The following is a 144,179-nucleotide window of genomic DNA, read 5'->3' as shown; positions in this document are numbered from 1 at the left end:
GGTTCCAAGTACTGTAGCCTGGACCTGTTTTTTCCAGAGTATTAAGAGGAAGGTTTTAACTTTAATTCCTCAATGACTTGCTGCTAAAAGGTTTAGGCATCCTCTCTGCTAATCTAATGGGCAGAAAGGACAGATTCCACAATCCTTCTTGGCGTGGAGGAATGAGATATTTTATGTGCCTGTCTATCAACCTCAGAGCAGTAATCATGCAGTAGGGCACAGTTTTCCAAGAGAAACACTGCTGGATTTTGGTCTGTGAGCATTTCACTTCATTCACACCAACTCAATTTCATTTAAGGGTTAAAAGATGCTTCATAAAGCTGATATGACATGTGTAAATTCATAAGGGCTCACTCATACACTGCATCCATTACAAATCTTCCCTTTTGAAGAATGACTCTGACTTTTCCCTAAGTTTCCTTACTCATAAAAGGCACATTTTAGCTGTGTTACATCAGGCTGCAGATAACAACCCATGTGTTTGAAATAGAGATTGCAAGGCTGTTAGGGTTATTTGTAATATTTTCTCTTCTGCAATTGAAGTCAGGTTGCAGTAGGTTCCAGAACCCACTGAAGCCAATGCTGGTCACTGTGTGCTCTCTGCTGTGTCTTTGGCCTTGAGCCAAGGCCTGTGGTACTGCTGGGAGGGTGAAATCATATCATTCTTCATTTGTTAGAGCAGCCCTTGGACTGCAGTCCTTCAGCCTGAAGTGTATTTACTTCAATAGTTCTGGCCTTGGTGGTTCATTTCTCCTCTGCAGGTACAGCAGTGATCAGAGAGCCTCATCTGTCTGCCATGCTGAGGATCCTCATCTGGCCAGGTGGCATCATTTAGTCCCAGTGTTTGTCAGCATTTCCATCCCAGTGCTTCAGGAATCCAGTGCTTTTGACTTCTGCTCTCAGTTGGTAGTGCTTGTACCCCTTGAACCTGATAGTTCCCAGTTCAGATAGAGGAAGACTTACAGCTTTATTAGGTAACAATTGATCCTCAGGGCTCATTGTTTACCCTGCTTTTTGGGGGAGCTATTTCATTTAAGAATAAATGGAGTTATCTCACAACTAGGGCCTAAAACTAAAGAACAAACTTTTACTTCATGCTGGGGGAGTTAATGGCAGGAAGTCAAACCTGTCCTGTCTGACACTGTCAGAATAAAACTTTTACCGTTATTGTTGGTTGAATTGTGGACAAATTCAACTTGTGTATTTGTGGACCAGCAGTCTTCCTCTGCTGTCACCTCCTGCCTGGATACAGAGGAACAGGAACCAGGAAAGGACCAGAGGTTGCTCACTGAGAGCTCTTGGGATCAGCACCTTCTGCAGGTGTCACAGCCTCAGCAGGTTCTCAGGCTGGTGAGGAATGGTGTGACTGCCTTGGTTCATGGTGGCCAGGCATGACAACCTGAGGCCACAGCTCAGTGCCAGTTTGTTAATGACAAAGATTTTTGCCCAAAACATGCTGAAATTGAGGGTTTGTGATCCATCTGCAGCATAATGACAGCATAACAGTAGGGCTGAATTTAACGAGAGTTTATATTCCCTTCCTAAACTACTTCCAAAGCCACTATTTGCTGCTCTATTTGGTGCTGATCAGTTCAACCAGAGTGAGAAATATTTATGGCTTTCATGCAGTGCACTTATCACATTAGCAAGATAATTAAAGCTCTATAGCAACTGTCTTGTAATTAAACCCCAAACATATTCTAGTCCGATTCCATTGTGATGGAACTGATGTCCTTTTCCAGTGGGCAGAGTTGAAATAAAGGATCTGTTCTTCCACTCAGGAAGCCTCGTACACACATAGGACCAACACAGTATTAACTTAGAGCATATGGCTAAAAATTTTGTCCTTTATGCTGCTTTACTTTGTTGATACTTTGCCTTAGGTAGGGTAATGTATTTATGTGCTCAAGAAATTGAGAGCTTTTGTGCTGTAACAGGAGATATTTAACTTTGCTGTCAGCACCTGCAGTAGGTGATAGGTTATCTACAGATATCTACCATGCACTGCTTCCATTTATTTTTTTTACTAGGTTACCCTGAAATGTTAGAAATTAATTCCTGGAGTCAGTGCCAGCTAAAGTGACAGTGGATCAAAGCTGTGAGACAAATTGCTCATCACAGTTCAGGGAGCTGACTCCTCTGTGCAGGCAGCTGTACATCACCGGAGGCTCCTCATCCCCCCCAGGCTCTGCTCCACAAATGCTGCCAGTGCTGGGGAAGATCATAGGTGGATTTCTGTAAAATAAGCTCATTCTAAGCACCCGTCAGAGGCATTGCTGCATCTTGGAATTGTTATTTGTTTGGTTGGGTTTGTTTCTTGTCACCCTATTTAGAGCCTGTGTCACTATGCAACAGCCTGAACTACATAAACAATGATGTTAATCCATGAAAAATGAGAAATTAAACCTTGGCAGGATTCTAGTGATCCCTGTCCAGGTTCATCAGATGAAAGCTCTAGTTTTAATTTTTTTTTTTTCTGGCTTTTTCTAAAAGCTCAGAAGCACAAAATTCATTTAGCTTTGTTGTCTGACAGTCAGAAATCACTCTTGCTGATAGTGAACTTGCTTCATCTGTTTGGGAAAGCAGATAAAAACATTTTTAAAAACCCCCCAAACCAACCCCCTAAAAACCTTTTCCAAACAGTCACTTTGTTTCCATTAGCTCACCAGTAATCTTCGAATCCTTCCCTTTTGAGAAGCTGCTCTCAGTGAAATACTGTGCTTGTAATTTTTTCCCTTCAGGTATTTCCACTTTGAGCTGTTCTCGTAAATTAATGTTCATTTTGATTATCTGTGTGAGATCTGGGTTGGTGTGTGGTGAGTCAGAGCATGTTTGCTGTGTGAGCTGGAGGCTCTCGGCACCCCTGGCTTGTCAGAGAAAGTGAGAGAAATCAAATCTTGGTGCCTTTGCTCTGAGGTCAGCTGGGAGACACCGCTGCTCGAAAACGGCGATTTAACGGCGCTGTGACATCCAGCCTGAAAACTAATGGGACACAAACTGGGAAATCAAAACAAAGGCAATGCTCACAGAGAATGGGCCACAGATGCAAGGCAGGCTGTGTGTGCAGCTGGCAGGGCCATCACAAACTGCTGCTCAAAATAGCTGTCCTTCAGAAAGGCAGGCTGGACTGGGGCTTATTCCCTTATTTACATGTCAGACCTTTAGCAGTTTGGAATGAGACTCACTTGTGAGGCGTGTAGGGTACAACCTAAATACTAATATTTTTTAAAGTCACAGGTTTGCAGTAAACCAAACAAATCTAGGCCAGAATGTTAACAAATATAAACCAATGCCCAGCCTGGATGTGTGCCTGAATGCTAGTTTTAATGTAAATTGCAAACACATAATAAAGAGAGGTCAGTTTGAGTTCTGTATGTTACATTTAAATTGTGTTCTTCATGTTACAGTTAAAGCACATTCTGTATGCAGAGCTGTAAAGGGTGATTTGGAGTTTGTATCAGGATTAAAGGATGCTCTGTAATCTTGCATAAAATGTAGCCACTAAGATCTTTTTCTTGACACATTCATCTGTCTCATGTTTACTGTGGATGGAGCTGGTGCCAGCCAGCCTTTGGATGCACACTCATTCTGCTGTTGCAATATGGATCATATTCATCCCTGTCAAAATACATATTCAATCAGGATTTTTATTCCAGCACAGAACTTGACCTCTTGACAAAAATACGCTTGAGTGAAACTAAACAGTGGCTCAGAATTTGCTTATCTTTTTGTTTGCAAACTCTCTATTTTCAGTTTACTTAGAGAATGTAAATATTTCTCTACAAAGTGTTATTGGAAAAATATTGTAAGAAATATTTAAGCATTTTAAAATTCTTAGTCTTCAACTTACCTCCTAAAATGTACATTTAAGGAGGCAACAGGAGTGGATGCCTGGAAAAGTGACAGTGGAACCATCAGACCCGTATTGGGATGTGCACGTGGTGAAAAGATGACTTTTTTAGGGCTGGCAGATGCACTCACTTTACAGGTCATTAAATTTCTCATTATACAAACTCAATCATCTGCGTTTTTGAAATAGGTTTAGAATCTCAAAAAGATTAGACAGTGTGAAAAATAAATGTAGAAGTTGAAGTTTTGATAGACAAAGCATAATTTGATAAATTCTATAATGATCCTACGGAAGTTTATTCCTGTTGTCTAACTCCTCCATATGGAGGGTTCCAGTCTAACCTTAGGTACATCACTGCATGCAGAGTAAAACCAAACAAATTTTGTATTTGCTGATCTGCTGAGAGATTCTGATTCATCTGCCTGTGCTCTTCAAGGAGAGAATCTGTAATTTGTGCATGAGGATATTGTCTATCTGGATGTGATGAGAAAACTGCATCCTTTTAAAAGGATGTGTGTTCTGCTTACAGGGCTGGTTTTGCACCCCCAGCTCCTTCCAGAGGTGAATTTATCCATAATTAGTTGTTCCTTCTACCAATAGCTTTTCTACCCCTAAGCCAACTAAAAGAACTTTTCTTTGGATCAAGGGAGTTCTGAGATCTGGTTTGAAATGATGTCTGTTACAAAGCACAGCCAGCTCTTTCTTCTGTGTGAATCTGTCATACTTGGCCAGCTGTTGTTTGAGACAGTTATTCCAGGAAGCCTGTCATTGTATCTTTTTAATATGTTTTTCTTTGTTGTTGGGGGTTAAAATGATTTTTAGTTCTTCTGAAAAAATGTTCATTTCTGTTTGCAGAATGAGTTTTTCTATTTATGGACAAAACCAGTAGGGTGGTTCATGCTTGCTCCCAGGACCTCTCAGGGAATGCTTTTCTGTGGGAATGGGCTCAGTGATGACAATGGCTTTGGCCAGAAATCCATTTACTCGCTAAGTGGGATACAGCAGCTTACAGGAAAAAGGACTCCAAAGCTCCTTTCTTTCACCTCAGGCTACATAGCAAGTCTCACTGCATTGTCTGCATTGTGTTGGCACTTGGATATTTTTTTTTCCCATTATATGTCTGACAGTGAAATAGAAAGTAGTTCATCTTTCTGAGGGTTTTTTTTCTGGGCCAAGGATAGTACTTGTAGTAGAAGTCAACTCTGTTTCACTGAAAAATTAATAACATTTTAGGCATGTCTGCACTTTGGTAAGACCTATGCAAAAACTGTAAGATGCATACTCCTAGGGGAAAAAATTGTCTTGTAATATCAAATTTTCAATTGTTTTAAAATTCTGGCAACTGTGACTGTGGTTTTGGACAACAAAGATGCTCCATTTGCAGGTTTGATCCCTGTGTGAAGGACCTATAAAAGTTGGTGCTCAGTTTTAGGCCAGCTTATGGTGCTGTAAAATTCAGTTTCTGCTAGAATTTCATCTCGCAGCTATACTGTGAAGAGGATAAAGCAGATGATCACTGTCAGACACCTCGTGAGGAGCTGGTGAACAGATCAGCTGAGCCAGCCATCCCAGCATGTGTGCTGTGAATGTAAATGCAGGATTCGGGAGATGGAAAATGACCACTCTGCTTCCCTTCAAGAAAAAAAAAATGCAAGCAAAGGTCACATCAGAGCAAAATTTCATTTACTCAGCCCATAAAATGAACACATTTTCCTGCTCACATAGAGGTGCCAAGACTTTTAAAGAAACTGTTTGAAACACTGAAGATCTTAAGGTCCCCAAGGAGTTGTGATAAGAAAGAGAAAAAGGCAAAGGGCGAGGTGTCGACAGCACATCTGAAATCTGCTTTAACCCCAGTGCCCAGCAGCCACATGAAGAACAGTTGTGGAATGCTAAACTAAAGCATGGTTGAGGAGAGGGGAGGAGGTTCAGCAATTTGCCTCCTCACAGGTTCCTCAGTGACAGTGACAAATGCTGGAGCATTCAGCCAGGCTGTGTGAGGGGATCCGGGGCTTCCATGCCGAGATGGAGGTTGTGGGTTCACTGCCCTGCTTGGAATTGCCAGGACAAGGCGCTTGTCCTGTTCCACCCTCATTCTTCAGTGAGTCAGAGGAAAATGCCACGCTGCTGCTGAGAGGATTGATGTCTTAAAGGTGTGAACTACTGTGGGAATGGAGACCATGTATTATTAATTAATTATAAAAGATAGTTTGGGAGCCTTCGCTGCTGCTGGATGCCAGTGCAGCCCCTGCAGCCCCTCCATCTGTGCCTTGCCAGAGGGCTCTGTCCCATCCAGCCCTGCTTAGCCACACACACATCACCTCTGGGTGTGAGTATTCCTGCCCAGACCTGGGAACCAAGCCAAGGGAGAGGTGAGATCTTGCTCTGGTTTATTAACACACTGACAAGAATAAGTGCTTGCCTCGAACTCTAACAGTAAAGAATTCCTACATTGGTGTTTGGTAAATAAAAGCCAGCATGGGAGAAGTAGTGGAGATTCAGGAGGAAACAAAAGGTCTTGGGGATTCTTCTATCTGGTTCCTGAGTCATGATGGGATATTTTGGGAATGGACAAAATAGTGAAGTGTTAACAGTCTTCACAGCTGAGAACAGTGAGAAGCAGCCAAAAACAACCATTAAATTCAGCACACATTGTTTGTTTATTGAGCTAATACCCTTCACACTCTTCTTTCCCTTTTTTGTTTTTTTTTGGTTTTTTTTTTTTTATTTGGTAAAAGAACTGCTCTGATTGTCCTTACCACAGCTGCGTTTTAGTTTTGTGTTACTTTTCAACTTTGTTGCTCTTAGTCCTCTACCAGGTGGCAGCCATCATGCTCTTTATGCCATGCTTCTTATTGATTTGGTCAAAAGTAATTAAAGAGATAATTTGTTCTCAATTACATTTCCTTGAATTTCCTGAGGCTGGAAACTCTGCTCTCCAGCTGTGTCTTCCCCCAGTTCTTTCTCAAATTAACTTTGCTCTCACTCTGAAATAAAACAGAATAACATGTTTTTTTTTTGTTTGCTGCTTTTGGATTGAATAGAGAGTCTGTGCTGTAGCAGATATCGATCTGATAATTTTATTAGGTACTCCTGCCTTGGTTCATGAACTCTCATGTTTTTAGCATAACATTGCAATAAGAAATCCTGTGTTAGACTAGCAGAAGTAAGAAACCAATTTTTTTTTAAGATGTTTATGGATGTTTCTGTTTTCTGAGTGTCCTTTGTGCCTGAAGGGTTCTTTTCAGCACTTCTGTAATCTATTTTGAACTCTAATAGCAAGGGGGAAGTGAGCAGTATTATGGTGCAGATGAGGTTTTCTTCTTTTCTGTTTAACAGTGATTGCATTAATTTCTAGTAGAATGGATTTTTAGCAATTGAAAATGGCTTTGGGACATTTGGTGTTCTGGGAGATTTGGCAAGAACATTTGTAATTTTGACTTAACTGGGGGGAAAATATCTAGAAAACATTAGCTAATGCTGAGCAACGTTGTCATTGCCAGTAAGCAACCAAAAATGTGCATAAAGGGCTTTGGGAGAGTTGCAAATATCTAATTCGTCCACACAAATGCACAATGTCCTAAGACCACAAAAAGGACAGAAACAGATTACAAAGATAGGTGGCACAGAGAGATGTCATACCTAAAAACCTAAAACAGAAGGAAACTTTTTTTTCCCTCCCTTATTTGCATTGGCTTCCAAGGACACATTTTAAGATTTTTAAATCATCTGAATGAAAAGAGTTTTTAAAGACTTTAAAGATGCCAGATCAAATTGTGTAGTTGCCTAAAGGGTTCAAAGTTACTGTAGAGTAAATGCACCAATAGCAATAATATTGCAACTGTGATCAATTTGATCCAGTTATTTTACAAAACTTACCAACCTTGCCAGAACTAGTAGATAATCCTTGGAGACAAGAAAATAAAAAGATTTCTCACAGGAGTATGAGAAATGGAAGCAAATGGATGGAATAAACAATCCCAAGCTATTCAAGATGATTTTGTTATGAAAACAGGGTTTTTTCTGTACAGGTGCTTTCCAAGATATCCATGATATCAGAATGCTTTTTCTGATATCCATAATATCAGAATCCTTTGTCCATAGATGAATGTCCATAGAAGAAAAGTGTTTTAATTCCCATTCTGGGCACAGGAAGTGGAGGCACAATGAGCTGTGGAATTCATCACAGTCAAGAAAAGGCCTCTGCTAGCTGGAATAAGGTGCTAAATGTTTTATTTAGGGTGTCGGAGGAAATTCCTGACAGAGATGAAATTGAATCTATTTATTCCGAGTTTCCTCCTCATGCTCTCGCTAGCAGGCAACCTTTGTCTGACTCCTGAGCTGTCTCCTTCCATTTGGCTGATGTGTCTCCACTGACAGTAACATGTTCATTGGAGTGCAGAGGGACACCCAACAGGACTGGAACTGCTTTACTCATTAAAGCTGCCATGGAAAAGCAGTGGGATGAGGCCCCTTTCTGTGGGTGCTGGCACCATTCTGACCGGAGCAGCAGCGTGGGAGCTGCTGCAGCAGCTCTTACCAAGTGCTCCCCTTGGCAACTGAGATCCTCAACTGCAAAGTGCTTTGCATTATTGATATGGCACAGCACAGCCTTAACAAATCAGGTGTTTTGTCTTTGTGCAGATTTAGCTGTGGCTTTTCTCCTTTTTTTCCTAAGCACTAAAACAGTGTTGCTCTGAAAGAAATCTAAATTTTCTGCAGTCTATTCCTTGTCACGTCCTTTGTCTTGGAGCCTCTTGTGTTTAATTGAAAATTCTCTTTTGGTCCTGATGTCTGTTCTGTGTTCCCACTTTCTAGTGAGAGGGCAGGATGGGTCAGTATTGAGCAGCAGCAAGAAAAGAGGAAATAGGGGAAAAAAATCCTGAGTGCTTGGCTAGAACACTGTCTTTAAAATTCAACATTTAGAATCCTGCCTGCAGAACTGCAGCAGCCATCTCTGTATGTGGTGTTTTACAAAAGCTGCCTAAACATTTTCATAAAATCAAAAAACACATTTTTTTGAGGTCAATCTTGCGTTTGGGTGACTAAATGTTGTCTCGTGATGAGGCTGTGCTGATTCATTTTCAACAAAAACACATTCAGTTTGCAAATGTTATCATAATATTCCTGGTTGAGTGATATATTGTCAGGAAGAAGAGTGCAATAGGTGTGTCAATCTGCTAGTTTTGACAGTACATATAAACTTAATGAGTTACCCAAAATGAAAAAACATCATTAATTCAGAGGAAAGAGGTTCTTTCACCAGCTTAAACAAACAAACAAAAAAAATTGGAAAAATCTCAAAACTTACAGAATAACATCTGCAAAGATGACAGGTGTGTGACACGGGGATAATGTTAACAAAAGGATGGATTTGTCAGAATTGAGCAATTTTTAACCTCCAGAATTATCTAGATGAGAAAGTGGAAGTATTTGGGAGTTGTTAGGGTGAAATCTAGAGTCTACAGCAGAGGGGTTGACTGAAAAAAATAATTTTTTTTGATCCAAAAAAAAATTGCAGGAGGCTGCAATTTTCTTTCTAAAGGTGAGGAGATCAGGGAAGGAGTTGTTTGAGGCAGGGAGCAGGAATGCCATGGGGTTTCTGTGAGCTCTGGTTGCCTGCAGGTCCTTGGGAGGGCACGGAGCTCCACCTGCTGCAGCAGCACTGCAGCCTGGCTGCCTTCCTTCCTCCCACCTGCACCTGCTCCATCCCAATGCTCAAACATCACCATCATCATTCCCACAGAAAACTTTCAGTTGACCTTATCTAATCTCTCTTTATGATAATGTCTCCTGTATTACTTTATGATTTTTTTAAAATTTATTGTTTCTCACATATGGAGCTGTACAAGCTTTTTTTTTATATATATCAAGAAATGATCACTGCAACAGGCTTGAAGGAAATTAGATGAGCTATAATGAAAGTCTTCTTAAGCTTAAGACACTTTAAGTTGAAGACACTAAAAAAAAACCCCACCAACACCCAAGCTGCAAAGACTGCTCAGATTGTCACAATAATTGTTGAGTTTAACAAACGAGACATTCCAGCAGTGTTCTCTGGCTTTATAACTACATGGCAAATTAAAAAGAGAGAGTTCTACTGTTCTATAATTACGTCCCGTTTTAAGCTCGGATTGCACCTTTCCAATTCATGCCTCTGTAATGACAGATAATTTTGAGGAAAAGAAGTTTTTTCCCTTCTGTTTCCTGAGAGGAAGGCGATGGAATCACCCCCTCAGGGCCTGAGGGAGGCCGGGGCGGTCACAGCTCTCTCCCCTTACCCAAGGCCTGGCAGAGCTCACTGGCCAGAGGCAGGAGAAAAGGAAATGTTGCACCTCAGAGAACAAAATTTCGATTTTTGTGGCATTAAACACTTTAAATAATTGCAGTTAAACATCTCCAGCCCGTGCCCATGGTCACCAGCGCTTTCCCGCCATTGAAACTTGAGAGCTCCATTGCGGCCCACCCTCAGCCCCTCAGTGGGGAGCGAGCCTGACAGATTCTTAATTTGTATTAATTGTGTCATCAGGGAGAACTAATGGTACCTGGCTGCTGGCAACACTTACTGCTTCTGGAAAACAAAACAGAAAAATGGGGAAAAAAAACCAAAACCAAGCAGGTGTCATGGACAGAACAGACTGGAAATTTCCTGTTCCTGAGTATCCAAGTCAGGTTTCTTCCAGTATTTTCTTTAAATACAAGGTGTGTAATATTAAAAAAAAAGAAAAAAAAGACCACAAAAACCACAACAAAATAACCAGTGCTGTGAGTGTCACTCTGTTCCATGCTGTTCCTGGAGCAGAGGTGATGAAAAAGTTGGCACAAGTTCATGGATTTTGGGGGTGTTGTTACATTTTGTGCAGTGGGATGGTGCTGAGGAGGTGCTGTTTCGGATTACAGACGTGCCAGGGAAGACAGCCTTAAGGAAATGGTAACTGAAAAGGAGAAAAAAGATCAAAGGGTGTTCAAATACTTAGAATTTATTGGATTTTCGACTGAACTCTCAAAAGCCATGTCCCCTGATACAAGTTGAATATTACTCAAAATATGGAAACTTCAGTTTTTAAAACAAATTTGCTTCTGAAGCAACTTCTCTGAAGGTGTTCCACCTGCAAAGTCTGTTCCATCCATCTGGCACCTTTGTACCTTCAAAAGTGCTGTGAAATTTAGAAGGGCTTATCAGAGGAAATCATTATTTGTCTTTTAGCATTATTTATGGGTAGATCAGTTGTGTTCATGAGTGTACAGGAATGAAGTTAAAGACATTTATGTTTTTATGCTGGAAATAATTTTTTTAAGTGCTTTGTCTAGTAACTCATTTCTAAAATCCAGTCTACTTTTGAAAGCCTATTTCCACAGATTAAGACATTTAATATTCAAAACCTGCTTTTTATTACAAATTGTTACAATAAATAACTTTGATCCTTGGGGGGGAAAAAACGTCAAATTGTGATTATTAAATTTATGTAATGACAAATACTTAATATTTTTTCCCTTACAGTTCAGTGTAAGAGATTCTTGATGCTGAATGTGTCCAGTAATCTCTGGTTGGCATTTCCAGCAGGTGAAGGCTGGGTACCCAAACCCCTGCTCCTTACATTTTGAACATTTGTTCTGCTGAAGTCTTAGATAGGAACATGATTTTTTAAAGTTTTATGCCTTCTTAAGCCAAGATTCAAAAAAAAAAAATGTTCTCCATTTTTTTTAAAGTACCTGAATGTTCTCAGGCTTTGCTCTGTTGTGCAAAAGCTACACAAGAGCAAGTGTTCCAGCCACAGCTCTGAATCTGCTGGGCCCTTTTTTGTGCATTTGCTCTACCTGGAGTACATACACAAAAATTCTGAGGGCCTGTAGGTTTGGATTGCTTGGAATCAGTGAATGAGTCCTTTGATCTAAAACTATTGCAGGAAGGAATTACTGTTTTCATGCTCTTTTTAGCCTGAACTCCAGACACAGCCGAGTGATCTGAAGTCTTTTTTTATTAATCTACCTATATAATTTTTTTAATAGGCAGGAATATGTCTTTTTTTTTTTCCACTTGAAGAAACTGATGGTTGAGGGAGTTCCAAAATTGTGCTTGTGTCTGACTTGAGGGCTTTTTATGGGTCTGTGCCTTTCTTGGGGGTGAAAGCACAGACCCAGAATAGAGGTTTATGACAGAGTGTACCTTCAGGGAAAAGCAGCTACAAGTAAGTAATTTTCTATTCCCAGGTTTGGAAATTGGATATTCTTTTTATGTCAGACAGAGTAGTCTATATAATAGACTCTCAAGAGAAAAGTTACATTTCTTAAGCATTTAAGCATAACAATTTATAAAGCATACATGCATTTTGCACAGCTACTTCCTATGTGAATCTATTTGTGCACCAAAGACACTTCCTGGAATACAAAGTTTCCTACACCAGACTTGTGGAGACACTTTTGCTCTAGTTTGCATCTCGGTAGAAAAATTTATTTGCACCACTTAGTTTTGAAAATTATGTGTAACTTTTGTAGTTTGTTAATCCACGAGCGCTCAGAGCAGCCATTCTTTAAGTCCAGGCCATTGAACAAGCTCTTCTCCCTGCCTGGTATTTTAATGAAGGTCGTGGTTGCTCAACTTCCTGCAAAGTCTCTGTCAAACTTGAACTCAGACTTGTTTCCATGCTGGTGAGATGACACAATGCTGTCACAGGTGATGACCAGCTCAGAAAATATTTGGAACCCTGAGACTGCACATACCTTCTCTGTGCTGAGCTCTCCTTAATTAATGCTGTCATGTTTATTTTCAGTTTGGTGACTTTCAGTCTGATCCACAGGAACCAGGGAAGATGCTCTTCCCCTTAGAAAATTGGGAATGGATCTGAGTCAAGGGAAGGAACCCAAAGCACACAGAAACTTTAGTCAGCCAGGGCTGTACAAGGTTTACATTCTTTTCCTAGAAACCATCTTCTATTGCCACTAGACACAAGAAACTTCTGGTCCAGCAGGACATTTCTTATAGCCTCATTTCAATAAATAAATAAACATTAGAAACCAAGCAAAGGAAACAAAACACCCACAAGCAGGGGGGTCTGTTGAGAGAGGCTTTGGCAGAGTAAACTCCCATTTAGGCACTGGTACTCTTAATATATAAAAATGTGTTGTCACCCAGGTGTCACCATTGCCACTGCAGGTGGGGCTTAAGCTGAGGTTTCATTCTGCTTTTCTGTGGCTCTCATAAGTTCTGCTTGCACTCCAAACATCCCTACAGAGACCACTCACTCTGTTTTCTCAGAATTACCTTAAACACTTGCTAAACTGCATAATAAGCCTTGGAGTAGGTGACTCCAGGGTTTTCTAAATTTTTTCTGGAAACTTCTGACTCCCATCAATGGATGGGAGTGTTAATCTAAGGAAAGAGATTCATTTGCAATTGAACAGCAAAGAGTACAAAAAGATGATTTACATCTGGCAGGGTTTAGTTACAGCCTGCTGCAAATAAAACTGACAAATTACCCCTGCCAGCCCCAGCAGGGTACAAATTACACGAGTGTTTACAAGCTTCTGAGACTTTAAGTCTTTGAAGAGCATTCACTAGGGGGAAAAAATGTTGAATTAAAGCAAGCAGCAATAAGACAGACATCTATATAAAGGCTTAATAATTAGGTTAAATCTAAGCAAATGTGGCAGTCGAGACAACGCGGGATATTGTAGCAGCATAAGTTGGAGAAAAATCAAGCTCTTGCATTGTTTGAGATTAACTGAATAAAAGTCAAGGAAGTTAAACCAGTTTCTTTGCATGTACTGCTGTAGAGAAACCAGAGCTTTACATTTCACAATAAAGTGAAATTTAGGTGGTTTAATTGTTTTAAAATTTTTATGTGAGAACAATTTCTAAATTTCATACTGTTTACTTGTGGTAACATTAGATTTCACATACTTCCCTTTCCCTTCTCTGCCCCCAATTATTTTTATTATTCACTTAGTCAACTGAATCAGTTTTAGTGGATTTTCCCTTAATAAACTTAACTGAAAATAGTAATAAACTGTAAACAAAATAATAAATCCTATGTATTTTGAAGGCTGGGTAAGCCATTTTAGTAAAGCATGACTTGGTTTTGCCATAAATGCACTGTTAGTTATGTTTGCCTTCAGTCATTATTCTCTGCTAAGTTTCAGAGGGATTGTTTCCTTGAGGACAAGTTAAAGTTCTTTTGATGATAACCTGCCAAAGATCACTTTACTTCTTGATCTACGAGTTGCAGGTGCTTGGAGCTTGCTTTTGGTTGCTTTGCATTCTTTATTTTCAAATTAGTAGGAAGAGAAATAGCTGCAAGTGTTCTGTAGGATGCAAATTCCCCTCATTTAATTGGTATTAAAAGACCTGCTCAGCTTAAATAGTAACACATTGATTTGTAGGCATTTAGATGAAGCAAGATGGACCACTCATTTCAATGCAAGTTACAGGATTTTTACATAGGTAGTATTTGTTCTTACTATTTTAATGGAATTATTTCTCTTTTAAAAATCTTATTTCCACTCTCTTAAACTTTTTTGAACGCTAATCTCATAAATCTTATAATGCCTAGTATTCAACTATGTGCAGGCATTGTCCTGTTCACCTCTGTAGCACTGATAGGTATTAGGTGGATAAATATTATTACTCTCAGGGCTAAATTATGGAAGTCAAATTGGGGATGTGAGATTAATTGTCACTTTTACAGCTGCAGTTGGAACTTTGGGTGTCTCAGGGAAGTAAATACCCAACTCACCTTACTAATTCTTCTATACTTCAGTGCTGCCTCAGCTTCTCTGATTTTATTTCTAATTTCAAAGTTGACCTACTAAATTAGAATCTCCAGGGAAAGACTTTTTGTGAGCTGCAGCCCATTACTCTGGGGGAGTGCCATTGTTCTCTCTAACAGCTGGACTGTTTAGCCTGGTTTTACTGAGGACATTTGTTTCCGCATTATAATAAGTGCAGGCCCACCTTCCACTGAATTTTTAATGGTAATGCAATCTGCAAAATTATGTTAAATGTATATTTTTTAATGATGTGAATAGATTTGATCTTAATGTGTTTTGATGTCATCTTTTAGGACATATTTAAAGAACTGTGGTCCTTTATGTACATTATCAGCAGAATTGTTTGTTCAGTCTTGACCAGACCTGTCCTCCAACCCACAGAAGACCATGGGTTTTGTGAAGCTGTTCTTGGCTATAAAATTTGGGTTACAGAATCCCTTTCATTCCTGATGCAGAAGATGGAAAGAGCCCAACTTAATTTTAACATCCCAAGCAGAGTTTGAAGGGCTGGTAAGAAAGAAACCCCCTACCTGTTAAACATCCCTTGGCCATCTTCTTCTAGTCCCTCAAATTTAACTTGCAGCTGCATTTAAAACTAAGTCCACATGCCTGGGTGGAAACATTTCACAATGAAATCATGTTAGCCATTCATCTTAAGGGTTTGTTACTTTGGCTAAATCTAGAGAAAAAGAAACAGTAAGAATGGCAAAGAAATCAAACCCCACAGACGTTTTAACCAAATATTGAAATAGGAAGTTGCAGGAGAAGATAATTTCAAATAAGAATGACTATGCTGCTGGTTTGGATCAAAGGCCATGTCAGCAATGCTTCTTGTAATAATTTCAGACATTAAAAAAGGAGAATGGAAAGTGCAAGAAATAAAGAAGAAAACTGGAGTTTTCTTCTCCAGGGCAGCAACTTTTAATCTCAATTAAAGCAGTCAGGCTAGCAGAGCAGCATGCTAATACTTACTACAGAGAGTCAGTGAATACAAATGACCTTCATGGATTTGGTTTTTGCTGCTTTTCCTCCTGATTGAAAAGGACACCCAGCAGTTGTCTTAATTGGATGTTAATTGATACATATTCACAGGAAGTAGAGTCTGTGATCTTGCAGCTTGTTTGTATGAAAGAGTATAATGGAACGAAGTGTGAGGAAGTTTTTTAAATGATCACAGTGACATAGCAGAGTAGTAGGAATTATTTTTAAATTATCTCAGAAATGTTTGAGGAGTCATTACCGGAACAGACTTAGCTGCATTCACACAGCTTTAATATTCTGCCTTACACATTAAAAACATAATTAAACTAAAGATAAACCTTATAATTATGACCTCATACCTCCTGTCAGTAATATTCTCTTACAGTTTCTTGAGTCCTCATGATGATATAAAAGAGGATGATGAGACAGGATGCAAACTACTCATCTTTCAAAACTATCAGTCACTATTCCCAGGTATGAAGCGTTCCCTGATAATGGGCACAGTCACTCCAGGAGACCCCTGTTCCCTCCTGGATATCCTTCTACTCCCACATAACATGGAAACATGGGAAGGAATTTGCTTAGTTCTTCCCAGTGTTGGATTCAGTGGGTTGAATACACTGTGGCAGGAAAGATACCACCTTTGTCCTTGAGCATTCAAATATCTGTGGCTTTGAGCTAAGAATTATGTTTTCATTTCTATTTTTACTAGAACTGAGTAAACTCAAACAGCACAGCCCCTTCAAAATGCCATTGAGCTCTGAGGGAGATCCTGTCTTATTGCTTTGTTCCAATGACACCTGTAAATGGATCCAGAAATAATGTTAAGTAATCCCTGCTTGCATGAGGATGTACTGTATGAGAACCAGGAAAGTAGAAGTCTTTCTAATCAACAAATTGCAGAACCATTAAGAACTGCTACACAGCAAAAGAGACTGCAAAACTATTGGAAACTTGTAGTGGCTAATCCATAAATAAAAGAAGGTTGCCATAAACCACTTCTGAGACCAACTCAGCCCACTAAGACCGTGCAAGTGCATTGGACATACTCCTGTTCACAAAAACTAGTATTTAAAATGAAGCATATTGCTTCAAATGAGACTGGCTGAAAACACCTTTTTTTGTGTGTGTAAAAAGGAGGTATAAAAAATGATAGAAACTAGAAACTTTGCAAGGATAGTCATCTCAGCACAGGTGCCATGTAAAAATGACAAATTGTGGTCATCCTCAGTATCTAAGAATTGACCCTTTTAAGCTGCAAGCCCAAAGGGGAAGTGTCTGTGCTATCCATGAGCCAGCCAAGCCCTGCAAAGGGCACACAGAACCTCTGAATGGAATTAGCCAGAGTCAGGGAAATGCCTCCTGTGCTCCTGTTTCCCTGGGCTGTGCTGGTTAGATAAAGTGAAATGTCAAACTGCTGGAAGTTCAACAGTGTTCAACCAGCTGCTTTTTCTGGTTTAAATTAGGAACTGGATTGCTCTTTAAAATGGTTTAAGCTTCCTGAAGGCAGATCTCTAAAAGTCACTCTGCATGCAGAAAGCCCAGCCTCTCCTAATCCTTCCTTTCTGCCTGGAACAACAGACTGACTGTAACCTGAAGAGCAGTTTCTCCTATTTCCTTTCCTGATAGTGGCTGTGGATCTCCCTTTAGTACAAAACCATTTCAATGGGATTGAAATGGCAGCCTGTACTGACAGACTTTAATGTGTTATTTTTGGAGTTCTAGTTACGACCTTGTCTGTCCTTACCTGTGAATCTGTCCCAGTGCTACTCTAATATGCAGACAGAAGATGTTTAATGTTTAGGAGTGTGATAAGCTGGCATCCCTTAGTGCATATATTTACTGGAAGGTACAGTGGATTCTATAGGAGCAGGCAGGAAAGCAAAAGGGAGAGCGAGGCAGTGCTGAGAAGGTGAAGTGTTTATCTGCCAATTTTACTTTCCAGTGTATTTAATACTTTATAATGTCAGTTGCTTGGAAACCAGTGTTTTGTGCCCTTTTGCTGCTTGGCAGAAATCACTCTAATTGGCATGTTTCTAGCACTGTCACTGCTAGCAGTTTGCAGCATTTTTTTTTTTTCTCCAGAAGCAAAATTTTTCTTTTACATGAATGATGGCTCACATTAATTAGACAGCAGTCATGGGGAAAGACAGCCATTTAAGTGTATGGATGTATGAACCATTATCTCTATCATCAATTACTGGGAAAGACTGCTATTCCTATCAGCATTTCTGCCTTTCCAGAGGCTGTTCCTTTGAGTCTCAATTCCTTTCCTTTCAGGCAAAAATACTCGTTTATGTTTGAGATTTCTTGAGTGGAAATAGTTCATCCTTATTAGATTTCACTACTTATCTAAACACAACAGTGTAATTCCACATTTCTGGTACCCCAATGACACATTGTCACTGGATGCTAGAACAATGCTGACATGTAAAATGAGGTTTCCATTATTTAGCAGTAAAATGTCATTGCTCTGTAAATACCTTAATGTAGTAAAACAAGACATTAAGTCATGAGAATTGTTTTCTACTTTCATATGAAAATCTTGAAGCAGCATTATTTCCTGGTGGAGGATCAGGGTCCTCACTGAAATTCTGCTTAACAAGAAGTGAGTTTTTATAGGTAATATGAGCATAAGGTCACTATTGTACATTACTACAGCTAGAAAATGGAAACCCCAGAAATTGCCACGTGACTTTTTTTTTCTTTTGAAGTTTTGGTAATAGCTTACCCACAGCTTTATTGAGAAAAATTTAAAGCAAAGCTCTGAAATATCACAGGTCTGTTATTTTTATGCCCTTCATGAATACAAAACTGACTTTTTAGTGCTGCTCTGGAAGCACTTCACCCACTCACCTTTGTTTATGTACTCCTCCTGAGACAGGCTTTTTGTAACTCCTAGAAACCAAATGCCTTTGGGCTTCTCAGTGTTAGAGAACCTCCTCATTTTCCAGTGAGAGGTTCTGTCTCATTTCTCAATGGAAGCAGCATCTGTGTTTTAACACCTTTGTAGTTAATTGAAAACCACTCTGAGACACTTTAAATATGCAGCACTACGTGAATGCATCTACCTGTGACATCTCCTGTCACAGTGTGGGTGGTGTTTTGACTATTGAAGATCTTTATTTCCTGCCACACAACCTTCTGTGACTGTACCACAAATTTGCTCATGTCTTATTTGAACTTGTTTCTTGACTTATTTCCCAGTCAGATTTCCATGGATAATGTGCATCTTTCCCATTATGCAAATCCTGGTTTTGTTTTTTAAACAGACACTTGAGTACAGAATATTGTACTTATCTGCAGGAGAATAAAATGGGAATCAACATCTGAAACAATGTGGATATTCCAGATTGTTTGTCTGTCTTCAACTGCTCCACACAGATGTTGATGTGCTGCTACTTGAGTTCCTTGGCAGAATCATCAGTGGTTCAGCCTGGTAAATGATCACAGATGTCTGAGTTTCTGGGGGCTGGTACCTGCATTTAATAGATTTTTAATGTCGTTATCATCTGGTCTTCACCAAATTAAAGAAAAGTGGGAGGATGAATGTTTACCCATTTGGTTCTGTGTAATTCTTCAAGCATTGAATGGGAGCAGTCCCCACTGTGTTCCTGATTCCTTGTGTGGGCATCTCTAACTTGGCTGTGAACACAACCAAACCAGAATTTTAAATTAATTTGCCTTAGTATCTACATTTGAACTGTGAGTAGTTGCAAGCTTTTTCTGTCCACATGCTGAGCTTTTAGAGCATGACACAAATGCAGAGCTCAGTAGTAGGACTTGCTGGCTCAGGCTCGCTGCCACGTAAATTCAACTTCAGGGCTTTTGGTAATTTCAGAAATAAATTTCAGGATAATGTGTGTGCCCTGTAATAACTCACTGAATAATCTTAAAGTGAGCAATGCCCTAATTCTCCTTTACAATGAGACTGCCTTACACTGCTCAGGAAAGGTGATAGAATAGCCCTAATATAAATAAATTTGGGACATACTGGCATGGATATAAATTACAATGCTGAATGTAAGGCCCTGCATTACTGAGTGAAATGGTCAGCAGCTCCAGTATTTGCTGATAAGAGAATGGAACTGGTGTAAATCAGTATCACTGTTGACAGTTTACAAGAAATGCAGGCTTTGCTCTCCCATTGTTCTGTGCGTGCTCTGTAAATAAGAAAAGCACTGTGTACATATGGATTTTCTTTTACCTTGGCAATTCCTGCAGTTTCATAATTATTTGCTATTTAGCTGTTACAGCACCTTGTCAGAAAGTTAAGGGACATGGAAGAATTGTTTTAGCCATTAGAATGCAGCAACAGCTCCACTGGAGTCTGATGTGTTCTAAAGCAGATACATTCAACACATGTTTTGGGGACTGAAAGGATTAAAAATAAAAAGTGTCCTATTAAAAGTGAAACAGCAGTGAGGGCAGTGGTGTGTAATCAATTGAAATCTGATTAATGCAGTGTTAACACTTGTGCTCCTGCAGAGAATTGCCATGACATCCTGAATCCTTCAGCTTGTCTGAACTTCCATTTTAATATATGTTCAAAAAACCTAGACCCTCCAGTACCATGCTGCCCCCAAAACTACAGAAGGGTGTAGATTTCAAGTTTAATCCAAATGAAGTCAGCTTCCTGCTCTCCCTGTTTCCTTCTCTGGATATTGCTTTGAAATCTTCAGGGTCCAGATGCTCACTGTCCTCATTCGAGATTTGTGATGGGATCACAGCTCACGATGGCACGGCTGCAAATGATGCAAAGTGCTCATTTAGATTTGTAGTGGGTTTTAATACAGATTTAGTCTGCTCAGGAAACAGTTCAGCTGTATTTGCTGTAGTTTCAAAGTTGCTGCCTCCTGCCCTTTCTGGTTTATAACAAAATGGATTGTTGTACTACATTTTCTGCCACAGAAAACACTTACTGGCAATGGTGGAAGTTGCAGTGTGGATTAAATTGCACTTGTTGTTCACCTGGGAAGCTCCTCTCCAGTTTGCCACTCCTGCAGCAAGTCAGGCAGTGCCCAGCAGGGCCTGGCCTGGTGCCCAAAGAGGAGCTTTTATGGCTCCAGCAGGGACTGGCTGCAGATGCACACTGAAATGCTTTTATGAAAATAAAGGAAATGGCCTTAGCCAGTGCTCCCAGTGGCTTTCAGAGCAGTGACACTCAGGTTTCATTTATATTTACAATTGGCTGTAAGCCTCTGGAAAAGGCTGGATTCTTTCTAACAGTGTCTGGAGCAGGAGATGTATCATTAGCTTTGTTGATATAAAGGCTGATTCCATTAAAGAAAGAAAATTGAATAAGCCATTTTATGAAATGGTGGCTAAAAATTTCCATGATCAGAGAAATACCTATGTATGCATTGCTTGATAGCTATCTAATGACTTTATTTACTGCTTAAAATATTTGTTCACCAGGAATCTTCAGCCTTAGAGAGAGAATCAAGCTGGTGTAAATTGTCTGCAACTCCAGCCTCAGGGAATGGGGCAGAGGGAGATGAGCAGGAAGAGTGAGATGCTGAAGCACCTGGTGACACCAGGATTGCATCAAACAGTGCAGCAGCCAAGGGCTTTGCAATTTTCTTCCCATTTTCCTGGTTAATCTGTTCAGGCTGGAGCCAAACCAGCCAAGGTGAGCAAGGGGTTGGCATCACATCAGTGCTTTAGTAACCATCTCTCCCCTGAATTTGTTTCTGCATGCCATAGATCTGACATTATCAACTATAAAATTTGATCTTCTGCAACAAATACAACCTTACTGTGATTCCTGTGCAGGCACTGAAGATGACCCAGGGTACTTAAACAAGTAGAAACTATGTAAAACAAAAAGGTAAATATCTAGCTTGTCCTTACCTTGATGAAAAAGTTTCTGACATTGCTATCACAGCTTCCTAATATTTTACTAGCACTTAAATGATAACCAAGACAAATTTAGTATTTTTTTAATAATTAATTTCTTAAACAAAAGCACCAAGAATTCCAAATCTTAGCAGTAAAAGTTCAATTCCCCAACACTTTAATGGTCAATTAACTGATGACCTTGAGTCTCTAAAGGATTTACAGAGTAATTTAGGAAACGCATAGTTACACCAAGCACTGAAAATACACTTGCAACCAATTTTCTGTATGTGCAATACACTGCTGGGTCACTCCTTTGTGCATGTCTTTGACCCTTATCTGTAATAATATATTCCTGCAGAGAAAACTGGAATTATTCCTCAGTACATTATTAGTGCTCAGAAAACTCTTTTAATGTTCATGCTGATAAAGATATTAATGTGGAAGAATTAGACATATCCTTTTGTCTGAACGGCACTTGAAAATCTGTGTTGTGACTACAGTTGACTGAAGCTCAATTACTTTAATAAATGTATTCCAAATTTCACCTTGATTACATTTGCATTTTAATGAAGGATTCTCGCCTACTTGTCAAATAGGCAGCCCAGCTAAATTTATTTAGTTATTGTATAAACAGGTTATTGGGATGCCCAAATTTAAATGGAGAAATATTTGATGTCATATTCCAGCAATATGTGGTAAATATACAGTGTAGACGAGTGCATTGGTTATCTCTGTATTTTAACTTTGAGTTTATTTTACTGGGGTTTTTAAAGAGCCCATGAATCTTTTCGATAATTCATAAATACACCAAAAAGATGAAATTACGGGTAGGCATTTTGGTGTATTTAATCCAGATGGTTGAGTTCTTTTATATGTTGCATTGCTGTTAAATGTTCTGGTTTTTATTTCTTTTGCTATAGTTGAGAAGGAAGGAGGGAGTAAACTGCTTCCTTTGAGAACTGGGGAATTTGGTGCCTGAAATTACAGAATCACAGAACATGCAGAGTTGGAAGCGACCCACAGGGATCACAGAGTCCGACTCCTGGCCCTGCACAGGACCATCAGCAGCAGACCATCATCATATCCTGTGCCCAGGAGTGATGAGCACCTTGTGGCCTTTGGGTGCTTTAACTCCTCTGGTAGGAAAAGAGAGTTATTACTTGTCAGTAAAACAAATGAGGCCCAGCTTTCAAGCCTGGATTGTGTTTAAAGGAATCAATACAGTCTGATGGCATCTGATTCAAAAGTGAGCAGCACATTCACTGCCAGGGATGTGTCCTGTAGTGTGGGGTAAGATGCTCCTTGGACTTGGATCTGCTGCTACATCCTTACTACTATTTTACTCTGAGGCTGCAGAGTACCTGTGTGCCAAATCCCTTTCACAGCCATCATCTATTGCTTGTTCAACTTCTATTATTATTTACCTGTGTTGTTATCCCACAGGCAGCACAGCATGGTCATTTCTTTATTTCCTTCTCCAGCAGTAATACCCTGCCTGTTCCCTCCAGCTCACTGACAGGCTGCACTGGCACCTTCCCTTTTCCTCAATATGCAGCTTTCCAAGAGCATGTGGAATTCAGCAGTGAGCAGGCAGCTGCAGGGCAGTGACAGCTGAGCTCACACAGTGAGGCCAGTACTGCCAGAAATTAGAATTAGGATGGTTTTGGACCAAGGACTGGACAAAGTGATGCTGAGCTCAAGACATCCAATAGTTCTCCTGTGTGATGCTGAAGGAGATAAGGGAAAGTTCTCCCAGTTCATCTGGGGCATTGTTCTCCTTTGTTATCATAGTGCAGAGGGAGAAACTAATGTTGATCTCTTGAATATAGAAGAATGTGAAATCACCTTTAAATTTAAGTTGGTGGGCAACAGAGAAATGAATTAATTTAATAGTGTGTGATCAGAGCCCTGCCCAAGCTGTGATGATTTTTGGCAGGCACCACCTCAGTTCTGTGAAGCAAGGTGGAGAATACCTTCATATCCTTGGTCAGGAATCACTGAGGAGGAAGAGCACACAGAAAGCACCCAGCAGGCTTGGGGCACGTGAGAAAGAACTGAGGTCCAGCCACCCAAATATTCCTCTGATGTGGAGGAGTCAAAGGAACAAATAAACATGTAAGTCAGCTCAGAGGCCTTTGGGTGATCTGAGGGCAGTGGTTTTCAAAAGCAACACTTTCCAGTTTCTGTCATTCCTGGCTATTGAGGCAGTTCCCTTGGATGGACTTGAAAGGGATAATGCTTAAAGTCTGGGTAAGTGAGCAGCTGTAAACTTGGCAAGTGTGGGGGGGAAAGTGCTTGAAGTGGTTTTAAAAAGACCTTTAGAAGGCAGGAGGAAGGTGAGTGAACTCTGGAGAGGTTTCATAGCTACCTCAGAAATGAAGAAAAACCTGGTGAGCTTGTGCCATGCTTTTGTTTCCCCAGTGTGGGACCCCACAGCACTAAGAATAAAATAGAATTATACTCAGCAGAAGTAGCTGGGTTTCTTCTTGACTCCACACCTATTGCTTACAACCTTCTTCAGTTTTCTCTCCATTTGATCACTGAATTGTCTTCAGTCCTTTGGCTCCCACTGCAGCTCTAATGCCCATTGTAACTCTGGAGTTGTCCTCCACCTGCCAGCCCTCACTGGGTGATGATTAAATCCTTGCTCAGCAGGACAGGGGGACTCTTCTGGAGGTTTGGTGCCTCAAAAGTTTGGGGCAGACCTTTGGGGCTTTGGTGCCTCAAAAGTTCATCCATTTCCAGCAGCCTTTGCTCATCACTTTGCTGTGGCTTTTGTCACTCCCAAGTACCACCCTCCTCTCGTGAACTGACTCTCAACTTGGAAAACTCACTCTCAACTTGGAAAACTCACTCTCCACAGTCATCAGAGATGCCATTATGCTCTAGTCATGAACTGAGACAAGAATAAGTAGCCATTAATAAAAAATAAGAAATAAAATCTCTCCTGAGAGTACAAAAAAAAAAACCAAACCAAAACAAACAAACAAAAAACTCAACAAAAACCAGCTCAAAAAACCAATCTAGCAGTACAGACAGGCTGAATGATTCTCAGCAGAAAAGTATCATATTTACTAGAGTGACACTGAGTATCCAGTGTGCCAAATTGGTCCCTAATTGAACAGTTAGAAAAGGTGGGAAAGGAACAAAGTATTCCTGAGAGACAGTGTGATGGAAGGAGAAAACAGGTCAAAGGGACTCGTGCAGTGAATGAGCAGCACCCACAGCCTGTAAAAATCTCAGCTTTCTGTTACACTGCTTTGCCCAAGTCTCTTCTCACTGGGATGAATCTTTTCAACTTAATATTTATTATTTCTGTGCTGACAATATGGTAACCCAGGAAAAACTGAACAGAATTTGAAGCACATCTTGAAACCCTGGCCTCAGGTATATAATCCTACCACCTCCAGTGGCATGATTCCAACAGAAAACAAGTGAAAACAAAAATGGAATGCCAGCAGTGTGTCAGCATCTGTTCTCAAACAAATCAGTCACATTATTTCCTCTGCCTCCAAATCTGATTTCACATAAATGCTTAATTGCAAATAATAAGCAGTAGTATAAATTTGTGGATACAAATAATACTGTATTATAATTTATAAAGTACTGTAAGCATATTAGAAATAAATGAAAATTATATATCCTGATAAACATAGAACTATCCAACTCTCAATATTAATAAATGCTAATAAGTGCAGTCATTAACAATTTAGAAATGCATCTAAGTATTTTTTGAAAAGCTAAGAAGAGGAGGAAGGGTGATGAAAACCATACACAGTTTTATTGGCTCTGCCTTCATTTCACATAATACTTTTTTAACTTCAGTTTTTCTTCTTTCCCACAGGAGACAGCCACATGAGGAAGTCAGGAAAGAAGACAAAAAATGACTTGACAGTGGTTTATTACTGTTTATGCCAATGTCTGGACTCCAAACTGCCCTGGAGCAAAAAGGTAAGTTTGAAGGAAGATTCATGTCCTGCCCTCCATGGTATGCCATGAGTGAAACCCACAGTGACACAAACCCATCACAGGTACACCCAGAGCTGCTGCTCAGCTGCTGAAATTGTATTCTGAGGACTTGGTGGGGATACAGTTTGTCTTTACTGGCAGCAACTGTCAAATTTTAACATTGAATGATTGAATCCTGAAGAGCACCTTGTGTGTTCACATGTGCAGAAGCACAATCACATGTCATTTGCCTTGCTGCCACTCACTCAGCAAGTTCTAAACTGCATAAGGTGTTTTATGTGGTGCAGCTTTCAGGATTGGGCTCATTTTGAGCAAAGGCTGTGAAAGTTAAAATTTAATCAGACAAGGTAAAAGTGGGCCTATGAAAGAGAGAGAGGAAAATGCTTGTACCGTGTTTGTTTCTCTGTACTTTGGATTAGTCACTAACACACAATCTGGTCTGTTCTAAGTTCATTAACCCAATTGCTCAGCAAATGTGTCTTTATATATTTACATGGAACAAGCTGAATGCCAAAGATAATCTTGGTTTGGAAAAAGATGAGCTCAACGTTTTAAATTTGCACACTGTTTTTACTTAAATGCAAAACTTAGAGGCTCCTGTAGTATCCAAACCCCTAAAAATCCACAGCATAATGGGATAAATGTCAGAATTCTCCTAAGTTTGAAAGCACTGGGCACGTAATCATAAGCCCATTGGAAATTTCACATCCAAAAATATTCTTTGAGGACACAGAGTTATGTATCAGGACTAGAAAAACCTTGAGAGATGCCTAGAACCCACTGGGACAATTAAAGCTCCTGCTACAGAAATAATTGGATGTGTCTGTTTGAGCCCACACGGTGCCAGCTGGGCTTTTTCCCTGCCTAGAATGTAACATGTTGGTTTCTCCTCTTTGCACTGAACACCTTCTCCAACAGCTCTGTGCCACACACTGGCTTTTGGAAGCTTTGGCTCTCAAATCCAACACTTTGACCCATTCCATACTGACCTGCTGGAATCCAAGGGGAAGGAGTGAGGTGCTGGGGATCTTTTGTCCTTTGTATGTTGTTGTTTTTCTCCTTCCAAGAAATAATAACCATTTCAGTGGAATGTTATTAATTCAGTACTATGCACCAGAAACAAATCCTGGATTGGCTTTGTCCCTGTGCAGTCAGCAGGGAGTGGTACAGTCAGACCTGCAGCACAGCATCCTCCTCTCTTATTGCAGCTTGCAGAACCAGGAGAAAACACTGAGATCCCTGCCAAATCTGTGTTTTCGTCCCTTTTTCTCTTTTGGCTAATAAATATGCAAATTAAATACATTTAGTAATAGATGTATGTATATTCCCACAGCCTTCCCTTGAAGGGTTATCCCACTGAACTCAACAGGAATTCCATATACATTATCATTACAGAACAAAGCCAGCTATTAGGTGATATTTAGTAGCTGATTTTATTCTATCAATTATGTATGACAGTGATGGGTATTTTGTAAAAGATCTCTTGCTTCTGAACTTTTATACTGCCAAAAGTAAATAGTAATTTAGATTTTCAACATTTTTTTAGTCAATACAATAGTGTTGACATAATGTGTATTTAAATTATTCATGAATGGTTGGTAAGAACAGTGAACAGTTTATGCTCTGACTTGCAGGGTAAAGCTCTGCAAAGCTGTTGTGTTTTCTGTCTGTGTTCTCAGCCAAGACAAAATGTGTCTGTGTATAACAGAGGCATAAGAGTAGCATTATGTGGAATTAGCCTGATAAATTGGAGGACAGAGGCAGTCCTGGTGTGTGTGGTGAATGGGTTTTTGACCCCTTTACATATGGGGACCAACCAATAGACTGGGAGAAAGCAGAGTTTGTCAGCAAGACTCCCAGGTACAGGCTGGCAGCAGGATATAAATGCACAGAGCCCTGGATTTTCCCCAGGTTTTCCAGTTCTGCAGCCCCTGGTTGCAAAATTCCTTTTGCCTCTGACCACTTGAGAGACCTGACAGAGTCTTCATCTGTTGGCTCTCAATGCAGCTCATTACAAAACTAGATAATCTTAAATCTTTTTGTTTCTTTCCAAGTCAAACTGGACCAGAAAGGCATGTTTACCATTTAGTACTACTAATTACTTTTTAATTGATATTTATATTATCATTATTAGGCTGACAACATGCTCTGCTACACTCTAAATTACCACTCAGGAAGGAGCTCTTGGAGTCATTTGGGGAGAGTTCTGGGACTGTTCAGGAGCTGTCAGAAAGGCAAGAAGAACCCTCAGAATGAAGAGGAGGCAAAAAAGAAAGTATTTGTGGTAAAAATATAAATATTTTTAAGTGCTTTATCAGTTCCCATCCTTCCCATTCACCCAGGCTGGTTTCACAAGTAGTAAAGTTTGATTGAAAAAAAAGTGGTGAGATGTTACAGATCTGAAATGGCTTCCACATGAGAAGCAGTTAGACTGAGGCTCTTCAGGGCAGGAGAGAAATGGCTGGAGACAAGGTTATGACAGATCTCTCTAATGTCATGGAGTGCATGGAAAAAAAGTGATTAGAGTGGTTATTCACAAGTTCCCTTGACACCAGATTTATTGCACACCAAATTAAATTATCTGGCAGAAAATTTAAAGCAATGGGAAGTGTTTTCAAGCATGATTAAATTTAGGAACTCATTGCTACAATATATTGCTCAAAGTACATTCAAGTGCAAACACAATGTAACAGAATAGAAGGAAAAACAATTAATGGATTACAAGTACAGCTGCCTTGTAGCCTCATACCCCAAATTCACAGATCTTCATGTAGCTCATAATTTTGAGAGCACACACAACCCTAACCCACATGGGCACATATTTATATTTCAAAGCTGGGAAAGAGATTCTGCAGCAGGCAGATAATCTGTAGATACAGCTGAGCGTGACTCCAACAGAAAGATTTCTTTTAAGAATTCATGACTCAATACAAAGCCTTTTGTCCAGTGGAACCTTTGCTTATACAAATTGGATTTTTCAGTGCTTGGTGGCTGAGTGAGGAGCTGCACTAGTGCAAAGGGTAAAATGTTACATCATGCTGACAGAGGTAAATGTTGAAGCTGCAGTAGTGGCAGCTGTGCTAGAACAACCGGTCACTGCTGGGGAAGTGTCATTTATCACTCAGCCCCCACCCAATCAGTCACAGGTTTTACAGAGCAGATTAGAGTTCCGAGCTTGCTTTCTTCACCCCATTTTAAGAAAAATTAAAAATCTCATTTTCCGCAGACAGGGAGTATGTGATCCAAATGTACAAAATGCAAGCCTAATTTTTCATGGCTCCTGTGTAATAAGCAATGTGTGCGTGCAGACCAGTTCAGATGACACACATTTCCTTCACAATGCAAAGGAAAATGTGGGACTTGTATGAGAGATTAAAGACTAACTGGATATATTTTCCCCAAAGCTTTCTAGACAGCAGTTTAGCTTCGCCTTCTCTGTAAAAAATGTATTTTTAAAAAGAGGATATAAGTATTGTGCAAAGGATCTTCCTTCTAAAACTTATTCCTGAACTTGGGGCTTTTCTTTGGGGTTGATCAATGCCTTTTGAACTGATTTATCACTGTTAGATCTCTGCAGAACAGGTAAATATAGTACCCCATTTCACAGATGATTAACTAAGGCACAGAAATCAAAGGCAGGTGAAATTACTGAATCCTTCTTTGCTTTTTTCTCTTTTCTAATTAATGTCTGCCTAGCTCACAGCTATGGAAGCTAATATTTCAAAAATATTATTATTAATACAGACAAGCTTGATTATTTGTCTTCAGTTTCTGCAGGTGAAGATGAATGAAGGGACTGGGCTCTTCCAAGCAGGGTCCTGACTTTTCCCATGTAGAAGTAGCTTGGGCTGCTATTTAACACAGCCACCATTCCCCTTCTGCATGCAGTGCTTCCCAAAAAGAGAAGAAAAGGACCTTTTGAATTTGGGGATTACAAGTTCAGGGTGTTGTGTGCTCAGGGAAATGTCACTTATTGCCATGTGGGACGCACCAGGCACCTCGGAGGATGATTTAGGATTTGACAGCTAACACTGGGATTTCTGCCAAGGAGCCTGACAGGTGTTTTACTGCACGAGTGATTGGAGGGGATAAGACAGAGAAAATGGGTGTGTCTGTCTCTCCAGGGGACTGGCACCAAAGCAGCAATGAAACAGCAGTGGGAAGGACAACAAAGATGTTAATTTGAAGGAAAGCAGTGAGTTAAACTGACTTTGCAAGGAGAAGAAAAGCATTCACCTTACAGTGGGAGGCAAAACCAACAGAGGGTATTTTTGGAGAGAGATCTGCTCCAAGAGGGGGAGTCTGGAAACTGCAGCCAGTGAAGGACTGCTTGAGGGTGTCTGGAGTGGTGGTGGATGCTGATAAGGAGACACAGAGATGTAATTAGATACCTGATGGTGTTAAATGCATTAAATTCCACATGACATTTAAAAGAAGAATGGCACAGTGATACAGTGGGTTTAGGAATTCACCGGGCTTGACAGTTATGCCACTAGCCCAGCATGGCACTGAAAACAAACTTTTTTCATAGTTTGTTCAAATCTACCTTATTTTCTAATATGCTATTTTTATAAGCGTCTAATGTGAAAAATATTTAGTGTCTTCTGCTTAATGGCTGGGTCTTTTCACAGCTGAAAGAACAAAGCTTATCTTTTCAACAGTGATTAATGAATTGGGTGTATTTGTATTTGGGTACCTATCTTGAAACCTCTCTAAAAATCTGCTTTTTTTTGAAGAAAGTTTAACTTTCAGGAATACTAAGTAGCAATTTATTTATGATGTCTCATTTGGGGCAGCATAAGTGGCATCCTCTCTGGAAGGGAGAGAGCAATCACTACTGAGTTGGCAAGGTTTTACAGAATAGTTTTTGTCATCCCTACAGGTAAAACATGAAGAGGCGTCAAAAGGTGTCCATAAACAAAAAGTTGGTTAAGAAGGTTGGACTGCAGGTATGTTACCTGATGGGTGTCTGCAGGACAAGGGAAAGCAACTAATCAGAACAGTTTGTCTTTTTCTTTCTTTCTTTTTATTTTTTTCCCCCTAAATAACCTAATTCAGCATTCAGTAAATTCAGATAATATGTGCAATTTTTTTTGCATGGGTGGCAGAATAACCATTTTGCTGCTGTGCAAGCAGGATGTGCTTTCTGGAAAATACTCCATAAATCTTGCCTTTGCAAATGGAAGAAATCCTGTGCTCCAGCAGCTTTGTAGAAAAAGCAATGTTCTATCTTATTCCTGTGGAATTGTTTCTATTTCCACCAGTGCTTTTTCTCTGTAGTCTCTCCATAACATTTCCAGCTAACATGAGGTGTGTTCCCTCATCACTCAGCTTTGTGGTGGTTTCCATTGCTATAAAATCAACATGACAAACCATTCTTACAAACAGACTTTGCTGGAGGTTTTTTCCCCCATTGAGGTCAAGAGAAATAAATTTTACACCTGGATAGCCCCATCAAGTGTGCAATATTAATAGGGTTTTACCAGAATGTCTCACTCCTGGAGAAGGCACAGTGTGCGTTATTTTAAAGGTGGTTATGTCCTAGGGTTTGCTGCCAGAAGAGCTGCAGGGTGAACCTGCCGTTCATTAAGGACCATGAGAGGGTAGCACCAGGGAAGCAGAGGCCCAGAAGGCAGGGTGGGGGCACAGAACTGGTTCTGGAGCACATCATGTGCTCCACAAACTCAGCCCTCTCCATGCAAAGCACTTGGCATGCAAATGTCAGGGAGCATTTTCTGACAGGAGAGCAGCACAGGCCACGGAAACCTTGCAGCACTTTTAGTACATCCCAGTGCAATGTGAGGGCACTTCCCTGCCAGGATGTGACTGGGGTGAAAGATGATAGCAATCCAAATTCAATATAATTTGCCTTTTTTTTAGTACCTCAAATTATTTCATAAATTTGAGTTTAAAACCCCCATCTGTACATTATATTAAATTTCGATTTTTAGTGAGAATAAGAAGTCTTGCTGTATGCTCTGACCAACACTGGTGCTTGCCACAAAATGGTTACTACAGGATGTCAAATTCTTGCTTTAGCTGCCTTGAAAGCTCCTCCATTAAAAGCAAATCCATCTCATTGCCAATATGAGGCAGAAGATCATGAAGAAGCAGCTGAATCCTTACATGACACCCCAGTGAGCCTTGGGAGGTAGGAAGAGATTGTTTTTGTAACTCTTGTAACACAACTCAGCTTCCTTTTCACCAGATTTTGTTTTCAGGCCTTTTAAAGATGAAGTTATGTGATTTGACATTAAAATAAAAATACAGGAATTATGATGGACAGTTTTATGACTGTACAAAAATACATTACATGTTAACTATTTACAGCAGTGTTTTGGGGTTATTTTTGAATGATTTTTTGGGCATATACAGTGGATATATTTACTCTGGACACTGTAATCCTTTTCACACAAAAACTGAGTAATAAATTCAGCCCACACACAGTCTGCAGCTTGACTCTGAAGATTTCCTTACCTACAGATATAAAACGTAAACACTTTTAATATATTTGTAAAATGGGGATGTGTACAGGATACTGCAAAAGCTGGTAGTAATGCCCACAGGCAGAACATAAAATATGTTCTTCATTGTTTTCTGCCTTCCTTAGTGTCTTCCCAGTTAACTCTGCAGAAGTATGAGCATGTTTAAAACACAGCTTGTTTTTGGTTGGTCGGGCTGGTTTGGCTTTTGGCAGCAGGCAGGAAGGGTGACATTGACAGGCATAACAGGCTCTGAAACAAATGAAGGATTTTGGAAGTGACACGGAAAGATTAAGACAGCTGGGCATGAGAACTGAAAGAGAACGTGATGAAGATGGACAAAACTGATAAGGAGGCACAGAACCCCCGGGTAGCTTTGACTTTGCAGCACAGCACAGATGTGTTCGCCTCCCTGTGCCAGCCCTGCCCTGCCCAGGGCTGCCTGCGAGGACTGGAATCCCCGTTCCTGCTCCGACAAGGCTGGTCACCCCTCTCGTGGAGACACAAAGCCATGACAGAGGCGCTGCTTTCCCCAGGCGCTTGTCTCGTTTACAATGGGGCTGGTTTTTCCATGCTCTGCCTGCCAAGGAAGCTGAATCACAGAGGAACACTTGACTGCTGCGTGCTGCTTGTCTTGGCTCTCTCGTGAAGTGAGAAAAACAAACAAATATGAGCAGTGCAGTGTGAGAATGCACAGAGCAGAACTTCCCTTCTCAAAATAGTGCATGGAGGGGCTATAAAAGGGCTGTGTGTGACATGATTCCAGTTACCTGGATAATCCAGCCAGGGATAATAAAGATTTGGCTGTACATCCACACCGGCAGGACACTGCTGAGTGTAGAACTGGCCCTGCTGAAGCTGAGAACCATGAGTTTCCTTTTCTACTGCTTTAATGAGGAAATTTCTCACCCCTTTCCTCCTATCCCAGTGACATGTATCCTAAACTGGTGGGAGGCAGCTCTTCCTCATGATGTGCTGCCAAATCCTCTGCCTGTGCAATGGAAGCCACAGCCCAGTCATGCACAGACTAGAAAGGTTTGGGACATTAGTCTTCAGGACTGTCAAAGCAGCACTGCAGAATTTAGACAGAACGTTTAAAAATGGCAGTCTTTTCACAAGAGTTTTATTTTTATTGTAAGCTGTAATTCTCCTCCTGTATCTCTGCATCCAGAGTGAAATGGTAAAGGCTGCGTGTTGCAGAGCCCTTACATCAGTGAGATTTATCTCAGCACATGGAGAGAGGAGAATGATGATAGCACAGGGAAAAGGGATAGTAAAGACAATCAGAAAGTGTGGCAGAACAGGCACTGATTGCACTGGGAAATCCACAGAGGCCAAACAAAATAAATAGAGAAAAATGAAGAGGACAAATCTGTAGTAAAATGAAAGCATTTGTTGGGATTTTATTATTTCCTTTCATACCCAAGTTTGTCATCCAGAATGTGATGAACAATGAAGAAGCCCTGATTTCAATGCTCAGCAAAGGGAATTGGTGCTCAAGTCCAATAAAGCAAAGCTCTTTGGCATTACTTGCTTTAGAGGTGCCTTCCAACCCAAAACATCCTATGATTCATTCAGAATTACACTGAGTGCTGCATTCCCCAAAGAGCCATTTTTTCTGTGGAACTTATGGAGGCTGTGAAGTGGCAGAAATGCCAGGCAAACGCTGAGTTATTAATCAGACATGCATTTGTTCTCCAAATCTTCTCTTTTATTGCTGCTCTTACTGTTAAAGGTTTCCTGCATTGCTTGCCTGACTCCCAGAGTGTGTGAAGGGTGACCAATATGCCCAGAAAAACTGGAAAAATATGGAAGAATCCTGATTTGAAAATTCACCTAGACGCCTTTTTTAAGGTTCCTGACTGGAAGAATCCTGATTTGAAAATTCACCCAGACACCTTTTTTAAGGCTCTGGCTGCCTTGCAGGTGTGTTCTCCAGATCTCCTGCAGCTGTGGAGGTGAGAGGAGCCCAGTTCTTGGTTCCCTGTGATATGAGGGTGGGGAGACCAGACACCTGTGGGTGAAATCCTTGCACTGAAAAGTCACCAGATTAAATCATTTAGGCTCTCATTAAATGAAGATTCATTTTTTACAGTACACTTTGAACTCTTCAGGGGAAAGATGTTATGACAACCACTGGCTTATTAATCAGTATCATTTGGTTATTATGTCATTATTGATTTATTTACCGCCTCAGTGTAAGTGACGTCTGTCATAAACTGTTAGGACACTCGAGGAGAAACATTAACTCGAGCTCTGAGAAGGGGGGTTGTTCCCAGTCATTGCATCCATGAGCTATTCAAGTTTTGTAAATTGTCACAGACCCTGGAATCCTCCAGACACCTTTTGCTTCAGCAACGCTGAAAACAACAACAGCTCCTTCTCAAGATCTTAAAGTTGGGCTCAATTCTTGTTCTGGAAGTTATTGTCCGGCGAGGAAGGCCATAGGGAAAGGTGGAGAGCGCACCGACAGTGAGATGTACCCAGGCACCTCTGACCAAATGGCAACGGTGCCACCTCGTGTTTGCTGCTCTCATCACAGCTGTTCTGCTCCCCTGGCTGCGGGACCAGGAGAAATCTCTCACCGGCAGCAGTTTATTCTGCATTTTACACATACCGAATGTTATAATGCCTTACAAAGGCAAACTTTTAGCACCCAACACATCCAGATCAATCTCTCTGCGTTGTCTTGATGATTTACAACGTTCCTGTAACAATACCTACAGTATAGGAAGCATCTGCTCAGTACAGATATTCTGATTTCCATCTCTAAACAGCATTGACTCTATCTGCTCTTGAGTTTTGCTCTCCTTTATACAAACACAGGGTAGCTGTAAGATTTAAGGCAATTTTTTTCTGCATTAATTATTTTATTTTTGTTATTCAGATGGAGGGGGCAGTTGGCATTGAGTTTATTCCAGAGTTATTTCCTGATTATGGATTAATTCTTGCCTTACTAACATCAGTATTGAAACACCACGCATCATTAGATGCATCTCCCAGGATTCCAGCTGAAGGTACATTTTACATTTTCCCCTGATTACCTCAGCATATGTTTGCCATCACTGTGCAGGGAAAGGCAGTAGAATGACACCACTGAACTTGTAGACAGTGATAAATACGTGATATTTATGAACCTGTCTGGGCTCAAATGTGTATTTCCTGATGGGTCACAGTTGCTGGATGATGGAATTGGTGACCTAGTGATTTTCTTAGCTGATAATTTTAATTAACTGCTTCCCTGCCTGTCAAAGCTTCCTGAGGGCACGCTGGGAAGAAATGCTGTTTATCCTTCAGCCACAATAAGGGGAAACAAGGCCAGGTGAGCACAGTGACCATTGATGTGTAATACTTTACTGATTAATGGCCTTATTTTGCCCTTCCTTGTTTTCAAGAGTTAATTGTTTCTCAGGGAAAAGAACCAAGAGCACAGGTTTCTTAGACTTACAGACATTAAAGATGAGTTCCCAAAGTTCTGTACAGCTCCTGCTTTCCTCTTTTGTATATGGCAGTGATAAATTAGCACTTGTAGAGGTAAAGAAATCATATTTTCCCCAGTCCATGCTTTTCTTTCCCTCCATCTCAAAATCCAGTGGAAAAGCTTCCCTCCACGAACTCTGTGGGCCTGATCTGGTGCTCAGAGAAATCACTTGCAGTGATTCTGGCAGATAAGCATGACCAGGTCTCCTGATCTCTGAAACCTCAATTCCAGCATTTGTTTCCATTTCTTTAAACTTCCTTGCAGCTCTCAGCAGGTTTTGAAAGCCCCCAGTTGTGTGTTCTTCTGGGATTTTTTCACCATGATCTGGGTCAAGTTTCATTGACAGCGCTGTTGTGTTACCCTGTGGCCAACAAAAAGAAATCTTAATTTAGCAGCTTGGAAGCTCCAGGTTAAACTGTGGTTACAGAGGGTGGAACCTTCATCTCAGTCCTTCCTCACTGTGTGCAGGCAGAGTTTGTGAAATTTAATTAATAAATGAAATTTATGAATATATCACATATAAAAATAATGGAAACAAAGGGGCTTGTCCTCAGCTAGAAGGCACGAGCCATGCTGCCAAAACCCAAACTTTATACCAGCTAAGGAGGCAACCTAATGTGTCTGCCTGCATGTAAGATGAGAGGATTGTGCCAAATGTAATTAGCTAATGTCTGAGCAGCCCTGTGAGCTCCCAGAGCAGGATGCCAGTGAGAATGTTAGGAGTTTCTAATGGTTTTCTCTTATGTATGCTTTTGCTTGATGATGGCTCTTCTCTCTCCTATTGCCTCCAGGTTTCTCTCTAAAAAGAAAGCAGATTGTCTTTTTTGTTTCTCCAGCATCAGCATAATGAAAAATTTTCTGCTTCTTTCACTCTGAGGTGACAAAGAGCTCCTCTGGAGCAAAAAAGCAGCTTTCCTCTTCCTGCTTCCCGAAAAGCTTCATTTCCTCAGGCAAGATCCTCAGCTCTAGTGAAGTCTTCATCTGCCAATTTAAAGGACTGAAACAAAACACTGAGAGGGCCATACCCAGATAAAAGAGGATCTGAGCTTTTTAAACTTCAGAGGGCTTTTCCCTGCAGATATCTTGGATTCTCCCAAATACTTCCATGAACAATCTCACAGCCTTAGACTCTCCATTTCAGCAGCCCCTTGCAAGGGAGGTTCAGAGTAACCCATTTAACACCTGGAGATGCACCAAGAGCCCAAGCAGCTTGCTAAAGGTCACCAGAGAGTGTGGTGGAGCTGCTCAGATCAGAGTTCTGAACCATCCTGCTCTGACCCTCTACAATTTCAGCTGATGGAGCAGTCACCAACAAATTCCATTAGCCAAAACAAGCCATGAAAACCTGGGTTGGTCACTTGCTTGGAGGGGATTCAGACAATGACCTGTTTCCTGCTGTCCATTCCCAGTGTCACCCAAACCCCTCCCTCCTCAGGTTCCCCCTGTGACACTGAAATAAGATTTACCTGGGTGGCACTGGGCACAAAGCTCTGGTTCCATGAGAATTTCCTGGGTTTTAGGCTGGCAACTGCTACAGGAAAACTCATCAATTCAAAGAGTAGATAATGCTTCTTTGAGCACTCATCCTTCCCTTCTGCTTCACAGGGGTTCTGAAATTGTCATCTCTATTCTCTTTTCCTAGGAAAGATTTCACCATGGTAGGAAAGAAGCCAACCATCCTATTCCATCAACAATAGTCCCTCTGTGTTTTATAAACATAAAAAGCAGCATCTTATAAATAGGGATTATAAAAGAAACATCTCTGTCTTGGAGATAAGCTGTTTTATTGGAAAGAAATGCCACTGGAGGGGTATTCACAAACTGGGGTGCATCTAATCAGAATTTCAAGTTTATATATCACCCCTCTGTTCTGATGTCTTGTAAGTTAATGGTACCATACCAGCACGTTAAAGAGATGATATTATATTTAGCCTGGCATACTAATAACCACAATTCTCTCTGCTAAGTTTCAATCAATATCTCTGTTGTAGCATTGCAGAAGATGAAAACTCAGGCTCACAAACTCCAGGATATTTGGAATCTGCTCCAGCTCCTGTTAAGGTCAGTGGAAAGATTCTTGTTTACCCTGATGAGTGTTGATGACTGTAAAATCAGAATAGATTATTATCACAAGTGCCATGGCTGATCTTGTAACCAGCAGCTTGATCTGGTAACTGGGTCTGTGTGGGCACAATCCTACACACAGAATACATTTCCAAGTAGGAAAACCGACCCACCACATCAAGAAAATTATCAAAGACAGGCAAAGATGGGACCAAATGCAGCTGGGAAGAATTCTCAGGTGCCCCAAGCTTAATTTTCTTGATTTTGAATCAAAAACAGCTGATCATGAGAAGCTGGGAGGAGGTACCAGGGCCTGAAATACCCTGAAATTGCCCTGGTTTTGTACTCTTCTTAATCATCTGAACATCAAAAAGGGGCTGTGGATGCATTTTGATCTACCTGATGTAGTATAACTCATTGATTATTCTGCAGTCAAAAAGGGAAATAAAGGGTATATTCCACCAGAAGGGGAAAACTCACTTTTGCACAAAGTACAGCAACCTTGAAACTCTTTCCCCTCAGAAGGTGCCTCCCCAAGGAGCTGGAATGCTCCAGCTACACAAACCTCCTGCAGCCTTTGGGCTGATGGCTGCATCAGTCCCACACTACAACATTATTTTTAGTGGTGTCAGTCCTGATTAACAATGCCCATTTTCAAGATTCTGATTTTCCATTGTTGATCCAGATTTCTGCAGCGCACTTCACAAGGGCAAGATTAGACCTGCAGTAGGGGAAGGCTGAAAAGAAATCCTTTTCTCATTGTTGACATCTTTATTTTTTTCCCCTTGTCAAATGGTTGTTTCTTTCCCATGTAAATTATATGACTTGTTGTTAGGGTGGCTGTATTTTAGTACATTACATTGTAAATTACACCCAACCATTACATGATAGATTTGGTCATTGTGCCATAAATTTTAGCAGATTTTTAAAAGAAGTTGACCACTCCAGCATCTAATTTATTTCCAGATTGCTGTAACAGTCATCAAAACATTGAACACAGAGAGTTCATTAGGACATTTCTCAGAATATTCCAGCAAATCCTTGCCTTTCAAAGGCTGCTGTTCCTTACCTGTGGCCCTTCAAACCATGCTTACAGAGGAGAGCAGGTTGAAGCTAAGGGAAACACACATATTTTGTAATGAAAACTTTGCATTAAAACAATGTCCAGCTGTTCGCATTTCTTGTAGGAAAAGAGGAAGAGCTGTGACACACATAATCTAAGTGGCTGAGAGAAAAATGGCAGAAAACCAAGCTTTTGCTTCTGTAAAAAACCAGACTTGATTATTGCAGGCTTCTAAAAAGAATACAGGACATGAACAAGGGCTGAAAGTTGTTCAACTTTTTTGGAAGCCCTCTACAAATTCCACAAGAGAGTAACCAGATTTTCTCACACGTGAAGTGCCAAAGGAAAATACTGAAATTATTAAACAAGACAACCATTTAGCATGGAAGCTCTGTGGGGATGAGCAGTGGGCAGTCAGACTCCTCAGTCATGGGTAAGGAGCTGTTAATCTTCCTCTACAATTGCAGTTTCTATGTCTAAAGGGGAGCAACAGCCCCTCACCCTCAAATTCTTACAAGCAGCCCTCCAAGGAGCTTTTGCCCTGTGACAACTGCACCTGGATTTTTGACAGTCATGCAGCACAGCATGGCAATTCTGTCCTAAACCAGAATATTTTGGGTTATTATTTATCAAATTGATAAATAACAATCTGATGTGCTGGTGTCTGTACCATGGCTTGTCTTGGTATCAGAGAGCAAACACATTGAATTCAAGCATGTGAACTTTTTAAAATTGTGATAAATGTATAAATGAGGAAAATTATCAAGGTCCTGTTATGTTTACAAGCAGGTTATTTCCTGGTGGGTTCCTATCCCACAAAATGTCTCACTTGCTTTTTCCTCATTAAATGATCTCTGGCACAATAATTACCTGAGCCCTGGGCCATGTTCACCAGTGCACCCGAGGCCACTGCAATTACATTGAAATAGAGCTGGAGTGGCACTGATCAGCCAGATGCAAATTTGATGACTGCTCTAATTACTGTATTTGGGAACCCTTAATGAAAGAAGAGTACTGGTGTGTGTGAGAGAGAAGGAAAGATGCCTCCTTTGGGATGCCACACAATGGGAAAGTGCTAGGTATATTAAATATTTATAGAACAATTAGTATTCAGCTCCTCCCACAGGTTCAGATGTGAGTCCAGATCCAGACTTTCCCTAATGGGTGTATTTAGCCTTTTGTTCAAGATTTATCCTGCTGCTAACATAGCTGTGCACTGCCCTGCCTGTGTTTTCCTGTTGCTTGTGTTGTGTGAAGCTGGAGCTGACCCAGAGAAGTCCGTGAAAAGATTCCAGGCTGACTTTGGAGTGAGAGCTAATTTAATTAATTGTCTGTGTCAAATACCTGTATTAGTGGAATATGAGATAATTAAACGACCCCAAAATATTTCCATAAACACGTGAATTTGTGAAAAATATTCAAAAGAGTAATGTTCCAATATTTGCCTCTACAAATCAGTTTGTAGTTTCTTTAATGACAGAAATACCACTCAAGTTGGCAAAATTGTTCAAATTCTTAAACTAGTAAGTTTGTTATAAATGGTTTTCATGAACTCATAGACAATTAATGGTCAGTAATATTTACAAAAAGGCTGAATTCACAGCACTGCATTGCACAGCCACACCTGAAATGAATCCTCATAGCAGGAAATCTGGAAAATTAAGTGTCCAGTTTAAAAGAAGCATAAAAATGAGAAGGTATCTGCTATTAAACTCCCTTGTAGTAACTCTCCGCATAGATTCTGAAGGAAATTTGACTGAGCTGAGCTTTGATGCTCTGTTTTCAGAGCATTAAAGTGAGCTAAGATAAGCCCCTGCCCTTTCAGTACTACAACAGACTGTCTTGGCAGTGACAAGGAGATAAACTTTGAAGAACATGAACTGGTTTGCAGGGAAGTGGAGCAGTGAGATGAAACCAGGGCTCCTCCCAGCACAGCACAGGTCACCCACAGCACTGAGCAGATGCCCAGCACTGCCTGAGCTGCTGGATCTGATCCTCTAATGTTGATATCTGACTTCATCACACAGGTCAGAAACCAGGAGACAGCATGGAAAAGGACAGATCATGGAAAACACCCAAAGACCTCTTCACATGTGTTTGAGCTCTTGCACAGTCAACTTATTTATTGACTTCAAATTGTGATATAATTCCAGAAGGGTATCACTGGATGAAAAAGCAATCTCAGACTGTGAAGGTAACTTTCATTTTTATCTGAACATTTCACTGGTCACATATTTATTTGCCATGAATAATTTAGCATAGTTAACAGCTCATGACAAATCTTTGGTGTTTCCAAAGCCACAGCCCTCAGCTGTGGCCCACAATGAAAAATGGGAATCTGCAGCTGCAAGGGTAAAATTGCAGAGTTTGGTTTAAACTAGGAAAAGCATTTCTCTCACAATACCTGTTATAGCATCAGTGTACAGGGTAGAGCCCCACAGCCACTGCTGAGTCAGTAACAGAAATACAACAGCAAAACCAGTCCTGATCCATAATTTTTAAGGAAAGGAATGTGCACCTTTCCAGTCATTACAGTTTCCACTGCTTATTATGCCACAAATTAAACTCTGTCCACATCAAGAGCAGGAACAAGGAGCTGTTTCCTTTGCATAGTGTTGACAAGTAATTTGATTCATATATTAATTTGGAATTGCCAAATGAGAAGTAGTTTAAGCAGCCTCCCAAACCTCTTCCTTTTCATTTCTCCTCATGCTTCAGTTTAGTGCTCTCAATGTGTCTGAGCAAAATGCTTCTATCTACAAGCTTCACTTTACAAACAATATCATCACCTGAAGAGCAGCTAAAAGATGCTAAAACACCTAAAACCAAAGGCATAGTGGCTATTTTCCAAAGCCTGCCAATAAACAAAACTTTAACAAACCAAATTGTGAAGGTATTTGTGTATAATACCTCAGGGGAAGAAAAAGGAGGGTGGGATGGAATGTTTTCTGTAGCTGAAGTTCAGGCAGAAGTTAAAAAGACAGTTCACCTCAGTTCACTATAAATAGAGGCTTCCAAGCAAAGACCTATCAGTGCAAAGCAAATTTGGGCACCAAAATGTACAGAATGTACCAAGGAAAGAACTGATTTATCAGGAGAGGAAAAGCTGGAGACACTGGTGGCTACCTGGGGACAGACAGGGAGCCATTTCTCTCCAGTGGCTGCTGGGGTGGCACAGATTTCCCTCCAACCTCACAGCACCAAGAACCAATACTGCAGCTCTGGCTGTGCTCCTTCACAGCCACAGTCCCTGAGTTTGGGAGGTGCTGCTGAGGGGCCTGGCAGTCCTGAGGATGGGCAGCAGAGAAGGGGGGTTCCCACACTCTTGGCAAGACCAGAATGACCAGATACTGAATTGTCTTTGAAAAGAGAATTCTCCTGCTCCCCTGCAGAATATTTCTCTAGAAGGACTTATTAAATCAAGCCAAAATACTCATTTTTGGAATATGGGAGGCCTCCATCCAATCTCTTGTGTGCCATCTCCAGGTGATCCCCTTTTGGGTAAGGGGAAGAGTTATATTGAGCTGTGTGATAGGAGGAACAGCCCTGCTGTGTATGCATAATTCAAACCCCATGGGCTTTCCTCCAAAACAGGGATGGGTTTTACTATCGTGAGATATTGTGATGAAGTATATAAGAACTTTAAATTACTGTGCAATGGATGCAGTATGAGAATTTTAGGCACTGACTTACTTCATTTCCAGTTTATATTTTTTCTTCCCTTTGAAGGTAGGGAGGTTCTCTGTTCTCTCAGGAAAGACAAAGCATGGCTAATGTTGGAAGATGGTGAGAGTACATTTTTCAGGTAAGTAGAACTCAGCTTGGAGCCTGATGTGCCCTTTGGCTGTTACTGTTTTGTGTCTGGACATACATGTTAGCCCCAAAGAACCCCTGGGCATTAAACTGCCATTTTTTAATGCTTATGTGGACTTGTGTGCAGACACTGGAACTTCTCTGCGGGCCACTCTGGGCTGTGAATATGCCTTTGAGAAGAGTCCTCCCAGCCAGGAATACAGCAAAATGTGGAGAGACCATATTCCACCGTACAAGGAATCCTGCTGGCAAGTCATGACATCTGAAATCAGGAGGCCTTTCAAAAAAAAGCTTTTTGCAGCTGTCATGTCTCTGGCCCATCTGCTTTGCCCATCATGATAAGCAATTTATCCATGATCTTGCCTTACTCATATCCCTGGAAAAAATTGCTGCTCTGTGCAGAGCGATCAGTTTCTCTTTCAAGTTTCAGCATGAAGTGCAAGGCTGTAAGCAGCAATATTGGGTACTCTGACTCATTCCCTTGGAAGGCTATTTTTATGATTGTTCATGGAACTATATCTTAAAACTCTCAGGCCACGTTCTTAAATCACTTTCACAGCTTTCTGCCGAGCCATCCCAGCGCAGCGGTTCTCCCCTCTGAGGTTACAGCCTCTCCAGGCTCTCTGCCCTCCCTCTGCAGCCTGAGAACCCAAAATGTTGGCTGAGGACCTCCTTCCTTCTCCTCACCTCGGTAAGTGGCTACAAGTCAGTGCCGTTTAAAATTTAATCAGTCTCGTCCTAACAGGACACAGTTCTTGGATTTTAACCCATCTTCTACACAAACCACTAAATTCAGCCACACTAACTGCCTCCTGACAGAACCTTTATCTCAAGAACCTCTTAATGAGCTCTCATTAGCACAAATTGGCCCTGAATATCTCACCACTTCCTATCTCCTGCTTTCTCTGCAATCCATTAGCATCTGTTAGCAGCCTCGTTTGAACAATTAAACTTTACGGTTTCTAGAAACACACAAGAAACACCAGGTTCTACTGTTAGACCTGTGACTTTGAGACCTGGGACGGGATTCACACGGCCCAGCTTAACAGAGCCCACATTCTACCTGCACTTCATTGTCCTCAGAGGAAGATTTAACACAGGTTGTTGATGTCACTGGTGACTCTGCCAGTCTCTGGATCACTCTCTTGGAGGTCCCCTGGAAAAGCACTAAAACTCGATGTCTGATGTTAAACAGCAAGAATCTACATCCTTTCCTCACAGCCCAGGGTCACGTTTCTTTGGCTGATCTCAGCACACAGCTTTGCCTTCTCCTCAGAGCTGATTTGCCACAGCTTTTTGTTGTCCTTGTTTATGTCCACCTTGAATGGCTCAAACTGCCCTAAGCAGCTGGATTTTCACAGTCATGAGACAACAAATTCTTATTTAACTGTGTTTCAACCACCAGCAGGCAAACTCAAACCATTCTAAGCCATTACAATGGGTCCTGAAAGTGTGCTCGTGGATTAAAGGCTTGAGGGGCCCTGGAGATGCTGGTCCCTGGCAGAGGATATGGACTCCATCCCTACTGAAATCAGCCCCAGCAGTAATTGTGTGGTGTGATGTGAATTGTTTTTCCTGTACTTGTCTGGTGACTGTGTTTAAAGTCCCCTGAGAACAAACAGATCAGAGATTTTACAGCTGCACAGAGCTTGTGCCTGAACATTAATGGCTACGTTGGCAAGCAGATGGGAGCTGGTCCTTCATACTCTTTCCCAAAGATGTACCATCTTTTCTTTTGACATTTTGATAGATCAGCAGATTCTCACTCTGTGTTATATTCCAGGCATGCAGCTGAGAGATGATTAATGCCTATGAAAGTGAAAACACTGCACCTTTATTCCTTATAAAAGTCTCTACTGTGTCACATCTTGTAGGATAACATCCAGAACAGGGAAACGGTGGCTCCATTCAAGTCTATTGCAAAACTCCTGGGGATAAAAGTCTCTCATTCATAAAGCTGTAAGCACACCTTACTATTTTTTAAAACTTTAATTAATGAAATGCTCTCAGGACGAGCCAGTGAGAGCAAAATCTCAACTTCAGCCTTCATCTGACCAAAAGTCTCTAATTTGCTGATACAGGTGTGAAGGTTTTTCTAGGACCACAGAGCAGAAACAGCCTGTTCCTTTCTCAGTGTAGGCTGCCATGTCACTCCTCGCCAAATTGAAAACCATTATGGAAATAGATCTTTATTTACTTGGGGTAAATAAAGATCTATTTCCATAATGGTTTACTTGGGGTAAATAAAGATCTATTTATTTTGGGGGTTTTTTCCCCATATGTTGTTTTAGAGATAATACTGATTTCCTGGCTCTCTTTCAGGCATACCCCACAGAGGGTTTCACCTTACAGATGTCATGTTCAGTAATAACGGATAATTTGCTAAAAAATTGACCTTAATGTTTTAAATTCGTTAGTTTCTGCTGCTCTTCAATGCTTTGGCTAAGTTCAGCAAGAGGCTGAGACGGCAAATTCAGTCCAGGTGCGGGGAAATGGCTTTGCGGGCTTTTCCCCGCTTGCTGAAGCGGCTCGGACACTTGGGAACGCGAGTTTAAGAGCGCAGCGCGGCTCTCCCGGGGGCTGTGCAGACTCGGCTCAAGCCCTGTAACTGCAGCAGCGCAAGTTGTTCCACAGGGGCCGGACCAGGCGCGGGTTTCGCTGCCCGGGGGCGCTCCCGGGGCCGGGGCGCTGGGAGCCTCGGCGGGCGGGCGGCGTCGGGCTGGGCGCTCCCCCATCACCGCAGCCCGCGCTCGCAGAGCCCCGCGGCAGCGCCCCCGCCCCGCCCGGCCCCGGCCCCGGCCCCGGCCCGGGGCGGCTCCCTTGGCTCGGCGCCGCTCGGTGCCGCCTGCCCGGAGCGCTGGGCTTTCCGCGCCGCCCGCCCGCCGCAGCGCAGCCCCATGTCCGCGCTCCCCGCCGGCGCCGACATCAAGCGGGCTCTGGAGAACAGCCCCGAGACCAACATCGAGGATGAGCTGCCCGACGAGCCGCCGCCGCCGCGGCCCAAGAACTACCTGCTCCTCAGCATCCTCTCCTGCTTCTGTCCCGCCTATCCCGTCAACATCGTCGCCTTCGTGTTCGCGGTCATGGTGAGTAGCGCCGCCGGCTCGTGCTCCGAGCGGCCCCGGCAGGGACAGGGGCACCAGCCGCCCTGGAGCCGCTTGCCCCGGAGCCTGCGGACACCGGGCGAGGCAGCGAGGCTGGGAGCATCCGCAGGCGCGGGCAGGGGGACCGCCGAGCTACCCCAGCAGCGATGGAAAGCGTGGAGTGAAAGGCAGCTTCCAACAAGTTTGCACTGTCAGGTGGCGGGTTTATTCCAGTTAGAGGGGTTTGTTGCATCAACTAAGGCGCACGCTGAACTGGACAGAGTATCTGTGTGAAAGTGTCAGCTGGAGAACAGAAATCAGATTTGGTTTCTGCTTTAGCTAATCAAATATAATAGGAGTGCCTTTTTTCCAGTAAACAGGCTCTTTGATACTATTTGTTAGAATAATACAGATGATGATAACGATTGTAGGTTGTTGGCAATTGCACGTGTAAATTGAGTATCAAACACACTGAGAGAACAGCCTTACTCCTACAATCTGAAATTGATACACGTTGTCCTTAATAAACCAGCAATCCCCTTAACTTCCAAAGGATTGTTGGAACAGAATCTCCTTCTCTGAGTTAAAAGTTGCAGAGTCAGATCCAGAGTTTTCTAGTCATATACATGATCGGTGTTATCAGTAACACTGCAATGTATTTCTGTTGTTTAGGAGCTGAAAAAGGTTTAAAACATGTTGTGTATTTTCATCCTTTTCTCTGACAGCCAAGCTGAGAAAGTAAGTAAAAATGTAGTTATTTCTTTCTGCATTTAAGTATAAGAATAGCTAGCTATGTCTAAAATATCCCAAAACACACTTTCGTAAAGTGTGATGAGTAAAGATTGATGAGAAATCACATTGCTAAACTACTATTCCAAAGCCATTGTTCAAGTCTTTTTTTTTTTTTTTGTAGTTAAGTGTTAGCTCTCTTTTTGTTTTTGTTTTGTTTTGGGGGGTTTTTTTGTTTTGTTTTTTTGGGTTTTTAAAAATTTTCTTCCTTCTGTGTTTATTTCCTTTGTTGTTACCTTAACTATACAAAATGCTTTTTTCCTTATTTTGAGAAGGTTTGGTTCTGCTGGTACTCAGCATCCTTTCTGTCCATGGACACTGAGGGTGCTATATAAAGTAATGAGAGCTGATGATCTGGGGCTGGGAGCGTCTGTTCCCTGTGACACTGCTTTCATCAAGGTGCTGGGGCTGTACAGAAGTTAACTGTCAAGGACAGAATTTGGCCTCTAAAGATTTTTGCACCCCATATGGAGAAATCTCCACCCCCGGCCTGGTTGAAGTTCATGCAGGCTTCTGGAGTCAGGCATCAGTAGCTGTTACCAGGGGGTTTGAAGGAACCAGGGTGGGAAGAGCACTTCCTGAATGCTGAACAGCCTGTGCAGGTCCCAGCTGCCCACTCCCTTACAGGGGGAAACAAAAACCAGACCAGTGACCTCCCCCGTCTGGGAATAGCTTCTGTTTCAACACATCCGACCTAAAACCTCTCCTTTTCTATAAAAATAGCATGTCCAACTTCTTTTCCACAGCCTGACCCCCCTGCCTTTCCAAGCTGCAACCTGTAACTGCTGCATTATCTTCAGCTGCAGGTTCTGCATTTTAGCCTGGGCTGGTTTTATTTCCACTTCTGCTGGGATCTGCGCCTTCCCTCCCTTTCTCAGCTGGAGCTGCTAAGGGTTAACACGGAATACAAGAGTGGGTTATTTTCTTTTCTTACAGAAGACACCTTTACAGTCTGCAGAGCTTACCTGAGACCTTGGGTCAGAATTAAAGACCCTCACAAGTGGATTTTCTACAAATTTCCACTTCATAAAATGGACCTAAAGGGAAAAGACCTACTGGCTTCTAGAGGGGGCATGGTTCAGCACCCTGTGTACCTGTGTCATGCCCTCCTTAACTGTTCTAAATTCAGACAATGTTTTCACTCTAAAAGTAGAGTCTGGGCTCTAACACACCCCCAAAATAAGTGACAGATTTGTCTTCAGTCTCTTCTGTCTCTTCTGCTGCCCCATTTACAACTCCAGCACTGGTTTCCTCACTCCTTTCTCACCTTTGGAGGCTCGAACTTCACCGTTACAGATCTTACCTCCTTTATTTTTAGAATAAACCTTTTGCAAGTTCTCCTTATTGCAATAATAACTTTCCTTGTTCCTTACCTGTCTTTTTCTCATGGCAGGGCTCAGAGGAGAGCTGGTAAAAAGGGCATTATTGCCATCACTGTGTTGCCATATTGGCATTACAAGAGGCCCCCTGGCCACTTGCAGGGTGAGCACTGCTCAGCATTTCTGGCAAATGGAGTTCTGCTTCCCCAGGACTCCTGGCTGTAGGATCACTGCTCTCAATACCCTTCTGCAGCCCCAGATGCCATCATTTCTGCTCCTTGTTGCTTCCAGCAGCTGTGTCACTGTGAGCAGCTGTGTCACACTGCTCTGCCATCAGTTGGCTCAGTCAGCCCCAGGGACACCTCCCTCAGCTCTGTCCTCTTGTTTCCCATACAAGTGTAATAACCACAGGCAAGAGTTTGGGGGCAGGACCAGGTCAGGAGGCTTCTGTGGCTCAGGAGATTTCTCTGGTGTGGGGCTGGGGCTGGGGCACTGTGTCACTGAGCTCTTTGGCTCCTTCTCTGCAGTGGTGAGCCCAAAGAGCCCTCAGTGAGCTGCCTGCTGTGCCCGAGACATGGCTGGGGTGGACTGGCTGTGTCTGTCTGGCTCATGGGGGCAGAGCTAGAGGGAGGCTGTGGAATAACTCTGGGAAATGAATCAGATATTTTCAATGCCAGCAATGAGGTCTGACAATTGAACACGTTTTGTTGGCCCTTCTCATTACCCTCCTTCAGCTGTCTTCATTTCAGAGATCTCTGTGTCAGACTAGTTCTGTAATTCCATAGGGCTTTACGTTTGTAACAACCTCCAAACAGTCTCTCCAAAGCTATTTCTCACTGATTTTTGCTCCAAAGTCCCTCTTGCTGTTGACACATTTTGTTTAATCATTTCCATGCTTCAAACAACATATGTGGTCAAGCTGTGACAATCTTGGCTCATCTGCCTCTGATAGTAACAAGTTCTTTGTCTGCATTTGTTGCTGTTGGATTCAGATGCCTTGTCTTTATATGGGCTTCCCTAAGCAGAGACAACAAATTAGAGGGTGGTGGAAGCCTTGGGGACAGGAAAGGATGGATCTTGCTTTCTCACCTCTTTTAATTGGGATCCTAATGAGCCATGTGCAGTGTGTTGGCTGTGGCCAGCTCAGTGACCAGCAGTGACCAATGTTTCTGTATTTAGAAAGTTTACTTGCAGAGTTTACTATTTATACACCCCTTGTTAGGTAGCTTGTAGGTACCTGGATATCTAACACCATATGGGACAGCCTGTACCCGCTTCAGGAATATTAAACAGCGTATTTAATATTCAGGAATATTAAACAGCAGGGCTCAGCAGCTGCTGTTAAGGCATTTTTGCATGGCCCTGCCTTTGCAAACTGGTAGATTTTTGTTTTTCCTCAGCAGCACCCTGCAGAGCCAGCTCCCCTTTCACTCCCCTGCTCAGCACCTGCCTGTTCTGAACTGCTCCCCAAGTGCCCCCTCTCCTTTGTGTTTCCCTGGGAGCTGTTCCTACAGTGAGGAGTCACCCTGAGTCAGCAGGTCTGGTTCTTCCTTAGCTCTGAACTAGAGAGTGTCTCCTTTCCAGGCACAGCCAATTAAGGTTCACCCAGCCTGGCTTACAGAGCCTAGAAAATACTGATCAGAGAACCTCAGTCTGCTCTGCCCAGATCTGTAACAAAAGTAGAGGAAGATTTCTGAAGTAACTCAGTGTTCTTTCATGGTTTTGCCATGGTCAGTGCTCTGGGAGTGTGGAACAGAAAATACACATAAAAAGGGATTAATATTTTATAGCTAATTCAGCACATTTCTGTTCACATGAGGTTAAGTCACTTTATTGTTGAACTGAGAATGTTTTATAAATAGATGTGTGTGAACCTGGTGAAGTCACTGAGATTACTCAAGTAAATAAACAGCTGCAGAACTGTGGCTTTAATTTACATTATGACTTCATAGCCAGTGAGGTAGCAGAAACCTGAGAAATCATATGGTGTTAGGCTGAAAAGGGCTGAAATTTGTTTTAAAAGTTGGACAGACCAAATGCCTCATACAGATGCTGTGTTCTCAATATATTGCCAAGCCCTTGGAAATAAATAGATGTAACAGTTAAAGCTTTAACAGTTGTTGTTATCTCTATCTAATATTGAAAACTGGAAACTTGACCAGGAGCCCTTTGAAGCAGATGGAAGTAATGAATTTCAGAAAGCTTTACATCAGACCCCAACCACTCCCTCAAACCTCTTATTTTTTTATTGAATGCTTTCTAAGTTATTTCATTTAATTTAAACCTCTTCATAGAGAAACTTTGGTCTCCTTCCTGACTCTCCCAAATCCTATTCTTTATCGTTAATGTTGTTTTCCTCCTCTTCATCGTGGATTTATATTAAAATGGCATTATTTATTAAAGTTTGCACAGTGAATTATTTATGCAGTACCTGCAGAAATCACATGGACATTTTCCAGACTTCCTAAATACATTAGTAAAATGGCCCAGAACTGCAAGCTGATGCTGTCAGGGCTTGCTTACAACTCTGTCTCACTTTTGAGACCACAAGCCTGGGGAGCTGAGTCGATGGTGTCTGCAGAACCCCCCTGCAGATGCCGTGCAAGGGGAGTGCTTTGATAAGAGGTGAGCACAAAGTCAGGGCCAGGGTGTCTGTGCTGCTTCTCTGTGTTTCCCCCTGCAGCCACAGTGGCATTGGTGGGTGTTGGCACACACAGGAGGAGGTCAGTCTGCTCAAGGCCAGCTGAGCTGTGTTTCTCCTCATAATCCTTTTAAAGACCTTTCCAAATGTACTTGGAGAAAGCTCTTCTGCAGCCAGGACTGCTGGGGACAGTGGAGTGGCTTTGGTGACAGGACAGTGCCAGCCCCTTTGTAGCAGGGTCAGGGCTGGCACTGTCCTGTCTGACCATGTGCTCCTGTCCATCTCTCACTTCCATCTCTTCCCTCTTTCCCCATTATGTGCTTTCCAGCCTCAATGAAAGCTGACAGCAGAGCAGAGGTTTTAGTGAAATTCTTTGGGGACACAAACCAGAGAAATGTTTAGGCATGTGGGCTTCCAGGAAGGGAAGAAATGTATCAGTGCTCTCTTTAAGGACATGAGTGCATCAGCATCTCAGCCTTTTGTAGGCTCCAGAGAATAAGTACCTGCACTTATCCTTGAGATGCAGTTCAAGGAATGCAGGCTGTGTTGCTTTGGGACTGTCTGGGCTGGGCTGATGCTCCTGCAGTGCTGACACCACGGGTGCACCCAGCCCATTAGCTCTGTGTGCCCACTAATTGACACAGCACACACATCATGCCCCTCATTGCTTTCCTGCTTGGGAGAAATGGCTCTACAGCAGTGCTTGGTGTGCTCTGAACTTCATCCCTTTCCTGCCCTCCACAGTCTCAGCTCTTCACTCTGTTGTTCTGTTTGCTGCAAAAAGTGATTTGTAGCTGAAGCACTTTCATTTTGGCACTTGGTGGTACCTCATACAGTCGTTTTCCAGAGACAATCTGAATTCTCTAGTCCAGAGAGCAGTTAATTTGATCAGGTCCTCATATCTCTCCCCCTACTCTTCCCATTTCTCTGATACCTCCTGAAATATATACAAGATACTAAAAACCGTGTTGTGACTAATCTGATTCCCTGAGGAAGTATGCTGAGTTCAATAGTGAAATCTGATCTAGAAATCTGGACTCAGTGTTGTGGCTTATGAACTCAAACTCTCACGATTTTACAAAAAAATTCTTAGGAATAATGCCCTTTTTAATGCTTTGATAGCATCTCATTCTTGGGAAAAAATTCTACAAACCGTGTTTAGACTCGTATACTACAGTATTTTGTGTGGTTCTCCTTTAAAATGGTTTGGTTAAACCAAAAATTAATTCAGAAAATCCTATAGTCTGTCTCACAAAAGCCTCAAAGGTCAGAGTGGTCCTATCACACATTGCAATCTGAGCATGTCATGAATGTACAGCATCTGCTAAGCCATGGGTGGGTAGAGAGAAACTCTAGTCTCGTGAGATAATATGGGGATATCTGATGCACACCTCAGGATGGATATGATCATAATTATCAGTGTCTATGATCATAATTATCAGTGTCTTCCAGAATGCAAAGGAAATGCAACTTCTAGCCCATCAGGATGGCACTCAGATGTTTTGTTCAGATGCCCTATATTTCTTCAGTTTGTATTTTTCCCACCACTAGCAAACTACCTATTAATTCTTCAAACTTTGTTTGGAAAAGTAAAATATTGGAAAAATAGGTAATTAGTAAGATTTTTAAAGTTTTGCTGAGACTTTCTCTAAAAATGCAGCCTGTTTATGCTCTTTTTTATGCTTATATCTTATAAAGCATAAGAATTTATCTCACTGCTAGTGAAGTGGCCAACTAACAATTCCCATATACTACAAAACTATTTCCAAAGATAAAAGCCACTGGTTTGTGCAAGTTTGTTGATGTTGGTTTGACAGCTTTTATGCTGGTGTGTGTGGGATTTTTTGGGTCCCACGTCATTGGGAGGAAAGATGAATCTGACTCCATGTTCTTAGAAGGATAATTTATTATTTTATGGTATTATATTAAAGAATACTATACTAAACTATACTAAAGAATATAGAGAGGATATTTACAGAAGGATAGAAGATACTAATGAAAAACTTGTGACTCTCTCCAGAGCCTCAACACAGCTGGCTGTGATTAGCTATTAAGTTAAAACAATTCACATATTGGATAAACAATCTCCAAAAAACATCCCAAAGCAGCAAAACACAGGAGAAGCAAATCAGATAATTATTGTTTTCTTTTTTCTCTGAGGCTTCTCAGCTTCCCAGGAGAAGAATCCTGGGCAAGGGAATTTTTCAGAAAATATTACAGTGTCAGGTGTGTATCAAATAAACAAAGCCCACCACTGAACAAAAAAAAACCCCAAACAACACAACAAACAAACAAACCCCAAACAAACAAACAAAAAAAAAGCTGTAGCTTCAATGAAAGGTACGGAAAATTGTCAGCAATGGAGAGAGATGGGGAGACTGACTTGGTCATCAGAATTCAATTTTATTGTGGGATACAAACGCTTATATACTATTTCAGGGAGACTAGTAATGTTTACTACAACGATTAGGTTAAAATCACATACACAAAGTTGCACATATAGGAACATATCTTGCTTGCAGAGTTTAATGGGATTTTCTTTCTGGTAAACCCCTTTGATTTAATCTTCTTGCAATCCAGGTCTAATTTTCAAAGTTCTGTTTGCTTTTGCCAAAGCATCCTGTTATCAAATCTCTTATGTTTACCAGGTCCAAAGTCCATCATCTGTCCTGTGTCCCCCAACATTCCAACAGAAAATGACTGGAACAGAAAATTGGACTCCCTGCTTACCTTGGCTGTGGGCATTGATTTGTTCTGTTGGTTCAGCGCTGCTGTGCTGCTTTGCCAACAGGTTTGTGTTTGAGGGGCAGAGTGTGATTCCCTGTTTTTCCCCTGCAGGCCCTGAACAGCTACAACCAGGGGGACATAGAAGGCTCCAAGCGGCTGGGTCGCAACGCGCTCTGGGTGGCCGTGGCCTCCATCATCATCGGCCTCGTCATCATCGGCATCTACTGCGCGGTTCACTTCACCACGGTGAGCAGGGGCTCCCACAGCCCTCCCTCGAGGCACTGAGGGCTGCCACAGCCCCCTCTCCTTATCTATCCAGGGATGCATGTATGCTTTCCAAAAGGATGTTATTGTATTCTACGCCTTAGAAAATTCTGTTGTCTGTGGCTAAACACAAGCGGCTCTGTCTTGGCAGCAGGTGGTTTTCTAGAAACTCTTGCAGCTCCAATTTGTTTTTCCTATTTTGGCCAGTTGCTTTTTGGTTTTGTCCTCCTCAGCTTCACCATCTTTCATACCAAGTGACCTGAGATTTTTAAATTTCAGGTAACAGAGTCCCCAGGTGCTAGTTTTCAGTCTCATGGTCTGGCCAACTGATCTTTTAGCTCTGCAAGGAGGAGACAACAGTCAGTTACTCCTCTACTGTTTGACAGTAAAATAGATGACCAGAACTATATCAAAAGTGGTCAAAAATGTCATTCTGACTTGTGTCTCTGTGGAGTAAGGCCCTTCACTCTCCACGCTGTGTTACTGTCCTCCCACACCTGCAATAATAGAAACAAACAAATGAATCTCTGGGGTTACCCAAATGGATTACTGGAAAAGAGAACAAAAGCTATTGAGGGTATTGATAATCTTTCTTAAGGCTGTGCAACAGTGTGTTCTTTTCTCCACAGTACTGTGCACTTCCCATTAAAATAACCAATTTAAATGAATTTATTATTGGCTGGTTTGGTTGGAGGGCATTTCAGTGCACTGTACAAACTTATGCATAAGCTATAAACAGAGAACACCCCATTTACCACTGAAATGAAGACATCTCTGGGGAGTGGAATGCAGTAACTGGTTAAACATGTACAGCATTTTCATACAAAAACTGAAATACAACATATTGAGCTGCAGGGAAGTTACTGGACAGGGGGTACGGCTCTGTGGGACATTATTAGATGTTGTTTCAGACTCTAAGTGTCCTGTGCATTCATTAATTTTCTGTGCATTTTGCAAGCAGGAGTCTTGTTCAGCTTGTGTTCAGCTCATTCAGCACTGGCAGATTCAAACCCAAGGCTCTTCAGGCTGGGGGTGCCAAGTTTTGTAATTGACAGCAGCAGTAAATTCCACCTCCTTACTCATCATTTCTCAGGCAAGGAGAGCAGCTCAGTTATTTTTTCAAAGTAGGGGAGGGAAGGGCAGTGTGAGGAATGGCAGACAGCACTGGCCAGAAGCATTCACAGTGACCAGGCAGCAGCAAACCAGTATAATACAACTTCGTTTTTCCTTTGAGGACTTTTTAATTTGATTTTGGTTCTGGGAGGTTTTTTTTAAGAGAAAACTCTCTGTTGGGTAGAAGCTGCCTGGGAACCCTCAGAACACTGCTGGGATATTAATTTCTGTACATAGTTTCCACAGAGCTTTCTTGGCCAAATGGTACCATGACTTTTGTGAGGAGTCCAGGTTCGCTGGATTCACTCTGCTCTCTGCCCCTCCAGCCTCTTCACTGCTCCCCTTCTCCCTCTCACTTGTCACCCTCCAAAGAGCCTTTGCTTCTACGAAAGGATTTGATGGCAGCAACAATCTTTTGATGTGAAAATGAGTGAAGAGAAGCACCCAGCTGGTCTTTCCACTCTCCATGCTTACCTGGGTCCCCTCTGTTGCCTTACTCTTGGATGTTTTTACTTTATACTAAATTGTTTTAGTCTGACATTCCACTGCTAAGAATGGCTTTGCACATTCCATTCAGTGACCTCACACCCATTTGTGCCTTTCTTATGATTATTTACTGACAGCCACTCTGCTGGAGTGATTGTTAAAATAATTCTGTGCTAACTTTAATACATGTTTCAATATTAGTAAGGTAGCATAAAATAGCCTTGATACAATAATATGGCAGATTTATTTGATCACCATTAAGCACAGATTTAATGTTTCCATGACCTACACATGCATTTTTCCTGGAAGTTAGACTTCAGCAATACGGAGGAAAACCTTGACGCTTCCAAGATTAATTCCCGTTCTTTATCCACCTGAAATTAATCAGATACCACAGTTCTTCCTGCTGGCATTCCTTGTGGCTTCTTTTGGTCTTCAAGGGATAACAAATCTCACTGCAAATTACCTTGGGGAGATACTGCTGCCAGTATCAAAGATGCAAAGTGTGCTGAGAACTTGAGTTCTCTTCTACAACATCCAGCCTCTGAGAGGCAACAAAAATGAGACATCCAAGTCAGGTTGGCAGGGGGGAATCTCTACCAATTGTTACACAACTTTTCTTATAGGTACAGGAACTTGAGTCAGGCTCAGCTGGCTCTGAAGCCTCCTTCAAAACAACTCCACATGTCTCAGCCAGGAGAAAAATATCCAGTCAGGTGTGTTGAGGGCAGAAATGGTAGAAGTTGCAGAGAGAGGAAGAGCAGGAAATTCCTGCTTTGAGCTAACAATGATTTTATACCACCAATAATACTCCCAAATGTAGCCCCAATAATAGTGCCAGGCTTGGGAAGAGGAAGACCCTTTCACTTTTCAGCAAACCCTCCCTTCCAAGTGTCCTCATGTGCCTTCCTTGGTTGGTTCAGTCACAGAGCAGCAGTGGCACAGGAATAACAGCAGCCAACACCTACACATCTACTGCAGGGAAAAAACAGCCTTGACTTCTCATTTTGAGGATTTACTCAGAGCTAAGTCAGCTTGGGGCTTCTCCTGCTGCCTTGGAGAGCCTCATTTGTCTCAAACACTGGCATGTTATCTTTAGCTAACATATATTAAGATATGTAGTGATACATATTTATATCCTGGAGCAGGGCCCACCCAACACTTGGGAACCATCTATGATCTGCAGCCATGGCCCTAAGTGTAGGCAAGGGGAAGCCATCACTTGCATCACTGGAGCTGACAGCCCAGCAATGAAACCTGTGTGTCCTGATCAGTGTGAAGTGGCATGTCCCTCCTCCTGCTGAGGGCTCTGAGTGCAGAGCTGTGCTGTGTGTGAGATCAGGGCTGGGCCTCGTTCCACACTGGGCCAAATTTATCCTTACTCTTCCCCATTTGCTTTTAGCCTCCCCTGTCAGCTTCCCCTGTGCCCCTGCCTTGCCAGTCCCGAGGGCTGAGTTACATTTCCAGGGCTTGCTCAGATGTAACTTTAGCTGGCATTTGTGTCACCACAGTCTGGCCCTGCATGTGTGCCTCAGGCATGTTGTCCATCAAGGACTGCAGTGAGAAATGCGATGTATTTGCCTTCCCTGACCTGGAGCAGGGCAGGGCTGTGTGCCACAGCCTGTGTGTGCCATACTCTGTTTGCTCCCACCCAGTGCCCCTGTTCTCATCATGCTCCTCTCAGAAACTTTCCCCCAGACTTGCACAGGCTTGCAGTCAGCCTTCCCACCTCTGGGCATTTTGTTCAGCAAAAGGTGGTGATTTTGTCAGTCAGTGAGGGCTCTCAAGTCATTTACAATCTGTTTTCAGAGCAGCACCAATGTTTTTGAAGCAGATTCCAAATTCTGTTTTGGTTTGGGTTTTGCTGACATGAGACACCCTTGGGTTACATTTGAGCTCTGCTGGCAGGGTTTAGGGACACAAAAGCCTGGGGTGGATCCGCCTTACTTAAGTGAAGGAGATCCTAGATATCCCAAACCCTATTCTTAAATGTATCTAAACATGTCATATTCTACTTCAGGCTGCCATGTGAGTAGTTCAGAACAATATTCAGCTCCTCACAGCACATTACCAGACCACCTCTAGTGTCTGAGTGACACTTTGCAGTGCTGCTCACATGAGTTTTGCCACCCAGCTGAGCCACGAGGCATTTCATATACAGCCCACATCTTCTGTGCTCCTCTCTTGTGGACTTCTGCAGTCTGGACAAGTAGGAGTGAGCCAAGCAGAAATGTGGAGGGTGAATGAGAGGTGTTAGAGAGAAGTAAAAACTCCCAGTAGACTGAGACAGCAACAGTTTTGCTCTGAGGAAGGAAGCCAAAACGCTGTGAGTTTGGAATTTTATGCAAACCATTATGGTATTTCAGTGCTTTCGTAGAGGAGCCTGAACTTCTGACCCCTTCTTTAATCTCCCTTGATTTAGAACTTCACCCCAGGGAAGCCACAGAAATGCCACCTGTCAGCATGGCTTCCAAGGAACACAGAGCCAGCCAGGCTGTGAGGAAAGCACCAGCTTGCACTGCTCAGAATCAGAAGGGTTTTAAATCAAGCTCGTGTGCAGTAATGCAGCATTGGTAATTCCAGGTAGAAGGAAAAGGAGAAGTGTTTAGACTGTGCACCAGGGACAGATGTACACATACAGTTTCCTCACTGACTTAGAAGTAATTCTTCAGGAGGAAAAGGAGTGCAGGTTTATTTTTAGTATCTGTGCTGTCCTGTTCCTGAAGCTCTCAGAAGCCTTGCAGACATTCCACTCAGTGCCTGCCTGTCTTTCAGAGACAGGACAAGCTGAAGACCAGCACGAGGACAGGGATTACTCAGCCAGCCTCCAGATCTTTACACTGCCCATCCTGTCCTCTGCACCTTACCATAAAAATAAACGAGTCAGGGTCTTGTGCTGCAGGGACTGGCCTGCCAGTAAGGGACAGAGCTCCAAGCCTGAACTCAGGGCATTCCTGCTCTATAATTCTTGGTGTCCACCCAGCCAGAGAGCTCATACTGCTGCTTTTCTATTGTAAGGGCACATACTCGTTATTTCCTTGATCCTTACCTTGTTTCACTGGATTTGTGAAAGTACAGGAGCCTAAAGTCCTCTACATCTCTCTCAAAGTGTTCCCTCCCTCAGCTGGAAGGCTGAGCAGTGGCACAGTGTGCAGGTGCACAGACAATGTGGTTACATCAGCCTGACTTCCTTAGCAAAACACATGAAAAATCCTGGTCCAGAAGGAGCTGTTTCATCTGTGCACAGAGGAGATGTTCCCACAATGGATTCTACTCAGTGGAGCCATGAGTAGCATCCAAGAGACAGTCAGCAAAGTCATCAATGCTGTCTGCAGGATATATTTATTGGGCAGTGCCTTGGGTCCCAAATCCCTCCTTGAGGAGCTGCTAGAATGTATCTGCCTGATGAGGAGATCCCTCAGGCTCCAGCAGAACCCAGAATCCAGAGATATTTCAGGGCATCCATGGCTATTGTCTGAGAGCTTTCCCCTGCACAGGAATTTGAGGGAACTCCTCAGATCTTTGCTCTCCTAGTGCACATGCACAGGACAGGTTTCCCAGTCCTTTTAAAGCATGTTGTGTGTAACTGTGGGATTTTCCAAGTTCTCCACTGCTGGAGGGTTGTTCTTGTCTGACTGCTTTATGTACCACTCCAAGGAAGCAGAGAAGCTGTTGACCTCATGAATCTTTGTCAGGTGAGAGCCCATTTCCTGGAATGGAAGGCCCTGATTTGCATTGATTCAGGTAACCCAGTTTAAAAATTCAGTTCGGATTGACAGATGACCAATGCCATTAGAAACTCAGCTCTTTGACTCAAAACTGTGTTGAGCTGCTAGTCTAGAGGGATGTTTGTTAAGAGAACAAGTACCACTAATGTGGCATAATGTATCCATTAGATCTGTAGAATTAATAATTTAAACTCACAGGGCAAACTCTCTGTCTTCTCCTCCTTTAAACACACATATTTCTGTGTTCTTGCAGCATGCTATCTGAAGACCAGGACTGCACTTGGATGATATCAACATGTAAACCTCTGGAGGGGGAAAAAGAAGAGATGGAAACCATTCCAGACTGTTAGCTCTGACCCTACACATCTGCAGAGGCATGTTGCTGGTGAATGAACTGATAGCCCAGTTAGTTAATCAGCATGGCGTGACCAGGTTTTCAAAACTATTTATTTATAAGACATCTCAGTATAAAGCAGCATTTTTTTCTTTTACCCTAATGTATAATGAGATCTTGCCCTAAAACAAAAATCCCTTTTCTTTCTCTTTTCCATGGAATGTATGCTGGATCTGTGATGTTCCCTGGCTGACCCCAGCCAGACAAAGCCAACATATCCAGACTGTTTATGGTGCACAGTGTAAGATCTGATGCACAGCCCACTGAAGCTAGTAGGAGAACTCCTGTTACTTCTGGCAGATTTTGGATCAGGCCATTAAGGACTTTTTCATTACTTTAAAATAGTCTCAACATGACACAACTGTACCCATGGGTTTGTGATTTTACCCTGCTCTGTGATTTTATAATGCCGTGGGCGCACTCTGACTCAGCAGCTGCTTTCTTTTGTCATCCTCAGCTTTTAGAACTTTACCTTGGATTTTTAAACACCTGGGACCGATTTCAATCACTTGATTATTAAGAGAGACTCTTGTTCCATTGCATCCATGTTTTTCTTAATAATTTATTTTTGTTTTGTTGTCTTTCATTGTTGCACTCCCTTGACTTAGCTCCTGTCCCGCATTAAATTTGCACTGATCGTATTTTCCTCTTTAAACCTCACATATGTAAAAAGTTCCTATTTTTTTATCTGACAAAAGATCTTCTTTTTAAACAGATGTCCTTCATCCCTTTGTTGTTGTGCTTCCAGCAAGGCACATCGTTTCATTGTGTTCTGCTTTGTTCATGTGGGTTTTGTTTGGCTCATCCTCTCATCTCTGTGACTGGTCTGTGTATCACTGCAGTTAGAGATGGACAGACTTCTGCACCTCTGCCTAGTTACAGACACACTTCCTCATCCTTACACACTACTCAGCAAGCAGCCTCAGGTTCCAGAATTGATGGCCTCTAAATTACTGCAGTTTCTTGATACCTTGTGAAAATCTAGCATGGGACAGCTGTTTTTATTAGCTGTTTCACAGAATGCAATTCTTTTGTCACACAAATATTCCATGTTAAAAGGAGTGAGCTCTGGTGAGCATTAAGATGTGGCTGCACCCTCAGCAGCTGCTGCTCTGCTTTATTATCACACCTTCAAGAGAGCTGTGCCAACTTCCACTCCCTCTCCCTGCACCAACATCAACCTGGAGCGACTGCCCAGAAATCCAGGGAGCTCTGCAGGTGCAAGTGAGACAAGAATCATCTGTCAGGAGTTCAACAGCCTATTAAAAACAAACAAAAAAAATCCTCCCAGAAACCTTTACCTGTTAAAGCATATGCCTGGAAGTAGCATGTATTTTTGTGCCTTGATATTATATTTTCAATGTGCTTTTTCGCTTTCCTTCCTGCCAAATTCTGTTTTTCATTGAAGTCAGTGAAGCATTACTTCTCCTTAATTCCTGCAGTATTAAACTTCACAAACACTGGTGAAGTCAGCTGATTTATTAAACATTTACACTGATCAGATTTGTCCACATGGGAATCTTGCCACTGATTTCGATGATCCCAAGAATTGGCTGTTCTGTGAACTCCTTTTTGGTTTTTGAATACTATTTTAATGGTCTGATATGTCTTGTGGGACTTTTAGTAGCTTGCCTTATTATCAGATATGATAGAAATGTCATTGACAAGTGGAATAAAATTACTTTTAATTCATGTCTATTCTGGTATGTGGGAAGTGTTTTTCCTAAATTTTGTTGCCTCTTCCACTGGAAAGAGTAATATCCCTTTTTCTAAGCCCTTGGACAGTTTCAGAATGAGGTGAATCACAGCAAAAGGAGGTTTCCAAAGTTATGTGGGCACCAGAGGATAGGGATAGGCAACTTGAAGTATTTTTTAAACTGCCTGACAAGGGTTGAGATCAATAGGAGCTAGACACCCGACTCGTTCAGAAGCTTTTGAAAACCATACTGGAAATCTAACTTGCATCTTGTTCCTCATAAATATCTTTGAAGTCTCACTCTTAATACAATTGAGAATTGAGCCATTGTACCTTCAGTGCTTCTGAAGATAAATGTTGGTACCTTACAGTGCTATTGATTGGTATAAAAATAAAGGCTTTATATTAAACCACTTAATGTGACAGAGAGGAGAGAATGCAGCAATTCCTCTAATGTCCTTAGTGCTTCTGTGTCATAGGTAATCTTATTTTTGCTTTACTAATGTATTGGTATTGGTTCTCTTCATTTATTTATGTTTACATAAATTTTCAACCATGTTTGGGAAGTGCAGCTTGTGCTGGAAAGAGGTCTGGTCATTGCACAACCACATTGTTCTGATGTGTGGCAGAGACATCCCAAAGCAGGCTGCATAAATGACATTTCAGTGGCCAAATCAGCAAGGCCCTAGTGCCAGCAGTGGGTGTGGAAGGCGGAATGCAGGTGGCTGACTGAGGAATTTGTGCCTGCTCCATATTTAGAGGGGCATGTATACAAATTCCATTATCTCTGACAGTTCTGGAAATTCATTGTCACACATCTAGATTTGGATTTGATCCATTATTCTGCATTGGACCCTCCTTTTTTGGTAGGAAAAAACCCCTGTTATAATATATATGTGCTGAATGATGTTATTTGATGAAACATCAGAGGGAGGTGGGAAGCAGTAAGATGTATTTCAACTCAACATCTGTGTCCTGGGTGCATGAACAGAGTCTTCCTTCTGCAAAGCTGCTTCAGGCTTCCATTTTTTGGACACGGTGTCCTCGCACACTGAAGGCACCAACTAATGCCTCAAGTGCAGCTCCCTTTTCTTTCCTGAACATATTACAGGCAGAGACAGATGGCAACTTGAAATTGCTGGCCTCAGCTCCTGGATCATGTTGGCACCTTTGGCTTCTTACAAGGCAGCTGCATTCTGCAAAACAGCCCAGTGCACGTATCTTGATATGTAACCCTAGAAGAGGCTTCTAAATATAAGTGGGGGTTCTTTGCTGCTGTATGAAGGGGGTCAGCCAGACACTCAAAAGGTGGTGTAAGTTTCTTCAGATTGCACAAAAAACAAATTATCTTGGGGATAATATGAAATTAAATTCTTGGGGTGCCTTCCTGCAGGCACAGCCAGGGGTTTACAGCTTTCCCCTGAAGATCAGCACTGGCTCTTCAATTTATGTGGTTGCAGCCAGGATCCAGGAGTGGTGAGGCTCCAGAAGTTGTAGCTTTTGGACCTCTATCTTTGGATATGTGCTCACAGTGTGTTCTGCCTCTCAGCCTGGAAATAGGTTGTATCTGGTTGCTGCCACAGTGTCCCTCACTCTCAGCATCTATTCAGGTGCCTCTGCTGAAACAGTGGGCAAACATCTCTCTCTAGGCTAATTTCCTCTCCTGCACCCTAACTTGATCTGCCAGTTATTTATTTCTGATTGCCTCAGAAGAGGGAAGATGGAGTCATCTCCCCCATTAGCTTTACTTTGTGTATGCACACATGCAAGAAGAGTTGAAGGGTTGAATTCCCAAAGGCCAGTAAGATCTAAATACAAGGAAAGTCACTGGATTGATGGGGGCCAAGCTGGTTAGAAGCATCCTGGTTACCTGACAGCTGCTCAGGAGCCTTTGTGGAAGGTGGAGTCCATATCACCATACCTTGAACAGATGTGGAACCTACCCTGGCTTTGTAGGAGATAGCTCCAGGCAAGGCTGGAGCCCTCAGGGCTCTGCAGAGCTGCTGCCTGACCCCCACCTTTCTGAGACAGCCCTCAGTCTCCACAGGCAGCACCTTCAGGCTCAAAAACTACCTAAATGTTGGTTTCCTCTTACAATCCTCCCCCCTCCAACCTCATTTTGATTTAGCAGGTCTCAGGAGGTGTGCAGTGTGGGAGCAGAGGAGGGATGCAGTGGTGTGTGAGGGATTTCTTCTGTGCACTCCCAGTTTTCCATTTCCAACCACAGCAGCACGTTCTGCAGCTCAGCAGGACACGTGTCCCTGAGAGGGGACTGAGCCTCTGGGAGGCTGCCCAACCTCCTCTGCTGCACTCCCTGCCAGCCTAAGGGGGCTAAACCCACAAGTCACCTAAAAGGAGGGGGCCTGCAAACATCAATCAGCCACTGCAAAGATGGAAGAATAAATTTGGGACTCCAAGACAGCAAGAAATTTACCCTGTCTGGAACTCTGGGTAAGTTCTGTTCTGCTCCCACACAGCTCACTCTCCACAGCACTCAAGCTGCAAGAAGCACTTGCTCATGTGTCCTTTATAATGTGATTTATGGCATGTGTGAATCTGATCTCCCAGCTCACGTCTGAGGATGGCTCCTCTGCGTTTGTCATCTCTCGCTGGAGGGCTGAGTCAGCTTCCACACCACTTGCAGTGACTTCTCTCTTGCTAAATAAGCTTGCATCATGTCAAGGGAAAAGAACTTTGCCAGATTTCAATGGATTCTTCAGGACTTTGAACTGCACAGCATGAGGCTGAAGGCATTTCTTTTTTGACACCTACTCTGAGGTAAGAGAAGGAGAAACTCCACTGGAAGTGAAGTATCCAGACCAAAGCAGGCTCTGTGGTTATGGTGAGCTGTGGCAGCCTCATGTTCACTTTTCAACCAGTATTCAGTGGGGGCTCAATTGCCTTTTGATTTTAATCAAATAATAAGAGATATAGTCCAAACAGTGAAAATGAGAGATTCTGGCCTAGAGCATGGTGTTTGGTGAGTTCCATCCCTTACTTCTGTGCCTGAAAAGCTTGTAAGGGTCACTCTTCACTCCATCTAATCCAAGACATGCATTCCCCTAACACAGGTCTGTCCTGACCTCACACCTCTCCTCTTTGGTCCTTCCTCTCTTTTAAAATGAGTCAGCTGATAGAGAGGGATGGTAAGTGATATCTCCAAGGGGGTAGAGTGACTCAGTAGCAAAGATGTCACTTCATTTGACCCCTCAGCCTGTACAGCACCCAAAGTGCTCTGTAATGATTCCCAGAACTTTGACCAGCTCTGCTGAGTCTCGTCATTTTAAGAGCCAATAACCAAACTGCCTTAAAATTAACTTCTGACTAAGAAGATTTAATAGTCAGGCCAGGTCTAGCTCATGTTTACTAAAAAAGGTTGGTGTGAGGGGAGGAAAAAGGAGCTGAGCTTTGCTTGTGGCTACTGAATGGCAACTAACAGAGACCACACAGCTCCTCATATCCTGCAGGTCTTTTACAAGCCTCTGCTTTTAAAACCTCACATTGTCCTAGGAGGTGTTGTGGCACAGTCATGACACCAGATGAAGCATTTCATCTATTATTTTGATCTTGTTTTATGGGCTATGAACAGTCTGAAAGAGAATTTTGGTTTTGTTTGTTTGTTTTGGGGATATTTTGTTTGTTTTTTTAAGGGAATTTCTTATTCAGAATTAGTCACTTGTGTTTTCCCCTGGTCTTTTTACCCCAACAGGGGCAGAGGTAGAAAAGATATTTTGTAGTGTTCCTTTGGAATGTGGAGGCTGGTTCAGATGGGGTGGAACAGGGGGAGTTTTTATGCCCTTCAAGCTGCAGAGCATAAAAGGAGTCAAAAGTCACAGATGCTGTTAAAGGGAGGAGCAGAACTTCAGGGTTCCAGAGAATCAGTGGGAGGCTGAGCTCTGCCAGGCCCTGTGGCTTGTCTTTAGCTAATCCCTCACTTCCCACATCTCCTGCACCAACAGCTGAGAGGGAATGGGGCTCCCACTCAGGCTGAGGGGAGAAAACAACACTCCAGTGAATGCAAGGACATGCACACAGACGTGTGTGAGGAGGTGGGGATGATTTAGGTGTTCATGGTGGGATGTCATCCAGCCCTCTCAGGGAGCAGCACCTGACAGAGTGAGTTACAGCTGAGTGCTCCAGGAGTGTGCTACACCCACCTGTCAGGGTGAGGAGAGACAAGAACCAGTCCTGAAAGGGAGCAGACACAGGGAAAACAGGGAGAAGGAACAGTGAGGCTGAGATGCCTTGTCCATGGCCTCTGTCCTGTCCACAGGCCAGCAGCTCCCAGAGGTTTTGGCATGGAGCACACCACGGATGGTTCATCACCATGGAAGGGGGAACCATCACATTTTAACACCAGACTTTAAAATGAATGCTTGTACCTACCACAGAGTAGTTACCACAGCCTCATTATCTGCTAGCAGGCCTTACCCTGCAGTCTGTTACCACTCTGTGGTTCCTAGAAGAACAAAAACACTGCAAAGGCCAGGCCCCAGATGAAGGTACTGTGGCCTGTAGTGGGTCTATGTGGCTGCTGTGCAGATCATCACAATGGTCCTGGATGGGCAAATGATGGGCAAGACACGATACCCTGTGCTGCAAACAGTGCTGGCCAAGAAAACTGGGGAGAACAAAACAATTGGGGTTGGAGACAAGGAATTCAGGAGCACTAAGCTGTGTGAAATGCCAAAATAACAGCAGCTGCATTTTACAGCAGGGGCTGTGTGCAGGGCTGGGGAAGAGCTGCCTGCACACACTGCCCTGGCAGCCTTGGCAGCCTGTCCTGGGCAGGGTGTTCGACCCCAGGGGCAAAAAGGGAGCAGCTGTACCCTGAAACACAGCGGGAGCCAGCACTGCACTGGCACAGCCGTCCCGGCAGAACTCATCCCACAATGGTGCAGTGTGTGGATGCTTCCGTTTGGTAGGAATCCTCCTGTCTCTGTGCAGGTTGCTTCTATTTGTAATGACAAAAAAGCAATTTACCTGTAAAGAGAGGGGTGGCACACCTGCAGGTGTCAGCTCTGTGGTGATGAGGAAAGGGGAATAAAAAACCAGCAAGAGCCGGGGGAGAGCCAAGGGTAAAACCAGATAGTGTGAGTGGGAATGCTTTGAGAAATGTATCAGTGTCGTTTCAGTTGGGAAATATTTATCATTTAAGGACTTGGCCTTCCATCTGTACCTCCTCGGACGCCAGAGCTGACTGTTCCAGCGCGCTCTGACCGCCCTCAGGGACGCACCATTGCCCATGGCTCCAACACCGCCCTCAGGCACTGCCCGGGCCACGGCGGCTCCCGGGGCAGGCAAGGAGCCGTGCCCGCCAGCAGTGGGTGCTGAGGAGGCGCGGGGGTAGCCTGGCCTGGAGCTGACCATGGAGCCTGCCCTGGGGCACCCCATGGAGCCCTCCATGGAGCTGACCATGGAGTTCACCATGGAGCCCCCATGGAGCCCGCCATGGAGCTGACCATGGAGCTCACCATGGAGCTCACCATGGAGTTCACCATGGAGCTCCCCATGGAGCTGACCATGGAGCCCGCCACGGAGTTCATCATGGAGCCCCCCATGGAGCCCCCATGGAGCTCACCATGGAGCTCACCATGGAGGCCCCCATGGAGCTGACCATGGAGCCCGCCATGGAGCTCGCTATGGAGCCTGCCATGGAGCTTGCCATGGAGTCCCCCATGGAGTCCCCATGGAGTTCACCATGGAGCTGACCATGGAGCCCGCCCTGGAGCGCGGGCCAGCCCGGAACGGCCGCGCCGGGCTCGGTTCCCCCCGGCGGGCGCGGGCCGGGCCCGGCGGAAGCGGAAGCGCGGCGGCGGCGGCGGCGGGAGCGCGGCGGGCGGTGGGTGCGGGCCCGGCGGGGCTGGGCAGGGCAGCGGCGGCTCCCGGGGTCGCGGTCCCGGGGCTGCCAGGCCGGGCTGGGCCCCCGTGCCCCGCGGAGGTCCCGGTGCGCCCGCGGGCCCCTTCCGTGCTCACCCAGGCGGGGCTGGGTGTGTGCAGGCGCTGCCGCTCCCTGAGGAGAGCGGGGACAGAGGGACTGAGCTGTCCCCAGGGAGCGGTCACAGCCCCCAGGCTGCCAGAGCTCCAGGAGCGCTGGGACACCGCTCTTAGGCACTGGGTGGGAGCGTTGGGTGTCTGTGCAGGGCCAGGAGCTGGCCCGGGTGGTCCCTGTGGGCCCTGAAGCACGGGACATCCATTCTGTGATTATTTGTTTAGAGCCCCCTTCAGCTGCTCTCAGCATCCTCAACAGGGTGAGATAACTTACTCTAGAGCGGTCACGTTTCAGGCTGGCTGCTTTTGGAGCAGAAAGTTCCCCTGGCGTTGCAGCTGGCGAGGTGCAGCGCTGTGTGCACGGGGGGCAGGAGGCAAAGATCGAGCCCTTGGCTTGGGAGGGCACAGCAGCTCCGTGCTGTGTGCCAGGGACCTGCTGGGTCAGCTCCCTGCCTGGCTGGCTCCGGTAGAGCTGCTCATGTAGAACATCATCAGCAGAGGCTAAAAAGTGCCAGTGCCTTTGTTCAGAGCGTGGTGTCACTTCACAATGGGTTAATCACGTTTCTGAGGCTCTTCAACTCAAAAGCACAGCCCAAGGCCACTGATGAGTTTCCTTTCCTGCCTGCTGGTGTTCCAGCTGTGGGAGTGCTGTGCTGATCCGGCTTTCCCTGCTCCTTTAGATCCACGGAAATGGGGAACACGAGCAGCGAGCGTGCGGGGCTGGAGCGCCATGGGCACAAAGGCACCCGAGGGGACAGCTCAGGAGGAGCCACCAAGGAGGGGGACAGACCCAAAATCCTCATGGACAGCCCTGAAGATGCAGACTTGTTCCATCCAGAGGAAATGAAGGTATTGCTGGTTTGTTCTCCCAGCATTGCTTGCTTGGAATGCTCTGGGGCTGTTTGGAACCTGCAGGGGTTTTGTCATTGAGTTTACACAGAGCTGTCCATCCCCCTTCCTTCCCATGCCAAGGAGTGAATTGGTGTTTAAGCAGGTATAACTGGAGGGAAGAGCATTATTTTGCCTTCCACTCTTCCTGCAAATTTGGAAGGCTTTAACACCTTTGCAGAATTTGTGCAAATGAACTTGTGAACAGTATCTAGAAATGCATTTTGTATTCTGCATCTGACAAAACCTGCTTGTAGTAAACTTAGAGAATCCTGCCTGAGGGCAAAAAAGGCTTTCAGTACAGCACAGGTTCTCTGAGTCTGGTGGGAAAGAACCTTTTTTGATTGAGACATTGTGCTTGCAGGCTCCATTGGAGAAAGAGGAATTTCTAGCTTGGCAGCAGGACCTGGAGGTGAATGACAAAACCCCCACTCAAGCTCGGCCTACGGTGTTCCGCTGGACTGGAGGGGGGAAGGAGGTTTATTTGTCAGGGTCCTTCAACAACTGGAGTAAAATTCCTCTGACAAGGAGGTAAGGGAGTGCTGCTGCAGCGTGTTCCCCATGGACTGGCAGTGCTCAGCGCCATGAGGGAGGTGGGCAGCTCAGAGATGGGATTGGGCTGGGTTTACCACTGTGCTGCCTCTCTCCTCTGCCCTTGATGACAGAGTGGCTTCTCCATTCTTGGATGGCACAGAGTGGAAGCTGAGCTGTGTGTCAGTTCACTGGGCACAGCACACAGATGACCGCAATCTGTCCCTGCTGTGAGCCTGGAGCAGGGAAAGGAGAGCTGGTTCCATCACACACAGTGTCTGTGAGACATCCTTGCCATGTCAGTGGCTTTTGCCCAGCTCAGAGGGCCCAGAAGCCTGTTGGAGCAGCATCAACAGTTTCTCAGCTTTTTTGAGATGCTGCTAAAGCCTTCTGAAGAATCAGGGAGTTCACAGCCCTGATTCCTCACAGAGTTTGGAAATTGCCAAGCAGCAGCTCTGCAGACCCAAAGTAACCCAGAAGTATTGAGTTGCTGCTTTTATCTGCTCATTGTTCATTTATTTCACGGGCATTTGGGAAATGCAGTTTATGATGGCAAATACTGAAAGGCAGGGAAATATGAGAAAGCTGATCTTGTTCCATCAGCAGATAAATGAGGTCTCTTGTGCTAACAAGTAACATGAAGATGTGAGAGTGACTTTACAAAAGCTCAGTGCCAGTTATGGGATGTCAGGAGTGTGGGGGCACTCACTGTCACAGAGGAAATTATCATGAGCATTAATCATAATTTGATTCCTTGCCTTTGGATTGCATCAGAGATTCTCTGCCTGTTTAAGGTTTTGCATGAGGAGGCTTCTGCTCTGTGTCACAGTGTGTGTCACAGCTTAGAGACCAAGGCACTTCTCAGAATTCTGCAGGGCTGATTGTTTGTCTTGAATTCCAGTCACAATAACTTTGTGGCAATCCTGGACCTGCCAGAAGGAGAGCACCAGTACAAGTTCCTCGTGGATGGGCAGTGGACACACGATCCTGCAGAGGTGAAGTTTGCTTTGAGTCTCTGCTTATTGATTGAGGCATCTGAAGAGGAGAAAGGGGCTGTTCAGGCTGGTGACAGAGAGGTTTCTGCTGGCTGCTGTCCTGGGTGGCAGCATCAGCCTGAGCTCAGAGGGCAGGAGATGCAATGAGGGACAGGAGCTCTTAGCCATTGGTTTATAGGTGATGCCAAGCTTTGCTTGCCCAGTGCCAAACTGCCTTTTAGAGCATTGCAGCACTGCTGGCAGCCCAGAGCTTGCTGTGCCTTCCTGGCTCTCTGTGCCAGCATGTTGCTATTGCTGCTCTAGATCTTTTCACAGTCCAGTAATTGTGCCAAAATCTACCAGGCCTGCTTTTCCTCCTCTGCTGTAAAAAGAGCTTTAACCCCAGCCTGCCCAGCAGTTCCGCACGTGCTCAAGGACAGTGTCCAGAGCTGGTGTCACAGGTAGCTCCAGCCCAGAGCTGACCCCTGCCTTGTCTGGAGCCCTGTGGGCTTGGCAGGTTCAGCTGGCATTTTCCCCTCCCAGCCCTTAAAATCCTGCACTTCCTCTTAACCTAACACTCATTGAGCTCTTCTCACATCTGGTTCTGTCATATTTCAAATGTAATTGTACCTCATTCTTGGTAATGCTGATTGTGCAGTTCTGAGAATCTATTAGTCCCACAGGCTTTTTTTATTCTGGTTTTTCTGTCTTGTCTTTTGGCAGCCAGTAGTAACCAGCCAGCTGGGTACTGTCAACAACATCATCCAGGTGAAGAAAACTGACTTTGAAGTGTTTGATGCTTTGATGGTGGACTCCCAAAAATGTTCAGACATGTCTGGTATGAGCTCACTGGTAACTTTGTGTCACACTTTTTAGAGCTGTTCAAAATTTCATTTTCCCTTTTTATCTGAGTTAAAGCTCCAGCAGAGATTAATCTCCACTTGTGTCAGGCCCTGGGATGTGTGCAGGAATCACAAATGCCCAAAGGAAGAAAGTAGAATGCACAGAGGGGGAAGCCTGTGACAAAGCAACACAGATCTGATGAGGAGGGAGCCCTGGGTGCTCAGTAACTTTGTTTGCCCCTGCTGTGTGCATGGCTGGGTTTAGGGCAGTCACTGGTGGATCAGTCTCTGCTTTACCCCATCAAACCAACGTTGAGAGCCTGCACTGCTCCTCATTCAGTCTTCTCTGCTAAGCAGGTGGCTGAGGGGGTCAGGGGTTGCACTCAAGCAGGGAGAAATTAGGTGCATCTCAGTCATCACACAGGCTGGGGAGTATCCTCACAGTGTAGTGTACATGATCTACCTAAGAGTAATACAAAAATGCAATTCTGGATGAAGTTTCATCTTCCAGTGTAACAGGAGAGAGGTGGGGTTTAGCTTGAGCCGTGTCTGAGGTCAGCCCTGCCCTGTTGGCTGCTGAGCTCTGTAGGGATGGAGGCCATGACTGAGGCAGCACCTTCCACCCTCCTTCAGCAGACCTTTGAGCCTGGGGCAGGAGCTGTGCTTGGGTGTGTTTGCTCTGTGTGACTTTGCCCTGGACAAAGCCTTTTTGGAGGAAGTGTTGTGTGATAGTGGGGCAGGCCAGGAGGAGATTCTAGCAGATGCCTTCCCCCACAGGCTGTAGCAGTGTTTCCTTTCCCTGATCAGACTTGGAAGGGCTCTTCCCACAGCCCAGCCTGCAGGGGGGAGCAGTTGCCTTTCTCAGGTGCTTCCCATGTCCTTGCCCTTGTAGGGCAGCCTGCACTGTGGGCTGTTAGCAGGAGAAGTGCTGGGCAGAGATGACAAAGAAGTTCTGAAGTGCAGTTGTGCCCTCAGAACTCTGCTGCCCAGAACCTCACAGCTCCTTCCAAGTCAGACTTTGGGCACCTTAAATCCCCTCTTGGGCAGTGACTGATCCTCTGGCACTGCACCAGCTGCTGCAGTTGTACTTAAGTGCCATTGATTCCTTTAGGCTGCATGTACCTATAAAGAGCAGATGTTCTCACAAAGCATTCAGAATGAAATATTTACCATATTTACCATTTGATCTCTGGCAGAGCTGTCCAGTTCACCCCCAGGACCTTACCACCAGGAGCCCTATGTCTGCAAGGCAGAGGAGCGCTTTAAATCCCCCCCCATTCTCCCCCCACACCTGTTGCAGGTCATCCTGAACAAGGACACAGGCATTTCTGTGAGTGCATCACTTTGCTTTGTTAAATAATGCCCATGAGGATGGGAACAGGTGGGGAAAAATCTGGATATGGGCAAGGGACAGCTTAGGAAAAACCTTAGGATAAGTTATTGTGCTGGTGAGTTCCTTATTATGTATGTCCACAAGGATTTATCTGAAGTAAATCTATTTTTCTAGTTGACTGTCTTTAAAATGGAAATCTGAAATGCTGTTTCCCTCCCAAAATCTTAATCTTGTTAACTGTTAAGACCCCAGAAGCACATAAGGGATAATCACAGTCTGATTCATGGTGCTGGTGAGGATGCAGAGGGTTTTACCCTGGGGTTGTTCTAAAATGGTGACTGTGTTTGTGATGGACTCGGTGGCTGGTCACAGATGCTGTTTGTCACCCCTCAGCTGTGAGTGAACTGTCACTTGTGTTACTGTCACACTCTTACTGTCACACTGTCCCTCTTCTCTGCAGTGTGACCCTGCTCTGCTCCCTGAGCCCAACCACGTCATGCTGAACCACCTGTATGCACTTTCCATCAAGGTGAGAGCCAGGGCATGTCGTGCCCAGGGGCAGCCTGGGTGTCTGGCCATGGCACTTGCTCACTTGTTTTCCCTCCCCTGTAGGATGGAGTGATGGTGCTCAGTGCTACACACCGTTACAAGAAGAAATACGTGACCACTTTGCTGTACAAGCCAATATGAGCATCACAGTCATTTGTGACCAATTGTTCTGGGCCAGTGCAGTCTCAGAAGAAAATGCTTCACATAACCAAATGTACTTCTGCTCTGAGCTGTAGCAAACAAACTCTGATTTCATATTTTTCCTGAGACTTCCAGGTTCTCCTGTATTTGCCTTATTTTGTTAGCCCCACCGTGGAAGTTCTTGGAAATGGCAGCTTCACAGCACCCAGACAGGTGGCCAAGGTGTCAGTGCCCCTTGTCAGCTGAGTTAAAAAACCACCAATTTAATTAGGCTGAATAATGTCAGGGCAGCAAGAGATCAAAGAGCTTTAGCAGCAAGGCAGACTGGGAGTCTGCCAGCCCAAAGTCTGGAAAGTTCAGGATTCTTGGGGAATCTGATTTGAGCATAACACTCAGCAAAAGCAGGCTCATTACTGCTTCCATTGCTCATCAAACACTATTTCAGTAGCAAGTTCCAAACTTGCCTGGCTGAAGTAAGTGTGAATATTGATGATCATTTTGTAGCAGCCTTTTCTGGGCAAAATCAGCAACATAATCATCACTACAAGCTCATTATTATTTTACGGTAGAGTGGGGTGCACTGTTTCTACTGTGAATAGCTCTGTAGTTTTTTCTCTTCATGAGAACTGAAATACATCTTTTCCCCTGTGGAATTTCTGGTAAAGACAACTGTTTTTAATGGCTGGATTTATCATAACTGTGTCTTGCAGTAATCTGCTTTTGGAAAACTGGTTTCTCTTGCTGTCACTAATGAGGACTTCCTTAAGCTGAGAGAGGAAGGAGATGGATGGATTCAGTTTAGGGATGAGCTCCTCAGTAACAGCCTGAGAGTGACTGTAAGTCTCCTGTGTCCAGTGGCCAAACTCACCCCTCAGTGTCAGCAGAGTGCTGGATGCAGCACCCTCTGTGCCCAGGGCTGGAGCCGGGCAACTTTTTATTCTGTTTCTGTTTTCTAAGTGATTCTAGTAATGCCAGGCTGCCTGTCCTTGGTGCTGACAGCCTGTTTTATCCCAAAACAAATGCAACATTAATGCAAACCTGCTGCCAGCGTGCTTGTTGTGGTGCCTGGGGCACCGTGCCCGTGCCAATGACAAGCAGCCCCTCCCAGCGTGGGGGAAGCACTTTGCACAAGTCTGTGAGGACTCAGAGTGGGGACAGAGCTGCAGCAGCCAGCGTGGGGTGAGCCACAGTGGGAGGGTGCCTTGCCAGCCTGGGGTCTGTTCACCAGCCTTGTTGCAATATCTTCAGTAGCTGAGTAGATCTGGGTCTAGTGCAATGGTTTTCTCTGAAAACTCTTTCTTCATTCTGTGCTATGGATAGTATTTAGTATTCTGAACTACAGAATTGCTTGTTTTCAACCTCTTTAGAAACAAATAAAACATTTTCAAGAGATGTGGGTGACTTGTCTTGTTACTACCATTCCCTCCCGTGGTAACCTCGCTTCAGTGAATTATTTTGTTATTACATGTGATTTCCTGATTGCAGTTTTATGCTTTGGTGGGTTGTACAAGCTTTTCATTAAATGGTGCAGATTGAAACACTTTCTCCTCTTGCACTCAGTCAGTGAACAAGACCGAGGTGTTTGTGTTTATTTGTGAGTTTAGAGGAAGGACAAGAGTCCAGTTATTTAAAAGCTCCAGCAGCAGAGCTGGAAAGCTTGGGATGGGCCTTAAGCCTCCTGTCAGCTTCTCTTTGTTCCAGCAGCCACTTCAAGCAGACGTTTTTCCCCAAGCCTTTGTCCTCACCAGGGTGTGAGGGTCCTCCTCAGCTGTGTGAGGGGACAATCTGTGACATTCTGTGTCCCTGCAGTGTCCAGGAGGGCCAAGGCTGTGGGTTGTGTGCTCAGTGCTGGTACCTGCAGAGCACTCCATGTTCTTCAGCAGTGCATCAGCTATGGTGGAACCACAGGACAGGAAAAATTGCTGTGTAGAAAGCTTAAGGATTTTTGATTTTTGGTTGGTAACCCCTGGCCCTGTGTCAGCTGGCAGAGGGCTCAGTACAGGGACTGCAGCTGCCACTGCACCATCAGCTTTTGCAGCCCCAAAGGTTGGGAGCCCACAGTGGGGCCCCAGGCTGTGGAGGGCCTGCAGGAGGGACCCTCCCTCTGCTCCCTCTGCTCCACCCTTCCCTGCCCACGGGGACCAAGCCCAGCTCTCCCCAGGCCTCCCCAGCCATGAGCAGCAGTGATGGAGGTGAGTTGGCCCCTGGCACCCCAAGTGACAGTGCCAGGAGCCACAGATCTCCTCAGGTAAGCCTCTGCCACCCTCAGCCCTTTCTCTCCAGCAGGATGAAGAAGAGGAAAGCTGGCTGTTTTGGTTTTTACTAGGGGGTTGGTTTTGGGGTGTTACATTGGGGTTTTTTGCTGGGTCATTTTTGGCTTGACAGGTGAATGAATTAATCACTCTGTGTTCCCTTATTGCAATGGGATGAATCAAATCCCTCCAAAGGCAGAAGCTGGATCAAGAGTTGGATTTATTAGCTCACTTACATTCCCCACCCACAGCTCACAGTCTGTGCTGTTATGTTTATTCTTGGCTGTTGCTAGGAGAGCACATTTTTTTAAAGGTAGATGCAGACGCTTTTGTTACAGTCACTTTTGGGGACCCTGGAGTAAACCAGTACAGGAATAACAAGAGCTGCCTGCCCTCCCCAACCCCCTGAATTTCAGCACAGCATGTGGGGGTCAAGCTGACATGGATTTGTGTAGGGTTCTTGGGAATCAGAAAGCTCAAGAAATAATTTTTTTTTACTCCACCAGTTTCTGGATTAATTTAGTTTTGTTACAATTCGAATCATGCATCATAGGACTGCAACAATGAGCTTTAAATAAGTATTGTTTGTGCACAGTAAAAGAAATAAAGGAACATTGAACAAGTCAGCATTTCATCATATACATCATAGTAGGCACAATAGATAAATCAAGCAGCTCGGGGTTGATGGAGAGCATGTTCATGGAGAATGTCATGTAGACCAAATTGTAAGAGGAGCCATTGGTTACCCACGCCCAGAGCGTCCACCAAGCCCTTTCTCAGGGCTGAGGGGATGGGTATGTGCACAGAACCAAAACCACTCAACAGTAGGAGGACAAATTAAGTTACTGTAGGCAGCAGTGTGAATATTAAAAACCTCTTCCTGTGAAAGAATACTTCAGACCCTGTAAAAACTAGTTCAGTTAAAAATAGATGTATTTACATTTAAGTCTGATCTAGCAAGTTTTCCCAGCAGGTGTAAGTTGAGCTGTACAGTAACTGCAGGTTGTACTCAATCTGACTGGATTTGTGAATGGTCTTTTTTTAAAGTTGCAGCTATTAGGCCTTAAAGCACCAGCATTTTACAGCAGTGGGATGGGGAACTGCCTCCCTTCACTTTGCTCCCAGTACACTGCTGGAATAAGTCCCAAACCTGTCATTAGATCACACTCTTGTTAATTAAGATGCCTTTTTTCCAGCTCAAGGTGTGTGGGGTCACTTACCAGGGCAAGACTGTTTTCCCAGACACTCACAGGTGCTTCAGCTCTGCCCCTGTCACAGGTGAGGCAGGACTGAGCAGTGACTGCTGCTCTAGTGAAGCACCTGGATAAACCCACCTGGGTCCGTGCATGTGAACATGCCTGGGGTTTGTGGAGCCACTTATGCTACTGTTCAGGGAATGAAGAGTATTAAATGCTGAATATTGCCAGGGTTTGCTCTGGGGTCAGCTGTGGATGCCCCAGAGCCAGGGAAGGGGCAGGAGGGGCAGGGGCACTCCAGAGAGAAGGAAGCCGTCATTTCACCATGCCAGTCAAGATAGTTATTTGTTTTATTTGGTTATTGTTCAACAACAAAGTTCAATACTTTCCCGGTGGAGCTTTGAACTGTCCCTCTGGTTCCCTCCCTTGTCAATAATAAAAAGGTAATGAAGAAAAATCCTGTACTTTTAGAGACCTAAAACCTCATTTATGCTAACAAGCTTCAATTGCAATTTAATGTTACAATATTTCTTCATGGGAGCGAGGAGGACTGAGGCGAGGCCCCTCCAGTGTCTGAGGATGGCTGTCCACAACCACCAGTAAAACAAAAAGCCAGTGTTGAAAAACGCACAGTTTACAATAAAAAAGTAGAAACCAATTCAATTCCCTTTTGTTACGAATATAAAGTTTCTTGTAAATATGTACAGTCCTTTGAGCTATTTCTATAGCAGGAAGCATTTCACGAACAAGACACAAGATATACACTTTCAGGACTCAACAAGCCCATTTCTGAGGTCTTGAAGATCTTCCATGAGATGCAAAGATTTAAAGACTGATCTCAGTGACCTTTCGAAATATTCAGACCAGGAGACAAAAACTTTCAGCAAATTTCCTGCCAAATCATCTGACTGAAAATAACCCAACAGACAAGAGAACAGAATACAATATTCATGAAACTCGCCAAGGGACACTGACAAGGCATTGGAATTTTGATGGGTTTCTAGAACAGGTTAGCACAGGCTTGCAAGGGACTAGCAGAAGTTTTAAGTGTGGCGCCAAGGGAAGAAGATTGGATGCAGTTTTGCTCTTTCCAGTTGTAAAGAACATGGTTGTTCACTTAGAATGTTGCTATTGCAGAGTGAATGGTCAAAACCTGCTTTGAAAATCATTTGCTCTCTGCTTCATGTTCACAGCAAAAGAGAATAGGAAGCAATAAAAGGCTCGAGGTCAGACACGGGGAAGCCAAGGTGTGTCAGCAACTGCCAAAGCTGCTCCCTGTGGGTGTCCTGTGCCAAGACACCGGATCTGATTGCACCACAAGCTACAGCTCACGGGAGGAGCCAGCCCGGGCTGCTCCTCCTGGGGAGCTGAGGCTGGCAGGACTCATTGCTGAAGAGACCATGTCCAGTGCTGAGAGGAGAACACAAGTGTGACTGTGATTCTTGTCATAGAATAAGGCTTGTTAACTCTTCGGTGCCAAATTTCCAGAGTAATTAACGGCTATTTGCAGCGTAATCTAAAGGTTTCGGTTAATTTACAAGTGAGGTACAATACACTACTCAGCAAAGCAACCTAAAAGGAGAGAGCCAGTGATGGTGCAGCAGCATGCAGTGAACTGTCATGCAGAAGACCTGGATAAAGTCTTACAACCCAGTAGCTTATAGGTAATGCACTTTGTCTCAGGGCCGGGCAGGGGGCTTGGTTAAAGCAGGGTTCTTCCCTCCCCATCAGAGCTGCTCTAAAGCGATTTTAGTGAGAACAAAATAACTTTCAGAAGTGGCAGGTGAACAGGCTAATCAGAAGAAATTTTTCATGTGTTCTGTGGAGAACATCCAACCACAGCTCCTATTGAAAGACTCACTCACCTTGGCCCTTCTGTTTCCAGGCCATCAGGGGCTCCCAGCACATCTCAGAACTTTGACCAACTTTCTGTTAAGGGGTGCTAACCACAGTGATGACCTGGGGTAGGACACGAGTCCCATTTCCTAGATGAACTACTAGGGACTAAAGTGGATACAAAAAGTTCATGAACTGCTTGAAAGAGTAACAGTAGTACAAAGTGCAAAAACAGGAGTGCAGGAAAGTGCAGAGAAATTAACTGAGCTGCGAACGGTCTTGGAAAGCGTCACGGCTCCCGCTGCGGAGCGAGCTTTGGCCCGGGAATGCTGTTTGGGAGCTGGGCTGCAGACAGATGGAGTGCATATACTCAGTATATTTCCTTTTTTTCCTGCAGGTCAAGACGAGTAACTTTGTCTAGCTGAGACTTACACTGAAGACTGGTCCCAGACCTGGCAGGGAAATAAAAGGACAAGTTACAAGTCACGGGTGCTTCTCTTCCAGGCACGAGATGGTGGGAGCAGTACATCCATCACCTGCTGCTGCCACAGAGCCAGGGCTCCTGTCATCCACAAACGCTGACATGGCTAATAGGAAGAGTAGGCCTAGGTTAAGGTCTGCTAAGGGGAATGGAAGGGGCAATGGGGTTCAGGTTGAGATTGCTAGAAGTAAGGCTAGTATTGGGGTTGTGATAAATAAGATTGGGGAGGATGTTAATGGTCAAATAGGTTCTTTGATAAATAGTTTTACTCCATCTGCTAGAGGCTGTAGGAGCCTGAATGGGCCAATAATGTTTGGGCCCTTTCGGCCTTGTACGTAGCTTAGCACAGCAGGCTCCGACGTTCCCTGCTCCAGATATTATTCCCCTTCAAGTCCTCTATCACTTGCTAGTAAATGCACAATTGCTTTCAGCTCATTCTAGGGTCAAGCAGCTTTTGCAGTGCCACAACCAGCCCAGGGCTGGTGGTCACAGGGCCAGTGAATGACTGACACCATGTGGCCTCTGCTCCAACAGAATTTGAGGAGCAGGGGGTGAGCTTTGATCTGCTCTTGTGCTTTGCAGTGCCACCAGCCCTTCTGCACTACACCTCCAAGCCGTTCCCTGAGAACAGACATTCCTGCAGGCTCCTGCCTTACCTTATTGACTTGAGCAAGAGGAGTCCTGGCCCCGCTCACAGGCACCCTGCCTCGGCCGCTGTCCTCGAAGAGCCGTCCCGGGGAGCGCTCCCTGCGCGTGCTCAGCAGCCGCCCCGGCGACTTCTCCCTCTCCAGGGGCCGCCCCGGGGACTTGTCCCTGCGCAGCTCCGTGCGGCCCTCGCGGTACCGGTGCGGGGTGCTGGGCTCCCGGGGGTGGCTGGGCCCTTCGGGGGGGCCCGGGCTGGAGGCCACGCGCTTGGTGATGTGCTCGTTGTACGTGGGGGGGCCTCTCTTGTTCGGGCTGCTGTCATTCAAAAATAATTGACGCGAACCGCTGAGTGACAAAAACCTCCCGTCACGTTTTCTTTTAGCAAAAATGCAACTTTTCCCCCAGCACCCTTCGGGTGAGGAGCATCAGCCCCTCCCTGAGGCAAGATGGGAAATACAGAGGTATTTTGGCAGCTGGAGTATCCATCATGTGAGCCACACTGGCAAAGTGCCTTAATGAATTGCCAGTGTAAGTCGTGTTCTCTGGCCTGTTCTGTACACAACACCTTCTCATACACTCCAGCCATATGCTTTTCCATATAAAAATACACTAAAATTTGATATATGTGTTTTCACACCATTTTCTGTAGCTCAGGGATGTTCAGGCCAGGCTGGGATGAACTACAAGCTTCAATTTATGTTTCCTGTGCACACAGTGGCACCATCAGCCCGAGTATTTAATTACCTGTATATCACATCACAACTTGCCAGCACTAATCTCCCTAAGGCAGACCTATTATTTGATAGAAAGGGGCTCTTGCTTTACATCTTGTTACAGCCAAGCCGTGTTTAGTGTCATATCAACAGTATCTGAGCTCAAAAAGCTTTGAAGCCAGAGCTCTATCACAACATCAAAGCAAACCAGCACAAGGCCACAAAGCATTTGTGGAGATTATCCCCATCTAGAGCTGATGTTTGTTTCCTTGTGGATATTAAGCCATTAGTGACTCTATTACAGCATTACAGTAACAGTCACTAGGCTCTAAGAACAGAACAAGGGCAGCCCACCACAAAAGGCATCAGGAGGGAAGTTTGCTCCTGAAGCACCCAGGGACTGTAACACCCCGACATTGTCACCATGACACACGATGTCCCCGTACCTGCGCGTGGCAGAGGAGCCTCTGTGGTGCTGTGGCGGCTGCTGCTGCTCATTGTTGGTCTCCTTCACCAGGTTGCCCTTACAGCAGATCACCCTTAGCTTGTCCTGGTAGGAGGAGGCCAAGTAGATGGCTCCTGAGGAGATGGCAGGCCCCAGGTACCGTGGGTTCGGGATCTCCAAGTGGGCTCGTGCCGGAGTCCTGGGGAAAATTGCAGCAAAAAGTCTTTACAGTGGCAGCACAGTGCTACCTTTTCCTGGCAAGTCCATATATTCCTGCAAAACAGGCTGCTCAAAGAGATGAAAAGGGAACCACTTACCCTATAGAAGCTCGTGCCTGAATCTCGATCACTTCAAGGGAATTGAAGTGGGTCACGAACAGATAGGGCTCCCTGTAGGCTGGAGGAGCAGTGCAAAGGCAGGAAAAAACACAAAATACATTCTCTATTAAAAACTTCTAAAACACAACAGCAAGCACAAGAGAGGCTGACAGCCCTGTGGGAAAACTAAGGAATACATTATATGTAATGACAGAGACACCATCAGTATAGGGGGAGATGCAAGTTTAAAGAATTGGTGCTTTGAAACTGTATCTCAAGGACTTTACTAACCAAACTATCATGAAAAAGGCATTAAAGCCAGGCTATTAACTGAACAAAATCCCATTAAGCAGTGCAAAAGGCCTGAGGGAGCCATGCTGCCCTCATATATTCTTCACTATTTCAGAAACTTAGAGCATTGTTAAAAATTCCAATAGCCAGTGTTGAGCCAGGAACATAAAGGAAATGGAACTTTGGTTTAGATATCCTTAAATTGCTTATGTTTCAGAGGGTTTGCCATCTGGATTTAGAATAAGCTTAAATTGTGGGAAAAAGCTCCATAGTTTCTGGAAGAATTGGGAAGGGAAAAGGAGACAGAAGGGCTGAGTGCAGAGTACTCGTTCCACAGGGATTTTTCCTGTTTCAGTAATCTCCACAATCCAAGAGTTGTCCCTCAACACCTACCAAAAGCTAAGGGCAAGCGGTTCCATTTCAGGTCGTCTGTCCTACTGCGTCTTCCATAGGAATCCACAAAGACACCAAACTCTGCCAAGAGAGGACACATCAGGTCATGAGCATCTGCCTGAGTTTTATTCATTTATTTCTGAAGGGACAAAGGCAGTTGTTCCCATGCTTTTTATCAGGGATATCTTACAAATCCCAGATTGCCATGAATTACTCTAAAGGCCATGGAAGTGGTTGGATGTAGGAATACTGCCAGGCCAAAAGGTGCTGTGATTCCATGTCTCTGTTCCAGCTAAACTAAGGTCATTATTTAATCTACAGTTGGGCAGGTGATGACATTCCTCCCATTAATCACCCAAAATTACTGCTAGAGGGCTTCAGAAGGTTTGTGCATTCCCATGACAGTATACAAGAGGGCAACAGAAGCAGCTATACAAAAAAATAACACCCTCTCTTATTTAATCACCAGAAGGTTAAAAAGTCTCATCTGTCTGCACAGAAACCAGACAAAACCCAAGCCTGAGAGCCCCTGAACATCTCATCAGGGTAATCAAGCACCTGTTTGCACTTTACACACTGCCTGCAGTCCTTCCCTCAGGCACAGAAATCCTGTGCAAAAACTGATCCACCAGGCATGGAGAACTTTTAAACCAAAGCAGGTTGTCCAAAATTCAACAGCATTTGGGTACCTTCTGCAGCTCAGAGAACAGGACTAGTGCAAAACCTGCACATCCATACACCACTTACCATGGAAACACAGCAGATACTCCTCCCTCTGCCCTGCTGGGTTCACTTGGATGATACTGACTGGGAAACTGTTGGTGGAAGCAGCAAACACGGCAGAGGCCAAAGTGTGGTCATTTTTATCCAAAAACTCTGCAAAGAGAATGGAGAAAGGCTTTGATTTGCACCAACTTTTTTCAAAACTGCTTTCAAAAAGCTTTACAAAAGAACCTGTGGAGCCACTTGGAGCATTCTCAGGAATTATCTCCTACCCTCCAGTGTGTACTGCTTCATCTCAATTTCATAGAACTTGTTGGTTCCAATGATGATGCTATAAGTGGTCAAATGGATGCAGCTGCAAGGCTCAGAGGTTTCAATCTCCTGCAAAAAAGGACAGCATTGACAGATATTAGTCCCCTGTACCAGCTTACAGATAACAGAGTCTGGAAAGTTGTATATTGCTACATTTATCTTTACAAAAGGGAGAGGTGGCAATCTCAAAGACCCTAGCAGTCTTTCAAAAGCATGTGAACAAAAACTCTTCCAAGAAGAAAGTTTTGTTTTGTTGGAAGTGATGCTTCCAATGTAGACTTGTATATCAACTCTCCTCTGGAGAGATTCTCTTCCTTTTGGAAGAATACACTGTTCTGGAAGATATTCTTCTGCTCTGCAGCTCAGATTTCTGGAGCAGCAATGAGCAGCTCCCTTGTAGACCACAGCCAATTTTCCTTCCTTCCTTCTTTGTACATGACAGAGAGATGTTGTCCACCAGGACCTGCCTTGTGGCTGAATAGCTGGGATACTCTGCAGGTTAGCCTGACACAATGCTCAGATTCCCAGATCTTCTGAGGACAAGATTCCTTACATAAATCCTACTTTTTCTGGAAATTTTGTTGGCAGAAAAGCAAAGCATATTCTGGGCTTGCTGCCATCTTGTTAGGATCTAAATTCAGTTGTCTGGATTAGTGGAGATAAGGAAAACCTGCCCTCTAAAACATGCCTTTGCATGTTGTGCATGCAAGCCCTTGTCAGAGGAAGGGTGCAGACCCTCAGTGTGAGCAGGAGTTGGTGTCAGCTGCAGTGCTTGAAGACATTCCAGGTGTCCTGGCATCCAAGATCTCCATGCCTTTCCTCCTGAGGAGGCCAGATCTGCATGGCTGTGCCCACTGCTTCCTCCAGCAGCCTCAGTCACACTGGAAAATGAAGTGGTGCCTGCAAAGTCACCTGCAGGGGCTTTCACCCAGGGAGGGGTAGTTTGACTGAACATCCTTTAATTTGTGCATAGGAGAGAACATGAGTTTCTGGGTGCCAGATGTTTTAAGGCAGCTGGTGTTTAAACTTTTTGTCCTGAGGAGAGATGTCTGAGGGTATGGTTACAGCTCAGCCCAATATCTCAAAAAAATCCCAGTTCTGTTCTGCATCTCTCCAAAAATGCCAACTCTTATTAAAGGAAATTGCTGCCTACTCCACTTTGAGTCAGTGCACAGTGCAATTTGTTATCATTTTAGCTGGCAAACAAATTTTCTCATGCTTACAGAAAGGTTTTAGATGTTTGCTCCAAAGCAAAGGCTTAGAGCACTATGTGAATTAACCTCCACTACAGCAGGGAGTTACTAAACTCACCTTTCTGATACAGAACTTGCTCAAGCTCTCGTTGTATCGCAGAACCACCACTTTATTGGGCATGGCTGCACAGATACAAAGACTGTTCTCAACCTGTAAGGAAGATAAAAAGCATAGTTCAGGACAGCAATAAAATAAATTCTATTGCTGAGCGTGTGAAACAGATCTGAGAACCTCTTGCCACAAAAAGAACTTTGCAGAGATAAGCAAGTACATTTTATTAATAGGGTAATTATTGTGAATTCATGAAATAATGAAAAGCCTCTTCACATTCTCAAAAAAGAACGTGAATTTAAATGGCTTCTATGATTTCTTTTATGCTTGAAAGACGTTAATAAAATATGAGAAGGTTTTGCACAGAAAAGGGATTGACAAATTGAAATAGGTTAGGTCTACATTTTAACCCCTGAAACTTATCTTAAGCATCACTTTGAAATGAGTGGTGCTCAGTTTGTTATCAAAGTAGTCCAGAGAAGTTATTGTTAATGAGAATTTTTGCTGTGGTTAAATGCTCCATACTAAAACCAGTAATTTGTGTAAATGTTTAGAATGAAAGTGACACAAACACCTAAGGAAATTTGCGAGCCTGGAAGCATGGCATTCAGGAACAAAGACTGGACAGAATTTACTAACTAAAAACCTCAAAACTGTAGTCAATAGTGAGGAGGCAGTAGTACCATGCTATGCTGGATTTCTTACTGTCTAGCAGTTTAAGCTATACCACCATGGCATCCTGACTGAACTGATCCACATTAGCAGCAAATCCCCCATTCTGTCTCCAGCTCAGCCTCTGCTCAGCCCATACATTCTTCTTATTTGAAGAAAAATATTCAGAGCAAGAATACAGACCTTGGATGTGTTGCCAGCGGAGTAAAGATGCTGATTTGTTAATATTAAACTCAGAGCAGTCTAAGGGGTGGTCTGGGGGCACGAGGGAGCTGTGACTTACTTTGCCAGCAGCAAAAAGGTGACATCCTTTGACAGCCTCAAAGACATTTGGTGAGACATCAGGCTGGGCTGGGAGGTGAGACTGGGCTAGGGACTGCTTCACTTTCTTTACATCAACAAGACACAGAGCCCTCTCCTCTCCTGGAAACAAAAAAAGGGTGCATTTCATCAAGGGAGAACTCCCTATTCACTACAAAAGTCTTACCTAAGCAGCAGCTCATTGTTACAGGCTGTTACTGTGGAAACAGTCACAAGGTACCAAGCAGAATTCATTCCATATTATTCCTATTCAAACTGAAACAGAAAACTTACAAAATCCCAACCCTACAACAGGCAGCAAATCCACCAGGAGAGCAACCATTCCCTGCGTGGATTATTAGTGTTGCTGAAGTCTAGCAGTACACAGTAATTGTGGCCTCATTAAGACATTATTCAAAATTAGCCAGAAAGTTTCATTTTGCCCTTCAGAACTTCTTCAAGTACAAGATGTTTTAATCACTCTATGCCAACAGAACTGGCAAGGGATTTCCAAGAACTACCCTAATGAATTGCATTACAGCCCAAGGCCAGTTCCTCTCAGAAGCCCAGTGACAGACTAACACAGCTTTCTCATTATGTGTGAGATTTGCTTTGTTCTCTACTACCCTGGCACAAATAGACCATGGACATCTTAAACCCTTACCCCGAAAAAACCACAAAACTAGCAGAACAGGAAAGAATTTGTTTTTCATTCCCTGCAAATGTCATATAGACACTTGATAATTTGGGCTTTCAGATGAAGATACAGCCTAATGTTCAGCATGCCTACATCCGTGTGGGAAGGATTATCTCTGGAAAACCACAGATGGAGAGATTAAAGCTGGTGTTCCTTTCATAAAGGAATCTTAAATCATGACAGGAGTCCCAGGTTTGTTACAGGGCAAGAGAGGGTAAAAGTTGGCCCTATGCCCCAGTGATCACATAGTGGTCCTCAAATGGTTAATTACATTAAAAAGGTTATGCAATAATTAGGAAGATATGTTCACTGGTTAGCTCAACACTTTTTAAACTGAACTTAAAATGACAACTGACCTCTAACCTGGAAATGTTTTGTCTCTGGTTGTTCCCTCCCCCAGCTCTGAGAACAGTTTCTTGTGAAGGTTTAACTGAGTGCTCATTCACACCATCCCTTACCAGCCAGCCTCAGACAGGACTGTGTTAACCACAGCAAGGCATTCCTGCCAATTTGCTGATTAAAAAAAAAACAGACAAAAGCCTGGAACAAACCCAAAGGCAAGCAGGACCTGGCAGCACAGAGCCACTGCAGGGCCAGAGGGGACACATAGCCCTGTACCTGCTATCATCAGTAGCTTCTCCAGATCCTTGATGAGGTGAATTTGGAAGACAGCTCCCATTCCTGGGATGTGTGTTAAGGAATTCTTCAGTACATTCAGGGCATAGAGACCTTCTTCTGCACCCACCAGCACTACCTACAATAGGGGAAAAATAGCTCTATGTGAGGAGAACAAGGAATGCTCCAACAGCAGCTTGGGTGATACTCTTCAGCAATGAAGAGAAAAGTCAAACCCACAAACAAGTGCATAATTACACATATTGCAATCAAGCTACCATTTCCCTGAATCAATTATCCACTTCTGAGAAAGACCAAGTGCACATGACCATTACCTGGTCACTGAAGGGCATTGTGCAATTGATATCCAAACGGTCTTCACCCTCCAGCTTCAGCAGGGAGTTCCCCAGCAGTTTCTGTAAATGACAAAAATAATTTTTTTCTTGTTGTGTTAATCTTCATCTCTTTATCTGTGGGTATTTTAACAATGTAAGGTCATCATTTCAGACAGGCAAAGAGATTGGCATAGATTTCTTTTTCTCAGAAAGCTAAAAGTTGCAGGGATGCCTCCTACAAAAGAATCAGTAAACTTTTATCTACCTTAGACACAGTAAGGCAAACTGATCAGAATTATCCTACATTCAGGCAGAACCTATTGTTGTCTCTATCCTTTCCATTTTCCCCAACCTCCTACAACAGAGCAGTGGAATTTTCCAAGGGGAAGGATTAAAGAAAAGTATAAATGTTGGTGGGAGCATGTTTTTTTCTCAGATACAAAAGAAATGTGCGCCTGAGGAAAAAAGAGTATTTCCTGCAGTCAGATATCCCCTACCTCCACAGCTAATTCTCTTATGCAATGCCACAGAATCAAACCTCCCTTTGCCAGAAAATAGAGTTATCAGTGTAACAGTGTGAGAAAGGCTATCCAAAACCTAAACAAATCTGTATAACCTCTTATTAGGAATAAAACTTAAACTAAAAAGTACACACCCACACACACCTCCCCCCAGCAAGAAACAGAAAACCTCTGGCTCTCTAAGAATGAGAGGGGAGGGAGTTTTTGGTTCTTTTAAGGTTTGCTTGTTCCATGTGGTACCTTATGAGACTGGATTTAAACAATGTCCTAACTGCTCTTCCTTCCTCTGCTGGAACTACAGAGATATTTTGGGATTCTCTTACTACACTCCCCAAGCCTAAAGAAGGGTATTGTTATACACAGCATCATTCTCACAGTGAACTGGCTCCTGGTGCTCAAATCATAAGGCAGAAGCAATAACTTACCTTCAGTTAACCTCAGTATGCCAAATACCGAAAAAATATCTTTCAAAACTCTGCTCCCTCCCAGAATATTTTATTATTAAATGAAACTTTTATACTCACAGCATCAGCCTCAGCTTTTTCTCTGGAAACTCTCCCACCTGCCACTATTGATTCCAGTGCTGTGACCCAGCGCTGTTTGTCAGGGAAGCTGGGTGCTAACAGGTAGAGTGTTCTACCAGGCCAGCAAGTGGTGTGTGGATGAGACTCCAATTTTAGGATATATGGCACATCTGAGATGTTATATAGATAGAATAAGACTTAGATTAGTTTTTGGAATATTGTCAGTGGACTTAAAATCAACACCTTTCAGCCTCATTGGAGAGAAGTTGTATTTATCATGACGTACCATGGCAATTTACACATTGGTTTCTCCTTTACAGGTCCTGCACAGGCTAGCTACTTACACCTAAATATTAGCTGGATGTATGCAATCCATACATACAAGGCTGTCTTTAACTCAATTAAAATAATTTCTTGCCTTTTATTCAAAAGAGAAAGAAATTCCATTGTGGGGAAAAACAAAAAACCAAAACCAAAACAAAACCAGTCACTTGACTAAAGTTTTCCCTGTACTGATTAAGGAAAATCTGTAAAAACTGGTTATGGAAACCTTTGTTTTTAACAGTCTGTATCCTTTAATGTAACAGTCAAGACATACAGAATCTTATCCATCAGTTCTCTTCAGTACATACAAATCAAGACATCAACATTTTTTCATAATAAGAGACTGTATACACCCCACAGCATTTCTAAGTTAATGGCTTTGTGGTCGGAGCACAATGGTGGCAGAAGTTATGATACATCACAGTTAATAGAGAAGAAATTTCAATAAAGCGAGTGTTTATGCTACAGATCTCTTAAGATTTACTTCCATTTGGCTTGATGACTATATTAACCACAGTTCTACCACGACAGAAGCAACAGCCTGGGTGTAACTAGGTCTGGAGTGCTGAGCTACTCCCCTAATTCAGATGGAGGTAAATTACAGCATTACACAATGAAAGCTCGAGGGAGAAAATTCTGTTCAGCCAAACAAGGCTAACTGATGGCAAGCCAGATGAAATCCATTTGACCTGATCTATGTAATATTCTCACCTGTCTTTGCTGTATTGGTAAGCTCAGTAGCTCCTACAGCTCCATGAACAGTTACATCACCATCAGGAAGGCAGAGCTCAAATTCCTCCAGAGGCCTCTGTCCAGCTGCAGCAGAATGGGGAGACAGATTAGGAACAGACAAACAGGCAGCAAGAAAACAACTGTGATAGCAAAAGGAAGTGGATGCACACTGGATGTTTTCACAGCTGGGTTATTATGACATGCCAACCAATAAAATGGCTAAGAGTCTAGAAAAAAATAATGTTGCCTTATCACTGAAGATTTAGCTAAATTTGGTACAGCCATAGGAAACAATAATCTTTAAGCTTCTCAACCCACCAAACAATATCTGAAGATTAAAATATCTGCTCTTGCTAGAAATTCTAAGTTACCTTCTCTTGCTTCTGCATCATAAATGAGCACTTTGGTTCCTTCCAGGACAATATACTTCCTGTCCCAGCCCTGTTGCCCACGTTTATTATTCCTGAGGAAAATAAGTACAAAGCCATGTTGGACTTTCTGCTTGGATTCTATATAAAGCAAGCATGCAACGCCTATAAAACAGAAATTTCAGCAGTAGCAACTGTAACTATAGTGGTGTAATTGCAATGCCCATGTAATGGGCCTTTACCAATTATCTCATTGTAAGAGCCAGGGTAATATCAAGCCAAATATTTCAGCACCTGACATGGCACCAAGAGTCCTGTTTGTACCTTGGCACTTTCATCCACCCTTCCAGACGCAGACTGGTGCTTGGCTCCTTCAGCTGCAGGCCAGGGGAATTCATCTTATCCCGGCAGAACGCTTCCGAGAAGTGTGTGGCATATTCTGCTGGCAGCCCACAAGTAGCTGGCAAGCAAGTTGAGCATTTTGGGTGACACATCACCTGGCATTCTGACAAGAGGACAGGGAAAAACTTCTGTTAAATGACAAAAAAAAGAAAACAATCATGACACAGCTGCCTCAACTTCTAACACACAAATCCCAGCTTCTCCAAGGTTCCCCTTCCATTCCAAACCATGATGTTTTCTCAATGTTTGCACCAAGTAGTTTCAGAGTCTTCACACTGTCGTTTCTTTCCCTGCTCTAGATGGGTGATGCTGTCTGAACTCAGGACATCCCTCTGGGTGTCCAGAGTTGCCAGGACCCCTGCAAGAGGGCTCAGAGACCCTGGCACACAGCCCAGAACACCTGGGGGTTTGATTATGACATGTGGAGCAAATTACCAGCTTTGTACGAAGACCTGAAATCCACAGAAGTTTAAATAGTGTAATAATACAATTATCACTAGGTGAAAAAGTAGATTTTGGGGTTTTTAGAATGAGGGTTTTGGGGACAAGATGGAGGGACTTGGGCGTGTCCAGCCTTTCTTCTTCTACCTCCATCTTCTGCTGCGATGTTGGCACTTTTGGATTGGTTTAGAACAGAAACTCACTGTCTAACATAGGTGATAGGTATTGGAAAGTAATTGTAAACATGTTATACATAGTTTGTAGTATAAAGAGAGAACACTGCCCCAGGAGCAGGCAGTGTGCCTGGAATTGTCCTGCTGGACGGACCTCAGCAGGGCAGGAGAAAAATTTTTATAGATAAGAAACAATAAACAACTCTGAGACCAAGAACTAAAGAACTCCGACTCATTCTTCAACGTGCGGGCCAAAACAGAGACTTTTCACACGTCTTGGGGCTGCAATAAACTGCAACCTTCCGAGATGATGCCTCTCCTCCCCCCGAGCTGTGCTGAGTTTTGCCCTTACCCAGACACTTGGAGGCCTGCCTGCCGAAGTGCACGGTGTCCAGGCACACGGCACACTTGGTGGCCCTCATGTTGAGCCCCACGTTGAAGCGATGGGGGATGTTGTGGTGCATCCGCTCCTTCAGGCGCCGGCTGTACTCTGCGAGGGACACAGATCATCAGCAGGGTGAAAACTACATCAGTAAAGAGATGGCAGTGACAGAGATGGAAGAAGAGGAGGTGAGCAGGAGCCTACCCTCAGGTGTGGAGGATTCCTTCCGGCGGCTGGAGGGTGGAGCCAGCAGGCTGATGGGCGTGGGCTGGTGCTCAGGGGAGCGCACTATGGCAGACATGATGATCTGCTGCCTGGCTGTGGCCGGCGTGGAGGGGTGAGGGTGGTCGGATATTTTCCGATGAGCAGCTACAGACAAGACAAATGTCCCTGGTTAATGTGACCAACGTGGCACTCTGGTTCCTAGCAGGGCTCTGTGTGACCAGTCTGCAGTTACAGCCCACAGAATCAAGTGTAGCTTTATTGCAACATCACAGCAGTGGTAATAACATATGTTGTTTAATTATTGCTAGAGTGGCACACAATTAAAGGCACATTTTCAGACCAAGAACGTGTGCCTCCTTCCAGATCCACCTTTTCTGTTAACCCCTACCTTCTTCACGAGCAGATCTGAGTTCAATGCGTGTTTTCTGTAGAGCCTCCTCCAGCTCAGCAGAACGAGCCTTCTCCTTCTCCAGTGCCACTTTCAGCTCATTGTATTGCAGGGGAACCTGTGTGGGTAAAGAAGGGTCCTCTTTCCGCCGACTAAACAGGCCCTAGCAACAGAAACACACAGACAACTCCTAACTCCTAGCAAGAGATGGCTTAACCTAGGCAAAGTGACACTAGCTAGTGGCAGTCCGGCCAGAGGGCCTAATGGCAACTCTGTTATGTGTAAGGATGGATTTTTAGTTCATATTGGCACTGGAGAGAAAAATGTCAAGATATGGATTAATTTAAAGAGGGACATACATTACCTGTTAGTACTCACACCTGGAGTCTCTGAAAGCATCTAAACAGAGGATCTCAAAATACGTAGTTAAAATTAAATTACTTCATTCAAAGTGACAGAGCAGCTTATGACAAAGATGTGACACAAGTCACATTGCCTGACTGCTCCGTCCTATGCTGTGACTAAAGGACAACCACTCTTGGTACACAATAAGTTTGTACACATATACATACTTAGCATTAAAAAAACATGCTTAAAATTCTGTATTCCTACAGCTTCACTGAGATGTAGCTACTGGGTTGTAACCTAAATGTTGCAGGAATAACAAAATACCAGAAAAGCCACAAAGAACACATTCTACCTAGTAAAGTTTGTGTTCACCAACTCAGAATAGTTTTAAATGAGGACAACATTTTGTTACACAAAGAAAGATAAAACAGAATATTAAGAATACACAGCACATAACTAATTACAAAACCATTCACTTCCATGCCTCTCAAACCTTCTTCACCCACCTTTTTCTTTTTTGCTGGTTGGTCCATCTTTGCCTGCAGGAAATCAATGAGTTTAGTTTGCTGAGAAATAGTGCCCTCCATTTTCACTTTTTCATGGGAATAGAGAACCTGTGAATTACACACAGATGCAAGAAATTTCATCTTAACAGAAGAAACAAACAAACAACTTGATAGCAAAACAGAGCTAAAAAATACCCTAAAGAAAGTATCACACACTGTAAATCACATCCTAAAGCCTCACAGGAAATGAGGCAGAGCACTGTCCTGCTTCCTCACCCTCACCTGAATGTTTTCCAGCTGATATTCCAGGTCACTTCTCTCAGTCTTCAGAAGATCTGCTCGGTCCAGAGCCTCTTGCAGACCTTGAGTCAGGCGGAAGATGTGATTCTTCTGCAGATCCATTTGCTGCTGCAGCTTTGCCTGCTGTTGAAAGGAAAACAAAGGCCAGGGTTTTGGGTTTGTTGTCTTCTTGTTTGTAAGGAAAAGCTATTAAATGTTGTCACTCTTGTAAAATAATCATCATCGCAGAACTTATAAACAAACACTTCAAGAGCTGGAAAATGACAAATACTCTAGAAGATTCCTTTCCTTTCAGAATGCATTGTGACTAAACAAGCATTTCTGAGTATTTATATTAATCTGTAGCAACACCATTTTCTCAAGCTCTCTGTACAACCACCAGAAGCCACCTCAGTACTGTGTAAAAATAAATTAAAACTACAATCTTTACTATAAACCAGGACAGTCATAGTCACATGAGGTAAGGAAAATAATGGCCAGCTGTTTGCATCTTTGTCGCAAATTAACACCAAAGGAGGGCACATGACAAAATACTCCTACTTCCTTTAGAATTTATACTTTCCTGACAAGGTCCCTGACTAGGAAAACCATGAATGCTCCTATGTTACAAAGTAAGAGCCAGGAATCTTTCCTGGTGATGCACAAAGGAGCAGGCAACCTGTCAGTACCCCAAGAATACCAGAAGGCTCTAAATGCCCTAATTGTCCCTGAAATCCTCCTCTGGAGCCTCTTCCCCCACCACCCAATACTGGCTCCCTACATTCATTTACTCTCTGATATGGTGCAGGTGTGTGACCTTGTGTCAAAACCTGTGACCCAAATCAATGATGACAAGAGCTGTGAGAGAAGCCTCACCTGTGTCCTCCAGGTGAGCAGTCTCAGCATGTTGGCTCCAGAGCAGGTTTTAAGCTATGGCCCTTGGCCTGGTCAGAGCTGTGCCTGGGCACAGACCTGGCCTTGCAGGGCTGGCTTAGAAGCTGCCTTGTGACTAGAGGCTTCCATGATGATCACTGGTACCTTCACTGGTCCTCTTGTTGAGGTGCTGTGGGTGTGAGCCTGCAGGCTGCAATGTCCTGTCCTTGCCTGGCACGCTGTCCCCCTTGGCTGCCATCTCCCCTGCCCCTGAGGAGCAGCTCACTTTTACTGCTCCCTGACATGGCCACACACTCTGCAAACTTTTAGTGAAAACAACTCCCCCAACTTGATTAATCTCCCTAGTTATGTAGAAGAAAGATGGATGTGTAACTCTTATTCACACAACCTCCCCTCCTCAAGATGTGGAACCTTCTGAAGTTCTAACATGAATCTCCAAGGTTACCTCCTCCAGAAGCCTCTGCTTGAGCTCCCTTTCTGTCTCAAGTTTCTGCTGTAAACTGCGGGCGTTCATCTCCAGCATGGCGTGCTTCTTCTCCAGGTCATTGAGCTGGGAAAGAGGGTCAGAGTAACATTGAACACTAATAAATATAATTCCACAGTCTTAAATCCAACTTCACCAAGCACATGTTGAAGAAAAATGATACAATTAGCCTTTGGTTGCTGGGGAAAAACCAGGCAAAAGACATTTTGGTTTGTTCAAATGCAGATACCCAGTTATTGAAGGACTTCATTCCAGGCATCATAGCCTGCTGTCTGCTTTAGTCTTTTTCAAAGAAAATTTGAGGCCTTTGGTTTGCAGATAGAATTCTATTCTATGCCCTCCAGTCTTTTTAATTTGTCTCTATAACATCTTGAAAAAAGCTGCTGAAGGCCACATTTCTAAAAGTACTATCAGTGGAAAAATATTTTATCCAATTATGAAAGTCTACGATTGAAAGTTACTTACCTTATCAGAAAGGCTCTCTGCTTTGAGTTTTTGTTCCTTGAGTGCTTGCTGCAGGGCCAGAATCTCTGCCTTGTGTTCCTTGACAGCCAGTTCTACCACCTGGCGAGACTCAGTAATACGCTGATCTGCTCTCACTCTGCATTAAAATGGAAAATAATGTTACCTAACTCCTTGACCTCTCCCTAGCAGGCAGTGGCATCAATAACTCTTTCAGAGGTTGCCTCAAATTCAAGATGTTACATTAGAAAGCCAGACTGTTTGCTGCAACACTTTTATATTATATAATCCTGTTCCTGCCCCTGCTAGAACTACAGTCTCAAAAATTTCAAGACCCCACAGGAACAGTCAGGAGCAAAGACTATTTTTTCCATAAAATAAAATAGAAGATAATAAATCAGGACATTTTATAAGTTACAATGATAAATACCACTCCCCTTGAATCTTTCACTTGCAAAGAAACAAAAGGAACAATATCAGTGATGACTATTAACTAATAAACCATTTTTAGAACTACCTCAGAAGATTTTATATTTAGCTTCAACTCCCATATCCTATGCTAAATATAATTTTTGTACTAGCTTCTATGGAGAATTTTCATAAAAGTTCATAAAAGGGAAGGAAGAGAGAGAGAAACCTGCTCTGTTTCTCAGTATCCAGCATCCTCTGCAGCTCTCTAACTCGACATTCAAACTGGGACTTCTCATCCCCTAGAACATTTCTCCACGCTTCCCACTGGCGCTCTTTCTCCAGGAGTTCATCATTCAGGGCCTCCAAGTCCATTACTTGCTCTTCCAGCATCGTACATGTTGTCTTCAAGGCCTCCATAGTCTAAAAATAAATCCTCCTATCAATTCTCACATCCCACATCAAGCGTGCTCTCTCAGCTTCAGCCGTAGCATTTCGATTACAGTACATGCAAATCAGCAGCCAGCAGGAGCTGGGAAATCACAGCCCATTTATTTCAAGGCTCCTGTACATTCACTTGTGATCCCTGATAATGTCAGGTCGAGCTCATTATGAACATTTTGAGATTTCCAGAGCCACAAAATTAAAATGAGTAATTCTAAATGACAATGCCTTCAGAGTGCAGGATTGCTAAATAAAATGTTGTAAAAACACGATGGGAAATACCAAAAATTTCCATTCACTCAACCGCCTTGGGAAGGAAGGCTTAAATGCCACTGCCCATGGAAGCATCATCACTTCTCATGGGTTCCCAGATGTAAAAGGAGTTTTTGCCAGCTCCCACCAAGGCTGCTGAGCAGACCTAGAGAGCCTTACTTGTTTCTGGCTGGTGAGCTGCATCTCCCTCTCGGTGATCTCCCGGCGGAGATGATCGACCTCGCTCCGCAGCTGCACCACCTCGTCGTTGGCCCCCGAGGCCTCGTCCAGTTGTTTGGACAGGAAGAAATTCTGGTTGTTCAGCTCTGCATTGTCTTCAGTGAGCTGGTTCAGCTGCTCTTCCAAATCTGAAATCACCTAGAAAGAAAAATAAATTACATGTGAGTAAGCACAGCTTTTTCAAATCATCCATTCTTCTGTATAACTGCGGAGATTAATCAATTCACTCAGAATTATTTATTTCCAAGCTTTTACATTTTTTCTAATTCAAAAAAGGGCAGCATTATAGTGGTAGATATTTTTGCATAGTAATGTACTTGGATTAGTAGTAAAGTTTTGTGTCTTACAGAAAATAGCTTTTTTTTTTTTAAATCTGGTTCAGAGCATAAATGTGCTGCAACGTATTTTATTATTTGAGGGACCTGTCACAGTTAAAGCATTGGATTGGGAGCCAGGAGTTCTGGCTGGATTCTCAAGCCAGGAGTTCTGGCTGGATTCTCAGCTCTGCTGCTGACTTACAGTGACCTTTTTTTGCCTCAATCTCCCCTAAGTGCAATGCGGCTAATCACTCTCAGAAAGCCTTTCAAAGTGTGGTACTGAAGAAAACAGACCAAGAGGTGCAGTGGAGGCAGTGCAACCTGATGGATATCCCTGGGAATTGCTTGTATTATTATTTGTAACACTGGGTATAACCAGGAAAGGCAGAAAAATGTTCAGAAATACGTTCTATCAAAGTAACAGCATTATGGATGGCAGCTGGGTACACAGGAGGGAAGAAACCAGTGTGGTAACACAATATGGAAAATCAGTGAAAAGCAAAAACTCAACAAGGCCTTTGCCAAAGTGGGAGCATCCATTTGTTCAGCCAGCACTAACTAAAAGTTTTCAACCACAGTCCCCTCCAATGAAGACAAATATAAACAACAGTGGGCCATTTTCACAGTTGGTTTTATGAATGAAAGGCCTGAACACTGGGTGGATGAATTTGTACCTCCTAACTCAAAACCAATATCACAACAGAAGAGAAAGAAACCTCAGTAATCTTGAAATCAGCTCAATAAAAAGAATTTCAGAAACTGGTAAACTCTATACAATTCACATTCAACTCTTCAAAATATGTTCTAGAGGCTCTTTTGCCTGGATGTCAAAGAAAAGTGAATAAGATACTTCATTAAATGGGAAAAAATAAAATCTCAGAGCACAGTTGGCCACACATTCAAATGTAAATGTTCCAATTTCCTACAGAAGCCAAGGACTTAAATATCTAAAGCAGTAGAGGATAGAGCACACAGCTCTTCTCAGCTCTCTGGAAAGATGACAACCACTTCTTTTTGAAGAATCTGTAATGCATATTTTGGCAGCCTTTTACCATGCCTCTCCTAGACCTAAATTAACAGTATTTGGTTTCTAAACTGTGAGCAGGAAAAGTCCAACAGCCATTACTCCCTGCTGGGTGAAGGGGAGTTCCTGCCACCCATATGTTCAGGGTCAAATCAAGATGATTCACACTTCAAAACACAACATTTCTGAAGAAATCTGATCATGTGCTTGTTTCTGAGCACTCTCCCTGCCCTATTCAAAATACACATTTTCCCCTGCATTGTTTGCAGCAAGCTTTCAGAGAGCAGCCTGGGTTGTAAGGACACGTTAGTGTCTATAGCGCTACAGAAATAAGGATTTAGATTTGTTTATACAAACAAAAAGGAGCAAAAGAACATTTGTTTTCACAGTGCTTTACCTACTGCTCTTACAACAGCTGATATCTCTACCAGATCAGAAACTCACTTTTCCTTCCATTTATTTTAATTTCATGTTTAACCATACCACGTATCAAGGCAGTTTCAAGAGATATTTTATACATTCATGCTTTCTTCCACATCTATTTATACTAGTACAAGTAATTTCTATTAAAAAAAAATTAAGCCAGTTTTGAAATACAAGAAAACTGAGATGAGGGAAACAAAATGAATAAAGTAATATGCAGAGTTAATATGTCCAACTACTTAATTAATTATTAAAACTGGCTGTATTTCAAGTTGATTTTATTCCTTAAGGGCTGGAAGTTGAGCTCCCATTTTCTTTTATTCTAGGTTCTGAGCTTTTGACTTCTTTCCCTGAATACAACTAAAATTAAACCAGATCATTTTATATTTCACTGCTATATTTTATCTAGTAGGATATTTCTGGAAAACTTCAGACAAATAACAAAGCAGTTAACAAAGAAAGGTTCCAGAAGATGTGACATGATTTCTTTTCTTCTTCTAACAGTGTATTTACTGACAATTCCAAAATACCTTGGCTTAAATTCCAGCTATATTAAAACCTAGATAATGTAATCTAGATAGATACAATTTTTTTCCACAGGAGAAAATTTATTCCTCTTGCTACAATCTTCCATTTTTCATGGGGAAAGGGGATGTTTTTTAACACATCCAATAGCTATCTACAGCTATGTATAACCCAACAGGATTAGAGAGTTTATTAACACTAAAAGCCTAAAGAGTAATAGGTAATGCTGACACAGGAAAATGGGATGTAGTGTGATATAAATGCCTGTCCTGGTTATCAACAACAACAACAACAAAAAACACAGATTAAAAAAAAACCAGATTTAATTGGAAATACTGGCTTGGGCATCCATACAACCTATATCAGAATCCTGTACCTGGAAAGATTTAATATTTAATAGCTTCAGATATTTTTCTTTTCAGTTAAGGAAATCCCCAGGCAAAAAAAAAAAAAGCCCCAAAAAACCCCAAACAAGACAACCAATTCTGACCTATTCTCGAGTAAATGTGAAGTATATTAAAGGGAAGTCAGTAAGAAAATGCCATTATATCCTTTAGAAACCCATAATATAATTAGAAAAATCTTCACATTTTAAGTTTATAAATTAAGCAAACACTTGAAACCTTGGAAAAGCAATTCTAGACAATCTAGACAGCCACTGTATCTGTGCCACTGCAGCACCACTCAGAGCAACTGGAATTTTCTCCTCTATTTATGCACATCTTCATCACAACTAATCCATAAACCAGAGATATCATCTAACTACACAGATTCTTCACTGCACACCACATCTAAGGACACAGCTTATCTTTATCCTGATGCAGAGGACTGTATCTCATTTTTAAATATTGCAGAGCAACCCAAGCACAGCAGCTCCTCAGCAGAAGGGGCCATATCCAGCATAATTCCCTCCCCACTGAATAATCTGAGGAAAGCAAAGTATTCCTCTGGTGAGGCTGAGCAGATTCACAGCTGTTACCCCTGGTCCTACAAACCTCTCCAGCCATGGATTCAATCAAATATCAGAGCAACAAACAGTCAGGGCCATGATGATTTGGTTTGCACACCAGATAAAATGTACTAAATTTAATCCATATGCTCCACATATCAAAACCACAGGCACAATAATGAGAAAAAGGATAAAAATAAGGAGTTTTATTTAAATACTAGTAACTGCAGCTTGCAAACTTCCCCATACTCTATTCCTTCATAAAGGTGTCTCAGTTCTCAGATGCCATCAACAAACATGCAGGAAAATGCAAGGACACAACAAGGGAAACTGTTTTGGGATGCTATCAGCAGTGTTTTTCTCGGAGTTTAATGTAATTCCAGACTAATAGTGTTGCTCCATCCATTTCCACTCCTCCCCATCCCCACTAATCTTTACCAGAAAGCTACCTGTCAGGAGTAAATAGGAAACAAGAAAAAGCTGTCTCTCAGCCCTAAATTATTGTGAGGAGGAAGTGAGAGCAGAAATCAGACTCCTTTTGTCTTCACCTACTGTCTGAGACAAAGCTTTTCAGGCAGAGAAATCCCAACACTGGGAGGCTGAGGCTCTCACACAGGGCTGCAGACAGATTGTATCTCTGCCTGTTCCATCAATACCTGACAATAAATCCCTCACTTCCCTCCCCTCTCCATAGTCAGACAACATCTGTGCCTTGAAACACACCTTAGACATGGATCTCAGTCTCCAAAAACTCTTCATGGTTTATCTTGAGGGACATTGCCCATTGGACACTGCCCAGACTGCACTCCTCTCCTCCCCACAGCAAGGCAGGATTAAAACACTCAGTTCCTGTGTTCCTATCCTAGTTCCCAGAAGATGAGTTGCCTCTCCCAAACAACAGCCTCTTCCTCAAATGATGATGATGATGATGTTATCCACAGTGAAGGTCTCATTAACCTCTCACCACAATGCTTTAGAAGTTTCTGATTTTTTGTCAGGCTACAAAAAATACAAAACTCCATTTCTGCCTGTAACTGGTATCTGCCATCATATTTTCTGTGAAATGAGGATATAGGATAACCCCTTCCACCCAACAGGAATTTTTCTTTTTTAAGAAAATTTAAATAGCCATATAAAAGTTTTTGCCTGGGTATTAGTCTTGTCACAGTGGGGAATATTCCTTTACTCTGAAACATAATTTAGCATCAAAGTAACATCCCTGAGTATTATTTTGGAAGCTCACAAGAATGCAACTTATGTCAACTAATGAAGCAAATGTGGAATCAGGATCTTAGACTGAATTCAGCAGGAATTCACACATAAATTATACCTATCTGATGGGCTCACAGATTTAATGCCTCAGTATCCAATCTACTGCACAAGTGCAGACCAAGCCTGTTAATGTTTAAGACTGGAACACAAGATGATGACAAAAGAAACTCAAGAAGGGAAGATAAACCTTGTTTTATTGGGGAGAACTTGAATAAATGGAAATGCAATATCCAATTAGGAATAAGAAATGCCACTCATTGCTAGAGTAAAAGCAACAGCCTGTACCTGAAAAACCCAGGTGGCTCAGATGGTTGTTCTCTGGTATTTTACTAAGCTGAATGCAAGGCTTTTATAGGACTATTTCCTGCTAAATATTTAAAGACTTTAATACCTGCTTAATGGAAGTTTCCTTTTGGAAACAGTTCTATTATTATTTAGATAACTTAGTTGTATTTTTAAGTTTAAACATGCTGCTGATCTCAGAACAAGCCACAGTTTGCAGGTATCTGGAAACAACTGACAAATGTGTACATTTTCCTATTTAAGAATGCCTTTTATTTCTAGATCTTGCTTTGATTGCCTGGAAATACTTTTAACACTCAAATGGGCCATTTATTTCAGAGAATAAATGTAAGGAAGTAGTTTTTCTCCCTCAGCAGATTTGCTGGATGAGCCATCATTGTGAGAAGGTTGTGATAAGATATGACTCCGTGTGTGCCCACAAGCACGTGTGTGTTCAGCAGGTAGCACAAGTTACAATTTTTGTTGTAATTATGTATCTTATTATTTCTTCCTCAACTGAGTGACAGAAAGCATGAAAAAGGAGAAGCTAAAAATGCCTCCTTGGTCAGAGACCTCAGCAAAAGGAAGACCAAGTGTGCAATGAGGATACAATGAAAGCAGACACAGCCTTCTCTACAATCAGAAGCTATGACCTTTGTGAAGCTAGAGAAACAGGAACAATACCAAAGAAAGTAGATTAAGTATTTTTATTTATCTTTTGAAGACTGCAAAAGTACTGAAGTAATTCAATTTTTTAATATTTTTTTCTGTCTAATCTTATTTTTGTAATTCTTACGCTGTTTGGAGCTTCAATAAGATCAAATAAAAAGTAATTCCCTACCAAAGTTTGCCAGACTAGTTCAAGGAGTTTGTGTCAGCTTAAAAAGGATCTCTCTTGAGAACTTCCTGAAAGAATAAATCCATCCTTTATCAGGCTGTATAAGTAGCAGCATATTACAATTATTCCCTTGAAGTGTTGTTGGATTTTAAAAGGAGTATAAATTATAATCACCTTCAAGTGGAGTCACATGGTCACCAAAAAGCACAGCCTGCATCACACTGGTACCATCAGATAAAAATGAGTTTGGAACATCTGGTGAAAGCAGTGTAATTAGCATTTCTTGACCCTCACTGGCAACAGAATATTGCCCTGATTTCCTCATTCCTCAGGCAGGATGGACAGCCAGGAGCAGTCCTAGCACACAACATGAAATTATCTGTCCATGGTCAATTAAATTATACATGCATTCTCCTGGGCTGCAAAGAGAATGTACCACGGGCATGTATTATTCATTTAGGAACTATTTAATTAATCTCTTATTGATGAGGATGTCTGATCCCACTTATCCCACTGGAGGGCCTTACAATGCACAACACTTTTACAAGTCCTTTGAAGCTCTTGACATTCTGGAAATGTTATGGGTCATTCTGCACTGCTGGAGCTTGTTCCCCACACTCAGAGCTGAAGTGTCACTGGATAATGAGTTACAGCTCTGCAAGGCAGCTGACCCTGCACTGAACAGAAGCCACAGAGTTTCCATACCTGGTTTTTGCCTGCATGGAGATGACAAAAGTGTTTTCCCAGAAAGCTGTCACTCTGAATGAAAGGTAACATCCAGAGCAACAGGAGATAGCTCTGGATGTAAGATCTATGATGACACATAGGGAGCTAGACAGTCAGTCTAAGAAAATGAGGAAGGGAACAGAAAGTGAAGTTTCTTGTGTAGGATTTCTTTTAGACATGGGTTAAAGCACTTTGGAAAGCTGTACTTCCTCACTTCTTCCTATCTAGATATTCCATGTCCAGAAGAACCCCCTTGCTCAGTGCTAAAGAGCAAGTGAGGAAAACAGAATGACTCTCATGCTGAAAAGATATTTTAAAAGATGAAAACTGACACATTAGAGACTTACTCCTACAGCATGAAAAATTACATTGGAGGAAATCACTGGAAGCAGGGAAACAATCAAGATAAAAAGTCCCAGCAATTAAGCCCTGCTCACAGTGTGGGGTAGAGAGAAAAAGCCCAGAATAATTCACAATCACTGCTGACCAGAGGACTGTGGTCCTCATCCAACACTTGTGTAATTCATGTCACTGGAAAGCAGATACTCTCCATCAGCTGCCATGAACAAGTGTGAAGATGGTGTTAAACTGCAAGAATCCCTGTGGATAGACAAAGCCCTTGGAGATGTGTCCTGGACTGATGAAATGAATCTGAAAACATGTCAAAGATCTCAGGCAACAGAAGGTGAAAATTCAGATCCTGGAGTTCTCTCTGCTGTATGTCAATGTATTATTTGGAACCTTAACACTTCTTGTTTCTTCAAACAGTGTTAAAATCCTCCTTAAAACCCAATCAGGCCTAGATCTACAATGCAGCTCAGAATTTGGACAGATAGATCTTTTCTTCTTGTGAGCAGAAAAATCTTCATCTACAGTAATTTTTTGCAGCTGCTGCACCATTCTTATTAGCTGCACTGCAATGAGATATTTAATTTACTTTCTTCTCCAAAAAGAAGAACAGTGACAATTTCATGATCAGACTAAAACCTCCAAATTGAGGTTTACCTGAAACCTAAAAGAAATCCAATCCAATCCATCCAGCTCCTACTAGCACCTTGAAGCCAGAAGTCCACATTATGAACTAGCGTCATCAAGGATTGAATGAGGAAATTGTTTGTTTCATTATCCTTAATTTCAAAATAATTCAATGATCTGTATTTAATACTCACTGTGCAGCTATTACGAAGGGCTTCAAATTTACGCTGGATTTCATCTCTATGTGCCTAAAGGAGGTAAGAAGTTCATCATCAATTTTTCATACATTAGAATTCGAGAATGCTGTTGCATTTGTTGCTAAACAAACTGCAGAACAATCTACCAGCAAGCAAAGTTTGGAAGGCAGATGCTGCAGGCTTTGAAAGCACTTTGCAGTGGCAAAGAACTGATTAGCAAAAGTCCCATCCTACTTATCAAAATACACTTCTGCTCCCAAATCCGAGGTGCTTTAGGAAAATGTACAAGCTTAAGAATGGAATTATGTAACAGGTTCCATCTGAAATGGGCACCAGAAGACTTGTTGATCCCATGTTAAGTTTTTGCATTCTTGACATTTTAATTTCAGTTGGTTTTATTTCCATATTTGGTGTTTCATAGAAAATAAACACTGCACACAATTTAATGCTTGCAAAGAAAAACTATAGTGATGTATAATGCAAGCTACCCCAAACAGCTCTGCCAATCTACCTGAATCCTACCATAAAGTCACATTTAAGCCTGAGCCTCCCTCAAAAGCAGTGATAAAACATAATAATCAATTCTTTGGAGGACAGCATCTAAAGTACAGAAAAGTTCAAACACTCATATTAAAGATTGCAGTATTGCATGCACCATTTTTATCCCCTAATTTACAAGCAAAGCATGACAAAGCAAAAAGCTCTTGTTTCAGCCTCGTGGCCTCTCTCAAAATTCAAAGTGATTTAACAAGTGTCTAATGTCATGTACTATGTGAAAACTTAACAAAGGAAAGGTTACTGCTCAAGCACATCCAGCCACCTTTCTTCATTCAGAACATTTTCCTTAGAGCCAAGAGACTAAACAGGAAAAAAAAACATTCAGCAGAAGTCAAATAGGAGAGCTTAAAAGCTATCTTACCACAACAGGCAATGTGAGAAATAAAAGTATGTCAAAAACTCCATGGCAGGAGTAGCCCCAAGCCTGCTTGGCTGGAGTGCCTGACAGCAGCTGGTCCAGCACGACCAGTTTGCCCCATTAACTGGAGCAATAACTGAGTGAACACAGGTCATGAATATTCATCTGTTTCACTGCTGGTAAGGATCCCAAGTGCACTGCCAGCCCCCTGGCAGTGATAGTGGCTGTTATGCAAAGCTTTCAGCTGGGAAGGGACTGCCTCAGTTCTGAGCAAAAAGAACCCAATGCCATCTCTATTCAGTTATTCTTAGGCCTCAATGCTGTTGCTGCACTTGCCCAGGCTGTGCCCGCTTTAGAACTGAGAGAATGGTTCTGCCATTCATCTACCCAAAGCAGCAGCATAATACCAGTGCCCATGCCAGCTGAGCCCCCCTCCCCTCCCAAAAAACAGCAATGGCAGCAATATTCAAACAGTTCTTTGATTAAATGCCACTGGAGCACATTTTCAACACTTTCAAATGACAGGATTTGAGGGTCATTTCAGGCTGCTGCTCAAGGTGGGGGGTAGCTGGTAGCTGGTCAAACTCTCTACCCACAACTCTGGGAATCTTTTGTGAAGGAAATATTTCTTAAAATCAAACAGTTTGAAAGCATCCCTTTGTGCTCAAGAGACAGCAACCAGCAGCATATAATCTAGAACTCCATTTACAGGGGTTGGGGTGGAAGAGGGTGGCAGGAGTTGAACTTTGTTTTCCTTTCTATCACTCACACACCTCACCAGACACACACGACAACTTTTAATGAAAGTAGCATTGGAATACAATTATGTGTTGGAAGACTCTTCCTAGGAATTTGGTGGGAGAATTTGGTATATATACCCCTGAATTTGGTATATATCCCCCTGAATAAGTATCCTCAAAGCAGGGTAACTGACAGGAAGAAAAAAAATCATCAAAACATTTATGACCATCAAGTACTTCCAAATTCATGAGCTATTATTTAAATAAGTAAATCACAGAGTTAAACTCCTAACAATACCAATTTCAGATGCAACTTTTACCTCAAAACAAAAGTAATGATGCTCCTACAAGCCATCAGTCAGTTTAGGCAGCAATGAACCATTACTAGGAAGTATTCAAATGGTTAAAGGTAAAATTTGATATTTTAGCCTATCAACACAAGGCACAATTCACACCCATTTCTGAAAATGAAAAATTAAATCATATAAATTCCTTTTAACCTCTTGATAAAACATGCACCTACATAACTCTAGGGTTTATCTGCAGCTCACAAGGTCCAGGGCTCACCGTGAGGGCTTGGATCTCCTCCTCTGCCTCGGCCGTGGTCTCCTCCAGCTCGGTCTTGGCCTCTCTGAGCTGGTTCTCCAGGGCTGTCCTTGCAGCCTGCAGCCCAGTGATCTGGGATTCCCTCTCCTGCAGGGTCAGCTGCAGCTCTGTCAGCTGCCTCTTCAGCTCCAGCTTCTGCTCTTCGTGCTCTAGGCTAACCTGAAGGAAGTCACAGTAGTACCAAATGTGAGTTACTAACAAAGACATGACAGGTAATGCAGTCTTGTTTCACATCCCACTTTAAGATGCCATTGCCATGTCTGTTCCCAAAATCACATCCTGGCAGACTGCTTAAACCAAGGACACAGCTTTGTCTACTCCCTAAAATCTACTGGTTTTTTGGAAAAAGAACCTGGCATTTTGAAACAACAAGGGCACAAGAATATTTCCAGCTGAAACTCAAACATATCAAACATAAAATGTTGAAGTAGTTTGTGATGAACTTTCTTCACTGAAGCCAAGAATCTCTAAGGATCTTTATTTGGGAATCTCTGGGCATACATTATATACATTTTGCAATCAACTTCCATGTTTCATCCTCCCTTCAGATTCCTTTTATAGAAACTCACCAGCTCATCTGGCTCTGGGTTTATCTGAATGGCATCTGATGAAGGTTTTCTTGCAGCACACAAAGGGAAAAACATGTCACTCCAGGGATAAGAAATAAACAACTAAAACACATCTCAGTGTTCAGAATCAATTCCAAACCTTAGCACCTTCTTCAGGCTGCCTGCTATCCCAAGGGAATCTGTCTGTTGTGCTTGAGATGTGTGACAAGGCTGTCAGAAACCTCACACTGGTCTCAGTCAGCTTCTGGCCAAAGTAGGACAGGTTGGTTGTTCAACAACCTTAGCAGAAGGCAAGATTTCAGCCTTAGCTGCAAATTAGTGGACTGAGACTGGAGAAGAATTTGTAGAACCAAACTAGATAATACAATATTAAAACTGAAGTACAGCTCACAGATCTTTAAGAGTATATTTCCATATTACTGTTGGGTTTTCTTTCCAGAAAACTCTGAAAATGGTGCCTGAAACAGCAGGTTCTTTTTTTTGTACAGCAATTCTGCTGTGTCCTTTGCTTTCTAAGCTGTAGACTCTAAGACTACAGGTTATCTGTCTGGTCATTGTACATTGCTGAGCTATTATTCTCTACCCAGACAATATTTGTACAAATAAACACAGAAATAGAATTCTGAAGAAGTAAGATGATCTAAAAGCTCAAATTCAGCATGACAAGTCCTTAATACTTACATTTATCTCCTTTTAGTGAGCTTTTTTTTAAAATTACTAATACACTTCCAAATACCACTGCAACAAGTTAATCTAGTTCTCACTGTATTGACAAAATGGGGTACATTTAGGAAAGTTTGTTGAGAGGGATCAGAGCCATGTTTTCACCTCTCTGAGCCGTGTCTCCAACTCCAGCAGGCGGTTCTTGTCAGTGTGATCTTGGTGACTCATCTTTTCCAATTGTTCTTCTAATTTTCGATTCTGGGCCTCCAACTTTCCAGCTTGTGTTTCCAAGTAGAACTTCTGTTGCCTGAGCTCTGAAATCATCTCCTCTTGGGCTTTCCTGATAGGAGAAGTGCACAAGTGACAAACCCAAAATGCCCTTAACATATATCCTTCCACTGGGGTCAAGTAAGGAAAACACAAGTTTGCTGTGAAGTTAAGTTCATGGCTCAAATTCTACATCCCAGCTAAAAATAAAAAATACTAGTGTATTCATCAACATATGCCCAGAGCACTAAAATTCCATGTTTGCCAGTTGCACAAATGAATAGAGGGTAATGTATAATTTAAGATACAATTAATTCTACTCATTTCATCAGTTGTCACATGTTTTTCTATAGGGGAAAAATAAATTCTGAGAGTTGCTTTCTCAGAGTGCATTTCCATGAGACAAGAGGAACCCCATGCTTTAGGATTGGTAGTAGTGTGTTGGGGTTTTGTTGGGGGCTTTTCATTGCAATGGACACAGAACTTGACCTACACTGAAGTGAAGCTTTTGCTGTCTCTGATCAAAGTCTTAATCCACAAACTGAACAAAAATAATTACTTGTTCTCATAAGAATTTTGAGAGCTGGCAATTATTAATTATTATCATTTGAAATTGACACCCTAAAAAAAAGGGTCTTTTTGCATTATTTACAGTCCCTGGAATTGTGTTATCATGCATTGGAAAATTCTGCCTCATAGAGTGCTTTCTACTTAGAAACCTCACAAAGCTCTACATATATTAATGAATTAATATTTTAAGAAGTTCACTGTGAGATAAGCTGTTATTAATCCTATCCCAGAGAAATTATGTGGGTTGCCCAAGATCAAATAGGAAGACTTAACAAAACTAAAAATAGGACTTAAGTCTTCTGACTCACATTTCTGTGCATTGCAAGCAAAACCACCCTCTTACCCTCTCTGTTTTTTTAATTTACCTCTATAGATTATTGCCAGCCAGAACTGTCAAATGGTGTTATTTCATTTCCTGCTGTTTACTGGGCTATCTTCTCAGGAACCTGATAATCAGTGGTTTCCTCAGATACTGCTGGAACAAAAGCTTGCAGAGCTCCCCTCTCCTCTGAAGAGTTTAATCACTAGCTCTCCTCTTGATGCATGCTCAGATTAGCTGCAGCTTTTGTGGGTTCAAAATGCAGTCCAACAACAATTTATACATTTTCAACAGCCCAATTCACAAAATAAGCACAAATTCATTAACTAACTGCATGCATAATTAAGCAATTTTCTCTCAAAACGTTGCTAATTCTGTACTGTCTCCTACCAATCCTGCAAAGTTCATCATTTGACAAAATGTCTCTCAATAATCTACTTTAAATTGTATGTTGAAACATTATTATATGTTATTCTTGTTTTCTGTGGTTCTCCAGTCAAGGATATGGCTCCCAGAGGATGCTTTAAGTCCTTACACTCAGTTCAGCACCCATGACAGACATTCAACCTTCCCTACACTGAACAGCTCCACCTCAAGACATTTCTGTTTTATTTTAGACCGAAGGTAAGTTATGGCTTTTGCTGCCTCAACAAACTCCCTGGGTGATTAACTGGAGGTCATCTGGAGCATTAAGCAACACAATTAAGTTCCCCAGTTATTTCTGTGAATATTTTTGGCTGCTAAGGCTAAAACAAATTGCAAGCTATTTGAAATGCAATGAAAATTGGAGCCATTACATATCTGGAGGCATAATGACCACAAAAAAGGACTGAAACCAAAGCAAGTCTTTGCCAAAACTCATCCTTGTCTGATTCTATTCAATATCAGAGATGAATCTATCCAAGTGCTTCCCACAAAGGCACTGCCTGATGTTGGATCCAGCAGCTGTAACCTTTGTGCAAACCAAGCTGGTGAATCTCTGAACTCAGTAAGGGCAAATTCTGTTTTAACCCTGCCCTGCAGAAGGTATCAAACAACCCATGCTTTTCCTACACTTGAAGTAGAACACCTCTAAGTCATTTATGAAGGAAAAACAACATTGTAAGGATAAGTAATCTCAGCTAAAATCCAAAGAAAAATAAAGTTTGGGCAGACAAAAGGATAAGAAACAGAAGAATTCAAAAGCATGCAGAGAAATTCTTGGCTTAAAAATATAGTGTTCTTCCTTGTTTTCTCACCTATTAAGGCATGATGAAATGTTTGTGAGTGAAGGGTGTTTAATGTTTTCAATTACAAAATCATGTGTCAGGGGAACCGAGTAAAATATAAATCTATTAGCAATGTTTATGTTTAAAGAAGGAATGTATGCTTCTCCAGGGGTATTTTAGACATAAAATTATCAGTATTCATTTAACATATCTGGCAAACCTGCACAAATCACCTGCCTTAGGAAATGCTCCAAAGTAAACACTGCAATACAAACCAATTTTCCCAGTCATGTTTGAGAAAACACAAAATACACAGCGAGCCCCAACTATTTGAAGAAGGGAGAATATTTTTGAAGGGTTATCAGTGAAAAACAAGCAGGGAGCAGAGCAGGCCTGCAAAAAAGAGCCACTTTTACACAGTGAATCAGAGAATCACTTCAATTGGAAAAGGAGTGACAGAGCTGCCACACTTACATGTTCCTCTGGGTAAAGAGGCTGCTATTTGCTGCCAACTTGTTGGCCTCAGACAATTCCACAATTCTCTGCTCCAGTGACCTGATCTTGGAATCCATTGCATTGATCATCTGAAAACACAGCAGTGAGACTTTGAGACTGCACAATGCGAGCAGTTACAAAAATAAAGTTTATTTTAAAAGTCTGAATTTTTTCCAGAAACAAAAAAGAACTAAAAGAAAACTGATCAAATGGCCAAAATGAGCAACACAAATGCAATTACTGGAGCTATTTGCAGCTGCTTGCTACTGCTTTAATGTTAGGAAAAAGTAACCATTATCAAGGCCCAAAATGAGGGTACACAGCAAGCTGCATGGCTTTTTTAAAGGAAATATTCTTGAAGAAAAAAATATTCTTGAATTTAAATATTCAAATATTCTTGAATTTAAAAGAAACCATGTCTCTTAAAATTCATATTAATCAATGAATTTTTTTTCAAAGCAGCTCAGCAGCACTACAGAACCTCAAACAAGATTATCTTGCTTAAAATCAGCTTTAGAAAGCTACTCTTCAAACAGCTTTGATTTCCAGCTCAACACCACATACCGCCTTCTGTTCAGCCAGAACTTTGCATTTCTCACGTGCTTCTTCTTCATGTCTTCTGAGCATATTCTCAAGTGCTTCCTTATCTGCAAGATCCTTCTTCATCTGATTTTCCAACACCTAAATGAAGACATTTCTTTTGTCTAAATTATATCTGTTTCACTGGGCAAAGGGCAAGCAGAAAGAAAATCATCAATATAGATTTTTTTTTTAGTAAGCAATTGGTCATATCTCAAGCAAAATTAAATCCATGATTCCACTGCATGAAATCCATGGAAGAGCAAACTCCAAAAAGAGCACTCTCAGTTATCTCTGAAGACTGAATTTAACAATAAGATTTCATAGAGATATGGAGATACTGTAAGTATTTTATTTATTATTTTGAGTCATATAAACTGTGTTGAATAACTGTTTCAGCCTAATGCAAGAGAAACACAGAAAAGACTCTCTAACCCAATATGTGCAGCTGAAGAAATAGCAAAGTGCCCATCCTTTGGCTGCCCTACCAACATGGCTCACAAGTAATTTGTGAGTTCCATAGGTATGGATGAGAAGGCAACTGAGACCACACAAATTCTTCCAGTCAGAGACAAAAATCTAACAGCAAAGTAAAAAACTTCTTTCTGTGGCACAAATAGCTGTCATTGGGAACAGGACTAAAGTAATTAATTGCTACATTTTGCTAGAAATGCATGTTGTGTATGTATGACCAGAGTTATAAATCAGTTGTTAAACTGAAGGTCTCTTCCTTCAATAAAAAGTTTATCAAAGGCACAAATTCTGCACCACAGGATAGTTTTTACTTTTCCTTACAAAAACTCCATGTCCTGTTTTATTCCTTTGAACCTCTTTCACCTGGCTTCCTGATTTCTCCTATTAAACCCTACATCACAGGGCCCCATAATACACCAGTTCTCTTACTTTTTATTTTTTTCCAATGCTTATCCTCTTTTCCAGTTTTTATATCACCACTTATTTCTCAACATCTACATCTGATCTTCCTGCTTTCCATCACTGTCCTCTCATTACTGATAACCACATGCTCTGATCTGCCAGCAAATCTTACTTGTTTTTTCCTTTCTATTTCTCCCACAGAAATTTCTTCTCTCCTCTTAAATACTACATCCTCTCACATTTCAGCAAAAATGGAGAATTAAAGTATTAGATAAATGTACAAGATGAAGACTGTTCCTACTGAGAATAATTTGTTCTTATGAAAGATTCTTACAAAATGCATTTACTGGCTGTTATATTGCAAGCTCTTTAGAAAAATCCTAAGCCAGTGCACATATTCCTATTTGCCAGCTTGTTTTTACTAATTTTAGATGGTGCCTATTTCTAACTGTTTGTTAATGCTACCCTGGAAAAGACAAAAACAAAGTGGGTGGTTTCTGTGTCTTCTTGGCAGATGTTCCAGCTCCAAGATGGAATTTCAGAAATGGTCTACTATTTGCTGCATTTAAAACTTGCAGGTAGGCTGAGTGAACACTCATAGAAAATCAGTGGGAACTGAAAGCTTCTTCAGGGTGTGAGATCCAACAGCATTAACTAAGTATTATTTAGTCATCAAAAATCAAATTACAACCAACAAACACCTTCCTGTAGTTCTGGCTTCAAATGCTACCTCTCCTAATCCAGTGCCACAGACAGATAAGGTACAACGGCAGAAAAAACAGGAGAAAACTGATTTGGATTCCACTAAGCTCCCTCAACATTGCAGCAATGGCAACAAGAAGGCAACTCACAAGACAAAGCAATCAGAGCCTAAAGGCAACTGTTTTTCCCTGAACTCATTCTACCCACAAAAGCTTGTAGGAAGAGAAGATATTTTTACTTTGAGTTTCTCCTCATAGAATTGTTCCTTCTGTTTCAGCTGCAACTCCAGATGTTGTGCTGCAATCTGAGCCTCACGGTGCTTTTCCTCCAGCTCCTAAAAGCAGCAAAAAATCATATTCAGACACAAGGAAATGGCAGGTGCTGTGAGTATGTGTTACAAAGATACCAAAAATTCATTCTCTTGTTTAAGGCTTCACACTATAAAAATCCCAAGTCCAAGGCTGTCATGGTAAAAAAAAAAAAGGCATTATGAGACCTGAACATTATCAACTTTAGGTTTGCATATTGCTGCAGACCCATCTACTGCAGAGTGGGAACGCTGCTAAGGACAAGGATTTCTATTTCCATGGTAAAAATCTCCATCTCCCAGTAAAATATACCCAAAGATAGGCCAAGGACATTTGGTGAAAACATAGTTATAAACATTTTATAGCTGCAGTGGCATCACAGGAAGTTCAGATCTATTTTTAACAAGGTCTCACTTGTTTTCTTACAGCAGACCTCAATAACGGGGTACTGCTGTCTGTGCTTTTCATTCTGCATTCAGAGGGGGAATAGCATTTACTTTGCTGTATTCCTTGGACAAATGTTGTCAGAAATGCTATTTATAAATGGCTTCAAAAATGAAAAGTGCAGGATGCAATATATGTGGTGGAACATTCCAGAATCTTTCTAGCCTCTTTATTTCACATCAGATAGTTTCAGCCATGTACAATAAGGACTTAAATAACTTGTATTTCAGAAATCAGCTATTTCTGCAGTCTGACTGTATTATTTGGGGGTCTATCTATAATAACCTTTCAACAGGACACTTCTCAAGAGCCAAGCTTACAACTTTATGCTCATTTATTGTCATATTTATCATTCCAACAATTTCTTTAGTACAGGAGCAGGTCCAGGTCTGTCATTCACCACCACTGGGCTGACTCTTGCATAGACAAATTCGGGTGCTGAGGGGCATCTGGATCTCCTGTTTGCCCTCATTACTGCACAGAACAGGAAAATTTCCTGATATTTGTGTGTGTTTTAGTACTTTACATAGTATTTTGATATGCTTTCTCCTCATCTTCCTCATCTTGTAAGCTTTTTTGCTCCAGTAATTGCAATAGACCTCCTTTTCCAGGAGTGAGAATCAAAGAGGAGGTTCACCAAAAGTAGGTCATCAACAGTGCCTAGTCCCTGACACTCCTGCATGGAAAGGAGATTGCTGCTTTTTGCAATTGAAATATGTCTCCCAGCAACAAGAGGGACAACTCACCTCCCCCAGAAACCCACACGTTTCAGGTCCTGGCAGAGAATCAGACAACCAGATCAGCAGCAGCTCCAAAGCTCCCAGCATCAGACTGCTCATATTGTAGCAGGAGCTTCACCAGTTCCTGCAGTGGCACTTAACAGCCAGTGTGGGCTTGAAAAGGTAATTTCCTACCATTGCTGCCCTCACTCAGTATTCTCTATGTAGCACTGACTTTGTTATTGGCATCACAGCAATGATCTGCACTTTCAGGCAGGCAGAATTATCTTCTCTAACTTGTTTCTTACTTCTTCATCAGTTCCCTACAGACAGATGAGCAGGAACTTCTCAGGTACTGCTCCATGAGTGTACATGAAAACCATGCCTTTATTCAATAATTTCCACCTTATTCCATGCAATTCTGTATGTTCAACTCCCCTTTACCTCTCCATACCAAGAAAAGTAAAAAATGTTTGAAGAGACAGCTTGAGGGAAGGTACAGGGTAGGAGTGGAAGAAAAAACACAAGTACCCTGTGCTCCCAGATCAGTTGCAAGGGACTAGGAAAGACTCTATAGGATTACTTCTTCAATGCCTGTTTGACTTTTTCCATAAAATACCCCTCCAACATTCTGTCAGGACTCCATGGAAACTATCTATAAGAAGAGCTAAGCATATCCCATGGTGTAAAACAATTAGTTGATATTTCTGCCTTCCCTTCCACTTTCTCCTCCACAGGGAACATAATCAAAACCAAGGAACAATCCCCAAATATACACAAGAGGCTTATGAAACAATTCAAAGTTTTACACTATTTCTAAACATAAAGTTGGCTCTCTGCCCAGCACAACCATAGTCTCCCACTTACCATGCACTCCTGCTATCAAAACAATTTGAAAGGAACAGCACTACTAAAGAACTTATTCTACCTTTTCTTGACAGTGCTCAGCATACTGATGCTAAAGTCTATTCACCCAGAACAAGCCTGGGTCATCTGTTGACTCCAAATATGTTTAATTTTACATTTTCATTTGGTCTTCCTCAGGTGTGTCTCAGCTTGGGATTACTATCAGTAAAATGTAATTCTTTTTTTTCCTTGTCATATTGGCAACATACAGAGAAAATTCATGAGGAAGGCAAAATAAATTTAATTATTCCAATATTAAATTATGCTTTCTGTCCAAGGGAAGCAAAAATTATTAGAAACACCCTCTGCTTGATTCACTAGAGACTGACATACTAACTTGCCTTAATAGTTTTAACCAGGAAAGAAACAAGTAATTGCCAACAGAGAAGTTATGTGGGTGCAAATGGTTTCCTAACAAATATCTTTGGAGATGAACAGTTTGGATGACGAATTTCTCTCTGCTTCAAAATGTAAGCACTTCTAATAGATCTGACCTCTAAATTCCTCTGCAATTTACTTAAAAAGAGAGATGTTTTTGTTATTGCCATAACCCACCCTCAGAATGTTTTACCTCTGAAACAATCATGAGGTAAATAATTTAAACATTACTGTGTTGATAGAAAAGTTTTCCCACTGAGATGACTCCAGCTTTGAAGCACTATTAAGATTAAAGGCACAGGAGAGAGTTTGTAACTAGGGGTACAAATAGTATTTGAATACTTAAGCTTTCTGCTGGTACAGGAAACAAATCTCTCTATCCAACAATTTCCACCTTATTCAATGCAATTCTACATCTTCTGATTCTTCCCTACCCCTTCCTTACAAACTCTTACCCTCTAGGTTTCATTTATCACCTCTGCTCACCAGAATTTTTTCTGCCATCTGTTGAATCTGTTGAGATTTAGTTTGAATATCTTCTTTTAGGCGGTTTTCTCTCCGTTCCACAGTCTCTAATCTCTTCACTTGATTCTCCAGAGAATGGCGCCGTTCCTGCAGAGCAATCATGAGCTGCTGGTTAGGCCACTCTGCACGGGCACAAAGCAAGGAGTAGTTTCTAGAGAAAACAGGCTGAAGCAGTCAATATAAGGCTGGCTTTCATATTTTGAATCCTCATCACACCCTAAATCCCCCAGGCTGACCACATGTCCTTATCCACTCCTCACTGAAAATAAAACCTCTCACTTTTCCTCCAAAAATATGTTTCTTAATTAAAAATGCTTTAAAGTCCAACAGCACTTTCCCCTGAAGAATTACTAGAGGAATGCTGTTCAGAGCCACCCAGGTGAGGGTTCCTAAACTAAGACACATCTCAATAACTGATTTACTCTGGACAGACACTCTGCACTCACCTCTGCTTCAAGCAATTTTTTCTTCATGCTTTCATTGGAATCTTCCCGGTTCTGCAGTTTCTCCAGCTCCTTCTCAGCTCTCTCCTTTGCCTGACGGATATTCTGCAGGAGCTCAGTTGCCTCTGAGCTGGCTTTCACAGCCTGGAGGTCAAGAGAGAAGAAAAAAAAAGGTATTATATGAAAAACACACACAAAAATTTGGTGTATGAATGTTTCAGAACTTCAAGATGGTCAACATTCTCAATAAACCACTAGAGAACTTTGGTTTAACAGTTTAAATTAACATGTGCATGAGTCCAAATTTTAACTTCCAAAACATAATTTTGACTTCTATTTCACAAAAAAATTTAAAATCTAGGATGCACATTGTCTTGCTATATTGCAAGTTACTTGACTCTACATACTGAAAGTTAAGTCTATCCCAAATTCTTTAAAAGAACTCAGAAAATACTCTTACTACTGAAGGACAAGGAGAATAAGCTGTTGGCCTACAGATAATTCCTTGGCATTAATGCAGGTAGAAAAGGATACAGAGGATTAAAACATGAATGTTTTGAAATATTAGAAGTACTATTTCTATGTAGTTTTGGCCTCCATATTCATGATCATTAACCCTTGAAATAGCCCTCTCTCAGCAGGTGCCAAGTTTGAAAAGCTCAATCAGGGGATTATTATGACAACCCCTTTCTTTCCTGCTGAAGAATTCCAATAAGAGAAGTTCCCTGACTGTTCTTACAGTGAGACCTGAAGTGCCAGACTGACCATGACAGCAAATCTTAGATATTCTGCACCACTTTCAGCAGACATTGATAAGGTGTTTGAGTTCTGTTGTGAATCCTTATCATTCAACATTTTTGCTGTGAAGATCCTGGGAAGAACTGAACTGTCAGGTGATTAAATCAGATTATACTGGGGGACTAAACCAAGTCCAGCATGTGTTTTACTAGTGAGCTAAAAGCAGCTGAACCCCTCTTCAGAAGCAAGGGACCCGTGCAGTGTCCAGAGCATACCCAAACAGGCCTCTAAATGAGAATTTCTCTACACTACTCCAGTTCTGACTCAGCTTCATTTGTAAAAATAAACACTGTTGACATGTCTCAAGAGCCAAAAGCATATTGAGAGCACCAGTGATTTCAGATACCAGTTCCCACCCCCTTTTCCTTATCATCCCCCATGCTATGACTAATTCTATTTTTGAGGGTAAAACAAAGTGCATCCCTCCTCTTCATTAAGGTTTCACTGGGAAATCTTGTGAAAAATCCACTTTCACCACCCAGTCATTACCTTTGTCAGCTTTTCCTGCAGCTCCTGGATTTTGGCTTGCTGCTCTGTATTGATCTATAGTCAGATAAAAAGATGGAGGGAAAGAGTCAAAACCAAAGAGGAGAAAATGGTCTTTGCTTATGATACCATATTTGTTTTAATTCGCTGCCCAAAAATCTTGGTTTCCCCCTGTAATCCCAACACACCAAAACACCCCTTGGCAAATCCACTCCCATTTTGCTAACTTCCAGTTGATTTAATATTTTAGTTACCAAGAAGATTGTTCAGTGTGAGAACACAGAATTTTTTTTGTTTTTCACTTTGCTGTTCCTTCTGAGTAAAGCAAACCCTGATGTAGCCCCAGCCTGACTCCAAACTTGGATGACACATAACAGCCTGTCTTTGCCTGGCTTCTCAACACAATCCATTAAGAACAGGTTATCCAGAGACAGCTTTAGATCAAATAAGAGAGAACAGTGAATCACACCAAGATGTCTTAAAACATAAAATGAAAGGAGGTGGGGGTTGTGAGGCCATGCATGCCACTGAGTAGCCACAGTTTGGTTTCTGTGCAAAACATGAGACCCAGGAAGAAAAATCTAGAACACTGAAGTAACATACCTTTTCCAGTTTGGAATACAACTCTCCTGCCTCATTTTTTCCTTGATCTTTAACCTGTAACTTAAATATAAAATATATGAAAACCTCAGGAAAAGCTAGGCTTCTATCCAGTCATCACCTCATGCAATTTAAACACCAGCAGTTACACAAAGTAGAAACCACATCATACAAAACATGTTGTGTTAGTTGCAGGAACCACGCTAATCTCTGAAGGGCACACCCACAACTTGTGTGTGCATGTGTCAAGCAGCACTAGATATTGCAGCAAGCCTCAGCCCCCTCTCCCATGGAGCCTAAACTACCTTTTGCAGTTTGTTGTGGCACTCGGCAGCTTTACGTTTGAACTCCTCGGCTGCCAGGCGGGACTCCCTCAACTCCGACTCGTAGAGATCGCTGCGCCTGCGGGCCGAGATCAGATCCTCCTCCAGCTGATTCATCATCAGCCTCATCTCTTCCACTTGAGCTTGGTACTCCTGTGGTTGGGGGGCAAGGGAAGGAGAAGGGGTTACAGTTTAGAGGCAACAGGGGAAATGCTTGGAGCAGCAGATTCCAGAATACTGACTGCAGGCAAGAGATGCACTTAAGAGCATGTAGAAGGAAGGTAAAGTACAAAATAAAACAGTAAAAACTAACTAAAATAACTAAAATCATGGTGTTCTGGTTTGAGTCTTGCCACTTTCAACTCAATACCTCCAAATCAAAACATTGACTTTTTGAGAGTGCAGGAACACATACATACATCTACATACAAATGATAAAAATTACTTACATTTCTAATTTCTGAAACAGAAATGTGCCTTTGTGTTGATGTCTCTACTAAATGCTCAGATGCTCCCTCAAGATCTATTTTCTCAGGCTGATAACATGACAGTTATCACAGATCTGCACAGCTTGGGTAAAAGGAAGAAGGAGAAGCAGAGGGGTAGCACACTGTGGCTCGCAGCCATCAGATTTCTCTTGACAGAGTTAAAAAGGATCACATTGCTCAGTATGGGAGACAACCTAAAATCAAACATTATCTTTGAAAAACTATCTAAAACTCACATTGCTCATAGAAGATATTTGCCTGTACAGGCAGAAATAAAGATTCCCCATGTAGGAGACTACAAGACAGGGCATTTGGAAGGGGAAGGTGGGAGAAGAAAAGAACATTTGAATTGACTATCTCAATGAGACTGGGAACTCAAACTGAGACTAGCTTGAGAGATTGCTTCACATCTTCACTGAAAGACAAGAATTTAATTATGTTTAGCATTTATTAAGTCCTGCAAGTATGCATTTCATGAAATTATTCTAAAGCAAAAAAAAAAAAACCCAAAAAAAGCCCTCTCCAAAATTGAAGTATTTTTTACAAAGCTGAGAACAAGTAGAAAACATGCACATCAAGAGTTAGGAACAAAGATTGTGAAGGACTGACAGTGGGGGAGTCTATCTTTCTTTCCATTTTAATATCTTACAGTATGCCTGACTACCCCCATATTGAGAAGAGTAACTGTCTCGTGACAGAACCAGGTTTGTCATCGCTCCCTCCAGACAGGCAGCGCCTTCGGCTCGATGAGAGCCTGCTGAGCACTGACCCTGATGGCAGCCCCTCATCCTCCAGCATGGAGAGCTTATGCAGATAGTGAAAGAAGCCAGGCCTTTAGCAGATTGCTTTACTGTCCCTTACAGGGAGCAAAGAATGGCTCCTTGGCTTGTAATCCCAGAACTGGTTCTCCACTTTGTAACCCAGACAGGGACCTACTCTTCCCAGTTTGTCTCCTATGCAAGGATAATCTTATTTTATTGCTGGAAAAAAAATTAGATCTTTTTTCCTAATAACTAAGCATGTATTAACTTAAATATTCTTTTTATACAAATACATCTGTGAACAAAAAGGCAGAATGGTTTGAAAGAATAAATGTTCTGCTCAGAAATCATAACTTGTTTAGACTTCCTAAAATACTGGGCTTTTATATCAGCGAACACTTGACCAAAGAATTAAAGATATGACAATAGTTGCCACTGTTACAATGAGCATTTGGGAAGGGAGGAAAATGGGGAGGGAGAAAAGAAGAAAGAAGAGGAGATAATTAGTAATATTTCAGGTTTTCTTGTTTCATCACATTTGCAAGATTGTCTTTGAATAAGTCCCGAGATAGATCAGAGGAACAGGCCACAGCACTCAAGGCAACACAGAACATTCCTCTGGGATATGCATTGCTCAGAGTTCTAAAATACCAAGAGATATTTAAGCACAGATTACTAGACAAGTTCAGGGCATGTATCTGAAGCAAGTCACATCAGGGAACTACACAGACATGAGTGAGGCTTTCAGAAAAATACAGATTCTGATTTGTTGCAAGTTTGTCTGTTAGTACGGCTCTTCATCAAATAACAACCAGAGCACAGGTTTAGCTAAAACAAAAAAACAAAACAAAACAAAAACCAAACACACACCCCAAGCAAACAAAAAACCCCACAAACCCACCATGCTCTTCTATCCAAGTACCTGAGGTTAAATTGAACCTACAGCCTCACCCTGAAAATATCAAATTCCTAATTATTGGGTTTTGAAGATCCTGATTTGCTGTTGATTTGACTCATTCTCTCTCAAGCCTCAGGTTTCCAACAGCAAAACTCTAAGGGGCTCTTCCAACTCCCAGTTCCCTCTGACTTAAAAATCATGGTCCAAGTCTTTAATGGCCAAAATCCACCGGCTGACATGAGTCAGCACAAATGTCTCAGCATTTTTGGTTGCAAGGTTCTTGCACACGTGTTTCAGGGAGCTCAGAAGGCCACCACAGACATGAAACTCTGCAGGACTCATTTGGTGAGCTAAGCAGCCTCTTTATGTCATTGTGAATCTCCACAAGCCAAATTAAGAGATTCTGGGACAAAGTGTTTGATTAAAAATTACTTGCATTATGTTTCCTCTGTTACATTTGTCTGTACTGCCTAAGAATCTGTGGATATTTAAAATCATCAAAAATGTTCCCCATTTCAGCATTTAAAGCAACTTTGCTAGCAAAGCACCAGAAGAGAGAGCAGGGAGCTTTAGATCCCTTGTATTACATAAAACAACCACCCAGAAGAATGCTGGGGAAATCTGTGGAGGACAGCTACATCCAGAGGGTTGGGTTTGCATTTCATTACTTTTTACATAAGAGCTACTCATGTCTGGAGAATTATTACCAAGGTTTCAGGGCTTCCTTGTCTCAGAGACTTTGAAATGAGTCAGTTAATGTTTGTAAAGTGCTTTGAAGATGAAAACCAACAGATAATTACAAAGAATTGTTTGAATGCTATAGCAAATTTCAGTTCCTTTTTCTCAATGCAGTATGTTGCTGTTAATTCATAAAACTGAGTGGGTTCTCCCTTGCAATGGCCACATTTGTCACAATGTTTTCATTTAATTTTGACCTTTTTTTACTTAAGGGCAACTATGTGAATTAGTGAACTTTCAACATTCTTTGGGTGGAAAAGAAAATTATTAATTTCTACTTTGCAAACAGATCAAATCAGGAAAAAATAGACAATACACATTCTATTTTGAACCGCAATTAAGCATTTTAAATAGTAAGATAAAGAAGAAAAATTTTTAAAAAGACCAACACAATTCAGGTTAGCTCAGCTCTCTCCCAGGTGAATATTCATTAACTTGTGACATTTAAAATGGATAGGTCATTTCTACTGCAGCATGTCACTAAAGCGTTGGAACTTTCTCCTAAACTGATTGTATAGACGAAGTACTTTCAGGACTAGGAAAAGAGAAAGGTGAAGTCTGGAGTTTGTGCTTACTTGCAAAATACACAAGTGGAATTTTGTAGCTTGCTGTATTGTTCAGGAACCCCTGTGAAATCACACAGCTTGGGAGTTATCACAGCCTATCAACACCGAGCGCAATCCTGGCACCAGAGCTAGAATGTGCCAAGAATGCCTATTTGTGGGCAGCCACTCTGCTCCCCAAAGAAGCAGGAATACCTGTTCTTTGATCTCTTGCAGTTTTCGGCTTTGCTCTCTGATATCATGAAGTAGCTGCAGTGCCTTATCATCTTCCTGAGACACCTCCATCCGTGCCTGCTCCAGGCTGCGCTTTAAGCTCTGCAGAAAGCAAAATGTTCAATACATAGGCTTTGGTTTCTCAAATGGTTGTATAATGAAGATCTTTAGTTACACAAATGCCTCCTTGACTGCAGTGAGGCATCAGAAAAATGGAGGCACCAATGATGGAATCCTAATGAAATTCATGGCCAGTGCTGCTCCTATCTGAACAGAAGCAGCCCATTTTACAAACACTGTTTACTCAATTTAAATCTTCGTTCAAATCTCCACTTCCTCACATCAGGTTTAGAGACAAAAACCAAACACAGATCACAAAAGGCATCCATTATTGACAGCATTTATCTATATTTTATCCAGCACTATTAATTCACAACCTAGATACAATCCTTCAACTTCATGTTACTTACATTTTTCTTGTTGCTGTTAAGTGAGTCAAATGCTTTAATCATTGTTAAATTTCTGTAAGGAACAGAAGAGTTGAGTGTATCTCACCACATGCCTTACCTCCAAATTTGGAGTCACCAGTGGAGTGGTGCTCCTATTAACTGAGTGTTATTCATCAACAGAAAGATACAAACTGAATTTTCTTCCTTTGCCTAGTAGCATTCAGTATAAGAAAATCACTTGGCCCCATTTTAAGATGTCCTTCCCAACAAACCAAGACATCAGAAATGGTTTTCAATTCTCTGGAACAGAGTATTAGCTGCATTTTTGCTCTTGGTACAAGAGAGGAAACATAATTGTGTATCTAACTGAAAATACAGAGACTATCAACTAGAATGAAAATATCCTCACTGGAATATTGCCAGTGACAACAGGGCAGACATTCCAGCTCTCATGAAAAATGATCTCTGAAGACATGGCTTTACAGCCTCATGTTTATATTCTACCTGAAAAATAGCACCTGCCCTAGATCTTCCCTGACACTGTGCTGGGGAGCAGGATGGGTCTGAACTCAGGACACCACAGATGGAGGCAACACCACTGCTTCCTAATCCTATTTGCTCTGGAAGATTTCTGTCTAGGCACTGATTAGGCCCCATCCTCTTCCAGCTAAGAAACCTTCCAGAAGCACAAACCAGGCATGTTCTAGCACAGCCAGTAAGACAAACATCACAAAGAGTTTCAGCAAGACCAGGACAGTAGTCACTCCTGCATGATCTAAGCACATGACCATGAAACAACATCTGAATAAAACTACCAATCAAGCTTGTGCAAACACTTCAGGGCTCCATGTTCAACAGATATCCTCTCACATAGTATTTTCTCTCCATCAAGTACCCCACTGAAAGCATGATGGAAGAGAAAGACAAAGACCACCAGATTTCAGGCCTTCAGAGCTGAAAGGACTGGGGTAAGGGCTCACACTGCATTCTGTGATATAGGTGGCCAGGTCCTGCTCCAGGAGGGATCGCTGGGTCTCAGAGGCTTTCAGTTCCACCTCCTTTTGGCTAAGTACAGCCTCCACCTCTGACACTCTCCGGTGCAACCGCGTCATTTCCTGCTCCATCTGCAATAAATATCAAGAGGTTATAAAGGAGGGCTTCAAAAGCTTTGTTAACTGCTACTTTCAGAGCTCTCTTTGTAAGGAAATTGTCTCCAAGAGACTTCTAGCTATGTTTCTCCAAATGGTGTTTAAATTCCGATACCATTGTCTCTGCTCCAGGAATGCACAGTTCTTCTTAAGGACAAAGTAGTAAGTCTAAGTCACCCCATTCATTCAAGCTGCTTGTTCATATTCAGTCATTCTTCGAACCCCAGTTAGCAAAGAAGACACAATCATTTTTCACCTGACTTGCAGAGATGGGTCACTTTAACCTTATCCCAAATCCATGCTGGACCAGAAGATGGTTTCCCCCCATCTCCTTGTCAGGAGCAAATGGTCAAATCCAGAACCGAGCAGGGAGAAAAGTAATGGAACTCTCATAAAAGTCTCAAAACAAGCAGTAAGTGTTAAAAGACTCCACCAGGTTCCCTTTATTGGAGCACAGCAACTGTTACAAGACGTTCACCATAAAGCAGTGACGTGACAACAGTTATATAAGCAGGCGCTGATGAGTGAGGAAGAGCCCTCAGAACAGTACTGCTGTAATGTGTGTCTGATGAAGAGGCAGGGCCTGCAGGAAGCAGCAGTCGTCTGTGGCACGCTGACAAAAGCACTGTTTAAAATCCAGAGCCGCTTCTTGTTAAGTTAAAAGTATCTACAGCAACAGCATGGCCTAAATTCATCTCCCTTTGTACTGGACAGGAAGCCACCTCTCTGAAGGAAAAGCACTTTGCCCACCACGAGTCTGGATGATCAGCAGCATCTGACAGATCCCTGGACATACAGTGGTTGCAGATTCCTGGAGCAATGGGTGTGGCCAATCGCATGAATAAATACCTTGTGACACTTGTCCTGGGCGTCTTGGAGCTCTTTGCTCTTGAGAAGAAGTGTCTTTTCCATGGAGCTGACCTTGGCTGGGGAATCCACACTTGAAAAAACAGATCTAAAAGAGCAAAGCCAAACAGCACATGAATATGGGTAAAAGGTACAGAAATCTGATTTATGCAGCCCCTGTAAAATCATTGGGTACTTACTTATTCCAGGATAAAAGAAATGTGATTGTGCAGCAATCACAGCCTAACAGCCATCATTGCAGATCAAAGGTACCATAAAAGCTAATGACAGTACACCGTTATTAAATAATCCACGTGTACTTCTAGTTACAATATTCATATTTTCCATCAGTGACTGTGTCAGAGTGCAAAACAATAAATCACAACAGCAGTTTTGCATGATTTGTAGGGATTTATAGGTGCAAAAAAAACAGAGCATAAAGTCAACATAACCATTTGGAAAGATAACAAGTTTTCAGAGAAATGCTTTTTATTTGGTGCTTTATTTTTAAACAGGTTTTTAAATTACCATCAAAGTATAAAAGCCCTACAAACTTCAACATGTCATAATCTGCACCACAGGAAGAAGAGTTTAATATCCTTAGTTACATTCTGTGAATCAAAATTGAAACTTCCCTAACCCAATTCATATGATCCCTACAAACCCAATCAATATCAATATGATTAGTCACACTGCAGAACTTCAGAGTTCCACTTAGAAGTAATTTTTTTTTCCTGAGACACAACTGTACTGTTCAAAACAATTTGACTCCAGAAGCCAGGGGAAAATATTTACTTGTTCTTAAGCTTTCTGTCTAATTGGGACTCAGCATTTAAGGAGTTTACCATTCCTGTTAGTCTAAATTTATTTTAGAAGAGGATAGGAAGCCACCTGATGTTTAAGAGCATATTTTTAGTGCTTTGCAAAGCCTTAAATATGCAATCTGCAACCAAAAAATTAAGTACACACATCAAAACACAATTTTAAAAATCACATTCTCCCTTGCATAAAATGATTCAGACTAGAGACTGGAGCAGTTAATGATGGAAGCAGTGTTAACTGATAGATGAAAAAGCAGCAGTACAATGAAGGTGCTAATAAAAGATCACACAGGCTGCCCACACGTTGCTTTCTGCTTCTCCTGGCCAGTTTGGTGTGCAGCCAGTTATCCCCACGGAGAGAAAGGAGCTTTGAGCAGCTCTCTGCATAGAGCCAGACACCCACACACAGCAGCACAGGCTCCTCTCAACACCAAGGAAAGTTTCATTCCATCACCACCATTTTCTGAGGAAAAATCTACTCCTTAATCCAACTGGATATGCAGCAGAGGCACAGAAAGATATGCATGGATTTTTACAAAAATGTAGCAACATTTCTGGATCAAACAGATCTTCAGCACCAGCACCTCGAGCAGTGATTAGGAAAGGCTGTTTTAATATCAGCAAACAAACACAGCAAAATCCACCAATGCTGCCTTAAAAGGTCAGGTATTAATATATCTCTTCAGAAACCTGATATGGAAAAACTTAGAAGAAAGAATCCTGCATGTCAATGATAGAGATATGATCAGGACTTACTAAAAAAAAGTTTAAAATTAATGCTTCTATACAGCATTCCTTTAGCCCTGGTCCAATCAATCTGATCCGTCAAATTACCATATTTAAAAATCAATTTATAAAGCATGTCTATACTCCTACAGAGAAAAAGCAACCATCTGAGAAAGATGCATATTAAATCCCATAACAGCTGGGTGTACAAACAAGGCTAAAAATGAATAGTTGAGAAAAGCAGTCTAAAAATACAAATTAAAGCTCACATTAGCTAAAAAAGACACTAAGGAATCTGCTTTCAAATGTTAATCAAATATATGTAAATAGCTGCAAATATGTACTGAGACAAATCTGAAAATCTTCTTTTAATAAAAATTTAGTTTTACAGGTCTGAACTGTATTGGCTAAAGCAATCTTTCTTTTTATTATAGTTTCAACCTTAACCATCACTTTTTTACTTCCATTCTTTTCAGATCTGAGGCATTACCTAAGAAAACTCCAGCCAGTTCTCACAGAGCTGGTTTTATTTGTGCCTTCTATTCCACCTCCCCAAAGGAGCTCATTTTATTTGTCATTTTTGCTTGTTTATTTTATTTGCTATTAAAAGAAACAGAGCCTAATATTACAGGCACCATTTTGCATTTCAAAAACTTCTCATGGTGAACCAGCTGAAAGAAAGCATCCCCAGGCACTGCAAGGCAGGCAGGAACAGGAGGGATTCAGGGAAGGAAATGTGGAGTTTTGCAGAAGGTTTGGGTGGGATGGGATGGGACAGGGCACAGGAGACTGCCCAAGTTTGGATTTCATGAGGTGACTGCAGAGGGAGCTGCTCCTCAGGGCTGGTGTTGGCTTTGTAACAGGAGAGAAGGCTGCAGACACAACTCCAATCTTTCTTCCCCATCCCTGTCCGAAGTGAGGAAGAAATTCCTTAAAAATATATGTGCTGGTGACACGGTGATTTTCCTGCCATGGAAACAGTACATCTTATCCCCAAGGGAAGCTGATCTCAGTTAGCCCTGGACACACAGTTTTTAGGAGACAGGCTCTCCCAGTAATTCTTTCCTGTGTACAAATTGTATTAGAACAACTTCCTGAACATCCATACAACCTTCAAAGTATCAGAAAGGGGCAGACAGAGGAAATCAAGAGAAATGGAATACTGGCTAATCTAATAAGCCTTGTCATGGTGATGGAAGCTCTCAACAGAGCATGACAAGGTGGAAAATACCCACATTTCTGGGGCACTTATATTCTTCCTCAGTCAGCATCATTGCAGAAATTAAACACACACAATCCAACATCAAAAGCCATGATGTAAAGCTGTCATTCAGGATGCGACCATCTCAGACTATTTCATTTAATTAACTGCTACATCTGGATCAATTCTCTTAGCACAACAGAGCAGTTTCTGCTGTTTCCTCTCAAGTGTGAAAAAAATGATTAACAAAAGGTAACCAGCTCCATCAACAAAAAAATGGCAATAAAAGATTAAAAAAACCCAAATCCAAGTCTAGAGTACCAAGCCCTCATAGCACTGGCTGTGCCAATTTACTTTCCAGAGAAGCAGAGCCTGCATGACTAAAAGCCAAGTTAACTTAGAGCTGACTAGTGATTTCACAGCTAGATCAGCAGCAGCCTCAACCAGCAGAATGAGCAGAAATGGGGCTGCTTGTGTAAAAGCTCCTCCAGTCCTAATGTGGCTGAGATGAAGAAAAAAGCATTGCCATGGGAAAAGCTCCAAGCTGATTCTTGGTGTCCAACTTGTGCATCCCATCACACCTTGTAACTTCCTGTGTCCTTTTCTCCACTGTCCTAAACCCCCAACTCACCTGTGCTTCCTTCTCACAAGGATTGGCACCATCTGTCCTAATCCTGGCCCCCACACAACATGCTGATAATCTCATCCCCCATCCCTCATGCTCTATTCTTTTTAGCATTATACTCATCTGTACCTTCCACCCCCTCGTAAATGCTTGCTCAGGCCTAAAAAAAACCAACCAAAAACAAACAGTGATACCATCAATCTGTGAATAGAGCTTGCTGAAGCAAAGCATATTTTTGGTATGCTCATCCTGTGCTTCCTCTTTCATCTATCTTTGGTGAAAGAGCTTACCAGAACCCAACAAACTGTTGGAAGAAATCAGTAGAAATCCTTCTTTTTGGAGGAATGGCCCATTTTAACTCAGTATTTTATAATGACAGTCACGAATCCATACCAAATTTTTTAATTAAAAAAACCTCAACCCCAGTAACCCCAAAAAAACCAGAAAACAAAACCCCAGAAATCTTGCTAAAACACCATTTCTTAGGACCTTAGAGAGAGAACATAGGCAGGCAAAATTCTGCATAATAAACTATTTTTAATTAGGCACTTATTTTTTATTAGGTATTTTGATATATTTTATTTGGTATTTATTGTTATTTGGCACTAATTTTATTAGGTATTTATTTTTATTAGGCAGTTTGGTATATTTGGTTACCCCTGGATTTATAACATATTTATCTTATGTTTTCTTCTAGTCACCTACAAAAGACAAGAACAATTTTCTTCCACCACTTGACGCATATTTTTGGCAGCTAAGGGTTTCTGTCACTTGTTCTAAGCGCTGGAGATCAGCCATGGTTAGGGACAGGAAGTAAGGTGGGGCTGGCTTTTAATGGAATTAAACTCTTGGTTGCCTCTTATCTTGTCACAGTCACACGCTTGCAGCCAAACCAGCAGCCAGATTTGCAGCCAGACAGGCTTTTCACCCCCACATCCAGAATTCAGAGGCCATGATGAGAGAAGGAGTTAGCTGGTCCTTCTCTGCAGCCTCAGCCCAGCTCTCCTAAGAGCAGATTTAGCTGGAACACTTTAAGCAGCCCACAACTTAAACAATGCCCTTGATTTCTCCTGATTGCTTCCTATGACACATTATTGCTGTGCCTTTTGCATTTTTGATAAGTCTCACATTTGTTGGAGGGACACAAATTCCTCTCAAATCTCATGGTGTGGGGCAGCAGACAGAGCACTGTAATCCAATGGACCCTTCTGAACCACACACCAACCATGTAATTTCTGGCAACAGGTCTAAGTGACTTAAAGAAGGAAAACCCTTCTAGCCTAAAGTCATTGGGATTGGAAAAGAGAACTTCTGTTATCCTTCTTCTGTCCTTTTTAGCTGCCTTGTCTCTGAAGTATTTGAAATACCCAAATACCCAGAATCTTACTGTCCAGTGGACAAGGGCAAAGGATAACCCTGACCTTCAGAGGCTGACAGCCCCCAGATTCAAAGTGCTGAAAGTTTCAAGGACCTCGTCACCAGCACTCTGCAGTTGCCTGGCCTTACAGTAAGCAGCACTAGAGGGTTCGTGCTGCAGACAGGAAAATAGATCTGCATCACTTAGCAACCACAAGGATAGACTTTCACAGGAAAAGGTTTTTTTAAAAAAATTCTGGACTGATAAACTTCATGACTTAGGACCTTCCAGAGAAGGCATCCCAAGATTCACAGCAGATAAACCCCTTCCACACTTTATTGTTCATCATCTAAAAATTTGATTTTCAAGGCAGTGCAGACACACAGTATTCTATTTCCTCAAGTAAAACACACACCAGACAGTATTTTATAAGTAAGAAGTTATCTTTGTGATCCATTTGCAGTGGTATTGAGAATAAACTAATCACTGCAATATTTAAATACAGGTATTTTACAGTCTCCATAAGGGCTTTGCCATACTTAAATCACCTTCTTAGAACAAAAGGCAAGTATTTACTGCTAAAAATAAGTGCATTTATCAAGATCTCACTCAAGAAAAAGAAACCATTATTATTCAGGGGAAAATCATATATAAGATGATTTTCTGTTCCAGTTTAAGAAAACACAGGCCACACCAAACAAATTTTATTTCAGTCGAAATTCCTGCAGAGGACGTTAATCTCTAGATTCATTTGCTATACCTCTTCTCACCTATTCCCAAAATTCAAATGTAACTTCCATATGCATTTTTGGTAGCAGCTCCACAGAGAAAGCCCCTCAGTCCATCTGCTCCAGCTCTCTCAGCCTCCAGCACAGTTACACCACTGTTCTGAGACTTCACCCCATGCTCCTCTTCAGTTCTCGTCCTGGGCCCAATTGCATACATGTTTTTACCACACATATATGGTCACTGTTGAGGCTTTCCTGACTGTCACCTGAATGGCCACACAGACCTGGTACCTGGATTGCAGTTCTCCAGGCAGACAAGAGAACAGCCCAAGTTATCGCACTCATAAATTAAAACAGATTTTTAACCCCAGGTATCTACAGATCTAACATTCCATCCTGCTAATGATATTAGATCATTTCACCAAAAGAACAGTTTCTGAGGTCTTATATCCTCTCCCTTCCTTCCTCTTTTGCCATAAAAGCAACTCTGCTGAGGAGGGGAAGGCAAAGATTCCCTTTTTATTTCTGGCATAACCATCATATAACCTTGATTCACGGTGTGAGCAAGATCAAAGATGTCAACAGTATCACCAAATTCGGTGACAAGCTTACTGCAGAGCAGCTATCACCAATATGACATAAAATGAAACTCAATTAAGACAGATTGACAATGAAGTCCCAGAAGGGAGCAAACCAGCAGCAGGGAATGAGGGTTGACATGATAACACAGTGCATTGAGTCACTAACCCAGCCAAAGCCACTGCGTTCCTGAGAGGCCTCCTGGTCCTGAGCTAAGGACTTCCCAACTTAACACACTGCACTAATACTTTTTCAATAGCTTTGTCATCAGAAACCAACCACCCACCACACCAAATGGTTTATATCACACTACTTATATTCTTCTTTTTCTCTGACTCCATTCTCTTGGAAATCATGTTTTCTTTCCATTGAAAATCATTTCTCTGAGGTCTTTACATCCCTCCACACACATGGCCACTGCATATTTGATCTGAATCTCCAGTGTCTGAGCACACACCACAGCAATGTCCAGTCCTCCTATTTAACTTGACCCAGCAGCACAGAGCCAGCTGCCATGCAGCTCCTTCCCTGCTCACTGACCCATCACTGCACATTCCCAGGTTAGTGGAGCTCCTTTTCTATGGATCACTGATTCAGCCTTACACATTGCCAGCACTTGGTGCCCACTCTGTGACCCAATAAAATAACACCATCCCCTTTTTCCATCTCTGAACTCCTCAGTATTCTCCTCCTTGCAGGGATCTGCAGTACCAGAAATGCAATCACCTACTGCTCCCTGCTAAACAGCAACAACTAATTCAAACTATTTGAACTACAATTTTAATAATAACTGGTTTAAAATGACTCTTTCTATCCCATTTCCTCCTCCTCATCCCAGAAATAATCAGAGAACAGCAGGACATGCACAAGACACAGCAGCAACAGATAAAGCCCGAATCTGGCAGCTTCCCTACAGCAGAGTACAGGTCAGTTAAAACAGCTTTCCCTCTCACACACACCATCCTCTCTGTAACAAACCTACCCATTTTTCCAGCAGTCCTATCCACCTGAGCAATAATTTCTACTTACTCTGGTCTGAGTATCCCCAAAGCCTTGATGAATGAAAACCCCACAAACGGCAAATCTTCCCCCGAGAATCCTGCTGGGTTCAACTGGCGCGTAGAGGATAAAACCCGCGAATTCTTCTCTGGTTCATCAAAATTTGAGGTGTCATCATCAGACTTGAGAGTAGGAACGAAGGGGGGAGGAGCTGGTGGAAAAAAAGCAAGAAGAAAAGATAAAATTCAGCTACAGTTCACTCTGCAACAGTCCCACTCATTCAGTGCTTGCAATGGCACTGCAGCTCCTGCTTTTAATCTTGCTAACACAAGCAGACTGAGCTGCTGCTCTCAAAGCGTATTACAGCAACAAGAGATTAACCCCTGAGCTGCCAACATGGCTACCACTCTGCAGGCACAGCATCTCCCACACTGATCAAACTGAGATTTAGCTTGGGCATTAGAGATTCTGGGTTTGGGTTTTTTTTAGGTGAGGATGTTGGGTTTTTTTAACACATAAATAATAAAATCAAAGCTAAGAAAATCATTACTGTAATATAGCCAGCAGCCTGTCAATTCTGATTCATCTTGAAAAGGAAAATGTCTCCAACCTGTCCAATTAGTGACACTACCTGAGAAAGAAGCCTGATCTTGTGCTAGTCAGCTAAGGAGTATATCTTACCCTTTAACACTAACAAGAATCTTCCCAGCATGGGTTTCTAATCAACAGCAAACTGGTCTTTCTCCTGGAAGGTTCTAATAAACTATAGCTACTAAAAGCTCAGTGGTCTGTAGGAAAAGAAGATTGATTTTATTTCTCTAAAAGAGCTTGCTTAAGATCTGGAACTCTTGCCGGGACACCACTGCAGTCTGGCTCTGATACAATCAGCTCTGAAGAGAGGTATAAATAGCAGGAATTACAATGTATTTCTTACTATAATTTCTAAATTGGTACCACTTAACTTGCTAAGCAGTTGTTTTAATTTCAGATGATTTTCTCGTGCTTGCCTCAGTTTAATTAACCTAAGGAACAAAAGGACAAGTTCTTCTCGGTGCTGTGCAGCACCCGAGCTACCTGCTGGCTTGGCTACGTGTGGGAAAGGAATGAATGCAGAAGCCCTGCTGTGCAATCCCTACCTCATTAAATCACATTTCCTAACATTTATTTATTTAATTTCATCACTCGGCTCCCCACTCACTGCAACTCTGAGCTCAGCGAAGGGGAGACAGCTCCTCAGCCCGCAGCTAGAACAGCCCATTGTCACCAGCTGATGGAAGTGGAGTGTGCTAAAACCGTTACCATGGATCCAGTATGGATCTCCCGTAGCTGAAGGGCTGCTGAGGATTGAAGGACTGGGAACAAACATTGCAACCCCTGCAGTGCAGGCTCCCTGCTCCCGAGCCGGCGTTAACCCTACCTGCCTGCGGCGTGACAGCCGCTGCCGCCCGTCAGTGGCAGGGGCACCGCGAGTCACGGCTGGAGGCTCTGGCTCCCTCTAGGCTGCCAAAGCCTTCACTGCCCGCCTTTAACTCTCCATCCCTCGCTGGAACTACCCACCAGACCAGCGTTAAGAGACAAAAAAATAAAAAATTAAAAATAAAGAATCTGTCTCCGTCAAGTGCCAAATCCCAAGTACAGGCGCGGGCTTTGGTAGCAGCTCCCTGAAGAGTCATCCTGACGCTGCTCCCAAGCAGGGAAGTGAGAAGAAATTCCATGAAGCAGATGCTGCTCGTGTACTGTAGCTCCAAGTGCATTAGAATGAGATAAATGGGGAAAATACACGAATTAAATAGGTTCTGTAGTAAGCAGTTTCAGCCTACTGGAATTTACAAGCTCCAGAACATTTAAAATGTATGTCAGTATCACAGATTTATTAATTTCTTCTCTTTAATTGGTTATAATAAAAAACATAACATAATGCTGATACTTATGCAACATAAACATAATTTTGAAATATAGATTGTTGATTGGAATATGTATTTCCTTAAAAAAAAATCACTTGATATCAGGATGATGTCCAGCTACTCTTACATATGTTCTTAATGATTAAAAATAGATAAGTAACAGAAAACAATTTGTAAATTAATTGCAAATACAAGCCTAAAGTTGTAGTTAATTCACAGCAGAGAAGGATCAGTTCAGGATCAGTATTCTTTAGTTTCAGGACTTTTGCTGAAAGAACTCTGCACTTTCACAGAAGGGTTGCTGTGGGATTTTTAACACTGTTTTTGAAGGCAGATACTGTCTATGAGATAAAGTAATAGAGAAAACAGCAAACTCTTCATCTGCAAAAGTTTAGAACATTTTAAAGGGGTAGCAAAAACCAACTTAGCTGGCTTTTTATAAGGGTACAAGCACCCTGTTCTGTCCTCCCCAGAGCCTGCCAGATATAACTTCATCTCTGAAAGAGACACCTAAAGTCTTACTTCCCACCACAAATTAGCAAAGAAGATCTTAAGAGTCATCTTCAAGGCCTTGTAATTAAAAAGAAAGTTGTCTCTCTTACCAACAATAATAATTGCTACTCAAACCCCATGCATAAAAGAAAATATCATTTAACTATGCATGCACATAAAAAGATGAAAAGCACTCTGTGGGGGAACAATGGATGCACAAAGATAAAACCGAATGTGAGACAGAGCAAACCTTTGGGGCTGGTGGAAACTAGTTTAAAGAGCACAATGTTTTACACTATAGCTTCCTCTGATGTTTAATAAAATATGAGAACAAAGAAGAGCAATTGTGAATACTAGATTAAAAAGTAATGAAAAAATCCTTTGCCCTCTGTTTTGCATTCACTAAAATCCATGACTAACAGTCCAAAATCTCTGCAACTCTGCAGTATAACTTCGTTACAATATTTGTACCAAAAAGTAGTAGCAACTAAAGAGAAAACTTGGAACATTTGACAAAAACACCTCTAGATGTTAAGTATTCTGAACTTGTCAACAGTGGCTGAAAATGAGAAGCAGAACTTCTGAAGAAGTTTCAGCTGTTGGAAAAAATATCACTTAGGGGTAAGAGGGAATAACTTAGAAAAAAAAAGCTAGATCCACTCTGTCAGATGTTGCTAATTATATGGTAGCTTCCTCACAGATTTTTTATTCTTTAGACTAAGGAGTCCTTTATCTGATGTCCAAATTAACACAGAAAAAACAGAGTAGTCTAAAACACACAAGCAATTTTGTTCTCAAGCGTGGGTCACACCATGGCATAATGTCTAGCTAAGTTATTATTTCTTGTTTAAAATCAGAAAGCTGTGACACCACCATAGCATTTTCAGAACAAGATGAAGACTGGTGAATGCAAATACATTGATGTGCTTATCAGTTTCCTCTTTAAAGGGAAGGATCCTTCAGCAGAGGTCAAGAGAAGCCTCTGAGAAATAAATGTGAGCACCATGCCATCACATCTGACAAGGTGACAAACTTGCAGTTTTGTCAGGCTCACCCCACAGTATTACTCAAGAATCAGTAAACCCAGTGCTTCTACTCTCACAAACTGGCTGGGTACAAAGAGCTCCTTTTGTCCCCGACACGTTACAACAACGTACATGTTCTGTTTACCATTTAAAGTATCTTGTGGAGAACTGCATGTTTTAAAAAAGCCAATTCCTTGCCTAGATACATCCCCACTTGTGGAAGGATGTAACCCTCTTCCATCTGTTCCAAAGAATGGCTTTCAGAGGAAAAGGGGGTGTTGTAGGTTGCTAAGTTTAAGGGAAAAAAAAAAAAAACGAAAAAGAAAAAAGGAAAAAGAAAAAAGGAAAAATTCAAAACCACCACACATGCTCCAGTACTTTAATCAGTTTATAATTAAGATTAGATAAAGTGTCTCTTATGGAAAAAAACCCTTTTTTTAAACTCTGCCTCAGTGTGTGTATTTATGACTGGTACAAAGAACATTGCCTTAACCAGGTCTTTCCATCCTTTCAAAATATTTTCATGCAAATTCAGAAAAGAGACACTGCATTTCCCCTGGGACAGTGAAAGACTCAACTGAAAGAGGAAACTTAAAGGCAATACAGAATGTTTCTTAAGGATAAAAATGTGTCTCTTCTTGATCTACAAGGTGATCTATAAATGCTTTCTGAGGAAAAGCATCCACACAGCCTTTTTAAATAGGTTAGGCTTTCCTCTTCCTCAGGCTCTAACAGACCTATTTGAGAAAGTGTTATGAAAGAAAAAATAGACAATCCCAATGATGAAACTAAAGGAAATTTTTGCTGAGACTACTTATAAAAAAATGCACTGTGCCTGTTCTAACCTATCATTACAATATTATCTTAACACCTTTAGTGTTTTGTCAAGACAATGATCCAACACATACATTTCTATTAATAAAAGTGATTTCCAACCTGCAGTGCAAGTGATCCCCACTTCAAGAAACAAGTCAACACATTTTTCTGAAGACAAGAATTTAAATGAAACACTACAATGTGTAACTGTTAACATCCTGAATGACAACATAGTGTTCATAAGGAGAAGTGTCTTGGATTTATGAATAATGACATTTGGGTCCTGCCTCTTTAACAGCAGAAAACAGTTTAAAAATCAGTCTTTAATACTTTCTCAAGTTCTTCTGTTTGCACAAGACAATAACTCTTGTCTTTTCATATATATAGTTTCCATGTGCAAGCCCAAATATGCCATTCCATTTTCAAGACCTCTTGGACTGTAATTACAAAGCAATTCTTAAAATGAAAGGCTCTTTATGCTGTATACAGATCAAAGTTTTCTGACCATCTCCCAGCTAGACATCAGCAAGCAGATTTTTGATTCCAAATTAAAAAGCTGATGCAGTTTATGGATGTCATATAACAAAAGACAACCAAAAACTCCCCAAATTATACAGAATGCAGCCTTGTTGCTGGTAACTCATGTCATTCCCCCATTCTCTACCTCTGATTTTAGATACTTCTTAGGTACTCAAATGGTTCTGTTATCAACTTTCTAGTGAAATACCTGATCATTTAGCTGGAACACAGAAATATGCTTATTTCAGGTAAATAAATTCCAAAATACTTTCAGAAAATTCTTCAGTGAATGAACAAAAACTTTTGAAAGTTTTAGTTTATTTTATTTTTGGGGAGGAAGTGCAATGGTATCTGTTTGCAGGTGGGTTTTTTTAAATAAGCTTTAGAAGTCATTAAATAGCAGAAAAAAAGGCAGAGAGCAACAGAGACCAGAATTTCTGCGTGTTTCAGTATAATAGTCCAACAAAGGAGAAAAATCACCTGTTGAGACAAATTCAGATAAACCTGACTTTAGGTTTAATTGTTTGATTCTGTTTCTGTAACTTAAGAGCTGCTTTTACAAATACATTCCTTGGACCCAGGGAAGTTGGGAGCTTTTTTTGGAGGCAATGATCTTTTGGAAAGGGGTTTACTAAAAAGTCAAGTGTTCATAGGTTACCATAACAACAAAGTGTAACACTGAAAAGCCCCTTAATGACACATTCTTAACCAAAATCAGTGTATTAAGAATGGCTATCCTGGAGCTCTCAGCATGATAATTAAATACCTGCAAGGCAAAGGTACCAATTTTTTTCCCTACCTTGCTCAGCCTGAAATAGAAATTACATCACTGCCCTTATAGACCATAGGAAAGTCTGACTATACTGACACAGAATTTGTCCAACAATTGTGGATCAGAGTCACTTCAGTTGGCTTTAGGATCACCCAGCCCCAACACTCCATAACCTTAAAGTCTTTGACCAGATTAACTTGGGGTAGTGAGATTCTTTAATGTAAATCTAAATCCTATGACCTCTTCCACCACCCATCTTCTCAAGCTGCCATTTCTCCAGTTAAACACCTCTATCAGCAGAGTCAAGATTAGAAAGAAACCTTTAGCTTTTAGATGGACCAGGTCAAACCTGACCCAGGTTTTGAACAGAATGACAGAAAGACTGCTCAGAAAAATCAGCACAGGGAGAACCACTACTGAGAGCAAAGCAATAGGTGATCCATTGAATCTGCTGCTGGAAGCACAGACACTGCTGTGTTTTGTGCCAGTTACAGTGGGGGTTTATCAAGTATGAGGTATAACAACAAAATGAGGGGTCAAAACTGCATGAAACCTCCCAGTGGGTAGGTGTGGATATTACAGGGAATGGTGATGCAATCTGCTGGCCAGCTGCAGACAGAAATGGGATTTTTTTAAATCCCAAATGATTATTCCAACATTATAACCACACCAGGGCTGCCTGGTGGCTTGTCCATCAGCATCACTGCTGTCACACAAATTGGCAAAACGCTCCATTAACTCCTGCAGCTGTGTGAATACTAGACAGGCAATTGCCAAGGAAACACCAGAACATATGCTCACATGTCATTCTTCTCTCTATATCTGAGGCAACATGATATAAATGCAACACTAAATTCAGGAACAGAAACTGGTGGCTTAGGCAGGGCTCTAGGGAGAGAAGGCAGAGAGCACTGGGAAATGTATGCTAAAGTGATGAAAAGGGCTCGAGGCTCAATGGCTCTCAAAGGGCAGAAACAATGGAATTTAACAGAACAGCAGCTCCACAAGTTCAAAATTAATGAATCGACAGAAAAGTGAGCAAACAGTCTGTGGAGCTGACAGCTGAAGTGCTGAGATAGTCATCAAAAGTAGAAGCACTGGCTTAGCAATTTATCATGGAAAATGGAGCAGAATCATTCCCTTAGCATATTTGACAAAAAACATAAGGCAGACGTTGCTCGCCCAGATAATCTTACAGTCCAAATAATTTAAAATACTCTCCAACACAATCAGATCCCCATACAGAGATCACTGATGAACTGTGAAGTATTTGCTTTTGCCATGGAGCTGGTGCCTCAGTACTTCCAAATACCAAATTCCATTGCTTGCATAGTATTATAAACAGTTTTCTGCATAGAGAATTATCTGGTTCACTGGTTTTATTCTATTCCTGGTTGAATGAACAGATTTTTCACCAAAAAAAAAAAAAAGAATAATACATTATCCCCATTGACTTTGACAAAAAGCTCCAATGGCCCTTATGGCCACAGACATTTCATCACCTACTGGAAATACAAAAAACAAATCAACATTAAGTAAAGTTGGTTCACAAGTTACAAAAGAGAAATCTGAAGATACAACAACAACAAGAAAAGATGAAGCCAAAATTTAGCAAACTGAAGTGGGAAAAGCCTGAAAAAAAATATTAATGCCTTTTAATCTGAAGAAGGACATGGAAAGGATCATTTTGATTTTCCAGTCTAGTGCCTGCAGCAATATGGCAATTGCATCAGGAATTCATGTGGAGTTTAATAAAACATCCTCCTACCTTACAATTTTTACCTGAGATGTTAACATGGCCTTTGCAAAAACCAAAATGAGCTATTCTGTTAAAAACACCTGGCTCCAGGAACCAGTCCTGTTTCATTAGGATTAATTCAGATCAAACACACTTTAATACTCATTGTATAAATTTTCCCAGTACCAAAAAATCCAGAAATTGTTTATAAATACATTTTTATTCTACTTACAATTACGGATATTGTTCCAGTCAATTTTAGAAAAAAATGGATGGCAGCAGAGATCCTCATAACCCAGCCTTTCCTTCTGCCCACAGAGCAGGCTCTGGATCAGGTCAAGAAAGTCACTGCTAACTTTCACATCCTCTGGGAACTTCAGAAATCTCTGCATTAGAAAGAAATGGATTTCTGCTCAGTAGGAAAACAGGCTCAGAACAGGAAGATTAAGTTTCGTTATTCTGAGATATGTCAGGTACAAAGGATGAATATTTATAGCACACAAATAAAAGCATGGTGCATTTTATCCAAGTAGGCTTTTATATGCATTTACTGCAGTAAAGATAAGAACACAGGAACAACCATTTCCACCAAGGCAAATGGTATCCCAGGTCAGCATCTTATGCTGAACAATGGCCAATGGCACACACAAATGGAAGAGTAAAACAAGACATTTCCCCAGAAAATTCTCACAAACCTCCAAAGGGTGGGTCATAGGATTTTTTGAATTGGGAATGATGACACCTGTTACAAAAAATAACTTCATACCTATAATACCTATATAAATACAACACAGTGCATATGTTCCAAATATTTTATGACAAAGTAAGAGACATCCATAAACTTTTATGTAAAGCTGAGAAAAACAGCCTTTTTACTTGAGAACAGGGAAGGAAATCTCTCTACCTGGAAGTTCATGATGTTATTGAAAGTCTTTGCTGAAGTGCCTTCAGTGAAGGGAGACCTCCCATAGATCATTTCATAGGCAATGACTCCAAGGGACCACCAGTCACACTCAGGGCCATAGGAGGCTTTGCCATCCCCTCCCAGCCCTGTCAGCATCTCTGGTGCCATGTAGTCAGGTGTGCCCACAGGGAGCCTGGCATTTACCTGGGAGCAAAGATACACTAAGTGAAATTACAGCACTTTCTGTACAATGGCATCTTGGTAATAAAATAAAGGTTTTATTTTTCCCCCCCACCCTTTTTTATTTTTTAAAAAAGACATAATTTTCAGCCCTCCATGTGAATTTTAAGAAAGTAATTTTAACCAAAGCTGTTTAGCAAATAAGCACCAGGTTAAGGAGACTGCTGATAACCAAAGGGATTTGTTTGATATATTTGATATAAAGAGTCAAATCATCAAAGCTAATTGTTACTATAAAATACAAACTGCTAAAGTAGAAAAGTAGCATCCCAAAAAGCACAGAAATACTAAACTGATGTTTGTTTTAACTCTGTTTCAACTAGTATTAACAGGGGCACCATAGATGAAATTTCAAAGGTGGTCAAGCTCAGACAGAACTATTTCCTGCCCTCATTACATTCCCTGTCATCCTTTTCACCTAGTGTTCATGATCAGCAAAGTACTAATATTTGAATTTCTGGACTGCTTAGAAAAGGTAATGCAGGAGCCAATGCTACAATCATTTTTGTACTGAGTGGCATAAAGAATGAAACAAAACAGCAGGCAGGCTAACACAAAAACCCATGAGTGACTGAAGAGATAGTGTGAACAAAAAGTTTCAAAGGAAAATGCAATGCAGAGAAGCACTGAAAATGTAAGAGCAGGGAAAAACAGGATATTAAGAATCACATTACAAAGAAAATGTTATGGAAAAATAAAAACTGTAAAACAAGACAGAAATATGGTACAGAACTTCATGTTCTCACTTAGACACATTTAAATTTTAAAAATTTTCACTGGAAGTTGTGTGCAGTTACCAAAACTTACAAGCAACTTATAAAAAACTCCACTGATTTAGATTTGATGCAGTACTTTGTGGTGAGTGAAGCCCAGAATATTTAAATGTGACTCATTTTGATCAAGAGCTCCCCAGTCTTGAAAGTTATGTGAACTTAGTTACAACAGGCATCATTTTCATTCCAACTATAAATCCAGGTCCCCTTTAAACACAGCATTGAACAGCTGTAAGAACCTGTAGAAGTATGATTTTGTGCCCAGTGCAGCACCATGAGAAAGGTAAAGGTAAGCCTGCTTTCTTGTTTATTAATATTTTAATAAGCAAATATGTATTTGCTGAGGGCTGAACAAGATACTTGAGCTCATGCTTGAAAAGCCATTCACAAATGGAATAATACAATTGTGAATAGATTCATAATGGACAAAAAAAGCAGAAGAGAGAAGAGCAAGGTATAATCAAAGAACAGATACTGAGTTAGTTTTCCTTTTTCAACTGGACTATCCAAACAAGGCACAGACGAAGTTGAAATCCACATTATTACCGTTTTGTTTACTGTCATTTTGGCAGCTGACCCAAAATCCACCAGTTTAATGTGTCCTGTTCTGTCAATAAGAACATTCTCTGGTTTGATGTCCCTGTAAGCCAGAAGAAAGCAATCAGAACCTTTCCAGACCATTCCCTACTGGCACACCCAGATAACAGGATATCCTATTCAGCTATATTCAATCACATGCATAAAGCCTTTCAAGTGGGAGTCTTGCCAAAAATTCCCTGTTTCCAAGCAAATATGAGAGTATTACAGCTCCCCTTATTTCATGGAAGGTTAATAATTATTGACAGCAGATGAAAAGAGAAGGTGATTTTGCATCTTGACCACAAAGTAACTGACTTACAGTCAAGTATTTTGTAATTTTCTTCCCAAATTCCCTCAGAACTTATTCTGCGCATCTTCCAAATTCAGCCAGTGACCTGGCACTAGAAAGCCACAGCCCATGCTCTAAGTGCAGCCACTACAAGCTCTTGGAACATAATATACTTCCTAACATTTCCACACCCTCAGAATGGAATAGTTTTTTTAAATACCAGTATGATTTGAAAATGCACACAGTAACTGTCTCCAAGCCCTGAGAGAAAACTCTGTGATATTTAACTACTCCAACATCCTATACTGCCCTGTTCACCAATCAGCACACAACCATTTTTAACAATTACATTAATTCCCCATAGTATTTGGTGCCAAAAGCAGCAATCCATGGAAAATATTTAAATTTTTTATAGTGCAACATTAAGGCTTCTTTTTACTGAGCCTCCAGAAAAATATATGTAACAATCCTTTCTTGATATTGGTCTGAACTTTACATCAAAGTCAATGCCCTGAGCTACAATTATAGCTGGGAGTCTGATTAATTTTCTAATTTTGTCCTCTGACACAGCATGTGAAATACTGAAAGAGGACAGGATACAGAAGCACCCAAAGGAACCCTGACATACCGGTGGACATAACCCATCTGATGGACACTGTGGATGGCCAAAACCAACTCTGCAAGGTAGAACTGCACCATGCTCTCATCCAGCTGGTCCTCATATCTGTTTAAGAGTGACAGCAAGTCCCCTCCAGGCTGATACTCCATAACCTGCATACAATTTTAAAGGAACAGATATACAAGATATTCCATCCAACTCCCCAGTATGACACTGGGCATATATCAAACAGGGCAGGAAAATGTACAGAAAACAAGCACATTTCAACCATCACATTATTCTTTAATAAACCAACAACAATGGTGTTCAGTAGAGGAGAAAATCAAAAACTAGGCATTACCAAGTAGAGATTTTTCTTGTCTTGAAATGCATACTGTAATTGTGGAATCCATGGACTGGTGCTCTGAGCTAATATGCTGCGTTCTTCCTCAAAAAATGACACCTACCAAAAAAGTGTTCAGTTACATCATGATGAGAGGGAGTGAGAATACATTATAATCCCCTAGTTTTAGAAAAACTTGGCACACATCACAAAAAAATTACACAGAAATCATTAAGTGCTGTTTCCTGAGCAAGTGCCATGTGAGGGTAGCACCCTACTTTGCTTTCTTGTCAATCTGGGCCCACAAAGGGTAATTTTAGTTGGGCTCCATTTCTCCTAGCCACAAACAATGCTGAGGGATATCAGGAGCAACCTTAGTGCACCATGTATTGGGAACAACTGATGCAGATATTGTACAAATTCATGAGGTCTCTCATGGAGTATCTCTGTCCTACTTGTCATCTCATGTCAGCAAAGATTAACTTCTGTTTCTCACCAAACTATGAGAACAACCTCCATTATCCCTTTTTTAAGTTTCCAAGTAACACATTTCTCAAGCTAGCGAGAGGCTCTCCATAAAAATCCAGTCACCACAGTTTGCCTTCACACCCACTCCTGACATTCTACTTTGCTCTTTAAAATAAAATAAAAAAAAAATCTTAATGAATAGATTGTCTGAAAATTCAAACCATCTTCAACAAGATCAATACTGATTCAGTGTTTTCATCATCTGTTTTTCTTTTTTTATAATTACATGGGAAGCTCTTTACAACAAGGGCCATGTTTTGGTACCTGAGGATGGCACTTCACCCAACAGACCCACAGACTGTGACAATGGCTTTTAAACACAGCAAAACTACACACAAATTTATTGCTTCACTCAAATGCAGGATGAACTTTCTCAAGATATATTTTTAACTCAGTTCTAATTATAGTGACAGAAAGGAAGTGTTCAACAAATTGCAATTTATCCTCCTAGTCTCATAATAGAAAAATATACATACGTGCTCCTGTGCCAGCAAGGACTCCTTGCTCATCACCTTCATGGCATAGACATCACCAGTGACTTTCTCCCTCACTACTTTGACATCTGCAAAGTGACCACAGCCAACCACACTCTTTACTTCAAAGTCCTTCACACTGGGTTGCAGTTCCTTTAGTTCAGCGATAGCCTCTGCATCTATGAAAATAAAATACTTGTTTTTACATTTGGCAACTGGCATTTCATAAAAAAGAGACAACATAGAAACCGGGGAATAAAATTAAAAAAGCTCCAGCAAACCAAAACCAAAAAAATCCCAACATTCAGTTCCAGATTCTCAAGAAATGTTAAATCTTTCCAGAATATGCTTCTTAAAAATAACAGCATGCATCAGAACTAGAAAAAGACTGTATCAATGCAGAGTTAAGTCTGAAATATGGTACATACAAAAGGATCAGGAAATGCTAAGACAGTTCCCATGGCAACCATAATTCTGTCCCATTCATAACATCAGAGGCTGAGAACCTCTTTGGTTCCTAATTTCTTTCCAGCCATCCTTTATCAATACAAAGTATATTCTCTAAACACGAGGGCTTTACCCAGCAAGTTCCAGTCCAGGGGCAGGGTTTGCTCCTCTGCCTGAGGGAGGCACCAGTCTATTGTCTAACAACCAACCAGAGGCATTTACTGCAGATATTCAGCTCAAGTCTTCCACTGACTAGCTCCAGCCAGCATGCACTGTGATAATCAGTCACTCACGGGAGATTGTTCTAAAAATTCTTCAAACTAGCAGAAAATTTCTGTCTGCTAATAAGACTACAAATCATTGGGTGGAATTATAATGGGGGACACAATGTGTTACTTGAAATCCAATGTCTTTCTGCTACATCTTAATGGAAAAATTTATGGAAATTTTCTTTGCTCTTCTCCAAAAGGATTCTGGGCACATTATCAATAAAATATTTATACCTTTAGGAGCTGTATTTCTGAAGCACAAAAATACTCTTTACAAGTTACACATGCAGAACTTGGGTAACACATGGAACTCAAAAGGTGAAAGAGCCAGAGATTACCAAGTTTCTCTCTCAAATCTTTTTTTTCTCAGAGTCACCACCCTGCTCTCAACTTCTGACATCCTTCTGTGGTGCACACTCAGAGCTTTGCTGTAGCCAGTACTCACTTTCCAAGAAAGCACCTCTTCAAATATAAATACAGTACAGACTAAGAAGGAGGCACATTTGAGTCACAGCACTTCAAAAGCCACTTGCATTTGATCTTCTTGGACCTGAACAAACCCTTACCAAGATTGCCAAGATCCCCTTTGCAGAGTTGCGTCTGCCAACAAAAAATCAGATGCTCAAAGTCCTGGGTTACAATCAAAGCAACTAAAGCATTACTCTAACATCCAGATTCTTAAGAACTGTTTTATAAAGTGACACCTGAAAATTAGTGTAAACAAACTTACACTTCTTGACAAAGTTGCCAACATGTTTAATTTTCATTAAAGCAGGGTTTCTGCATTCTTCAAAAAGAACAAATAATGAATCAAGGATGCCTTCCCGGGAGAGAGGAGACATCTGCTGTTGAGTCACAAAGAGTGGCTTCCCCTGGAAAAAAAAAGCAGCAACAGCAGATGGAGTCTCAGACAACAATGAAAAGCCTCAAATCAATAACAGATGTATAGAGCAGATAATATATATCCATTTTAAAATCACTACTTCAGAAATTAAGCAAATGATACAGAAGTGTGAGGTAAATATATCAACTCACTATGACTATCTGTAGTAGCTGTTACAGGTATTTTTCTTGTAGACAAAGCAATCCTTTAAAGTTTCAAGCAACTAAACTACCAGTCTCAAGAAAGCTGTGATTCAAACTTTAACAATCTATATCCTCCTGATGACTCTGATCTGACTGGCCTTTTCCTTGACACTGCATCATGCAGGTCTTTCCATGGTACAAACAATTGGAGAAATCAGCATCAACAGTAGCTCTGGAAGGAAAAGCAGTTGGACCTCAGATGATGGAAAAGCAGCCCCTTAGGTAAATTCATCTTGGGACAAACCCACAGCTCCTTCACTCATGAAAAAACTAAATATTACAGAAAGCAATATTCCATATTTAAGTGGAAAAATCTATCAGGTTAAAACATCAGCAGATGCACAAAACATTACAGCAGCTCCTATTCACTGAATTTTGTGCAAACCAGGTGCACAAAATTTGAACTTCACCTAGTTACCCCAAGGAATAACACAGGCATGGTTTCAGCATCCAAACAAGCAAAGCTGTATTTTGAGATACTGGAGATCAGGACAAGGACAAAACCAAGATCAGCTGCTCCCAGGCCAGATGTCCTTCACCTGAAAGAGCAGATTTAGCCGAGACACTCGGCTGGTGATGGGCTCCATCAGTCCTGCCTCGACCGGATTTCGGGCTCCACATTTAAACTTCAACATCTTTAGAGCTTATCTCATTGAAACAAGCACCTGAAAAAGTGAACAGGGACATTCAAGAAGCACTTGGCTGGCTGACTCTAAGCAAAAAACATGGATGAGGGGGGGATGTAATTTAAGTAACATCTCCTTTTCTTTGGGGACAAAATTTATAAGTTTAAGGGCACCTGGAGCACCCCAGCAAAAAAGTGGGGAGAAGCACAGAAGCAATTACATTGAAGAAGACCCTCCGAGACCATCCAGTGAGCGAACCCCACCGTGGCACCTTCCCTGTGGCACTCGGCACCTCGGCCGGCCTTTCCCTAAACACCTCCAGGGACAGTGACCCCACCGCCTTGCAGGGAGGGCACGGAGCCCCCCAGACTCCGGAGGTTACAGCGGGCGGACCCGGGCTCCCCTCAGAGCTGCCCCATCCCAAGCTGCGATCCCACTCAGAGCTGTCCCAAGCCAAGCCTCGGATCCCTCTCAGAGCTGCCCCATGCCAAGCCCCGGGTGCCCCTCAGAGCTGCCCCGTGCAGA

General features: G+C 42.1%; 3 protein-coding genes across 6 annotated transcripts; 2 read left to right on the top strand and 1 right to left on the bottom strand.

The window, feature by feature from the left end:
* The first annotated feature begins 45,174 nt into the window (after positions 1-45,174).
* On the top strand, positions 45,175-60,861 carry TMEM233 (transmembrane protein 233). The gene is made up of 3 exons (XM_054288808.1): positions 45,175-45,397; positions 52,982-53,116; positions 58,715-60,861. Exons 1-3 carry the CDS (start codon positions 45,209-45,211, stop codon positions 58,724-58,726), a joined length of 336 nt encoding a protein of 111 aa, XP_054144783.1. The 5' UTR covers positions 45,175-45,208; the 3' UTR covers positions 58,727-60,861.
* A 5,496-nt stretch (positions 60,862-66,357) lies between these two features.
* On the top strand, positions 66,358-73,186 carry PRKAB1 (protein kinase AMP-activated non-catalytic subunit beta 1). 3 transcript variants are annotated; one of them, XM_054288671.1, is made up of 8 exons: positions 66,358-66,393; positions 67,223-67,391; positions 67,795-67,961; positions 68,863-68,956; positions 69,659-69,773; positions 70,974-71,107; positions 71,571-71,639; positions 71,723-73,186. In XM_054288671.1, the coding sequence occupies exons 2-8, from the start codon at positions 67,233-67,235 to the stop codon at positions 71,798-71,800; spliced, it is 816 nt and encodes a 271-aa protein (XP_054144646.1). In that variant the 5' UTR covers positions 66,358-66,393; positions 67,223-67,232; the 3' UTR covers positions 71,801-73,186. The 3 variants fall into 3 exon arrangements, with proteins under 3 accessions (XP_054144646.1, XP_054144644.1, XP_054144645.1); XM_054288669.1 differs by having other exon boundaries at positions 71,571-73,186; XM_054288670.1 differs by lacking the exon at positions 66,358-66,393 and adding an exon at positions 66,635-66,802 and having other exon boundaries at positions 71,571-73,186.
* Positions 73,187-75,582: 2,396 nt separating this feature from the next.
* CIT (citron rho-interacting serine/threonine kinase) lies at positions 75,583-143,663 on the bottom strand. 2 transcript variants are annotated; one of them, XM_054289079.1, is made up of 47 exons: positions 143,568-143,663; positions 142,673-142,814; positions 141,230-141,405; positions 140,244-140,345; positions 139,913-140,055; positions 138,963-139,056; positions 137,404-137,607; positions 136,732-136,885; positions 129,264-129,444; positions 122,201-122,306; positions 121,184-121,327; positions 119,737-119,856; positions 116,076-116,246; positions 115,774-115,827; positions 115,174-115,227; positions 113,890-114,030; positions 113,405-113,530; positions 110,402-110,497; positions 108,571-108,687; positions 107,986-108,095; positions 105,313-105,487; positions 103,877-104,074; positions 101,651-101,704; positions 94,066-94,263; positions 93,419-93,612; positions 92,785-92,920; positions 92,281-92,385; positions 90,945-91,085; positions 90,663-90,770; positions 89,809-89,971; positions 89,400-89,564; positions 89,166-89,303; positions 88,122-88,302; positions 87,801-87,892; positions 87,409-87,513; positions 86,374-86,543; positions 85,329-85,409; positions 84,997-85,132; positions 83,665-83,804; positions 82,716-82,808; positions 81,365-81,473; positions 81,117-81,245; positions 80,370-80,450; positions 79,686-79,764; positions 79,370-79,567; positions 78,222-78,525; positions 75,583-77,536 (listed from the first exon to the last, which is right to left on the bottom strand). In XM_054289079.1, the coding sequence occupies exons 1-47, from the start codon at positions 143,661-143,663 to the stop codon at positions 77,513-77,515; spliced, it is 6,228 nt and encodes a 2,075-aa protein (XP_054145054.1). In that variant the 3' UTR covers positions 75,583-77,512. The 2 variants fall into 2 exon arrangements, with proteins under 2 accessions (XP_054145054.1, XP_054145055.1); XM_054289080.1 differs by lacking the exons at positions 136,732-136,885; positions 137,404-137,607; positions 138,963-139,056; ... (3 more) ...; positions 142,673-142,814; positions 143,568-143,663 and having other exon boundaries at positions 78,222-78,555; positions 115,774-115,833; positions 129,264-129,474.
* Positions 143,664-144,179: the final 516 nt, after the last annotated feature.

This window comes from Melozone crissalis, unplaced genomic scaffold (genome assembly GCF_028551555.1).
Source record: "Melozone crissalis strain CALT ecotype California unplaced genomic scaffold, PUWL_Pcris_2 ptg000063l_1, whole genome shotgun sequence".
NCBI lineage: Eukaryota > Metazoa > Chordata > Aves > Passeriformes > Passerellidae > Melozone > Melozone crissalis.
The sequence above is the reverse complement of the archived record's forward strand: the minus strand, read 5'-3'. Positions and strand labels throughout refer to the sequence as shown.

Coding starts and splice junctions, on each gene's coding strand:
- TMEM233 (XM_054288808.1), top strand. CDS start 45,209: ATGTCCGCGCTCCCCGCCGGCGCCGACATCAAGCGGGCTCTGGAGAAC. Junction 45,398..52,981: donor CCTTCGTGTTCGCGGTCATG/GTGAGTAGCGCC, acceptor TTTCCCCTGCAG/GCCCTGAACAGCTACAACCA.
- PRKAB1 (XM_054288669.1), top strand. CDS start 67,233: ATGGGGAACACGAGCAGCGAGCGTGCGGGGCTGGAGCGCCATGGGCAC. Junction 67,392..67,794: donor TCCATCCAGAGGAAATGAAG/GTATTGCTGGTT, acceptor TTGTGCTTGCAG/GCTCCATTGGAGAAAGAGGA. Junction 68,957..69,658: donor GGACACACGATCCTGCAGAG/GTGAAGTTTGCT, acceptor GTCTTTTGGCAG/CCAGTAGTAACCAGCCAGCT.
- CIT (XM_054289079.1), bottom strand. CDS start 143,663: ATGTTGAAGTTTAAATGTGGAGCCCGAAATCCGGTCGAGGCAGGACTG. Junction 101,705..103,876: donor AGGAGATCCAAGCCCTCACG/GTGAGCCCTGGA, acceptor TACCTCCTTTAG/GCACATAGAGATGAAATCCA. Junction 86,544..87,408: donor TACCAATACAGCAAAGACAG/GTGAGAATATTA, acceptor ATAACATCTCAG/ATGTGCCATATATCCTAAAA.